General features: G+C 31.1%; 12 protein-coding genes and 1 long non-coding RNA gene across 28 annotated transcripts; 9 read left to right on the forward strand and 4 right to left on the reverse strand.

Annotated features, from left to right (window-relative positions):
* Positions 1-19262: 19262 nt before the first annotated feature.
* On the forward strand, positions 19263-22545 carry LOC137836788 (homeobox 1). The gene is made up of 4 exons (XM_068645522.2): positions 19263-19820; positions 20468-20598; positions 21016-21255; positions 21875-22545. Exons 1-4 carry the CDS (start codon positions 19730-19732, stop codon positions 22265-22267), a joined length of 855 nt encoding a protein of 284 aa, XP_068501623.2. The 5' UTR covers positions 19263-19729; the 3' UTR covers positions 22268-22545.
* An 841-nt stretch (positions 22546-23386) lies between these two features.
* On the reverse strand, positions 23387-37355 carry MBD9 (methyl-CPG-binding domain 9). Its single transcript, XM_068645521.2, has 11 exons — positions 36554-37355; positions 32664-32850; positions 32139-32570; positions 30877-31989; positions 30063-30755; positions 29218-29520; positions 28327-28662; positions 27939-28037; positions 27417-27851; positions 24750-26930; positions 23387-24451 (listed from the first exon to the last, which is right to left on the reverse strand). The coding sequence occupies exons 1-11, from the start codon at positions 37090-37092 to the stop codon at positions 24155-24157; spliced, it is 6615 nt and encodes a 2204-aa protein (XP_068501622.2). The 5' UTR covers positions 37093-37355; the 3' UTR covers positions 23387-24154.
* An 8171-nt stretch (positions 37356-45526) lies between these two features.
* On the forward strand, positions 45527-46653 carry LOC137836792 (uncharacterized). The gene is made up of 2 exons (XM_068645531.2): positions 45527-46165; positions 46250-46653. Exons 1-2 carry the CDS (start codon positions 45915-45917, stop codon positions 46473-46475), a joined length of 477 nt encoding a protein of 158 aa, XP_068501632.2. The 5' UTR covers positions 45527-45914; the 3' UTR covers positions 46476-46653.
* Positions 46654-46941: 288 nt separating this feature from the next.
* LOC137836793 (uncharacterized) lies at positions 46942-50715 on the reverse strand. 5 transcript variants are annotated; one of them, XM_068645532.2, is made up of 4 exons: positions 49902-50715; positions 49538-49647; positions 49252-49359; positions 46942-47426 (listed from the first exon to the last, which is right to left on the reverse strand). In XM_068645532.2, the coding sequence occupies exons 3-4, from the start codon at positions 49343-49345 to the stop codon at positions 47206-47208; spliced, it is 315 nt and encodes a 104-aa protein (XP_068501633.2). In that variant the 5' UTR covers positions 49346-49359; positions 49538-49647; positions 49902-50715; the 3' UTR covers positions 46942-47205. The 5 variants fall into 5 exon arrangements, with proteins under 5 accessions (XP_068501633.2, XP_068501635.2, XP_068501636.2 ...); XM_068645534.2 differs by having other exon boundaries at positions 49538-49643; positions 49902-50107; XM_068645535.2 differs by having other exon boundaries at positions 49731-50087.
* On the forward strand, positions 50234-52585 carry LOC137836790 (Tetratricopeptide repeat (TPR)-like superfamily protein). Its single transcript, XM_068645523.2, has 2 exons — positions 50234-50470; positions 50858-52585. The coding sequence occupies exons 1-2, from the start codon at positions 50234-50236 to the stop codon at positions 52436-52438; spliced, it is 1818 nt and encodes a 605-aa protein (XP_068501624.2). The 3' UTR covers positions 52439-52585.
* An 848-nt stretch (positions 52586-53433) lies between these two features.
* Positions 53434-54322, forward strand: LOC150027800 (uncharacterized). Its single transcript, XR_016520368.1, has 3 exons — positions 53434-53542; positions 53766-53860; positions 54097-54322. It is a non-coding gene; the product is annotated as an uncharacterized LOC150027800 (long non-coding RNA).
* Positions 54323-54883: 561 nt separating this feature from the next.
* LOC137836791 (benzaldehyde dehydrogenase, mitochondrial) lies at positions 54884-59714 on the reverse strand. Of its 7 annotated transcripts, none has more exons than XM_068645528.2 (12): positions 59477-59714; positions 59255-59386; positions 58604-58738; positions 58356-58498; positions 58099-58252; positions 57774-58003; positions 56925-57014; positions 56331-56504; positions 55950-56087; positions 55582-55719; positions 55421-55482; positions 54884-55308 (listed from the first exon to the last, which is right to left on the reverse strand). In XM_068645528.2, the coding sequence occupies exons 2-12, from the start codon at positions 59328-59330 to the stop codon at positions 55035-55037; spliced, it is 1614 nt and encodes a 537-aa protein (XP_068501629.2). In that variant the 5' UTR covers positions 59331-59386; positions 59477-59714; the 3' UTR covers positions 54884-55034. The 7 variants fall into 7 exon arrangements, with proteins under 7 accessions (XP_068501629.2, XP_068501631.2, XP_090157315.1 ...); XM_068645530.2 differs by having other exon boundaries at positions 55386-55482; positions 59477-59665; XM_090301189.1 differs by having other exon boundaries at positions 55582-55734; positions 59477-59616.
* A 14534-nt stretch (positions 59715-74248) lies between these two features.
* LOC137836795 (potassium transporter 8) lies at positions 74249-81089 on the forward strand. 3 transcript variants are annotated; one of them, XM_068645537.2, is made up of 8 exons: positions 74249-74949; positions 75099-75591; positions 75804-75857; positions 77746-78006; positions 78088-78140; positions 78830-78953; positions 79050-79304; positions 79587-81089. In XM_068645537.2, exons 1-8 carry the CDS (start codon positions 74911-74913, stop codon positions 80642-80644), a joined length of 2337 nt encoding a protein of 778 aa, XP_068501638.1. In that variant the 5' UTR covers positions 74249-74910; the 3' UTR covers positions 80645-81089. The 3 variants fall into 3 exon arrangements, with proteins under 3 accessions (XP_068501638.1, XP_090157610.1, XP_090157611.1); XM_090301484.1 differs by having other exon boundaries at positions 74410-74949; positions 78830-79304; XM_090301485.1 differs by lacking the exons at positions 74249-74949; positions 75099-75591; positions 75804-75857 and adding an exon at positions 76610-76730.
* A 2420-nt stretch (positions 81090-83509) lies between these two features.
* LOC137836796 (uncharacterized) lies at positions 83510-88462 on the forward strand. 2 transcript variants are annotated; one of them, XM_068645539.2, is made up of 8 exons: positions 83523-84004; positions 84106-84198; positions 84497-84673; positions 85550-85720; positions 86273-86491; positions 86592-86680; positions 87390-87956; positions 88060-88462. In XM_068645539.2, exons 1-8 carry the CDS (start codon positions 83917-83919, stop codon positions 88093-88095), a joined length of 1440 nt encoding a protein of 479 aa, XP_068501640.2. In that variant the 5' UTR covers positions 83523-83916; the 3' UTR covers positions 88096-88462. The 2 variants fall into 2 exon arrangements, with proteins under 2 accessions (XP_068501639.2, XP_068501640.2); XM_068645538.2 differs by having other exon boundaries at positions 83510-84004; positions 87390-88462.
* A 12693-nt stretch (positions 88463-101155) lies between these two features.
* Positions 101156-103121, reverse strand: LOC137836797 (RING-H2 finger protein ATL46). The gene has a single exon (XM_068645541.2). It carries the CDS (start codon positions 102551-102553, stop codon positions 101372-101374), a length of 1182 nt encoding a protein of 393 aa, XP_068501642.2. The 5' UTR covers positions 102554-103121; the 3' UTR covers positions 101156-101371.
* A 4895-nt stretch (positions 103122-108016) lies between these two features.
* On the forward strand, positions 108017-108520 carry LOC137836596 (18.1 kDa class I heat shock protein). Its single transcript, XM_068645258.2, has one exon. The coding sequence runs from the start codon at positions 108017-108019 to the stop codon at positions 108518-108520; it is 504 nt and encodes a 167-aa protein (XP_068501359.2).
* A 5731-nt stretch (positions 108521-114251) lies between these two features.
* On the forward strand, positions 114252-117657 carry LOC137836798 (WAT1-related protein At3g28050). The gene is made up of 7 exons (XM_068645542.2): positions 114252-114552; positions 114662-114727; positions 114901-115014; positions 115731-115977; positions 116208-116366; positions 116464-116615; positions 117173-117657. Exons 1-7 carry the CDS (start codon positions 114359-114361, stop codon positions 117333-117335), a joined length of 1095 nt encoding a protein of 364 aa, XP_068501643.2. The 5' UTR covers positions 114252-114358; the 3' UTR covers positions 117336-117657.
* A 3934-nt stretch (positions 117658-121591) lies between these two features.
* On the forward strand, positions 121592-124970 carry LOC137836800 (WAT1-related protein At3g28050). 3 transcript variants are annotated; one of them, XM_068645544.2, is made up of 7 exons: positions 121592-122069; positions 122159-122224; positions 122309-122422; positions 122934-123180; positions 123606-123764; positions 123857-124008; positions 124574-124970. In XM_068645544.2, exons 1-7 carry the CDS (start codon positions 121876-121878, stop codon positions 124761-124763), a joined length of 1122 nt encoding a protein of 373 aa, XP_068501645.2. In that variant the 5' UTR covers positions 121592-121875; the 3' UTR covers positions 124764-124970. The 3 variants fall into 3 exon arrangements, 2 of the variants coding, with proteins under 2 accessions (XP_068501645.2, XP_090157837.1); XR_016520584.1 differs by having other exon boundaries at positions 121840-122069; positions 123670-123764; XM_090301711.1 differs by lacking the exons at positions 121592-122069; positions 122159-122224 and adding an exon at positions 122606-122684 and having other exon boundaries at positions 122408-122422.
* The last annotated feature ends 19209 nt before the right edge of the window (positions 124971-144179 follow it).

Genomic DNA, 144179 nt, shown 5'->3' on the forward strand with positions numbered 1-144179 from the left:
TATATATATATATATATATATATATTAACTTTGAAATTGATATTAAAGAGTGCTTCTCTTTGGATTTTGAGTTCATTCTATTTTGGTTTTAAATCTGGCCATGTGATCCATGAAAGCAAAATTCAATTTTGGAATCTATCTCAAGGTGTATTGTATCTTGTTATAGAACAAAAGTTGAAGTTCTTTATGTTATTCCAAAAGTTGGGGTGTAAGATATAGAAGTTGTGTGTTGAATTTTTTTTATATATATATATAAACAATTTTACACCATGATGTAAATTACAAACTATTAAATTATTATGTGCTATTTCTATTACACTGTCACTGATCAATAATAAATCATTGTCAATATAATTTCTAAGGCAATAATTGTAAAAAATTAAAAAATTACTATACACAACACTTTGAACTTAATTAGACATTTTTTTTCTTAGAAAAACTATATTAGATATTTTACCACTCAACTATAACTGTTTCTAATTATTCTTCGTGGTTTTTCTGGAGCATTTTATCGTTACACATTTTACTGATTTGTTAAAATTATAAAAGAATAACGTGTCATAAAAAGATTGTAAAAAACTAAACAAAGTTAAACCACGTAATTTAGAAAAATGTGATTTTAAATGAAGGTATATTTAAAAATATATAATTAAATGACGTTGTTTTCGTTTTATTTAACTTGTTTTTTGGACACTTTGATAGAAATATAATTAGTTGTAAAATAATTAAAAATAATGATAGTAAACTACGAGAGAAAAAGAAACTTGTTTTATGTAAAAAGTTTAGTAGTGAAATGTTGTTAGAGATACTAAAGATTAAAGTTTTTCATTGTATAGAGATTAAAGCTTTTCATTGTATATAAGTGAGTGCAAGCCTCAATCTCTTGAGCCGGTTTTATTTGGTTGAGTTAGGCTTAAAGTTAACTTCGTAATATGGTATCAAAGTCATTTTGAATCTATCCTAGCGAGTGTTTGTGTTGGGCCTATCGTGCCACCCGCTATCGGGCCGCAATCGGACTACCCATAATATATAGCCCCACGCACGAGTTGGTAGTCTCGGCATGAGGGATGTGTTGGATTAGAGCCTTTCATTTCATTGTATATAAGTAGGATTAAGTGGCTAAAAGTTTTTCTAAAATAATTTTGAAAAAAAATTGAAAGCAATTTCTCTATAAATTTAAATCAAATCATGTGTACCTTAGTTTTCAAAATTCTCCTATAATTTTTCGAAAGTTTTACTTTTAAATCACACATAAAAAATGTCATTTTTATATTTCTATTTTTAAGATATTTACGGAAAAAATTGTCAAAATATATCCTATAACCAAATTTATACTACAGTATAATAAGTATTGATATAATATTTTAAAAAATTAATTACATAAATTTTAATATAGTTAGTTTTATTTGAAATTCCTTACAATAATAATTGAGTACGTATTTGGTGGAGTGTGATTATTGGAAGGACTATAAAAGTTCCGTTCATTTTGGAAGGACTATAGTGGTATTTTTTACATGTTTCTCACCATTTACATCAACCTGTTAATTAACATATGTTTTCACTAGCTATTTAAATGATAAGGAAAAATTATAAATAAATAAAACTCATAATTTCTCTTTAAAAAAATAAGAGAATATATATATATATATATTAATTTTCACATTGTACTTGTTCTATTCTACATGCATATTTGATAATTTCTCAAAGAAAAATAAAGAGTTTTATTTATCTACAAAATCTTTCTTAATACTATTGTTTTATTTTATATGACCAGAGAAAACATATTAATTAGGAGATTAATGTGAAATGTAGAAAACAAGTAAAAAGTAATCTTGATGGGTCCCATTCAAATAATTGGGACTTACATGTGAGAGTTGACAATTATGTTCTTCGAAAAGTAATCGAATTAACGATGATGTTTGTATTCCAGCTAATTCTTATAAAATCTGTAGTAATTACTACAAATTATGGATTTAGATGATTTGGTGCTTTATAACTGAGGATTGAAATATTTGTTTGCATATAGACTCTCCCTTCGGAACATATAATGTTCACTCTTCACATCTTAGATGACAACCTCCCAATTATGTAACTCTGTGTGTATTACATACGGAAAAAAAAATCCGTATACAAAATTATCTATGATTGTTTTACATATAAATTTTTGTCCATATATAATATGTATGTAACTATGTTTTACATACGGATTTAGGATCTTACATACAGATTTGTGTTGTATGTAATACCAATTTTTCTTGTAATATACTTAAAAAACAACAAATGAGATGAGATACCTCCACAACCTATCTAAGAACAATTACACTTTTTATTTCTCTCTTATTTCCAAATCTATAATCGAAATTTATTGGGTGATGGAATATCATTGCCGAAATCAAACACCATTGACTAGAAACAATATTCTTTTGCACGTACAAGTTTAGAGATGGAACTTTTTAACCCATAACTTTACGAGTCGTCAACAAGAGAAGATACATGTGTTGTAATTCTCTCTTTAGCAATGGCACATAATTATAAAGTTTATGATTTAGGGTTACCACTACTTTCACTTTCCATTTAGGTTGGGGATTGATGACAAAATCTAAATCATTATAAAGTGAGAATTGACTATTACATAATCCATAGTAAAAAATAAATAATTTTAAGGTTTAATTTTCATATACTACATTTCAGTTAGATATATTCAAGAGTGGTTTTTATAAATATTTTAAAAAAAGAATATAGAATGCAATTGAAAATATATATAAGAGAAGGTTAGTGTAATTTTTTAAAAAAAATTGTATACTTTCTATAATAATTAAAAATATATATTATACAATTTATACTTAATTATACATTTATACATAAATTATATTATTAGTTGTTAAATGTTTAACATTGCATATTTTATTTCACTTTAAATTTTTAATAATGCTAACCATGACAAAATGAAATGCAACAGTCATATACTTCATTATATTTTTTTTATTAAAAGTTATGTTAGCTGGACTAGATGACTAGATGTACAAAATTTACAAGGAAATCAATATTTTTTTCCGTTGGAGATAAAAAATTAATAAAAAATAATTTATGGTAAACAATTAATAAAAAAAAACTAGAAAGCACTACAATATATTTTGTGTGTTTTAAAATTTATTGAAAGTTAAAAATTTAGAGAAATCAATTGAATAGAATTAATGTGAGACCTGTTACTTTTTATCATTTCTGATAAATTTTGACAGCCTTATCTACCATAAAGGGAGAGTGTAAATAGCAGTACCCTAATTGTCGCTACCTTAGCAGCTTTTTTGGGTCAGCGGAATGGGCTTTGAACCTTATTTTCAGGGCTCATTCTCCTTGCACCTCCATATGAAATGTCAAATGTCTGTTTTACCCTTATCAAATTTTTTGAATATTCTAATTTTCTCATAACCTCACACCACACTCCTGCATTACCTTATTCTTCTCGATACGAGGCACCCATAGTGAATCAGAGCAGCAACACCTCCATAGTTGTAGAGGGACATTCCTTTTGAGAGAGCATTTGAGTGTTTGATAGAGATGAGGGTAAGGGTTTAAGTTGGTTGAGGAGGAGTTGCATTATCTATACGACATGGAAGGTAAGTTTATCTTCGCACCATTTTTGCACCTTGATTTTTTCGAATTGTGTAATCCGAAAGATATAATCGAATTTAGATATATCTTTTGTATTATACAATTTAGTATTCATTTTATAATTATATATCTAATTGCATAATCTACAGGACTTTTTTATCCGTTTATACCTTATGGATCGTACAATTCGGTATGTAATTATAAAATGAATACTGGATTGTACAATTCAAAACAGATCTAGAATTATCTTTTAAATTGTACAATTAAGAAGGTTTTTCAAAAATTATTTTGGATAGTACAAATCAATAAGTAATGTCAGATCCAGATTTATCATTAATACGTATTCTGGGTGAGGGATTTTGATTTGTATTACTACTTGTACTGTGATTTGTAACAGTGCGTGTAGTTTATTTGGTTGTAGTAGAGTTGTTTTGTGTGTACGGTTTAGACTAAAGACTGGTTGGATGAACCCAGACAAGGTAGCAGGGTTTTTTTTTTGTGGTTTGTCATTCCTTACTTTTGAGGTTTGGGTTGGAGGTATGTAAAACCTAATTGGTTAGGTGTTGTGCATGTTGACTTTTGTCACTTTGAGTATAAATGTTGGAATACCCCTAAAGTATATGTATAAGGGTTGTGACACTCTTGAAGTGTCTCATCTTATTTTATTTATTATTTATTGATAAAAAAAACATTAATACATATTACACAAAGAAAATGTTACACAATCTGATTTATAGAAGAAAAAAAATTGAAATAAACAATCAATCAAAACAAGACAAAACTTACCTCAACAACCAAACTTCATCACCACCAATCACCGTCTACCATAATCAAACACAACAAACCAACCCAACCAATCAACACTTCTTCAAAATGATGAACAAGCCACCAAAGATAGAGTGAAAATTAAAAAAAATATATATAGAGAGAGAGGTGTAGGGAGAAGTGCAGGGAGAAGCCACCTATTTTCAGACACATTAGATCAAAAGATTCAGAGATACCGTTGTTTGTTATTTACAGTTACATTTTATATGTTCTTTTTTTGTTAGTTACGTTTCTTATCAAAATCTTGACTAGACATACAACGAAAACAAATTTTATAGTCTATTTGTAAAGATTTTTTACTTTCTTACACGAAAACTTGTACAATTCAAACTAGAATCATTTTCAGATTGTACAGTAAAATGTTATTTAAAAAAAAAATGTTTTAGATTATATAATCTAAAATAAAATAAAAATAACTTTCAAATTGTACAATTTACATCTTTACAATATATGAAAGCTACTCTTCCTAAAAAAAATATTTTCGAATTTTATAAGTTGGGAAAATTCTAGATGACGAGGGAGAACTAAGAAGACAGGGGAAATGGAGAGAAGAAATAAAAACAGGATGTATAAGGTTAATTTTGTCTTTCACACAACCATCTGGAGTGTAGGAGGAAAGCATAGGAGTGCAAAAAGAAATACTCCTCTGCAATCATTTAAGCCCAACTTCATTTTTTGCTCAAAACTGCAAGTTCAACTTTGACAATTATCCAAAGAGTACTAACCAAAAAGCCCAGTGTCTCAAACCTAAAATTCACAAGAAAATAACAAGTTAGAAACAAAAAGGGCAATTAAGACCGAAAAGAATAAAATTATGCAAAATTGAGACCAAATTCATAAAAAAATTAAAGAATAAAATCATTAAAAAAACACATACCAAAATCACATACAAAGGAATAAAAGGGAGACCAAAATTGCAATAAAATAATAATAATATTGTGAATAAATATCCAAAACAAATTTTATTTTCCAATTAGTATGTCATAATCATAGATGAGCTACACATGTACTTGTGTTTTCCTTTTTGTGGTTCTAAAGATTCATTTGTTCCTGTTTTGGAGGTGGGGCATGTCCATTGATATGTTTCATCAAAGCTAAACTTTTTTCAAAAAGATAAACTTTTGGCTCTTCATCATGCCTTTGGGACACTTCTCTCAAAATTCATGGATGAACTAACTTAGACCACTTTCTTTACTCATTGCCCATTTTTAAATCTACTATTCTTATATAAAAAAAAGTAACTAAATAGAGAAAGAAGATCATGTGGGAGATTTTTTTTTGTTAATCTTTAGTTAGTATTTTGATGTATTTTGGTCTAATTTTTTTCATATTTTTTTTAATAATAGACAAATGATTTTTGTTATTTAAGATGTCATTTATTTATATGTCAAGTTTCATAACGATGACATGAGAACTTTAAAAAAAAAAAAAAATTATATAAACAAAATAGATCCTTCTTTTAAGTATGTATTGTTCGTATAATACTACTAAAAGAATTACACAAGAGTAGTTATTATTGCCAAAATTTAAGATAGATAATTTTACCATATATACTAAGGGTGAATGTTTTAAACATTTTATTTAAGGCATGTTTGAACTAAAGTATATATTTTTAGTGAAAAACAAGAAAATATAGTTTAATCATTCCTCTATTTTGAGTAGTTATTGTATTTTCAATATGAATATTTTCTTTTATATAGTATTATCCATTTAGTTGATAATTAATTTCTAAAAAAAAATCTAATTACATATTTTCAGTATGATTTTTCTTCCCAAGACTTTATTTAAAAATTTTCATACCACTTAAACCAATGACTTTTTGGTCTCTTGATGTGGATATACATTTTTTTTATTCCAAAATAATAGTTTTTTTATACTGTACCACATTGATTAAAATCACTTCATTAACACAAATTTAGAAAGATATATCTTCAACTTTTTAACTATTTGTGTCTTTTTTATTTCTTGGAAATGGTTATTCTGAATTATTGTAGGGGTGTGGCAGAAAAAATAACTTTAAAGGGCTAAAAGGATTTCTATTTGGAAAAAGAAAACTAAAAAAACCACTGTTTTATAATGACAAGAGTATTACTAAAAGTGGAATGTCATATCTACTTTATTATAAATTTTTATGAACAATTGTATAAAAAAATTGTAATTTACATGGTTAAAAGTCTCACATTAACTAAAAAATCATTAAGTAAAAATCAATTTTATAAATAAGTATATTGATTAAATTACATAATATTTTAAAGACTAAAAAATTATTGGTATCTAAATTAGTATATGTTATTGATAAATTGTTTTTAAATTAATATCTAATTAATTATTCCAATTTTAACTACTAATTATTTAGATTATAAAGTTAGTAACTAATTATATATCAAATAGAAACTATTTATCAATAATAATTTTTTTAAATATTAATAATGTTTTAATCTATTTTGAGTAGATCCTAAAAATGACTATTATTATCTCCTCTTCATACAATCTTAATCACAAAAACAAGGATAATGTCCCACTTTAATTAAGCAAAAATAATGAAAGCAACATAACCTTTTTGTTTTAATTTTTTTTTTTTGTGATAAAAGGAAAATGACTTTTGAGTAGTTAAACCCCCTTTACCTATTACTTTCCAGCTACAAGCAACAATATTGAGTAATAAAATAGTGAGTGGAAAGATTCTAAGATCACAAGGGCTCACTAAATTACTACTAATGTTCATCATCTTATATTTCCTTACTCCTAAAGTTTCAAAGTGGATGCTCCTCTCACCCATAGAGTGAGTGGTGATGGCAATTGTTTAGTACCACAATATTCAAATTTTATCAATTTTTAAACATATACCCTATGATGATTTCTTTTTACTTGAGGGATATCTAACTTTTATACAAATGATGAAAATAAATCGTACCTCACCTAACAAACTGTGATGAATAAATAAAATCAGTTCAGGGTGATTCAACTCTTATACAAATCATGAAAACAAATCACACTTCACTTAACAAACTCTAATGATTTGTTTTTTTTTATCAACAAGAAAAAATAATAAATAGAATCACTTTAAGAATGGTTCAACCCTTATACAAACTGTTCCGACCTCAAGTCCGTTGGGCAGCATCGCTAGGGTCAATCACCGCATCTGAGATATTATCCGCTTTGGAACTTGAAGTCGAAACACAAACCATGAAAATAAATCACAACATCACCTAACAGACTGTGATGGTTTGTTAATTAATAAAAAAACTAGAATATATATATATATATATATATATGAAAATTGTGAAAATTGTGTATCATGCATGTGTCACATCCCTGAAAAAACACAAAGGTGGTAGCACTAAAACTTTTTGATAATGAAGATCACAATTTTTATGAGCCATACATTTAATAACAGTTGCCCACACTTGATGAAAAAACATATCCAAAAGCATTGTTCCTTCTTTGGTGCCACTCTTCTCCTCTTTCGTTTCCTTTATTAGCTTTTTTCCATTTCCCACTTCCATTCTTCCATCTCACCCAGTTTCAACAATTCCACCTCATTCTCCATTCAACTTTTTCTAAAGCTAAAAGGGAAAACATGGACAAAGATAGCATATGTGTCATAAAGATTCAAATGTTCAGTACTATTGCTGCATTGCATTTAGACCCTCACCTTAGGGTTGAAGGAATTAAAGAAATAGAAAGAGAGAACATTGAGGCTTTTCATTTGTTCTTTTACTTGTAGTGTATTTATAGAAAAAGTATAATGGCCTTTTTTTTACCGACTACACCCCTTTTTGAGTGTGAGCATTTTTTTTTATATTACAAAAAGTGGCACTCCCATTGCTCATATCTTGGTAGATAAAATCAGAAAACAATTAGATTTGGCAAAATGATAGCTTAATTGAAAACTTTAAAAAAATATCATGAGAAATCAATAAATTTGAAATTATTTTATTATAAAAAACGTAGGTTATATTTGAATGTTGTTTACTACAAACTATTAATACATCAGACATCATCAATCTAATCGAGATTATGTTTGGTTGACACCGTCTCACCAAACCACGTAATAAGAAGACCTAACGATCTTGGAAAACCTCGTCAAACACTTGTCAGAACCTAAAACAAAAAATAAATGAAAAATAATTATTAAAATTGATTAGAATATTTTAATTGGTCTGTACTATCATAATAACCAAGATTATTTTTTAAAGATGTATTAATTCTAGTTCACTTAAACAGTGTTCACACTAACTTTTATAAATAAGTTGATACCATCTAAGTAAAAATTACATTTTCAATAACATTAAATATTTCGAACACTAAATACTGACTTAAGAGTAAGATAATTTTTGTAAGTATTTTCATTTCGACCAAAACTCAAGAAAAAAAATTAACAAGTAGGATAATTATATAACAAAGTAGAAGGTAGATATGAAGAGAACTTTCATACCTAAAAGAAAAAGAAGTTATTTTAAGAAAATATTGAAATGATTTGTAAACCTAATTACACTATTATGTATGTTCTGGCTTGTGTAATCCATCATTTATTTAAATAATTGTTTTAAAAGTGCTACCTAGTGGGAAGTTTGAAATCATGTGTTGATCTCAATGCATCTGAGAAAAAAAGAAGTGGGAGAGATTTACTCTTTCTTTGTCTAATGGGACAACAACTTTTTATCCCTCATTGGATACTAAAGAACAGCTGAACCCATCAAAAGTCTAATAACAAATATTCATTATTTTATTTAAAGTATCACAATATGAATTTTATAATCAATCAATGCTTTTAATTATCCAACAAATATTCTAATAACAATTAAATATTGTTGATTCCTAAAATAAGGGATTGAGTATATCAGAACATAACCAAAGGGAGGGCAGTGCCTTAAGCCAAGTGTCCTAAAAGAAAATGAGTTGTTTTGTTTTGTGGGTGAATGAACTATCAAACACTTCTATCAGATAGAAACTTTTCCCCAAGGATTTATTCCCCCACCAAATATTCATTGGCACTACCATTTATCTTATTTTTATTTTATTAGGGTGATGCTAGAGTCTCTCAAGAAATCTTATGCTTTTTTTCTTCTAGGGCGTGATGGAACTTCCTTAGGGATAGAGACACCACTTCGAGTTAAGTTAAAGAGGGTAAACCAATTATCTAATAAAGAAGATTTAATATTTCACTATTACATGAAAAATAATAATAATAATAATAATATTGAGTGCTTTTTTTATTGGGAAAAAATTAAGTAAATTAGATTCGTATATAAAATATTTTAAAAGTAAAATTTTCATACATAAATATCTAGTAAATGTTCTAATATATTGTATAGTCTTACATTATTTAGAATCGAGACTAATGACAATTTATGTACTCCTTCGTTTCTTAGTGTTAATGACTCTGTTATATAGTAACTTTTCTTTTTTCCATTTTGTTACTACTCTCTTCTAGCACTATTAATATCTCATATATAATACATTCAATATGAATAAAAGTGTTTTTCATTCTCATCCTTATCTTTTCTCTCTCCTCTCTTCTCTTTCCTTACATGGTATCACGAGCTGGTGAATTTTTTTTTTTCATCATGAACTTTCTCCACACCTCTCACTCTGAAACTCACTTATGAGAATTTTTTTGTTTGGCGCCAACAAATTCTTGCTTAATGAGATATGAGTTTAAAATCGTGATAGAGTTCCAAACTTTAAATTTCTTTCGTTCTTTAGTCATTTGAAGCGTCTTTTAAGGACAAAATCGTAACGGAGTTCCAAATTTTAAAACGAACAATACTTCGAATGTGGTAATTGACTAATATTTCAAAAGATTTAAGGTCGAAATAATAAATATATGAAAAAAAAAAACTAAAACCTTATATCATGCCGTCAAAGTGATCATAACTCTTGGAAATATGTAAATCTTGAATTTATTTATTTTATCAGTAAAAAATATTAGTCACTTTTATTAACTAGAATAATTTAAAATCTTCTATTAATTATATGGTACAAAAATAATTGTTGGAATGACGTTAAAAACTCTGTTCTGAGAAAAAAATTGCTGAGATTGTTTAGAGAACGTGGTTTGTTACATGTATATGCATTGAAATTAGGTATAGGTTAATAGCTAGGGTTCATAACTTATATAAAGGGTAGGTAATAATTGTCCCATTGTTAATTTCAGAAAATTTAATGAAGAGTTTACGTACACGTTATATACACACAAAAAAAGTAGTCTTTTAACCTAATGCTTGTGTCATTCCTTCACGTTTGAGCCTAGCCGTTAGATATTATTTTCCATTTTTAAGAATTTATGTTGAAAAAAATGCTTGAATTTTGTTAGTTAAGCATTTTTTTTCTCATATATTCGTATATTATTTCATGGATAAGTTTAATTTCCATAATTTTATTTAAAAAATTAAAATAATTAATTCCACTTAAATCATTAATTTATTATAATATTTTAGATGATATTATGACAAATAAATTAATAAATAAGAGTATTCTCTCAATACGATATTAAAAAGTTAAATATAATTATATTGATACATATGTGTAGATAATACTTAATATTTTAAATCAGGTACAAGAAAGAGAATGAATATTTGTCCTTAGACTTATTAACATTTTAAATTATTAAAATATTATTATTTTATATAATAATCTATTTGTTAATGTATACCATTATAGCTTCTTTATTATTTAGAATTGAGAAAAATATTATTTTACTATTAAATTTTTAATAACACCATATTTTATTTACTGTAGTTTTTTTATAAAATAAATATTTAGATATATACCTACAAGAATGTAGATTAAAGACAAATTTCATGTCTATCAAGTATTGGGACGAAAATAAATATAATTTTTTACATTCTCAAATCTATTCAAATATTTCTTAGTAATTAAATAAATAATAGACTATTTCATGGTTACATATTACTCAATAATGCAATGTATTTTCACGTACGGTGTAAAATAAATATAAAAAAATTCATCAAATAAAGTATTCATAAATAGTTCAATCTATTATTTATCTATTATAAAAATAATTATGGGCAAAAAATTAATTAAATAATTTACCTATTATAATTTGAATTAATTACTTGAGTCTTCCTTAATTTTTTTTTATGTAACATCCCAATATGAGTTAGCTGGTTCCTTTTTAACTACATTAAGAATATGTCTGAAACTTGGCCATTGATTACCACATCAAAGATTGAAAAATTAGAATTTTTTTAATAAAAATGTTTTAATCTCATGGTATAGGGTCCATCTTGTTGGAAAGGAAAAAAAAAAAGATTATAAGGTGGAAAAATGAGAACAATATTCTTTGAAGTTATAGATTAATTGTCACATGTTTGAAGGTGGGAGCTAAGTGGTATCAAGCATAAGAAAAGTGATGAAGTGTTCCCTTGATTCCATTCAAAAGATGCTTAGAAGATGAGAACATAGTATATAATATATTGTTGAAATTTGAGTAACTTTATTATACCTTCTCTCCAAAGAAATATTCTTTAAAACTTTTGTTATCCAAAGATAAAGCAAATAATACATTACATTTTTTTAATCCATATCTTCATTCCCCAAAAATTTAAATAGTGGTATTATTTAGGTATGTTTAGATAAGTTTGTTTATACCAACTTTTAACAAAGAAAAAAAAAATCTTCATAAGTTAAAACTAACTTGTGGTTGTATAAGTTAAAAAGAAATTACAACATTATGTGAAACAAATTTTATAATTTAATCATATAAATTATTGTTAAAAATTTAAGTATAAATTGAAGAGATGAAAATATTATTCAACCTATTTAGTAGGAGAAGTGATAAAATAAAATAGACTCGATTTATCAACTTATTTTTATTTCTAAAAAATAAATTAATATTTTGAATTCGTCAACTCGTATTGAATCATTTTGTCTATCTAATCTGGTACTCCATATTTTATCTAGTCCATTACTTCATCATATCGGATTAATGTTACTTTATTTTTAATAAATTTAAATCTGGTACTCCATATTTTATCTAATTCATTACTTCATCATATCGGATTAATGTTACTTTATTTTTAATAAATTTGGTTGAAATAAAGTTAGATAAAAGTAGAAATTTTTTATAAAAGAATGGAAAGTGGCCAACACATCAATTTACTTAAAATTGATCATATATTTTTCAGCCAATAAGATTCAAAATGCGTGCATATTTCTAATTAGCAAAAGAACATTTAAAAAAATTACAAAGTAATCTTATTTATTATTATTTTAATTATATCATATCTTCCATGTTTAGACTTGCACATGCTTCTCCTTCCTTATGCCAACCTTCAAAACTAATACATGTCACACCACTAATACAATACCTATTAATTAATTAATTAATATTCTTTTATGAGTCTATTAATTAATAATCATTTAGTGTAGTCTTACACGACCAGAACTTTTGCTATAACAAGTAAAGTCATTCTGAAGGAAGATAGAGACATGAATTATGGTGTCATGAAAAAAGAGATAAAAATAAATAATTTTTTCACCAAATGGGCATGTATGTGTAAGATGACTTTGATTTTTTTAATTATATATAATTAATATGTCAAATCCTCTAGTTTATGTATACTTAATGAAAAAATTATGCATTTTATTAATTAACATATAATTTTTTAAAATTTTGTATCTATTCTCCTACTTATTATAGTGGGTTTAGGGTTTTTATATAATTCTCACATAGTTGACTCAGATATTGTATGCTTACATTAATGAAAAATAAAAATGGTTTTACACTTCATTCATATAAGAGTTTCATAATAACTTTTATGTATGGCACTTTATATAGTTGGTGATATTAATAGTTATTATTTTATTGTGATATATATAACTATACAACATTGTGTTTCCACATAAATGTTTTGTATATTTTTTTTTTCTCTTTGGTGGCTTTTTAATCCCACTACACAGAAAGTTTGGATTATTTAGAGTTGAGTCTCATCACCATGTGCTTTTCCACCAAGTTTATGGGCTCTAATATATTGGAGATGAATTAAATAACTATATATGAAAAATATATTTAATTATATATAGACTATTTTTTTTCCGATTGAATTAGTATAGATGTATTTTTTTATTAGAAAAAATAAATTAAATTGAAAGGACTATTTAAGGGATCTTTCAATTCTTATACAAGATAAAATAAGAGACCCTGAATTTATTTGTAAACGTATTAATTATATTTTTTTTAAGATAAATGTAATCAAATTTAAGTAATATTTTTAATAATAACTTCATTATCATGTGGTGACAGATGATTGTTGTTATTTGAGGTGTCAGCCTAACTGGGATGTCAAGTTTCATAGTAATGTCTAACATGAGAGTTTTTATATATATAAGAAAAAAAACTAATTATAATGACTCATATCATTTAGGAGTCGAGATCAATAATAATTTACATACATCTTTTTTTTAATCTTTTGAAAAGTTTCGAGTTCTAACTAAAGCAGACAATACATTAAATGCGATAATTGATTTTAATAATATTATCTCAACCAACTTAAAATTAAAAAAAAAGTGTTATAATTATATCACTTTTTTTCTTTATAAAATTTTCACAACTATCTCAAATAATATATGATTTATAGTTGTGATTTTAATGTTTTGAATAATTATTCTAAATATTATGTATTAGGGTTGAGATTACTATCAAGAGATCCATAATTTTCTTTCTTGATGATTTTTTTTTTCTTTCAACTAAATCTAGAGGTATCATTCCTTCATTTCTTTGAAAGATGTTGGGGGCAATTATGAAAATACAAAAATGTTGAATTTAATTGGATAGAAATAAGATCGTAAATAGTACATGATTAATAAATAAAATATATTTAATTTTCATATTATTTATAATATTTTAATGAAGTTTTATTATTACTATTATCTTAATATATTTAAAGGTAAAAGTGAATACGCGTGTAGAAATAATATTTGGAATATGATGCGAATTGAATAAGATGGAAAATACGCGTGCCATTTCAACGTCCTTCTCTCATGCTCACAAGCATCATCTTAATGCACAAGTTACGAATATTATTTATTTATTATTATTATTATTATTATTATTATTATTATTATTTATACCCTTTATATTATTAAAACCACCATTCATATAATACATTAATATGCTACGCTGTTTGTACGCAGTATATGAGACAGAGACTACACTCAAATAACAATCCATCCATCATTTTCTTTCATTTATGGTGTCTCCATTCTAACTTACTTAACCATATCACATTTCAATAATTTTACATGATTGTTACCATTTAGATTTTTCTACTTTCTATTTTAGAATTAAACTTTTTATTTTAGTATATTTTTCGACCTCAGATCCGAAAGATAGCATAGCATTGTAGGGTCAATTATCGCATATAAGGTATTACAATTTTGAAGGTCGACGTCACAGTTTTATCTTTAAAAGACGTTTTGGTGGATTGGAAGAAAAATGAGTATATAAATTATCTTTAGCTTCGACTCCTGATCAATATAAAATTATACTAGATGTATCAAGAATAATAGATTTTACTAATAAAATTTAATTTATTTGAGTTTGGAAAACGGAATTTAGATTAAATAGATACTGAAAATATTTTAAAAAAAACTATAAATAGATTTGAAATATTTCATTTCTTCATTTATTATGAATTTCCACTTTACAGTTGTACTTCACCTCTTATTCCTTGTGTTCCTTTACCAATCGAGTCTTCCACCAATCCTTTTTAACTACCTTCTTTGCTTAAAAACTATCTTATTTCTATGATTCTAGATTGTCCAAACAATCGTTAACCATACTGTTTTTCATGCTTTATTTTATTTTTCGTTCAGATCTGTGAGATAAAAAAAAAATTAGGAAGTTCTTAATTAGATTCTCATATGTGTTGTATTTTCTAGTTCGACCTGATATAGTTCACACAGATAATTAGTCTATATATAAAGTTAACCTTAAACACCCTCCAATCCCATGTTATGATTCTAGGTAGTAATACTTAGTAATTAATATTAGATACTAATTTAAAAATTATCTTATAAATTTTTTATTAGTAATTAAAAATACCGATCATTTTTTATTTTATAAAATAATATTTAATTTAATAAATATAATAATTAATTGTTTTTTTTCTAAAATTATTTATTATTTAATAATTTAAAAAAAAAACATCATAAATTTCATAATATAGTATGATATGGTAATATATATATATATATATATATATTTATTGTAATTTCTCTTAATGACTTTTTTGTTTTGGTTACTTTATGAATGTTTTCCAATAATGAGATTTTGAATGCATTGTATACATTGCATACACCCCATGGGTTATGTTATGTACATAATAAGGATGTGGGATGCCACCTTATCCAAATACAATTCTCCATTTTTTAGTTATGTTGCTATCATGCATGGAACTTGGTTACCCACTCTTTCTTTTTCATTCATTATCTCAAATAAAAAAATATAAAATAATTTTAGTTTTCTTGAATTTTTATTTTCAATTAAACTTATTCACTAAATCAGGCTAAATTACATTTTTGTCTTTTATTTTTTCATAAATTTCAATTTATTTTTATTTTTTAAGAAGTTAATTTTGATAAGTCTTCTTTTTACATTTGGGTCAATTAGTCATTTTATAATATAGGATTTTCAAAATCTAAAAATATATTTTGAAAAAGAATTTTCAAATTTTCAAAATATGTTTAAAAAATCTAAACCCAGAAATATATTCTGAAAACGGGATTCTAATTTTTTTTTATCCACACCCTTTTTATTTAAGGTCATTTTTGTTATTTCATAAAGACATTTTCATAAATTTAGTGATAAATTGAATTATGGTTGGGAAAAAATTTGCCTTATTATTATTACTTTAAACCACCAAATTGATATAAAATGAATAAATAAAAAATAAAGGGAAAGTTATGAATAAGATAAAAGAAGAAAAATATAATATAAGAAGTAAATTATTAAGATATGAGAAGAATATGGGTTCAATGGATGAGGGTGGTGTTTTGGAAAGTTAAAGAAATGAAGATGTATTTAAATGGTTGTTAAGTGTTGTTCCCTGCAAATTTATGTCACTGCTTCATCTTTTGAGTACAACACCACTTAAATATACCTGTTAAACACATTAATATATGTTAGGGTTTCCATCACCACGTGCTTTATCTACATAATCCACATTTTCTGAATAAAATATCTTAATTTAAATTTCATGGATAGAAAAATATAATTATAATGTAAATTTTCACCAAAAATAACAAATTAAATTTGGGAAGTGCATTACTCACCCATAAAACTAGTAAATAGTTCGTTATACTTGTTTTATTTTAGTGAAATTGTAATTATATTTTTTAAGGATATTATACTATAATGTTTTATATATGAGCTCCAATAATAAGTATTTTGTTACAATTATTTTTAGATACATGCTTTATTTGAGTGAAAGGGTATTTAAATCTTCTAAGAACATTATATTCAAATTTATAAGTATAACAATGGTATTATAAAATCTTCTTTATAAGTATTATAAAATATTATGAAAGATAAATTAATATTTTTATAAAATATTATGAAAGATAAATTAATATTTTTTTCATCACGAAACATATTTAATGTTCTTGTATGAATTGAGAATGTTTAGTCTTCAATATTACTCATACTCTTCAGTTTTGTTTATTGGTGTTTAATAAATCTTGGTTATCGACTTTGGATTGGAGTGACAGTACCTGCAAAAAGGTCTTTCAACGTTAAAATTAATACTTGAAATTCGGTGATTGAGAATAATAACTATTACTAAATATGTACATTGACTTGTCATTGATCAAGCTATTTATAGACATGTGTTAGATTTTTGTGCTGACGAACTGAGATTAGCACGAATATGCAAAACTAGTTTAAGTGACTTTCATTTTAGGTTGTCAAAATCTTCTGGATCCCAATAGTTAAAGTACTATTTGACCTATATATCCTAAATCATCTGAGACACAGACACATGTAACACACTTAACGCAATTAACACATTATGTATGAGTCTAATGAGTTTAACCATTACACCAAGCTATCGAGTTTGATGGATTTAAACTTTTAGAAACAAGTGATGGAAAATGAGAGTGATTGAAAATTGGATTGAAAAAATAGTTAATTAGTGAAATTGGATGCATTGTTGAAGAAGCCCCCACCATGTGAATGACAACGGAAAGCACTTGGGTTTGAAGTGTGTAGTTGGATCTTCCATTCATAGTTTAATTACAGACACTGTTTATGATGCGTTGGAGATGTTGGCTCTGTTCAGACCAAAGGGGAATTTCCAAATTTCAACAACAAACACAACCATGTGCCCAACCATTTTCATTCCACTTCCTAACCCATTTTCATTTCATTCATGTACAAAACTACAACTGCTAAATCTTTTTTTATCACAACCATTTCTTTCTATGCCAAAAATTCATAAACCAAAACACACAAAAGGGAAATAAACAACGGTTTCTTCTTCAAAAAGGGTAATGTTTTTTTCCACCATTTTTTAGACTAAATTATGATTTTGATTTCTCATTTACCATGTTGAAATAAAAGGTTTAATCATTTTGTCCACAAAATTAACTAACTACTTTTAATGAGGTTTTTGAGTTTTATGTACATGTTATTCTTCATACAATTGAAAGCAATGCACTAAGTTGGTAATTCTTAAAGGCACCAAAAGAAATGTGATGACTTTTTTTTTTCTGTTCATTTGATACAAACTTTTGTGACATAACAAAAGTAGGTTAGATATTCTGGCTTTTTGAGTTTCCAAGTGATGATGCTTTTGGGATCTTAAACATGGTCTATGATCTATCACCCTAAGAAACCCATTTAAAATTTCAGTGCAACCATGATTTCCACATGGAACTCAAATATTTGATGTTCAACTTCATATTTTGTTGAGAAATTGGAGCATGGTTCTTGCTAAACCAAGCTATTCTCTTATCTTTTCATGGTGATAAAATACACAAAAAGTTAGCTTGAGACTAACATCTTACAGATGAAAGATGGTAAGAAAAAAAGATATTACTTCATCCTATAATTTTAAATCATGTGGAGTTTAATTTTTAATAAAAAAATATTTATTTTTTCAATTATAATTTAATATACGATTCTCAACATATTAACGTTCTTTCATGAATTACAGGCCATAAATTAATTTTTAAAATTGAATACTCGCGATTAATAGATATTATACTTATTTATATATGTATTCCCTTTTATTTTTAGTTCAAAAAATCTTAAATGTAAAAAAAAAAAAAAAAACTTTATGATTTTCCATCACCTTATCATATCTATTTAGAATTCAATTGGGAGAATCAAATAATTTATCAAGTGGATTGCTTAATTTTGGCTCTATTATAAACCAATTGTCACACACAATTATTTGTTCATGTAAAATGTTTGAACTATATATAATTGCGTTTTGAATACACATGCAGTTAAACTTATAACAATTTTAAATCAATTGAAGAGGTGTAAAAAAGTTTGCACGTATTTTTAAAAAACATTGACATTTTTTTCTTAAAAAAATTAAACGGATTGAACAAAAGTAAATAAACGTTGAGAATAAATAAGTAATAGGCTTTCATCTAATTTTTCTTAAAATTCTTTAGTAATAAATATATATTATCTATATACTGTTTTTTGTTGTTATATAAATTTTGATTTAATTCCACTATATTTCTCTTTTTTTAATAATAAACATGCGTAAAAAAAACCGTAATAAAGGGCAATTTGGTCTTTCGACAAGGAAGAAAGCACTATAAAGTGCAGTGGCCATGGTTCGAACAACTTTAGTCGCAGAAGACACTCACAAACACAGTGCGTTGACGATACACAGAAACACGAAACAGAGGTTCGCCGGAAAATATTTCTCCGGTGACTCCGACGAAGGTCTTTGCGGCGGTGGTTTTTGGTGGAGCCGAAACTGAGGCCGGAAAAGGACGAACTCGGGTGGTGGGTAGGATCTGGCGGTGTATGATGGGATCTTGCATATGCCCGTTGGAGACTCCGGCGAGGTTGCTTTGGACCACAAGCTTCTTCCGTCATAAGCTTATGATCTTCTAATAATTCCCACACAAAAGCAAAAACTCAACAACAACAACGACCCTTATAAAAATTCTCAAACAAGATTCTAGTAAAACAGAGTAAACGCAAAGAACAAACACAAACACACAAAACAACACACACTTTTAAGTACTAATCTCTTTCTCTCACTGGAAATTGTCTCCGGCGGTGGTGAGTGACTGAAGTGCCATGGAGTCTGGACGGCTTTTCTTTGATGCCTGTGCTTCTCGCGGGAACACCAACATGCTCTTCCTCGGTAACACTGAACTTGCTTTCCGAGGTCATTTTCTTTCTCTCCTTGCTCTTGATTTGGTCTTCTTAGTTTTCTGTTGATACCCTTTTGTGTATTGAAAATTTGGATTTGAATTGTATGTTGTGGAGTAGTTTTTGTTTGTTATGGCTTACTTTTTCACAAGTACTTTGGTGTTGTTCTTCCTTCAAAAATGGAATTTTGCCTCATCAATTTATGTTGACCTTCAATATGGCTCATTATTAAGGAGATTTTCAAAGCAATTGAACTTTTTACCTCCATAGTTTATGTTGGTTTTTAGTATAAATCATCATTGCATAAATTATTATCAGGGTGAGACTTTAACTTTGATTGAAGAAAAGTATTAAAAAAACCATCTAAAGAAACCGCATCCAAGTTTTGTGCTTCTGAAATTGATGTGTTTGGTTGCTGGGGAGTTAGGAACAGAAAGATGGTTCTGGTTAAAGAAAAATTAAAGCTTAAAAAAGGCATGGTTCAATGAAGCAACTTGATTGTGTATCAAAATTGGGGTGTGAGAGTGACAGATAAAGAAATAAAATTTAAATTTTTACTGTGTGTCTGGATTATTATGTTGTGACATGGGTGGTGTCTTGAGACATGAAAGAGAGTTAATTGATGGGGTTTTGGTTTTGGTTTTGGGATTGAAATGGAAGCAGGGAGATCGATGATGAGCTTGGAGGAAGCCTCAAAGAGGCGACCTTTCTTCACCTCACCGGATGAACTGTATGATGAGGAGTATTATGAGAAACAGATGCCGGAGAAGAAGCATCGCCTCAGTTCTGAACAGGTTGGCCGGTGGCTTCAAATTTGAATGAATTGCTATTTGTTGTTGTTGTTTTGATCACCTATTTGAAATTGAAAACAGTTGTTGTAATGAATAGCTTGAAATATGAATGAATTATTTTGAGTTTGGCTTCTAAATAAAAAGGTGGTTGGCTTTAAAGAGAAATTCCATTTTGCAGCTATAAAGTGATTGATTTTGAAACCATTTCTGATTATTAGTAGTAAATCAAGACAACTTTCCTTGAGTTGAATGCTTGGTGGTGTTATTAATTTACTGATGGATCTGATGAGAGAGATAATGTTTTAGGCTTTTAGTTGCTTGGTTTTTTAGATTAATATATATTGTTGCATCCAAAGATTCCTGTGATAGTTTGCCATCAATATTATAATGTTGTGACACTCTTGTGTGATTGATGGTTAGGTCCATCTGTTGGAGAAGAGCTTTGAGGAAGAGAACAAACTGGAGCCTGAGAGGAAGACCCAGTTGGCCAAGAAGCTGGGATTGCAACCAAGGCAGGTGGCTGTGTGGTTTCAGAACCGCAGGGCTCGATGGAAGACCAAACAGCTTGAAAGGGATTTTGATGTTCTCAAGTCCTCATACGATACCCTACTTTCATCCTATGATTCACTTATGAAGGATAATGAGAAACTCAAATCTGAGGTACATTTATACATTTATAAAATATTGGAAAAGTGGTAAAATCATTGGATCTAGGCAACAGGGTTTTTGAGATTTTTTTTTTCCATTTAGATTTAGTTGCTCATGTATGCAATTTGAGAAGTGGTGAATGATGCAGTGGTTACTTACAGCTATGGTGGATGTGTGATGAAATATTGGGTGAATAGAGTAGAATAGAATATAAATTGTCTGTCAACAGTTGTGGGGGGTGTATAGGATAGAATTAGTGCCTTCACAATCAGAAGTCCATAAGAGTATAGCATAGGGAAACAAGTCGACACTTAACATAGAAGATGATTGGTAGCTATCCAGAAAGGGCCCTACACATGAGATTCGACACTATAATAATCACAAACTACCAAGAGTAGCATCTGTTCTGAACCCCACCTCGTTTGCAAAGAAGCCACTTTCAAAGTAACTATGCGAATATACCTTTATATATTTCTCAAAATATGCTTTAAGACCCCCTTTTGTGAAAGGGACTGATGAACTTTAAGAAAAAAAGGAGTATGCAAGCTAGGCCATAAACTAATTAACAAGTGGATTTTTTTTTTAAGTGTGGTCGATTGAATATCTTAATGACATGTTGACTATTCCGCAGGTGGTATCCTTAAATGAGAAGCTTCAAGATCAAGCTAAAGAGGTTCCTGAGGAACCATTCTATGACAAGAAAGTTGATCCACTTCCAGTAGAAGATATAGCTACAATTTTCAGCACAAGGGTGGAGGACCACCAGAGCAGTGGGTCTGTTGGAAGTGCAGTGGTGGATGAGGGTAGTCCACAGCTGGTCGTTGACAGTGTTGATTCATACTTACCAGCCGACAACCCTGGTGGATGTGTGGGCCCTGTTGAAAGAATTCAGTCAGAGGAGGAGGATGGGAGTGATGATGGGAGGAGTTACATGGATGTGTTTGTGGTATCTGAAACTGAGAACCAAAACCATGAGGAAGGAGAGGCATTGGTTTGGTGGACCAATATGTATTATGTTGAATAAATGATAATGCAGCAGCAGCAGTCATATGAAATTAGATGCATAATTAAGAGAAGGTAATAATAATATCGAATAATTAGATGTATGGTGTGGGCAAGGAAGAAAAAGTAAACGCCCAGGTGGCTTGGACCTCTAGGAGTTGGAGTGTCCTCAAGCCAAGTTTAATAAATAAAGTCTAGTAGTAATTTGGTCAATGGTGTCAAATGTTGGTTAATGGTTGTACTTCCAAACTACAGTAAGATTATTTCATGTTCAAGTATTAAAACATAGTTAATTAGTAAGTCCATAGATTGTAAGTTGTCCTTCTTTTTACCCTCCTGAATCCTCAATTATTGAAAACCATTTGGATAAGATAATCCAGAACCACGTTCACAAAAAGTGGCAAAGCACACACACTGTCCACTTTTCATATAATAATATTATTTTCACACCCTAATCATGATAAGCAATGTGTATATTTACTAATATTATCATCAACTTCATGTGTTCAAAGCATAGACAACAAAGTGTTCAAAAAGGTAGCGAGGTATGGATGAGATTTTTTTAACAAAAATCTTTTATAAATAAAAAAACACAATCTAATCAAACACCATCCAGAGTCAAATCTTCTGGTTGAGACTGGAGACTTGGAATTAACTAAAAAAACTACATGGATCAACTTCAATTTCTCACTAGTCACTATGAATTTTTGGAAGATACAATGGAGGCTTCCAGCACTAAATTTGCAGAAAGTAACAATAAGTACATATTACTTAATTACAAAGAAATATCATGATTAACAAGAACTCAAACTGATCTAAAGATCATCATCAAGCAAACAATGATTATCAGAAATCACTCAATTTACCTCACCAACACACCCAAGTTGGTATCCATAATTTGGTATAACGGACACAGTAACCACGTTATGCAAGTGGGATCCAGCTTCCTCCACCCCACAATTGTCATTGACACCTCCCTAATGAGGGAATGGACTTTCTGTTTCTGAAATGTGAATCAGAATACATGGAAGATGTCACAAGTAATTGAGGGATATAGATAGAAAAATCCATGCTAGTGCTACCTCGGCACGTGCAATGCACATGACGTAATACTACCACAAATCATTAACAACCAGACATCCCACGGCAATGCTATAACGATTTAATACTTAATTTTGATGCTAAAACAGAGAAGGAGGGGTCAAATATTAGTGTATATATATACATTAACCCCAAGACATGACTAGAAAATTATGGGAATTAAGCAAATAAAAAAATCAAGGAGATCACGCACGACGCAAGCACAAAGCAGATGGAAAAAAAGCTTTGATTCCAATAATTTCCCCTGCATTCTAACACATCTGCAGATGCCCAGGAACAAAATCAAGGGCATGCGTGTGCAGGACCTTTGGTGGGGTGGGGTGAGAGAAAAAGTATAAAGAATGAAATATTGCCTACAACTGCTCAACTTAACATTTTCTGACTTCTTTCCCATCCTTTTCCTTTTTACTACTTTCCTCCTATTCCTTTACAATAATTCCATTTGTATACATATATGGATCAGACTCTGCTAGAAAATGAAAATTGGTTCTTCTCGCTATGGAGCAGCCAACCGGACATCTGCAGAGAAATATAATTTCAAAATTGGACGCATCCTTACAATTCCCTCATACTGGTGCCCTCACTGAAAGCAGATAATGCTACAAATTCTGCTTAGCCAAAAACCAGGCATCCGAGTTAGCAGGTCAGCTTTACCTATATGTACAAGCAGGCAAGAGACACCAGCAGCTGTGGCTACCCCATTTTATAGTCTTAGGTTTGCCCAATGAACCAGTCATACCGGTGGATGATCACATCACACCACAGAAGACTGACCAGATATCTGATTTTCTGAAATACAAGTATAAGATCAACCATCTGATTCCTTCCTTTTCCTGTTTGACTTCCGATTTCCTTTGGATTTCTCTGTATCCACATTCATTGGTGGTCTCGTTTCTGCTGTGCCAGAAGGTTCAGAGCTGTCAGTAAAAGTTGAATTGGGCGTTTTCTCGTATATAATGGCTAAATCAAGAGAGTATAAGCGAAGGGCAAGGGAAGGCAAAGTAGAAGTTTTGGCAGCAGCTGAAAATGATGACCAGTACCACCAGTCATTCCTCAAGTACTCCGTCTTAATCATATCTTCCAGGGTAAATGTCGCCTGAATCATCTGAAAAAAAGGAAGGAACCTCAATTAACAAACATAAATTCACATGATCACTAACCACTTGAAAGAGAAATATAGTATAAAAGATGTTCACGAAATTCATTTACATTAAACAGCTGTTTTTCACTGATATCGCAGTTAGAGCAAAGTGGCATTATTAAGTCCACAAATTGTTTTCAAGAATAAAAAAGCATCTCGGTAAAGTAAGTTGCAGTACAGAAACAAAGAATGAGAAACATGTGGAGTTGGCAATGCCTGTTAATGGAGAACTGTGTGCTAGAGCCGCAGAAATAAGACAAACCTCATATATAGTCTCTGCAGATTTCACAAATGCACGCCAAGCCTGTCTTCTCTCAGACTCAGCCTTTGATGGTCTCAGAGCAGATGCCGGGAGTGCAGCATCCATATCAAGCAGATTAATCTTCAGTTGCCTCAAAATGTGAGAAACCTTTCCAACTAATGGTTTCAATGACGACAAAGGAACCACACAGCAGCCATCGACTCCCATATCTGAAGCAGGACCACAAAAAGAGAATTTCCCATCTCTTTGTTCTCCCGAGGATGATTTATTGGATTTATTGATTTCATTGGCAGCTAACCTACCAGTAGAAATGCCTGAATTATGGTCAAGACATGCACCAGCTCCATCAGTGTTTCCCTGAGAACCACGGGTTTCCGTTGGTTTGGACAAAACACCAATAATGGCATCATCCTTTGGAGTTGAGAATCGTGTATACTCACTAACAAGAGGAGATACAGAAGGAACAAAGGATGGGATACCATCCGTTCCAATAAGACCTATTTCTTTGACAAGTTCCCTGTTGGATTCACTTGTCTCAAACTTGGAACATATATCTTCAAAATTAAATGGGCATGTGGATTCTTCATTTGAAAATTTAATCAATCTTGAGCTTAGCTTAGAACAACCACCAACTTTGGTTCCAGCTGTTTCCGCATCAGCTCTGAATTTCTCTCGTGAGGTATCACATCTTAAGTCTCCTTTTCCTTTACAAGATCCAATTTTGTTCCTATTCTTCTCTGCAACCGGAAGACCTGCATTACACTTGCCATCATTATGTCCATCAAATTCACCATCACTTGAAACAGTTTTGTGACAATATGTGCAGTGTCTCCTATCGAACCATATGGGTTCTAGGCACTCACACCTAAACAACTTTTCATCATTAGTTGTTCTTGACTTTTTATTTTGCTTCCTTGACATCTCAATATCCCATTCGAAGAAGGGACCATATTTCTTTTCCAGCAAGGATGTCGCCTTTGTAACAAGAGAACTAGATACTGTTTTCTCTCTATTTATAGGCATAGAAATAGGTCCTCGGTCCTCAACCTGCTCTTCAGTCTGCGCATTAAGGAACTCTTGGAATCTTGATCTTGGCCCCTGCATAATGGAATCTTTCAGTTCCCTTTCTTTAGGATCACTATCATCCAGCCAACCTAAGAGCTCTTCAATTTCAGCATCAGTTTCATAAGCAATCCATGGTGAACTATTGGCCAAAGCATTTCTAAGCTGAGAGGAATCCTTCTCAGATAGTGAAGAATGCTGCAGAACAGAAAACTTTTCCACATAGTCTCTGCTAAATGGTATTCCTCTTCCATGCAGCAGTGCAGCACTTGCATCAACAACTATTCGTGAACGTCCTCCAGGCAAAGTTGAAGCCCAATATAATCGACCGATGGAATCAATGCCCAAAAACTCCCGACGAACAGAGAGCCTCAACAGCTGTGATACTACACTAGTTATGGAGTCCTGCAATACTGAAATATCACGCTTGATAGCGTTGAGCTCAAGGTGATAGGGTTCGGACTCATTCAAAGCAGTATGTGAAGCATCAACTGTCACCCCACCTTGCTGGCATGTCACAGGTGTAGATATGTCCCTCCCCTCACATTTCTGGTGGTTACTCTGGGCATGAGCTGCTCCACCAGAACCATTTATTTCTTGAGACATATTTGGTGATGGAAAAGATTTGGGGGATTTATCAGTTGATTGAGACTCCACAGCACCAGAGACATTTCTAAATTGTCCCTCTACATCTAAGGAATTCATATTTTGGCTATCAGAATCTGAGTTTGTCACGGACATGCTTTTATCTACACTATCAAACCTATACTTCTCCTTGGTGGTCTCTTCTGAAGGCAGGCTATCAACAAATACCCCAAAATTACTAGGATTGTCAACTGCAGTATGTGGCTGAACCAGACATTTACCAGTATTTGTTAATAAAGTAGTAACCCCTTCCCTAAGACCAACTTCTCCAGCAGTATTTAATGAGAAAGTATCAATTTTAGCTGCTTTTGTAGATAAAATGTCCTCTCTAGTTTTCAGGTTTTTCCACTCTGCAGAATGTGCACGCAATTTCTGATGTAACTCAGCTGACAACTCTGAACATTGCTCAAGGTGCTGGCGTATCATGGAAGAGTTAAGCAACTCATCACATAAAAATTTAAGAAGGAAAGTTCTCTGCAACCATTTAAAATAAAAACTAATCAAACACAAACACATAAAAGAGTTCTACAGTTTCATAAATACATTATCAATCATAACTCAAGTTGCTAACCACACAGGGCATTTTATGCTTCAAGAACTATGATAATGAGCTCAAAACAGAAAAAGGAGTGTAAAAACAATATTTTGATGGGAAACCTTTTATACACGTACAATAAAACGAGCAATGCCAAAAGAAATCAACAAATGAAAATCTTGCAACTATGACTCAGGATAAGATATCGTTAATACAAGATAGAACCTCATTAAGACTCCTTTTCAGTTCATAACAGAATGGGAAGCACATACTAGCACTATGCAATTACCAACAAAACACTTTCCAGGAAGATACAACAAATATGAAGTTCAAAAATGAGACAATTATGTCATTCTACCTAGAATGATCATATGAATTAGCTATATTGTAAACAAAAGGTAACAAGTAGATGTGCATCAACAAACCTCGCCCAAACTGTGCTCCCAGTATTCTTTTTCTTCAATTACAGTTGATAAATGAGTAAGGGATTCCAAGTAAAGAGAATTAACTTCACCCTGGAATTTTTTACTTCGGCATTTGCCAATAACCTGTGTACGTTCTGTAACATCTTGAGTTGCATGTTTACCATCAACACAGGAAGGACAGTACCAGTTTCCCTCAGGAATCCTTGCAAGGGGAGGGTTTAAGCAATATGTATGATACTCAGCATCACAAGTATCACATAGTAAAACACTATCATCGTCCCTATCAATGCCACATACTTTACAGACTCCCTCATCCCAAGGGGCCTTTGGAGTCTCTTTCATTGACTCAATAAAATCATCAACTTCCTTTCTCATTTCTGCAGTTAAGCATTCCAGTTTAGCATACTCCATAAATTTTTGGACATTGGTGACAACCTGTACCCAAGGAGGAAATTTAAATGTTCGATTAACAAGCACGCACAAGAGCAAATGTACTGATGTAGACACAAACAAGCTACCAACCTCCTCATTATATAGTGATTCAAAGTTTTGGGATAATTTTTCAGCCAGTTCGAGTAAATCAGGTTGATCCCCAAAAACAACACGAACATTGTTCCACAGCTGCACCATCAAATCAACAGTTTAGTGCCTCCACACAAGTCATAAATAAGCATTGTAAGAATGACTCTGCATCTACTAGAAAACATATTAGAGACCAGTATCATGAGGACACCAATCATGATGCCCCTTGAGCCAGAGACTATAATGGTGCACAAGCAAGCATAAAAGTGTATTTGCAACAAGCTTTACAGAGACACAAAATGGGTCTACAGGGTAGTGGTAGTAATCTAAAGTAAAAATAAAATAAAGACTGCTTCGTCAAGCAATCAGAGTTTTATAAGACACTGACCTCGCGAACATCCTCAAGAAAAGCTTCATGAGATCCACCATAAGCTCCAGCAGCTAATCTTAGGTCAATAGTGCGGAAGTCTAGAGGGCGGGCCACCATGGCTGGAGATCCAAGAAGCCCCTCATCATCATTATCTGAAGAATTAATCAATTTTCTTCCCAGCAAGTTGCAAAAAACCTTTGAATCATCTGCAGCAGCAGCACGGCGTAATACAATGCGACATCGTTTCATCATGATGTCAGAAATTGATATAACAATCTTCCTTTTCTGTCCTTTACTGGGATTTGATTGCAGTCCTTCACCCGCAACATCAGCCAAAACTGAAAGAACTGCTTTCTGTTTTTAAACAAGAATAATGTTGAATTAATGATTCATGTTTTCTTAACCAAAAAGAATAAAAGTTTATTTTAACCAGATGAACTACCACAGTAACATTGAGAATAACATGTTAGTTTTGTCATCATACTGTGTGGGTTTCTCTTGCATGTTGTAATAAGTAACATTTAACAGGGGGTAAACTGAGACATATACAGTTTTACATTACACATGTATAGTGGAAACTATAAACTATAAGATGGCTTGCCTGTTAAAACAGATGATGATGCACCACAAAACTAGAAATATCAACAATAACTAATCAAGCAAAACTCTATGGGGAAACCATCACACCAGTGCAAGTAGTAGAAGACAGTTCCTGGACCATTGAATTCTATGAAAAAGTTTTGGTCAGAGATCTGATCTAATGGTCAAGAAACTTTCCTACTAACAGTTTTATCATTGCAACCAAAATAGTGATTTTACCATAGTTTTGGCCATGTCAATGTTATATATCACATTATGCACCCCCAAAATATATACACACACTAAAAGAGAGGTGTCACTGAGAAGCACCTTTGTTGGTCCAGAAGCATTGCCCTTGTACACTTCCTTACTGATTGAATGTTCCAGTTTTTTCTTTGCCCATTCTGGCGGATCCTTACCCAGAGCATCATAAACACACTTCCTGATTCGAGTGCCTACATTTGTTGGTAGCTTTCTGACAGGTTCTAGCATTTGAGCCCATTCAGGAACATTACCATCATTTGCCAATTTCTTCTCAGAAGCACCCTTTGCATCAGACTCTTCTTCCATGGTTAGTACATCACTGTCTCTGCTCAAAGAACCAAAAATTTTCTTTGTAGCCTCTGCAAGCAGCTGAGAGACAAATAAAAAAACTTGTCAGTGTTATTTCTATCATTCTTTTCAGGTTTACAACTTAAATTGCAGTCTAGAAAAGATTAACCAGCAGCAAAATATTAAATCTTAAGATATGATATGACATAAGAAAAATACTTCAAAAAGAAAACTGAATTGTCATTAGCTAGAAAAACAAATTTTCCAGACATGTCATGAAAAGGCTGAGTAAGGGAATAAAATCGAAAGTGGTCATTAGACCCCACTCCAAAGTATCAAGTTCTCGGGTAAAAAAGACTATCGCCTGGGCAGAAAATACCACCAATCAGCAAAACTTCTAGAAATTATTACACCTAAAGTGATTGTCTTGCAATCTACTATCATGTTTTTGAAACCATGAAATCCTGTAACTTAAAAGTTAGCCTGAATGCCAAATAAAATTATATCTGGGTCCCACATACTAGCACTGTGAAGCAAATGGGTAAGAAAGAAGTATCTAAATATTAGCCAGACCGAAGATAAAACTCTTTATTCATTATATTAATGACAAAAGCAATGCTCACCTGTGCATCTGCTTCCATCCCAGCCACACCGGTAAGAGAACCACACAGCACACCACCATCACCTCGTAAGCAGCGAAATACTTTACCACTTTCGCGGGCAGTAATTTCTGCAGACTCAAGGTTGCCATCCATTGTTAAAAAAGCCAAGATATACCTACGAGCTAATTCTGGCCAGGTCAATTCATTAATAGGAAGCATGTTGAGCTTGGTTCGTTTAGCAGAAACACCACTGTCCATATCTTTCCTTCTTCCCCGCCTTGTTCGTGTTTCTCCGGGTTCAGAATTTGGATCCACCAGGACAGCCACCCTTGATAGCAATTCACGTATTAGCACTCTCAGCAATGAATTATGTGCCTTGGTCAAAGTTACACCAAAGCATCTGGCATAAGTGAAAGATGCAAGCTTAACTTGAGCGGCCTCTTTCATTGCTTCTGTTTCCATTTGAATAAATGCATGAGAACTTTCCATGGAACCTGATGGACCAGTTTCAACTCTTGGGGACAATAATGATCTGCAATTACCATCAGTTCCTTGGGAAATCAAAACTTGACTTTCATCCATGTCCCTCTCAGATTTCTCAAGAAAATCCAATCCATCAAACCAAGGGTTAATTAGCTCCTTCTCAAGATCATCTAATGACAATGGTTCTTTCAGGTCCAGAACTTCGTTAAATCGCTCTAAAAGCTCCCAAGCCTGGAAGACAAAAGCAGAAAAAATGTAAAGACTATATCCTAGCAAATAAAAATAAAGCCAAAAAATGTAAAAGGCTGAGAAAAAACATTTCAGATTCACTGATGCCATGAAACAAGCATACCTGAAAAATATCACCAATGAGCTCGCCAGGAGCCCTAGAGCATAAAGGCTTCCCAAGTGGTGGACGACGACCATCCTTAAAGCTTTTTTCAGTCAAACTTGCCTTTTTGGACCTCCTGTATAAACCTTGAAGTGCTTCTTCCTGATATTTTGATCCATCTCTCCATTCAACCACTAAGAAACCATTTCCTACTGTTGGCAAGGACGAGCTGTTATCTCTATTATTTAAAAGTTCATACTGCAGAGATTCAACATTAGGAAGCTGTTCCAATACTTCTTGAACAAATTCAACATCCAATCCAAACCTATCCTGCCCCAACCATTTTCTCAAAGCCTCAGAGATACCTTCCAGATCACTGTCTGCATAGATTACATCTGGAATGCCAACTGAACCAAGGGAACCGCAAAATTTATCCACCGAAGTAAAGTATGTATCACGTTTTGCGTTCCCTAAATCCCATTGATGTAAGCATGTTTCATTCTTAGCATGGTTACAATAGAACTTGAGAGTTCCTTTCTGGTTGCAGATATCCTTGCAAACATTAACTAACTTCTGAGAAATAACTCTCCATGCAGAGCATGATGACCGCTCTTCCACCAAAATTTCACCAATTCCATCATTAAACTCCAAGTTACCAGCTAACGAATTTATAGTATTATCTTGAACTGAACCAGGGCGTAGTACATCCGATAAATGAGAATCCCTAATTGAGAAGTTTGCATTGCAGTTTAGGACATCATTTTCAGTTGGTACACAAGGGTCTTGAAGCATCATCTGGATACTTTCACCATCATCCAAATCCATACTAGCATTAGTTTTTCTCTCACCTTCATTGGCTTGAGACACAAGTTGACAAAATTTTGACATTGAAAGGATGGTTGACCCAACTGGAACAGGAAATTCTGAACAGGAACACCTTCGGATCTTAAATATAGGTCCAGAATCACCACCCTCCAAAACTTCACATGTAAAGAGAGAACCAGTAATCTTGTCATGCCAACAAGATTTATAACCTACAGGACAGATAAGATTAACATCATGATATGATGGTCTCACATCAACTTTCCCCAATGAAAGAACAAAGAAGTCATTGAACTGTAGAGGAAGTTCATCCTGAAATATAAAAAAAACAGAAAAATCAGGCAGAAACAGTAAATTTTCAGATTCACTATAATAATCCCCTCTAAATTCTAACTTATATTGGGGGGAAACTGATAGTAAGAAACTAACTTCACAAAAAAATGAGGAAATATGAATTAGACCTCAAATTGCGGAGGGCAGGAGTGTCCATCATCTTTTCTTCCACTTTCAGAGGGTTTTGGGATATTCCCCCTAGTAGTAGCACATTCCACATTTAAACCTTCAGAGGAAGGATCCTTACAATTACTATTCATCATGGTTCCCCGTTTTTCCACAAAACCATTGACCACTGCAGATCTTGTTGACTTTTTTTTTCTAGACAGAGACCCACTTAAAGACGCGAGAGACCTCTCATTTCTTAGTTCAGACTCAACAGAGTTGAAGCCAGACATTAGCCCCAAATAACAAGCTACTTCATATACAGAATCAAATATCTTTCCATCAGGTGCACAGTAAACTGCATATAGTTCAGTGCTGCTCACTGATTGTCTAAATTCCACTCGCCAACCTTCCTCTAGTACACCACGTTGTTCAGATATAAAATCTTTAAGAGCCTGCAAAAATATCTTATTTGGACTTCAACATGGTATTATAATAGCCATATTGTTACTACTACTATGAATTCTAAGAGGGAAATCTGTACATACCTCCTCAAATCTTCTAGTAATTGATTGAGTATGATTCAATATATCCTCAAAACCCACTCTATCAGTATGTGTCAAACCTCCAGAAGCCTTTTGGAAGCCAGTAGCATTTCCATTGTAAAAGTTTGAATACGTCACAGGGGCAACAAATGGATTGGCACCAAAATAATTATCACCCAGAGTGTGCTTTCTAAAACCAAAAATAAACATAAAAAGTAACCAGATAAAACAACTCAGATCAGAAAGCATAAAATATTGCATCAATAAATCAAAAGACATAAATGGAACTAGTACAAAGATTACAACAATATACTCTCAATTAATCAGGCAAGCTTCCAAAAACATATCAGTAATCAAGTGTTTAAATAAACATCAGTATATGACACCCAAAATTTAATAGTATGAAACCAGCTTTTAAAAATGAGGAAAAATAGTCCTTTAAAGTGTGAAGAAACAGGGGTAAGGGGTAACCTTTTGTGGAATGGTAAGAAAGATGGGTTTACATTTCTGAAGCATAAATGCATAAGAAAGCATGTGCAAAATTACAATTTCAACAAAAAAAAAAAATTAAACAATGTTGTTTGGAGTGTAAAAATGGGTTTTTCAAGCCTATATAATGGCAGCACCACTATTGTGGTGACAATGTCAGCTATAGAAAATCACTCAGCTATCTGAATCCCATTGCAGCCCAAGGTCACTCCACTCTGACATCACACTATTGACAACTGTGTTTTGCAATGGTCATTCTGGTACTTCAAAGAACTAGTACTGTTTTGGAGAAACTATATGAAAACATGTATTAAGATTTTCCGTGTGAAAGCAAAACTCCTAAATGCCAGTATAGCATCTAGAATTTGAATCAGAATTTGACTGATTAATTCTAATTTTTAAGTTAGGAAACCCTAAATAAAATGATACCTCCATTCCAAAATTCCATGGAATTACAAAATAACTAGCCCAAACCCTTTCTAAATCTTAACCAACACCCTAAAAATTGCCAATATCACATCTGGGAATTAAAATCATTAATAAAAAGAAAGGAATATTAATTGAGAGAAAAATGTACAGCAAGAAAGGAGAACATAAGGTACCCATCCAAACAGAACAATGAAAGAAAGAGAAAACAAAACATCGTCGTACTAAAAATAGAACAGAAACTTAGACCCCTCTTTGACATGAACATAACAGATTCCAAAAGATTTGAACAGAATAGAGACCACAGAACAGCATGCCAGAGTTCCACCATAATTGGCCAAAAACTCCACCAGAGTGCAATGGTTTGTCCAGAAACAAAGGAAAGAGCTCTAGGTCAGTATAGAAGAGAGGAGAATATGAGAATAGTTTATTATTTAAGCCTTTGGAAGGGGAGAGTAGCAAAATAGGGTTTGTGCTCTAGTAAAATATAATGGGGAATTATTGGCCCTCTTATTCAGCACCGAACGACATCGTTCAAGGGGCCAGAAAAGGGGTTTTCATACGTGGAAAGAATAGTAGCTGAGCTGGCAGCTGCAATTTACAACACAACAACTCCAACACTAAACTACTCTCCTCAATGCCTCAAAGAAACAGCATGGGACTGTGCTGGGGCACGACACTACTATAACAGCCCAATCACACTACTCAAAACTGCAGAATTTATTACTCTAAACCACCACTTTAATCTCAAACAAAATTGGAATTAAAATTGTGAACTAAATTCCATTTCCGTCACCAAAACTAATCTTATCATTAAATGTCCACAATATCTTACTTGAAATAAAGGAACAATAATACCATATGACAGTTCTTTCTGATTACATTTGTACCATACTGTCCAACAAATATTACACCAAAGATGCAAAAAAGAAATGCAGAACTGCATTTCATCAACGTATTTCCCACATTCAAAATTACAGTGTAGGGATTGGGGGATAATTGAAATTTGTCTGGTTGTGTTTTAATTTAGATGCCCCTAAACATTTTTCGGAAACAGAAAGCAGAAATTGTGGTGGCAACTATGCAATTATAACCAAAAGTTGAAAACCATATAATCCAAAAGCTAATAGTTCAACTGGCACCGCCCCGAGTGTGATTTGGTGACAAAGGAAGGGGTTCGATTCTCCTTGCGCTATGTAGGTAATTGATTATCTTTTATACTAAAAATAATGAGCATTGTTATTTATCAAAATAATTAAAGAACAGCTAACCAGGTGTACTACCAAAAAGGAATCCACCAAAAATACATATGAAATCAAAGAAGAAAGTGATTTTCGATATAACTTCTCACACTTGCATATTCTACCACCTACCATACCTCAATTCTCGAAAATTTCACAAAACATCTTATAGAAGTTAGCATTTTACAAGGACAGAAAAAGCTATACTCACTTCACAGATATTTTCTAAACTTCGAAAACCCTAAAACATAAATGAAGGAGATGGGGTCTGTTTCAGAAAGCAAATGTTGCAATTTAGAGAACATGATGAGTTAACTCCAGGTTTATGCAAACAGGATTGTAAAACCCACAAATCTCCAATTTCAAGAATGTAGAACTTACACAGTTTCACCACTATTACGAGATGCATATCAACTGTTAACCTTGACTATCAACTATAGTATTTTACCTAGTGGTAAGCATTTGATTTAACTATGGAAACCAGAGTCAAGGTCACGAATTTGATATCCAATAGGATAATTGCTAAAGGAGAGATTTTGTGAGGTGCATTCAATCATCCTGTGGCGGAGACTAGGTGGATCAAGTTCCAATTGAATCATGGTACTTGGATTGGTATGCTAGTTGGTCCAAACTATCAGCCATAATATTTTACTCAGTGGTAAGCACTTGATCCAATTATTAGTATCAAAGCTAAGGTCACGAGTTTGATTCCCAACTTTTTAGGAAGAGATTGTTGAGAGATGCATTAATTGTTTGTGACGGAGATTGGATGGGTAAAGTCACAATTAAATCATGTAGGTTGAGCTGATATGCTCTTAAGTAAAAGAAGTTGTGCTTTAACTATCAGCTATAGTTTTGTGACCTATTGTTCAGTGTTCGATCCAACAAGTACGATCTTTCCTATTTGTGATTTCGGGTACAAGACAAAACAGAAGGATTCTAAGACCTTGCAATCTAAATAGTGACTTTAACAACATTGGTATTTCCTTTCTTCAGGGGGAGGAGGGCTTAGAAATTTGTTTGGTAGTGTTTTAGTGAAAAGGTTCTTGAAAAGAGATCAAATCATTTGTGGAAGCGAAAAGTTGAAAATGCAGCTATTACAGACGTTATATATAGCTCAACTGGCACCGGCACGGGCACCAGACACAATGCCGCACTTGTTAACAATGTGGGCAGTTCAATTCCCCCAGGTCACCTATTCTCCCCATGCAGAACGTGATTTTGCTTCTTTTTTATACCATAAACAAAGTGCATTGCCACTTATCACAAAAACTAAAACAATTATCCGATGTTTACACGAAAAAGGAACCCATTCGCATATAGCTTCAAAGAAAAAAGTGATTTTATAACTAACTACTCACAGTCACATATTCTACCATATACCATATATTACCAGCCAACTAAATACCTCAGTTTCCCAAAAAAGTCACCATTTTTTGTAAAGAAATAAAAAACGATACTCCTAATCTAACACGCACTCCAAGTTTCAAAAACCTAATAACACAATATGAACTGAAAAAGAGAAACACACGTTCTCAGCACAACAACCACCCACATTGATCTCACCACACTTAAAACCTCTTCCTTAACTCATTCCCAACAACCTCACTGAAAAACCTCCCAAAAGGGCTTAGCTTCACGCCACAGCTAGCTGAAAACACAAGACAATAAACATACATTTCCCAGTACATAACAATGACAAGAGAAGGAGAGCTCAACAGTTTTTTTTTTCCGAACCTCAAATCCTGCGAGTCTCCGTCGCCGACGCCGTCGCCTTCGGCTTCGCTCGGCGGCGGAGCATTAATATCGAGCAGCTGCTTCACTCCCAACGGCCACCGCTTGCTCTTCACTCCGGCGGCGACGCACTCCCCGCAGACCCACTCCTCGAGGCTCGCGGCCTGGCGTCCTCCGCCGCGAATTCCGGCGCAAGCGAGATGGAACCCGCGCTCGCACCCGTCGCACACGACGAGGTGGTGGTGGCTCCCGGCGGCGGCGGGGCAGGGCTTGGAGCAGGCAGCGCAATTAGCGAGGCCGCCGCTGGGGACTGCGGCGGGGGCTCCCGGAGGCGGCCCGGGGTTGTCGTGATACGCGCGGACAACGTCGACAGTGACCGAGTCCGGTAGGGTTTCAGCGAACAAGGAGGAAGGCGAAGGGATCTCGTTGAGGTCGATTCCAAGACCTGCGCGAGCGTCCTGGTGGTGGTTGTTGTGCTGCGGCGGCGGCGGCGCGTTGAGGTTGCGTTCGCCGCCGGTAGAATCGGAGAGCTCCATGATCATCGGAGAGTCGGCGCTGAGTGACACGGCAGCGAGTTAGGGGTTTGAGTCTGAACCATTGTGCTTCCGATTCCGTAGAAAATCTTTGTTGGGAAGAGATCGAAAGAAGGAAGTGAGATTGGAGCGAAAGAGAAGAGGAGAGAGAAAGAAAGAAGGAGGAGAGAGAAAGTTGAGAAAGAGAAAAGGGAAAGACAGGGATGGGACCGTATCTGTATCGTAAACTCGTAAATCTCTTTCTCACTTTCTTTTCTTTTTTTTCCTATCTTGAACTGTGAAACCTTAACCTCCTTCTTATTTATTGCAATAATCAATAATGAATGACAAAAACTATGAAATCAACCAACACAAATTTTGATTAAACGTTTTTAGGGTTTATACTTTATCTATAGAGACTCTTATTTTCATCAATTTACAACACTGAACCAATGTTTAGTCTCCTTCGTCGCTAAAATCACATCTAATCAAATAATTAAGTGAAAATAATAAGTATTAAATCTCTTACAAGTGTTTAATTTGGTACAAAATGGTAATAATATTTGTCAACAATAAAATTCTATTTAAACAAACATGATATCATAAGTATCAATTTTCAACTTTTTCTCAAACAATATTAGGAATTCGAGTTAGTGCAAATTTTGCATGTACTATAGATGCATGTTTAGGGTTGTTAAAGAAAATAATTACTTATTGTATAAAAATTATTGAGGTTATAATTATAAATTTTTCAGAAAGGATAAGAGAAGTTAAATGTTTAGTTCAACCATTGTAATAATATTGGTTTAGGTTTGTTGAATTGAGAATTAATTGGGTTGAATTAAAATTAATTTATTAATATATTTTTATTTTTTATTTATTTTGTGAATTATTTATATTGAAGGTGTATTATTGCAAATTTATATATGAAAATAATGGTGAGAGAGAAGTTGACTCTGGTGATGAAATAATATAGTAAAAATAAATGTGATATGGTTGTGTTTTACAACTTTTCTCATATATTGTGTGTATAAAATCATGAACTTTTTTAAAACGTTTTTCTCATTAAAAAATTATAATTGCATAAAAATAGAATTGTTGCTTAGGTTTACATAGATGTATCAGGTATTGTATAGATATAATATTGGATAACCATAATTTATTATAAACCAATGCATGGACGTGTTTTGAGAAACCGTCTCATCATATAATGCATGCATATGCGTTAGGTTCAATGAATTATTACAAAGTTATATAAAAAATATGATGAGAGATAAGTTAACTCTCATAATTGTGATAAAAATAATTAAAAGAAATGTAATATGACTGTGTTTTACAACTTTTATCGTCTCTTTCGTGTAAAATCATGAGTTTTTTTAAAGGTTTTTGTCATAAAAAACTTACAATTGCGTAAAAATTATATTGTGCATGGGTTTACGTATATGCAAAAAGTCTTGTGTAAAAATCATAATATTGGATAACTGTTGTTCTTTTATTATCAGCCAATGCATGAACATGTTCTGAGAAACTGTCTCTTCCATACCAATTGCATGCATATGCGTTAGGTTCAATGAAAAATTTGACTCTCATAAGTGTGATGAAAATAATTAAAATAAATGTAGTATGACTCTGTTTTCAACTTTTATCGTGTCTTTCATGTAAAATCACGAGTTTTTTTAAAGGTTTTTGTCATAAAAAACATACAATTGCGTACAAATTAAATTGTGCATGGGTTTACGTATATGCAAAAAGTCTTGTGTAAAAATCATAATATTGGATAACTGTTGTTCTTTTATTATAAGCCAATGCATAAACATGTTCTGAAAAACTGTCTCTTCCATACCAATTGCATGCATATGCATTAGGTTCAATGAATTATTGCAAAGTTATATAAAAAAATGACAATGAGATAGAAGTTGACTCTCATAAGTGTGATGAAAATAACTAAAATAAATGTAGTATGATTCTGTTTTTCAACTTTTATCGTGCCTTTCGTGTAAAATCACGAGTTTTTTTGAAAGGTTTTTGTCATAAAAAACATACAATTGCGTAAAAATTAAATTGTGCATGAGTTTACGTATATGCAAAAAGTCTTGTGTAAAAATCATAATATTGGATAACTTTTGTTCTTTTATTATAAGCCAATGCATGACATGTTCTGAGAAACTGTCTCTTCCTTACCAATTGCATGCATATGCGTTAGGTTCAATGAAAAAATGATGATGAGAGAGAAGTTGACTATCATAAGTGTGATGAAAATAATTAAAATAAATGTAGTATGACTCTGTTTTTCAACTTTTATCGTGTCTATTGTGTAAAATCACGAGTTTTTTTAAAGGTTTTTGTCATAAAAAACATACAATTGCGTACAAATTAAATTGTGCATGGGTTTACGTATATGCAAAAAGTCTGTGTAAAAATCATAATATTGGATAACTGTTGTTCTTTTATTATAAGCCAATGTATGAACATGTTCTGAGAAACTGTCTCTTCCATACCAATTGCATGCATATGCGTTAGGTTCAATGAAAAAATGATGATGAGAGAGAAGTTGACTCTCATAAGTGTGATAAAAATAATTAAAATAAATGCAGTATGACTCTGTTTTTCAACTTTTATCGTGTCTATCATGTAAAATCACGAGTTTTTTTAAAGGTTTTTGTCATAAAAAACTTACAATTGCATACAAATTAAATTGTGCATGGGTTTACGTATATGCAAAAAGTCTTGTGTAAAAATCATAATATTGGATAACTGTTGTTCTTTTATTATAAGTCAATGCATGAACATGTTCTGAAAAACTGTCTCTTCCATACCAATTGCATGCATATGCGTTAGGTTCAATGAAAAAATGATGATGAGAGAGAAGTTGACTCTCATAAGTGTGATGAAAATAATTAAAATAAATGTAGTATGACTCTGTTTTCAACTTTTATCGTGTGTATTTCGTGTAAAATCACGAGTTTTTTTAAAGGTTTTTGTCATAAAAAACTTACAATTGCGTACAAATTAAATTGTGCATGGGTTTACGTATATGCAAAATGTCTGGTGTAAAAATCATAATATTAGATAACTGTTGTTCTTTTATTATAAGCCAATGCATGAACATGTTCTGAAAAACTGTCTCTTCCATACCAATTGCATGCATATGCGTTAGGTTCAATGAATTATTGCAAAGTTATATAAAAAATGATGATGAGAGAGAAGTTGACTCTTATAAGTGTGATGAAAATAATTAAAATAAATGTAGTATGATTTTTTATCGTGTCTTTCCTGAAAAATCACGAGAATTTTTAAAGGTTTTTGTCATAAAAAACTTACAATTGCATAAAAATTAAATTGTGCATGGGTTTACGTATATGCAAAAAGTCTTGTGTAAAAATCATAATATTGGATAACTTTTGTTCTTTTATTATAAGCCAATGCATGAACATGTTCTGAGAAACTGTCTCTACCAATTGCATGCATATGCGTTAGGTTCAATGAATTATTGCAAAGTTATATAAAAAATGATGATGAGAGAGAAGTTGACTCTCATGAGTGTGATGAAAATAATTAAAATAAATGTAGTATGACTCTGTTTTTTAACTTTTATCGTGTCTGTAAAATCACGAGTTTTTTTAAAGGTTTTTGTCATAAAAAACTTACAATTGCGTACAAATTAGATTGTGCATGGGTTTACGTATATGCAAAACGTCTTGTGTAAAAATCATAATATTGGATAACTGTTGTTCTTTTATTATAAGTCAATGCATGAACATGTTCTGAGAAATTGTCTCTTCCATACCAATTGCATGCATATGCGTTAGGTTCAATGAATTATTGCAAAGTTATATAAAAAATGATGATGATAGAGAAGTTGACTCTCATAAGTGTGATGAAAATAATTAAAATAAATGTAGTATGACTCTGTTTTTCAACTTTTATCGTGTCTTTCATGTAAAATCACAAGTTTTTTTAAAGGTTTTTGTCATAAAAAACTTACAATTGCGTACAAATTAAATTGTGCATGGGTTTACGTATATGCAAAAAGTCTTGTGTAAAAATCATAATATTGGATAACTGTTGTTCTTTTATTATAAGCCAATGCATGAACATGTTACGAGAAACTGTCTCTTCCATACCAATTGCATGCATATGCGTTAGGTTCAATGAATTATTGCAAAGTTATATAAAAAATGATGATGAGAGAGAAGTTGACTCTTGTAAGTGTGATGAAAATAATTAAAATAAATGTAGTATGACTCTGTTTTTCAAATTTTATTGTGTCTTTCGTGTAAAATCACGAGATTTTTTAAAGTTTGTCATAAAAAACTTACAATTGCGTACAATTTAAATTGTGCATGGTTTACGTATATGCAAAAAGTCTTGTGTAAAAATCATAATATTGGATAATTGTCGTTCTTTTATTATAAGCCAATGCATGAAAATGTTATGATAAACTGTCTCTTCCATACCAATTGCATGCACATGCAAGGTACGTCTACGTCGCATATGAGAATTGAGAATGCGTGGTTGATTTGTTTATTATAATTAAGTTGATTGCATAATTAAGATACGAGAAACGGTTACGATAAACAAACACGTGTTAAAAAATAAAATAAATCATGATTTATTATTAAAAAATATCTATAATCAATTATACTCAGGAGTAATGAACACACTGTTCATATATTCTTTATATATTATAATGATAATATAGACAATGTCAAATGATCCAAAGTCGTATTTCAAAAAATCTAATAGTAAATCCAATCAATAAAGTATTTAAAACTTACCTGTGATTAACAGGGTTAAAAATAACAACGAATGAAAGGTTTGTTGAGATTGTTGTGAAAAAATAAATTATAAAGTAGAGATTACAAGACAGGAAGCATGTTGACAATCAAGTATTTATAGCAGTAAATTATTCATCAGTTGCTAAATATATCACTAATTCAATCATTTAAATAAATTTAATTTGTTCAACCATATGTTAACCAAAAGACAATTGAATATCATTAATGAAACACGACGTACACTAATTTACTCAATACCTTGTTCGCGTAGGCTTTTAATATTTTTATCATGTGCAAAAAAGATTGTTCATAAAGTTCAATTAAAGACATAATTGAATTGTCAACCTGCATTAAAAAACTATTTACAAAACAACAATTAAAGGTCAACAACAGTTATATTAGACCGTCTACCCTAAAAATATAGAATTAATAGAAATAACATGTAAAAATAAATTTAAATAGATTAATCTTAATTAAAACAATGAATCTATTTACAATTACAATCCAATAATCTATAATTAAAATTATTAAGTGTGAATAAAATTATACTCATCATCTATTAATGTGAAATTTAGTTTTTAATATATTTATTGAGTATGTGTTTAATTTACCCTTACTTTAACTTTTGTTAAAATTCAAAATTTGACGGAAAAGAATTAAAAATGGATGTAAATTAAACCATAAACTTATTTGAAGAAATTTTCTTATTAACCTTTATAGGAAAAAAATTATAAAACAAATATTTTTATATAGGTAAATAACTGCTTGTAAATTTTTAAAATTCATTTTTATTAATTTATTAAAAATCTTATTTTGAGCTAATTTTAATTTAAGGTGAGATTGTATTTTCTTGTAAAAGGTGTGGGGATGTGTCGGTTGTGTGACCATGTTTTTTCATATGCTTCTCTGTTTATGTTTTTTTTTTCGTTTTCTGTAGTGTAGAATAGGGATCAATAAAGGGAACTAATAAAAAATGGAACATTTATTTTTAAAATGGTTATTTAATTGTTTTTATTGTAACTATTAATTTTATAATAACTATATTAAAGAGTTTGTAGAAAATAACTGTTTAACTGTTATATTAACGACCGTTTTTTTATTAGCTGACAGTTTTTCTATGCTTTTTTTAACTGCAACGACCGTTTTATGTTGACCATAAATAAAATTTAAATTTTAGAAAATATCAATTTTCTATAAACATTAATGATTTGTTTGAATGGAGTTTTTACACTTTCCAAGAATTGATTTATTGACTAAAATATAATGGTTAGTATAACAGTTTCGATGGAGAGAAATGAGTAGAAAGAAAGGGAGATTTGAACATATATAAAGTGTGAGGATTTGTGCTCTATATTTTTGTATTTTTAAAATAATAATAATAATATTTTTTTTTTATATAATGATAAATTATTGTTGTTATTTGAGGTGTTAATCTAACCGAGATGTCAAATTGTATAATGATATCTAACATAAAATTTTTTATAAATAAAATGTGATGATGGATGTGAAAAATGTTGGTTATTCATATCTAATTACAATTATATAGTTTGATTATAATTGATTAAAAATGGTTTGCTTAATTAGTTGGAAGTGAAACTTGACTCTAGAAAGCTTACAAAATTCACAAGTAAATATTATCTCACACTTGCCTTCACTTATTTTTTTTCATATATGATGATTGTGGAATGTGAACATCATTTGTAAAGCTATCTGATGTTATACAATTGTATAATCGGTGTGGAGAATGATAATTTGTTAATCATTTGATTGACCATCACATATTCACGTTACAAATTAAATTATTCCAACTATACAAAATATGTGTTCCTCGTTCCACAACCGATTAGGCCTGCAGGGCGACTATGCATGCAAGTCTAGTTGGTTATGGATCGAGTGACACGTGTTTTGTATTGTTGGGGAAGTTTAATTGATCTTCTTCGTGTTCACATCATGTTATATGTATTTTCCAAATGTTTATTGTTTAATTCAAAGTAAGTTAAGGATAAGGAAATATGATTGATCATTGTAATTGGTTAGGCAATTTTCACTTGTCATGTATTAACAATTGCATGGTGTTCTTACAAGATCGGTTATCGTCTATCAAGTTCCCATTTTCAACACCTTCTTTAGTCTCTTGGTCTCTTAGTGTTTTTTTTTTTTTTCTAGTCTTTCAACCTCTGGTGATCCCTTTTGGTCTATTGGTTAAATGATTGAGTTTATTTGCAAAGACACTCAATACTGAAATTATATGTGAATATATCTAGGTCACAAATGTCATGGTTAAAACAATCATTACTTCTTATCTTTGAATTACTTATTTATATTTTTTCTATGGGTTGAATAATTTCTTATTGGATATAATATAGTTGTTGTTGAGTCAAATAATTGGTACGTCAAATGTCTTTCAGTTTTCAACAATACACATTGTATTTGTAAACATTTTTAGTTGTTAAGTAGATAAAAACTCCATAATTCAAGTGGAATAATTTTTTGTCCAAATACACAATAAAAACACATGTTTTTATTGTATGTGACCTTAAAATAAATTGATATTTTAGAAGGATTAAAATCACAATAACAAGGACTTTTTTTTTACAAAAACCAAAGATAAATAAAAAAAATTTAGAGAAAAAAAATCAAGAATATAATTATACTTCAAGAGCTGAAAACATATTTAAGTTATATAAATAATATTATTATCTTATGGGTTTTAATAGTAATTGGGGGTGCTAATTGAATGACTTTAAATTGGGCTTTTATTTTGTCCTTGTAAGTGAAATACGTACCCACGTGATTGGGTTGTTGCTGTTGAATAACAGGTTTTTGCTTCCTGCAACCCATACGAAGAGAAAAGGATTAAAGTGCAGGTAGAAATTATAGGGGTGCAAGAAGAAAAAATAGGACCAAAAGTGTATATCTGGATTAAGATAAATAATATTAATACACTATTTTGTATTTTATTTTTTAAGAAAGTGGAATTTTTGCGCATATAAAAATTATATGATATGTATTTTTGTTAGGTTAAAATTTAGAAATATAAATTAAAACCGAGAAAATAATATTAGAGTCTTCAAAATTACATAAGCTGAGCCTATTAAAAAAATGCTAGTCATCTATGTAAAAATATTTTTTCATGTATTAATTAATATTAGTAGAAAAAATCTTTCAACTTGTCTTTTAAATAGCAATTTTTTTAATTCGAGAAGACCCAAATGCATTGGATTTGAATTGCTTTCATATAAGAAACCAAATCAAATAATAAGAAAAGATAAAAACTATAATTTTTAAGAAAAATGAAGATATGAAAAAAAAAAAAATTCACGTAGTAAGAACTGTTACACATGTTTAATAAACTCTTTGGTTCCATTTGTCTCATTGTAACACAAAAAGGTGGTAGTAGATAGTGCCAAAACCAAAGACAAAGTAAAAGAGAAAGTAAAGAGAAAAAAGGGAAAGAAGATAAAGAGGAAAAGGCTCAAAGGCAAGCTAACCGTGATTTTTTGTGTCCACTTGTTAAAAACTGATTACTTTCCCACCCACTCCATCAACATTCCACACTCACCTAATACACAAAAACACAGACAAAAAGGGAAAAAAACAAAGAAGAACCATGCTGATTGATGATGTTCAACTGTGTCCTTAACTTCTTATAAATGAAATTCCAAGTTCATCAAACAAACAAACTTGTGTTTCTATGACAAAACCACCTCCCTTTTTCTTGTGCTACAATTCTACTTTTCATGGCATATTTTTTGGTACTTTCTCAGCATTTGCTTCACACATGCATAGATAGGAAATGGTTTCAATAGAATATTGTCAATGTAGCATCATGAATCCATGTTTTTTGAGCTTTTACTAACAAACGCATGGATCTATTGACATGGAACTGTTCCAACTTAATCTGTTGTTTTTTAATTTGAGTCTTCAATATGCAACTGTGTAAGATACTCAGAGGGAGAGTTTTATTGTTCATTCTGATCCTACCAAGTTCCAGCAAAACTGTTTTCTGTGGAGAATACTTGTAGTCTCTGTCCAAAAGATTGTGAGATTTCCATTTAAGCATTAGAGTGTATAATGTCAGTTATTGTAACAGTGGTGCTAATATTTGTGGGATTTGTGGTCCTGATCATATTTCATGTTTGTATTTCGGAGAGACTCTCTAGGAGAGGATCTATGGTTGAGAGGGGTGCAAACGGGGCTAGAAGCATGTCCATAGATGACTTGGAGAAGCTTCCATGTTATGATTATGTTGCCAAAGGCAACACAAGCAGCCCTGTGGATTGTGCAGTTTGCTTGGAGAGCCTCATCACTGGAGATAAGTGCAGGTTGTTACCTATTTGCAAGCACAGTTTTCATGCTCAGTGTGTGGACACATGGCTTCTCAAGACACCCTTATGTCCAATTTGCAGGTCCAATGCTCATTCTCATAGTGAAAACCAAGTTATAGGTAACAGTGACTACTTGGTTGCACCAAATAGTGTGTCTAGGGAGAGCCAAACTGCCACAAGAAGTCAGCAACATGACAATATGGTGGTATTGGTACAGCTGAGAGAAAGCCTAGAAAATGGTCCATCAACAAATGTTATCATGGAAAATCCAACATTAGGAAGTCTGAACTTGGTCAGAGAGGAGTAGAATCAAGAGAACACTAACAAAAGATTCAACTGAAATCAGATATCAGTTACCACTTTGCTTCATGCAGAATAATTTCAGCTTTGTGAGGGGTAGCTCAAAAAACTAATATTGTTGACATATTTGATTGATGAACAATTAGTCTTCTAGTATTATCATAGTTATTTTGATTTTTGCTCCATTTGGTTGTGATTAATTTTCTTTCATTGTCCCTTTTTAATCTTCTGAGCACAAGTACTTCGTTAATGTTGAATACTTAACTGAAGTAGAACTTCGGTTCTAACTCATTAAAGGTTACAGCCATTCAGAGACATTATATTTTAGTAACTTTTTTAACAATTAAAATAGCCAATAATTACCATTTTTGAATTGTAATTTAATTTTGATTTGAAGAATAATACCACTAACATTGATAGCATTATATGGGAAGTGTAGTTCATTTATCTTAATGTTGCAGATAAATCAAACATAAAAAATAATTTTCTCCAATGCATTGAAAACACAATGGTCAAATGGATACAAAACCGTCTAAAACATTCATAACTGAAAGGAACTTTGAATGTGTATAATAGAACGCTATGAAACTAACACATGAAAACACGAATGTGCAAACTTGATAACATAAGCATGATTGGCACACGATTCAGGACCTTCTCCCTTCATCCCCGTTCTTCCCTCTCCTCTCCAAGATGAACAACTTGTGAGTAGAAACAAAGGGGTCTCAAAACACCATCTACTGTTCTTTCTTAACAGCCTGTGAAGATTGCTGAGCATCCCCTGTAGGCTGATTAATGCTAGCTTTGGCCTCAGCAACAAATTTAGGATCAGGTTCGTGTTTATCAGCAGGTTCTCTCATTGCCAAATATATGTAAAATGCTATGACTACATTGACAGATATCACAGCAAGAAATCCACTCACTAGTGTCATAGAGTAAGGGGACAAATTGGATGCTCCTGGTACAAACAAGGAAACACAGTAGGGTTAAGGTGGTAGTTTTGCAATTTCCATTCTATTTTTCAATTGGGTCTTGTTCACAACAGGTTGGGTAACATTAAAGGCATGAAATGAAAAGAACAAAATCAGAATTCAGTGACAGTCTAAAGGTTTTACATTGTCATGCCACCATAGACTGATATATATGGTAAGATTATTGAGTTTTATAATAATTAACTTCAAAGTCATCTATCTAAGTTGATTTGTAATTGGTTAATAAAACTCTAAATATCTTTATACTGACAATATATGAAAATTAAATATAATGAAAAATGATAAGATTGTTGAGAATAGAGAAATCAACATTTGAAGAGCCTTAATATACCTAGATGTCAGTATAGCAAGACAAGTAATACAGATTAAAGTAGTAAAAAAATTGCTTAAGGAATCAAGTGATCCAGATAGCATTTTGAAGCATTGACTTAAAGCATTTATCACAAAAGTACGGACAAACAACCATTTCCAACTGAGCTTAAGTGCCATAAATTTTCCAGTACCTCAATGCTTGAGGTTAGGCAATTGTGGCATTTCCAAGTCAAAAGTAAATTCACATAGACATACATTGAAACTAATTTCCCATATTAACTTTTGTGGTAATAAAAAGTCAAACAACAACAATTTCTGGTTAGAATGGGGTGTGTGTGAATAACTTGTTAACTCAATTCCATAGGTAATGATGCAATCAGTTTATAACGACGAAAGAGAGAACAGAAGTAAAATAAAGAGCATCACCCTTTAACAACCATTTAAAAGTTGTACATAGAGCTAAAAATTAACTCCAATATGCATAGTGAACAACAGGTTTTCACAGTTTACTTTTTCAGACCATAGATGAGGATTGACTTAAACGCATATCTCCATTACAATGATTCTAATACAAATTGTTAGCAAAATAACCTCCATCAGAAGCAGAAAATTATCTTCCCGTGCAACAGCATATACATATACCATACCATATGGGCAAAACTACCCATTTCCTAAGAGGCTAGGTATATATGTATAGAGATAAAACTTCCTAGATGATTTGAAAAAGGCAAATTCAATGTCAGGACCAAGGGCATTTTATGTTCTCTTTTCACTTTATTGTTTTAAAATCTGTATTTTAAAAAAAATCTACACTGCTCACTACTCAGCAATCAATTTCTCAGCCAAAATCTACTAAGTTTCAAAATTATTTCCAAAACATGCGTTTTAAAGATAAAAAACAGAAACAGCTTGGAGATGTTTTTTTCATCATCTTCTATTTTCTTCAAGAGCTCTATTGAAGTAGTCACATCAGAAAACAAACTTTTAGAAAACAGAAACGTGCTAAGGAGACAAACACTTCCAAATAAAATCAGGACAAACAAATTTCAGAAAACAAAAACCATTTTCGAAAATAGTAACCACACAAGGCCCAATAGTCTTTTTTAAACATCATCAACTAAAAATCATGGTAGAAACTACTTTTGAGATAATTATTGTCAAAGCCAACCAAAAAATCATGCATGACAATTTCTGATTGGATGACGCTGAGAATCGTGAGTGCATACATACTCTATTTGCTCAAAAAAGAGAAAGTAAAATACCATCACATCAACAACAGAAAAAAAAAAACAACTAACAAAAGGTTGGCTTGAAATAATGAGAAACTCTACATTTGCCCTTAAAATGAACTTCACAAACTCAACCAGTCAAGCTGATAGATAGATGATATAAATCACACATATTAGAGTACTAACCAACACCCACTTCAAAACAACAACAACAACAACTCATAAAGACTTAAGTACATTAGACTCTTACCAGGAAGCATGTTGTGATTAAAAGCATACAATATTGCAATGGGGATTGCCCACATGAACAATGATGCAACGAAAAACTTCTGAATCACTCTCATTTTGCCTCAAGTTCCTACAAAAAAAATATTAACAGAAAGGTAAAATTTTTGTTCAATAATCATAACCACTCTTTCTTTTAATATTTACTTAATATTATTAACACTAGGCTTCCAATTGATAAATACTTTTCTAATTAAATCTCATATTTATAATCATTTAATAAATACTTGTAAGTGGATAAAAGCTATAACCTTTGAATCCGAGGTAACCATTTTCTCCCATTCTCATGCCTAGTAACGAACTGTCCTTGAAAGCTATAACCGCTGAATCCGAGATGAGTCTAAGGGCCAAGGTGGTCTACCTTAAAAACGGTAAAAATGATAAATTTAACATATATTAACTGAATACAAATTCTTAAATTTGCGAGTCTTAATAAACTCGAACCTAGTTAAGTAGAATCTTTTTTTAGTAGGGTCGTGTGAACTCGAGCAAACTCGTGTAAATTCGCGAGTTTAGAGTGGATTCAGCGAGCTCAGTTGGACACTAGGAAAAAAAGAGAGCAAAAAACGACACTGAAATTGTTTGTTTCTAGGTCATGATTTATGCAGAACGCACCTTGGTAACAATTCCGAGGTCACTGGTTCTCTCTTGCAACTTTCTGTGCTTTTGGGGTGTTGTTGTTGCGTTCTTCTGTCGCAGGAACAGATCTGTGTTGGTGTCTTTCCCAGGTTGTTTTGCGTTTCGACCTTCTTCTCCCTGCGTCTCTGGTTTCCTTTCTCTTCCCGTTTCATAGACAAGACTACAAATTAGTGGGTTGGGCCTCACTTTAAGTCCAACAACTTTTTTTTTAAATAGTTTTTTTTTTTCAAAGAATTTGTCATATTGAACCGGGTTGAAACCATCCATCCAAATGTAACCCGAAGGTACATTTCCTCCATGACTGTGAAATGGCTTCCAAGAGCTTGAAGCTATCGGATTATCTACGCTTCTTCTGCAATTTCAATTTCAATCCTTTAACCCATCAACACTTTCCAAGCCTAAACAGCACCAGAGGGAAAAGCTCCATAGGTTTGAGGCAGTACCCTCTAGAGCTCGTTAGAAGCTTCTCGGCTGCACATTTTAACCATGGTAACTCCACCCAAAGGAAAGGCCGTGGACAACCTCACTATTTTGATGAGTCTCAGGTACTGTTGCTGAAAATTTTCATTTTTTCTCATTTGGGCATGGACTTTTGCTATGTTAGACGAAATGGGTATTGTAGAAAATTGCTTCTTGTTCAAAGAGTGTAGTGTTGGGTTCACTATGATGTAGAATGAGATAATGGGTTGATTGAAAAGATGAAAAAAATTTAATTTTTAGTGTAATATTCAAATTGTTAAAATTAGCTTTTGGAGAAGTAAGATTGTAAAGTGAATTCAACTTTTCCTACAAATCAAATCAAAATTAGTTTGTGGATGAACTTATTTGTAAAAGGTATGGCGGATTAGTTATTTCTTCAAAAATATTATGTTAAATTTCTTGGATTTTGTTTTTCTTGTGTTGCTTAGTTGGTTAACTTTATAATGTCTTAGGTGGAGAGAGTAATGGGAATCATGGTTAAAGCAAAGACAACAAGAATGTTCTATAAGCATAGCATAAATGGTGATGATTGTAGTGTTGGAAAGGAGTCACCTACTTTTTCTCAAAATCCTATTGGCAGTCCTGAATCATGTTCACAGGTCGCAGTTGATGTTGACACACTCACCAGAATCATCAACGACCACCCTTTCCCATTGCAACCCCTTCACGCTACACTCCTCCACCTCCTCCCTCCTTCCACTTTCTCCACTACCCTTGTGGAAAACGTTCTCGGCCGCTTGTTTTCTTCACATTCTAATGGCCTCAAGGCCTTGGAGTTCTTCAACTACTGCCTCATCCATTCCCATTCCCCCCTAAGTCCTGATTCACTCAACATGACTCTCCACATCCTTGCACGAATGCGTTATTTCGACAAAACTTGGGTCCTGTTGCAGGACATTGCAAGAACCCACCCTTCTTTGCTCACCCTTAAGTCAATGAGCATTGTGCTCTCCAAAATCGCCAAATTCCAGTCCTTTGAGGACACCCTTGATGGGTTTAGAAGGATGGAAGATCAAGTGTTTGTTGGCAGGGAGTTTGGCACTGACGAGTTCAATGTGCTTCTTAAAGCATTTTGCACACAGAGGCAAATGAAGGAAGCCAGGTCCGTGTTTGCAAAGCTCGTGCCACGGTTTAGTGCTAATACCAAGTCCATGAATATTCTGCTCTTGGGGTTCAAAGAATCGGGTGATGTTACTTCTGTTGATATTTTCTATCATGAAATGGTTAGGCGTGGTTTTAGTCCGGATGGAGTGACATTTAATGTTAGGATTGATGCTTACTGTAAGAAAGGTTGTTTTGGTGACGCTTTGAGACTTATGGAGGAGATGGAGGGGAGGAATGTTGTCCCTACCATTGAAACTATAACTACTTTGATTCATGGAGCAGGGTTGGCTCGAAATATAGGCAAGGCGTGGCAGTTGTTTAATGAGATTCCTTCGAGAAAATTGGTTGCTGACACTGGGGCTTATAATGCTCTAGTTACTGCTTTGGTTAGAAATAGAGATATTGAATCTGCTTTTTCCTTGCTGGATGAGATGGCTGAAAAACACATTGAGCTTGACAGTGTGACTTACCATACAATGTTCTTAGGATTGATGAGATCAAGAGGGATTGAAGGTGTGAGTGAGCTTTACCAGAAGATGACTCAGAGGGGTTTTGTTCCAAAAACAAGGACCGTTGTGATGCTGATAAAGTATTTCTGTCAAAATTATAGGCTTGATTTAAGTGTAGGTCTATGGAAGTACCTGGTGGAGAAAGGGTACTGTCCCCATGCTCAAGCTTTAGATCTTCTGGTCACTGGATTGTGTGCAAGGGGTTTGGTGCATGAAGCTTTTGAGTGCTCCAAACAAATGTTGGAGAGAGGAAGACATATGAGTAGTGCATCATTTCTGATGCTGGAGAGGTTTTTGTTGCAGGCAGGTGACATGGACAAGTTGAAAGAGCTTGACCAGATGATTAAAAAATTGCAAAGTGTCTTACCACCGTCTAGAGGAAACACTACTGGTGTTTCTACCTCTACGGTTATAATGTAGCATCATTTAGTCTCAAATACAACAACAACTATTGCCGCCTGATTTTGGTGGATTTTTCTTTGTACTAACATGTTATTTCTGTGAATTACTATTTAATGATTTATAGTATGTTGATTAAATAAAAGTCTTCCAATTTGTTGATCAAAAGCTTAGTTGGTGAAGTTAAAACGTCTAGGTGGAGATGGAAAGGAAAATCATAGTTTAAGGCCCAGACAGACAGTGTTCTTTAAGCACAGATGGCAAAGTTTACCTTGATGGAAAGGAGTCACCAAAATTTCCCTGAATTTTATTGACATACATGTGCATTTGAACTTTACTCACGAAGTGTCAAGGTCACTGGCAGCTTGTCTCTGCTTTTGGTTGTTGATGCTGCTCAGGGAGTCCAAGCACAAACTGCTGTGAACTTTTACCTTGCCTGACAGCCTGTGTCTAACCTAACAATTGTACCTGTTATAACCACGGTTCACCAGCCAACTGCGGATCCTGATTGGGCTAAAAGCCTTATTAAAGTTGGTTTTTATTTTGACCCTAGTGATGTGTTGCTAACATCTATTAAAACTGTAGAGGGTCTTGAGCAAGTGCTTTTGGCAGTCATACGCATACATTCCCCTCAAGGGAGGAGTGATTCTCCTCTATGCATGGTTTTGTTTTATTCATACTAAGATAGAAAGGGGGTAAAAATGCCATGTTGCTATTGTTGATGGTGTCCTGCATAAGGGGTATACGATTTCTTCTGCAGCTAGTAGGCAGTCATATGAAGCTTTAGATACAGGCAGCATGCATCCTAAACTTGCACCAACTGGAATCTTGCTTACTAAAGAAGTTGGCTATGTTATAAATGGCATGCAGTAAACCAAAGAGACATGTGTTAGTGATACAGCTTACCATTCTCAGAGTTTCAAAGAGCCTCTTCCAGGTATAGCCATTATCTTTCACTTTCCATCTTCAAGCATTGATTTCTTAACATTTTTGTAGAAAACTATTAAATTACTTGTCAGACCCATGCATGTGGGCTATTCATGTACTGCTCTTTGCTGCATAGAATCTCTTGGATCGTGTATACCTCATTCACATTTGCAACACTTATAGGTGCTACATAATGGAGTAAGTGAAAATAGAATGAGTTCATTTCATTGCTTGACCATCATTATTTTTCCTGTAAAAAATAAATCATCAAACTAACATGTTATTAAATTTGTTCTCTCTTTCTTCATGTGTAAGAGAATGTTATTTTTAGTTTTTATACATGCATTTCTCATTGTCTTGTTTTTAATTATTTGATAATTTTAAACTCCAAACATATGGTGTTTTCTGGCTTTCTACCCAGCCGATGGATCTAATTTTGAAGCACCAAATTACGGATCAGAGAAGCTGACATGCAATGATGCCAGTCTGTATTACAAAAGACTAGTTCTGTTACAGGTATGGGGTTTGGTCTTGTATAGTGGCTGTGTTTCTTTGATGCTTATGATAATTAAGTTTTTACTAATGGCTTAAGGGCTTCTGCTATCTGCATCTACTAGGATATTCTTTTACATAGCACTTGTTGATGCCACAAACTTCATGAACAAAAAAGTTCTGAGTTTTAGGTTCCAATTTGAGGCAAGTTTTGAACTTCTTACTCGTATGCAAATCTTGGACTTTTCTTATCCTTGCAGAATATGAACCAGAAGCGTAAAATGGACTCCTTCCACTCTAACCATACCTCTGAGCTTAGGGACAACATTTAGCCCAAGCTCTAATTTTCAAATTACTTTCTTATTCTTATTCCTTTGTTAAGATTTCGAATTAACTTGTAAACCTTAAACTGAAGACTGATAGTGAAGTTGTTAATGTGTTATATGGTTAGTTAAACATCTATAATGAAATGAAAATTTACATTAACTGATGAAAAAATTCATTAGTTCTGTAACAAATCACCATGTGAATAATAATGACTATTTCGGGAAGCTTAATTCTAGCTTAGAAATATGGTAACAACAAGTTGATTTGTAATTCTAATTCTCAAATCTCAATTAGTATGAGTCTAGTTTTACATGGATGAGCATCATAGATATGTGTGCTTCGTAAGTCACATTCCGAAGTATTCTGAATTGTGTGCTGATGTTTGTTGAGACACTAAACTTCAAGGAGAGTATTCTGAATAAACATTTGATTTTACACTTAAACTATTTCTATCATGAACAAATCTGAACCAACAACGTCCATGCATGGAACAGGTTTTCAAAAGACTATAAGAGGCCTCTATTTATTTCAAATAGAGGAAGGAAGGCATCTACTACAGAAACTCCAGCAGACAATATTTCTAATTCATAAAAGTGTAATTAATGATATCCCTTTTATAATCAGAGTTATGAACATTGGTTTGCAAATTTTTAAGACTATTTTCTGTACGTGATTTATAACACATCTTTTATTTACTTAGATTCTTTGATTACTAGAACCTTAAAAATACATTTATTAATTTCATTTAATGTTTAAAAACAATGGCACTAGGAATACTTTGGCAAATTCAATGCCTTAGGAATGTTCCACGAAAGATGCATTGCTGGTTCTTTTTCTTAGACAAGAACAAAAACACTTAGGTAGTGGAAAACTAGAGCCATGCAGGATTCTTCAAAGCAGTGACACAAGCTTTAACTTGAAGGTAGCTTCTAAGGCTGTAGATTCCCCTTACTCTCCCTTGACCACTCATTTTATATCCACCAAAAGGTATTGCTGCATCAAAGATATCATAGCAGTTGATCCATACTGTTCCAACTCGCAATGCCCGCATCAAGGTATTGGCAGTGTCTATATTCCGAGTATAAACTCCAGCAGCCAGGCCATAAGAAGTTGCATTGGCCCTTCTTATCACCTCCTCTAGATCCCTATGATTTATTTCATAGCACAGAATTAAGAGGAATTTAAGATGAGGGACTACTGAAGAATGTGCAAAAGTACATACATGATGACACTTTTATCTAGTGATTAGTAGCATACTTGAATTTCAGGATAGATTGTACCGGACCGAATATCTCATCTTTTGCTATCAACATGTCGTCCTATAATATTAAGAAAGAAAGTTATTTACTCCTACTTTTGGAACTATGTTATCACTTGTTTAGAAATAGAACCATTATTAATTGGAAGTGTCATCATGCCTGAACATTTGAGAAAACAGTTGGTTCGATGTAGTAGCCTTTTGAGCCAACTCTTTGACCACCAGATTCCAATGTAGCACCACTTTCAATGCCTGATCTTATATATTTCAGGATCTTCTTGAATTGTGTAAAATCAATCTGAAACACATACAACTATCAATGCCATCACCCTTTAAGATGTCAGCCAGATACTTAGGATTTATCGACCATAAGTTGAAGAAACTAATTGAAGTTTTTTGTTGATTTGATTATGAATGAGCAATTGCAAAAGCATAGGCTCTTTTACTTGAACAAGTTATTGAAAAACTTAGGCGGTTATTCTTGTTTGAACCAAGATTTACAGCTAATTCAGAAAGGTTCATAGATACCTGAGGACCTTGCTCAACCCCACTTTTGAAAGGGTCTCCAACTACACGTTTAATAGCACGAGCTTTAGCCTTTTCCACAAATTCATCATATATGCTTTCATGAACAAATGTGCGAGAACCAGCACAACAACATTGCCCCTATACAGAAGCAAAACAACACAGCTTGAACCATATTGGAACATATGCAATAAGTAAAAAAATTGAGAATGCATTGTTCTCATTGTGAATTATAACCGAAGAGAAATGCTAGCAATACACTCTTTAAATTACTATTTTAAAGACACCCTTCATTGTTGGTTAAAATTTATTAAAAACTGCAAATTTTATCTGAAGTAGATTGTGTTGTTATCATTCCTCATAATGAAATTAGGATAATCAAACCTGATTAAAGAATAATGCAGAATGTGCCGCTTCAACAGCTGCATCAATATCAGCATCCTTGCAGACAATGAATGGAGATTTTCCACCCAGCTCCAGAGTTACCGGCTTCAGGTTACTGCGTGCTGAGAGTTCTAGTACCCGTCTGCCGGTGTCAGAGGATCCTGTGAAAGCAAGCTACAAAAACAAAATCAACCAATTTTTATTATACTATATAGGCATAAATTGATGCATATATGTATTGCAGAGACAATCAGCAGAGTAAAATTTTACACACACACACATATATATATATATATTAAAATGTCTTTTACAAGTCCTAAAGATCTGGTCAAAATTGGTTTTAGTACCTATTGAAAACAATGGTTTTGGTTCCCAAGTTTCTAAAATGTGGTGAATTTTGTCCCTAATTCTATACTTTATTTTGATTTGGCCACTAACAAAATTTACCACATTTCATAAATACAAGGACCAAAATCATTCTTTTTTAAAAAAGGAACTAAAAGAAATGTTAACCAAATCATAAGATAATTAAAACACCTTCTACCCTTTTTTTAAAGTTTCAGGAGAATCATTCCACTAAATCTTCTAAAGTACCTTGTCAACATCCATATGAGTACACAGAGCTGCTCCAGCAATAGGACCAAAGCCACTGATAACATTCAGAACTCCAGGAGGAAGTCCAGCCTATTGCATCAAATCCATCAGTGAGGACAATTACAGAAGTATAGGCACAGGCAGGATCACAATCTTCTTGTTGTGAGCAATTTTGGAATTGCATTATTTGGTTCATTTTAAATTGAAGCTATTAATTTCCTAGAGGTCTAATTAATAAGAGTGACAATCATAACATTAAAGACGTGTTCACATTCTCTTTAAAGGAAGAGGTTATCCTTTTCTTAATTTCATTTTGGCTAAGATGAGGTTATTGATATAGTTACTATTGTGAAATGGTAAGAACTGACAAATATTCTTGTAAGAACTTTTTTTCTTGTAGAATCTTATTGATTTTGACTTGACCTCACCCCGAAAGCCAACTATGAGATATGAGGGGATTTTTACTATTCTGGTGCAATTTCACAAAGTAATTACCGAAATGGGTAAAATTTGTAAAAGTTACCAAAATGGATAAGTCGTGTAAGGTGGTATGACTTTAGTTGAAATCTGATTATATTAAATTCGTGTCACCTTGGCACGACTTACCCATTTTAATATTTTTTGAAAATTTTAACAATTTTGCTAATTAATAAGTGAAATTACACTAGAATGGTAAAAATCCCGAGATATTAATCATATCTATGTGTAATTTCAACGATCTCAAAGTGATGAAGGCATGGATTTAAGAGGAATTGCTTGCTCTATACAAGTATAATAAGATGGTCAGAGAAGTGAAACCCAACCCAGCTAGGACATAATGAAACATTTATAGGTATGTTATAAGACTACCTCAAGAAATAGCTTTGACACATAAAGGGCAGAAAGTGGTGTCTGTTCTGCAGTTTTCATTACAACTGTACAACCACAAGCTAAAGCAGGTGCAACCTTCCATGAAAAAATAAGAAGTGGAAAATTCCAAGGTACAATCTGCCCTGCTACACCAATGGGTTCATGCAAGGTTTGGACATGGTATGGTCCATCAGCTGGAACTGTTAAACCATGAATTTTATCCGCCCAACCTGAAGAAAACAGAAAAGATGCCATAGAATGTCACCTTGTTATACAATACTATAACTACATGATATAAAAACTCAAAGATAATGCAGTTAGTTACCTGCATAATATCGGAACAAGCGTACCACCATAGGTATTTCAACATTTGCAGCCTGTTCATAAGGCTTCCCACTATCCCATGTTTCAATTGCTGCAACTTCATCATTGTGTTTCTCCAATATATCAGCACAACGCAAAATTATTCGTGATCTTTCCTAGAGGAGTTCATCAAAGATAATGGACAAAAGTGTTGCACTTAAAAAACATGTAGCATTCTTGTAGCCCAAAGCAAATTAGGATTAAATAATGTTTTATTACATAAGCTGTCATCTTTGGCCATGGTCCCTCATCAAAAGCCTTGCGAGCAGCACGTACAGCACGATTTACATCTTCAACGTCTGCTTCGGCTACACTGGCAATTGTATCTCCAGTTCTAGGATCATTGGTTGGAAAAGTTTTTCCTAACAAAGGAAAAATTGCTAAATTAAGTTTTTGTGGCATAGATTGAATGTTTTCATATCAATGAAACAACAATGTTTTAAGCACATAATGGTAAGATATTAAACCAGAAGCTGCATCAACAAACAGTCCATCAATCAGAAGCTGACTGTGTTCAATTTGCACTGGTGGTTTGCTAGCCATTATATCAGCAGCAGAAGCAGCAGTTTCACTTAAACTTCTATGCCAGAGACAAGATAAGCCTGAAAATTTAGTCAATAGTCATCCAATTGTTTAGACAATAAAATTTTATGATTTTAAGATAGGATCAACAATTTGTGACACTTCTTTGAACTTTTATTTTAAGGAAATTAAGAAGTGTGTATGTGCTATGTCTCTTTCTTAAAATTTTGTTTGATTCTAACTTAATCTAATTAGTACTTACATACTTTATTTTGAACATATGATAGATATAGAATCTTCAACACACCCTTTCATGGCATATTATGTACATATGCAAATGACTTTAGTATTGTCCAAATTCGTCATGATATACTTGAGAATATCAGGTTTTAGTTCATATCAAATTCACCATGCTGCATTATCAAAAATCAAAACTTCCTTTCATGTTTTAAATTGTTTTCTCCTATGCAATCTATAGAAACCATATTCACCCTTTCCCATATATCACCAGCATAGAACACAAAAGGGTGGTTTTCATCATTTCAGTTTTTTTACTCAAAATATGCACATTATAAAAAGAAGAGATAGTTCTATACCTATGCAACGTTTAGTGACAAAAGAAGCAGAAGAACAAGACACATTATGCAGAGTGGAAAGAATTCTAGAAGCCATGATCTACTTTGCATGAAGATTCTGAATGTTGAAGTTTTTTCCCTTTCTTTGTGATCCTGCACACAGATTTCTAGTACCATTCAAAACCTGCATGAAACTAAATTCTCACCACTCTTTTAAGAGCTTAGTAAAGTGTTTGTATCTACCAATAAGCATCTCTCACAAGGCTGGAAGAGAAGGTGGAGACAACAAGTGTTATTAGCACTTAGCTCTATTCTGTAATCATCAGTGTAAAAGTTCATAAGGCCTATTAGCCTTGTGATTCAAAATTATGAGTGAATCAGGAACAAGTTGAAAGAGACATTCTAACTAAAGTGTACTGATGATAATTGCCATAATAGTTCACCTTATATGTGATATAGGAAAATGACAATCACCACCCCCAAGTTGGCTTCAAAAAAGGAAGAGATAATAAAAAGAAACAATAATAAATGTGATAATATCTTTTTAATATCTAATGTAACAAAAAATAACAAAAAAATGAAATAAGAAAGAGTATGTCTACTATGTATCGTTTTTGTTAATATATGAATTTTGGTCTAGTCTTCCATATTTTTCTTTTTTAATAATACTGTTTTCATGCGATGGTAAAAGATTGTTGTTACTTGAAGTGTCAGCTTAGTTGAGATGTCAAATTGTATAATAATATTTAAGATAAAACTTTTATTTAAAAAAGAAAGAGTATGAATGTATAAATAAGAGTTTAGGGTTGGATAATGCAAGAGAAAAATACAAAAAGGAACAACTAGTATTGTTGGACTTATTGACCAATAACGTCAAGAAGGGAAAAAATGAAGTAAATAGGATTCAAGTTTTTGGATCCAAGGCCCAATTCTTTTTCTACCAAAAGAGAAATATGGAAGACAGCTTATTCTTTATATATATATATATATATATATATATATATATATATATATATATATACATGCATAAGAGTTTATAATATCAAATTTACATTAAGAAAGAAGGGAAAAATAAATGATAAGTGTAAATATTTTTTAGTCTCATTATTTATTTATTTTATTCAATTTAGTTATATTATTAATAAAATAAATTCCCAATTTAAAAAAAATATTTAATGATAAGATCACTTTTCATCCAATTAGTACTGAAATATTTAATTTTAATAATCAAATAGTGCCGGTTTTAATTTACGCATTATACAATTTATTACCAACTTATAGTATCGGTAAAAAGTTGTTTTTATGTGATAAAAATAAATATATGAAATAATTTTTAAGTGATAACTAAATTTAAATTTAATCTATCTTTAATTTTTTACTTAATTGATTGCGTATTTAAGGTATTATGGGTTTTCTGGGGTTAGTTTTAGTTTTATATAAGATTAATTGTTGTATTTAAAATGACGAGTACTAAATAATACATTTGCATTGCCCATTAATAAAATTTATGTATTGATATATAAAAGAAAAGGATACTTTTTTCATTATACGTGCAATAATAGGAATTTTATGTAAAATGATTAATATATAAATTGCAATATTTATATTTTATTTCACACGAATTAAAGTTAATATTGCAATAATAGTCCATACATTTATTGGATTCAAATATCAGTCTAATCACAAAGTTCTTCGCATAACACATGTTTTTAAAATATGATAATAAATAACTTTTCATATTTCCATAAAAATACCACAATATCTTCATTATATAAATAAAAGCTACCAAAAACATAAACATTAAAAACTTCCAAAAATAAAAGAAATACAAAAATCGTTATAAGCAATATACGTAAATAAATTTCCCACAACAAAAAAATGATGTAAAATATACGTCACAGTGAGTTTAATAAAAGCCAATGGCCATAATAATAATAATAATAATATAATAGAAAATCACGTTAGACGAAACGTGTTTACACGTAGGACATGACTCGTCAAAATCACGTTTTGGATTGCAATAATAAAAACAACTAGAAATAGCGTTCGTGCACCAACACCAAGAAAAAGACAAACACGACTTATTATAGAAATACCAATTATGACGCTTTATACTACAAAACAAAACATTTTCATTTTTTTTTTCTTTTTTACTTCATCAATAATCATGTTATTTTAAAAGCTCCTTTTTATCGACAAAAAAAAAGTTAATTAAACAAGAAAAAATAAACCTTATATTATTTTTAAAGTGGGAAGTTACTATATAAGAAAGTTGATTAATCAGAAATTATGACAATAATTATTTTTTAAGATGATTATTATAATAAAAGTTAATTTTTTGTTTTCACCTTGGGTGATTGTACGTTGCATGGGGCTTGGGCTCTGTTATAGAATATCTTTTTGTACCTTTATATTTTGTTGGGCCACTGTTGTTAGTATGGGCCAGTATGATGCTTTGAAGGCTGTGGGCCATACTTGGGCCATGGTCCATTTACCAAGTCATAGGTGGGACCATATTTTTTTCAAGCCATTCAAATCCCAATGACTCCATATCTATATCTATATGCATATCTTATCTTATTCTTCTCATCTTTCATAAATTTTTTTAATCTTTGGGTTGGTTCATTGAGTTTTGTAGCATTCTATTTGTATTATATGCCACAAAGGTCCAAATAGAGAAAAAATTGTTCAAATAGAGAGTTGGCAAAAAAATATCTTTAAATGTTTAGTGTAGTTGTATTTTATGAATTTGAATTTGAAAATACTAATTAAACAAAAATGGTAAGAATACTCAATTAAAAAAATTAACCATGGGATATACTCATAATAATATTTTCTATTATACTTGTCATTTTAGCTTAATTAAATGATTTTTTTTAAATATATTAAGAGGTGAACTTTAAATTTAATTCAAAAGTAATATGTAAATTTCCACCCACTTATATATTTGTTATTTTAGCTTAATTAAATAGGTTCTTTTAAATATATTAAGAAGTGAACTTTAAATTTAATTCAAAAGTAGTATGTAAGATAAGGTATGCACCTACTTATATATTATGAATTGACTAAGATATGTGAACTCGTGTGTGAGATTATATAATGGGTAGTCCGATAGAAGGTGGTTTGACAAATCCAAAAAACTCTTGTTAAGATAAATTTTAAATAAGTCTAATATTATATTAAAAAATAAAGTTTAAATCTGATTAAACTTTACAAAATCGACTAATTATCTAATAATATTATCTTTAATCCGTGACATCTAAACAATGAAATGAAAAGAATGAGACTAAGTGTTGTTAGCATTTATGATATGATATTCCAAAGTTAAGGAGAAAGTTTTAATTTGAGAATTTAATTGAGAAATTGCATTGTACCTTACAACAACGAGTTCTTAACTTATTTGGGGGCAACCTGGATAAAGTTCAGCAATTCAAAACCAGCAAACTTTTGATTTGAAAAACATGTGAAAACAAATGATGAAAATGGGAACCAATTTTTGCTTTTGCAAAAACTCTGCAAATTGCACTAACTTCTGCTGACCCAATTACTGTCAGAACCTACCACTTCTAGAGAACACTGAAATTTATATTCATAACTACACTGTTTTTGTTTCTGATGTGTGTCCCTTCAAAATTAAAAGAGAATTTTTTTTTAATTTCATTAATTTTGGTGAGCTAAAAAGATAGAATTAGAGATATAGATGAAGAAGTAGTGTGTTCTGAATTGCAGGTTTGAATTGAATAGGAAGCAGCAGTAGCAGGTGTCAGATAATGGAAGAAGCTTCAATGTGTCTGAACTGAAATCTGCACTAATTTTGTTGTTGGAGTGTGGTAGACAATGGGCCATCACAGGTTTTGCAGGGCTACCCTACAAAATGCCCTTAATTAATCTCATCTGCATCATTAAGTTTAAACTTCTAAATCATGATTTATGGGAAGAAGAATATAAGGTATACCCTATTTATTCATCTCACAATATACACATAGTACAAGACAATATTTAAGACAAATAACAAGAGAATCAACATCAATGAGAATCAAATATCTTACCATACTTTCATACTTTTATACATTTTTTTAACATTTTTTTATTTATATTATAACTTTAAAATTGATTCGTCTTTCTAGTTTAAATTTTAAACTTTTAAATATTTATAATAAAGAAATTAAAAATAAATCATTACGTTCAAAATCTGTTTGATAAAAAAAATTAACTTATTCCAATATTTTTCTGACTATATTTATATGTATTCGATTAAAAATAAGTGATTTATTTATATTGGTTAGACTGTATTTATTCTAGTAGAAAGTTAGTGACAAACTTCTGAGATGAAAAGTTATTCGTTTTTATGAGATTATGTACATAGGTTGGATCTAAACTTTGAACTAGAGATAATTTCGGATGAAAGTATAAGAAAGAAAAATATATTTAACCTTTTACATATTTATAATCAATAATGTATTATGTTTTAATTAATTATCATTTATCATTTAAAATATTTTTTTATGAGTAATTAATATCAATTAATAGTGTTTTTAACTTTAAATAATGATATAATCCTTATATGAGATTTTTTTTCACTATTTTAATTTTCTTATTCTATAAATCATTTATGAAAAAATAATCTAAAAGAAAATATGACTAAGGCAAACCCTAATTAATTTCTTGCTCTCTATCATGTAGTAATATTATGAATATAGTAAAGAAAAATGTGAAAATATCTTGTGTTTGTTGATGTTGATTGAAGCCTTATATTTGTAGTGTAGGTTCCTTATCTTTGCCAGATCTATACTTGTAGGGCACCTTCTTCTTCCATGGAACCTTATAAATATCTATAACCTAATTAGACCTAACACCCTAAAAATAACATTATAATTTATGATAAAAAAAATTCAAGTTTATAGAATTTTTCTTCTAAAATGAAACATTTTATTTATTTTTTAATTACTGGGTAACAAAATAATTTATGTTTTGAAATTTGACGTGACACCTAAAGTTAAAAAAAACTTAAAAATTAGATATTCCAAATCCTTTATATAAATAAAAAATGAGGGATCTCTCTATACATCTTCTGGCTTAGCTTAGTTGATAGCTTTAACTTCATGAAAGAGAATTTTGTTTATACAATAACATGTGAACCATAATTAGAATACAATAATTTAATAGGTTCATATTTAATTAATACAAAGACAAATGTTAGTAGGTTTTTGTTTTTGTTTTATATATTTTTATAGTTCCAAAATATGTTGAGACAAAATCTTGTAATTCTTAATTTTTAAGGTAAATTATAGTCTGTTTATATTTTGTTTTTAAATTGCAAAATTCACATGTTAAATAGGGTGACCCACATCTAAAAAAATACATTGATATTTTTTAATATTTATTTATATAATAATAAATTAATCAATCCATTCAATAATATATGTAACCAATTAAAGTAAGAGAGAAATCAATATTTTTTTACTTAAATTGAGTTTAGTGATGTAAGTAACATCCATATAATAAAATCAACTTAACCCATATCGATCAAAATTTAATAAATTAAAAAAAATGGAAATATTTAATCTTTATACTAAAGATAATATTTTATCCATAGTCCTCTTATAATGTCACAAAAAGTGTAATCTACATTTAATAAAAAAAAAAATCTCACAGATGACATATACATTAAACCTTACACTCACATATGGCATACTGATAAACTTTGTGAACATAATACAAAAAGTCTATTAAAAATGTAAAATAAAATAAAAATTATTTAAAATATTAATAATAAATCTTAAAAAAAATGATGAGTTTTGATTTTTCATCTTTATTGTTAGATTTATTATTTTTGACATTTCATTCTTAAAACAAGAGTAAATATTGTAACCGATTAAAAAGTTATAATTGTTTCGTATAATTTTTTTATAGATATATGTATAAAAAGAGAATAAACTTCAATAATTTTATATAAAGATTATATATTAAAATTGTTTTATTTAAATATATTATTTTATTTTCATGTAATTATTAATCTAATCCATCGTTAACTACAACTATATAGGAGTGATTACTAGAGTTTTGACTACATATTGGAATTTATCTATCACAAACAATTTTAATATTATTTAAAAAATATCACAGCATGAATCTAGATTATTGTAAATGCCAATAAAAACATTCAAAATTTGCATAGTTTCTTCGAAAATTCAGAAACATTTAGCATAATCAATCCACCAAAAAAAACATATACAAAATTAAGAATTAGACTAAAATTATATATATTTTTTAAAAGTTGAAACCCTGAATTAAAAATGTTATTGAAGAGGAAACAAAAACTTGAAAACAAAGAGAAAAGAAAATTGAAAAGAGATAAATCAACAAATCGTGTTCTTACATTAATATATTTAAATAAAAAATAGTCGGCAGAATGTGACGATTATTAGCCGGCGATTCGTTGAATTGGATTATAATAATTAATTAATAGTAATTAAGTGTAATAATTGAATTGAAGAAAACTAAGGAAAGGAACGTGTTTAGTGTCAGAAATGGGAGAAGGTGTTAAGAATGAAATTAATAGTTTGATTTGAAAAATAGTTCAGAAAATAACTCATCACTGCCATTTTCACTCTCTGTAGCAACTTCAGAAATCAATGCTTCATTAAATAAATTAGTGGAATCTGACTTTCTCATCATAATCTTAATTATCATATTAAACCGGAATTTTAGGTGTGTTTTCATTTCAATGGGATGCATCATATCGATGGAGACAGTGTATTATTTAGCTTACAAAATTTAACTTAAACAACTCTATAATATAATTAATCAAAATAAATAAATAAATATATTTTAAGGGTTGTACATATTTTTAGGGTTTTACTGGATTCTTTTAATGTTAGAGCAAAATTAAGATATGTCTTCATGATTAAAATATGTATTATTTGATTTTCTATAAATGTTAATTTATTTTTTTATCGGTAATAAAAAATTAATAAATATGAGTCATTTTAGGTTGGTTCAACTCTTATACACAATGATAACTTTAATCACTTTAAGTAGACATAATTTCATGTATTACTATACAAAACACTCATAACTTAACTTAGAGAAAGTCACGTGATATACCAAATAAATATCTCATAAAATCATCCTCATACAAATCATCGGGTCTATGCACCAATCAGAAATTTACCTATCTTAATACATTATTGTCGTGAATGTCGTTTCGGAGTACAGTACATCATAAGATCACTCGATCTCAAATGGTACAAAATATATATATATATATATATATTATATATTAAAATAGAATTTTTTTTAATATATTGTATTTATCTTGGATAATTGTGGTGGCTAAACAATTAATATAGTACTCAAAATTCATTAAGATTGGCGTAATTTATTTTTGGAATAAGTAGAGATAGTAATATAATGAATTAAGATTAAATTCACCAAAGTATTCATATTTAATAGTTATATACGTACATATTTATTGGCACCAACATATAAAATATATTACTGGAATATGGAGTTTCCAAAGGTAATAAAAGAAAATAAAATAATATATGCATCTTTATCAAATAAAAGTTATTTGATAAACATATAAACAAATTAAAAAAGAATAGATTTTTAATTTAACTATATATATATATTAAAATTTTAATCCAATATTACTAATTAAATCCAGGATTTAAATTTATTTAAATTTGAAAAATCAAATTGAAAGGGATTTGTTATTCTCCATTTATAAATTCTTTTTACGTTGAAAGTTTGACATCTGAAAAATATAAAAAATTTGTAAAGTAAAATTATACGTGTGATTGCAAAAAAAGTTTGGTTATGGTGATTCATTGGTGTGTTTGAGATGATGATGATGGCATAAACTTTGCTGCAGAAAAGATTCCGAAAGAGATTCACCAATTGAGCACAGTGAAACGGTGTCTGTGTCTAATGCAGTGCCATGCTACCCTTTTTGGGCTCCAAAAAGCCCATGTGGGCCCCCATTACTAATTTGTGCCCTAAATAAGCACTTTCAACTACTGTTCTTCATCACGATTTCACCCTCTTTGCTTTACCTTTCCGTTTTCAGATACAGTAACGTTCATAACTATTATTAGATTTGTAACTATTATAAAGTTAGATTTGTAACTATTTTTTAATTGAAAGAAACTTTATTAGAATGTATTTAAGAAAATAGTATTACTTACTTTAGAAATTTATATATAATAAAAAAAATCATATATAAAATATTATTATATTTTTTAATGGATAAAAAAATTAATAAATTAATTTGTAGTATTTGAGGATTTTGCATCATAAAAGGTAACCTAGTGCTATTCCTCCCATATATTACTACATATAAAAAATAATTATAGATAAAGTTGGCTACATAGCTGTTATATATGAATTTTGAAAATTCATAGAGAAAAAAAATCCATAGATAGTTATATATGGAAAAAAAATCTATAAATAATTACTTTTAAAAAAAATTGATAGATAATTTCGTATATAAATGATACAAAAGGAGCTTGGATAATTGAACAAGAGTATATATAGAACTTTCTAACAAGTGAATATAATATAATAGCATTGCTACATTTGTGCACCTATATAAGCAACACAATAGATAGAACCCTCGTGCACATGCATAAAATGATTGTAAAAACTTTATAATATATTTTAAATTATTAAGAGAAAGATTGGATTCAAGTTTTGTTAATGGATCGGATCGGATCAAATTTTTAATGAATCAAAATAAATTAATAATTTTTTAATGTAATTTATTATCATAATTTAAAATAAAATTTATTTAATTGATTCACTTTGTCCAACTAAGGTCACACAAGCCACCGTCATACAACTAAAGCACACATAATGTAACTTGGTAAGTGCCAATTCTTTAAGACTATGCTTTAGAGAATAAATATTATTATTTTTAATTACTTAAGTATGTGGATATTATTAATAAGTTTTATTTCTATTCAAATTAGTTAAATTCTAACGTACCAAACTAGTCAAAAAAAATTATTTGTATCATTCATATAAGTTTCCTTTACTTCTTTTGTTGGATAAATGTGAATCCATTTGGAAAGTGGGAAGAAAAGGGATTATAATTTAGGGTTGAAAAGAAAGCAAAAAGAAGGAAAAAGGAGGTTTTGAAGTTGAGATTTGATAAGAAGAGGTGGTAAGTGGAACGAAAGATTAAGATATCTAATAAGGAAAGATGTTTATACACGGTTAAAAATATCAAATATTTTATATTATTGTTTAATAAAAAAAATTATAATATATATTAAATAGATTAATTGTTGCAAATATATTGACAACCAATACAATGAGTAATGTTTTGTTTCTTCCTAAAAATAAATGTTGAATATCACACATAGATTAGAAATAAGAAAATTTTATAGTATATAAGTGTGTGCAAATCTTATTTTGTGGATGATTTTGTAAAGTTGAGGTAAGTTTAACGTTACAAGAAAATAATTAAATAGAAACTAAATTTAGAGACAAAAAAAATAGTCATTAGATTGACTAAATTAGATACTATTTTAAGACTATTGGTATCTAAAGTAGTTTCTATTATTAATAATTTTTTTATTCTTTAATGTAAAGTCCGCTTCCTAATATCACATCAAATCGAATTAGAAGATATTCTAACCAAAATTTGTTGGCTTTATCAGACTACTCGTTCTCGTACCATTATTGGACCATCCATGAATATATAGTCTGACGAACGAATTAACGGATCTCAACAATAATAAATTATAATTATTTTATATAGAAGATTAAAATATTATTTTCAACTCCAAAATTTTTTATTCATTAATATAAGGATCGCTCTCTAGTACGATATCAGATCTATCTAGAACATATCCTATCGAGAATTTGTTGACCCTATCAGACTATCTGTTCTTGGATCATTATTGGATCACTCATAAATATACAGTTTCATGCACAAGTTAACCGATATCGACACTAATAAATTATAAATATTTTGCATAAGAAATCAAAATATCATTTTCAATTCAAAACTTTAAAAATATCCATTTTACTTATCATTGAATCAAAGTGATGTTAAAATTGTAAGATATTTATAAGAAATTTGAAAGTGGAAAACATAGATGATGAAACCTTTTGGAAAGAGTTAGAGATAGGGCATGACCATTGAGAAGTTTTAAAGGACAAAGGAAAAGAAAGTGGTCACCCTAACTCAAAAGCAAGCTAAGGGGAGGCCCATTTGTCGTAATTGTTTTGTACAAAACTCCTTGGCCACTTTCCAACAATAAAGCCACTTGTCCCAATTCTTTCCACCTTCACAAGTTAACCCTAGGAGGATAAGAGTGAATGCCCTTTAAGGTCACTTTCACTTATCTCCCACTTTATCACACATTTTTCTTATCAATTCTCATCTCCAAACTCTCTTATAATAACAAACCACAATTCATTCAAACATAGGAAAAATATTGCATGCCCAATTCTTTAATTCGACTTTAATTGGAGTGGGTGGATCAATAATCGGTGCTAGTTTTCTCCTTTCTTAATGCTTCTTCCATGACGTGCTCAAATTAATTAATGTACAACACAATTTTTATTCTAATTTACGTGTAATGAACAAATTTTAAGTCTAACTAAACTTTATAAAAGTAGTAGAGGTTAAGGACAATTTAAATACATCTTCCTCCTTCGATCAATTGAGACTTTTTTCAAGATAAAACCGTGACGGAACATTGACCTTCAAAACGGACAACATCTTTGATGCAATGATTGATTCTATCTCTCGAATTTGAGGTCGGAACAGTGATACCGTCTGTGAGGATAAAAATGGTCTCAAGCCCTTTAAGCTAGGGGGATCCACTCTCCTTAGACTTCGATTGGGGGCTTGTTTCAGTACGACCAATATAGTCTCACATTGTTTAAGAGTTGATGTTAAGGAAAATTTAAATACACTTTTTTCCTTTAACTCACTGAACCCTTTTTAAAGACATAACCATGACGGACACCAACTTCCAAAACAAACAATACCTCAGATGCGATGATTGATCCTAGTGATGTTATCTCTCTTACCTGAGATCGGAACCAACTTAAAAGTTAAAGTTGAAGTTTCCATCCACCATGAAGATGTGAAATTTTGAAATAAATATGGGCATTAAATAATTGAAGCATGTTGATAACAAAGTATTTAGACCTAGAAAGAAAATGAAAAAAAGAAGAGAAAAGATAGTGACTAGAAGGTATAGGGTTTGTAGGTGTGTGGTTGCATCACACTCACACGTAGCTTTCCTCACAAATAGCTTGTGGAATTTGGGTGAGGGAGTTAAACTTCTGGAGGCTTCTTACGTGTGTGAATGTCAAAAAATTCGTATGCTTACCATGTGTTATACTTTTCAACCTTAGTTTTCTAAGCAAATAAATATAAATGCTTTAATTTGTTCTATTCTACGTCATTCTTGGTTCAACGGTGGTTAAAATCTCATTCAACAAAACTAAAGTGTATCTTCAAAGCATTAATTAAATAATATATATTATATGCTTTGAATTATTATAAAAAGTAACATTAAATGGGTTTTATGTTTCAAATAAAATCATTTGAAGAAGTTTTTGTTAGACGGGAAAGTAACTTTAAATAGATAGAAAAAAGCACAAGGATATAATTATATAAATAAAATTTTCGTTTTTGGACAAAAAATATATATTATTATGTAATTATAATTTAGATTTTTTAAAATAATTAAATTCTTATAAAAAATTTATTATTTAAAATTTTTTATATGTTTTTTTTATTTAAACAAGTCATTTAATTTAAATTAGCTGATGTAATATTATTTTAAATTTTTTTATTTCTAAATTTAAGCTAGTGTTCAGTGGAATTTGTTTTTTTACAATTTTTATGGTGTGTAATTTTCACATAGCATCATATAGTTTTACATATGTCAACTAAATCATATATTGATGTAGCACAAAGAAAGTCTTAAATTTAGAGTGTTACAATTAAAAATATTTTTCAATCTTAATAAAAATATAATAATTTTTTTAAGTTGTAAAATATTGAAATACAAATAAAAATCTATAAAAAAATATAAGTCATATAAAACCTTTGCCTTAAAATAAAATCGGTGATAAGAAAATCTTTAAAATAATGACATTGTTTGATACAAATTATAAAAAAACTCATGATAAGACTCTTATACTAAAAATCACTAAATACTCATTAATATCAAAATCTCACTCCACTATTTTACTTTTAAATAGGATAAAAGATAATTTAACTCAGTTCAGTATGAATGAGTTGAAAGTTGCATGATTAGTTACTAATAATAGTAAATTTTAATGTAATTAATTAATTTAATATAAGTATAATATTTTCCTTTCTAACTTTGTCAAATGAGAACAAAAATCACTAAATTCTTGATACAAATTTTCATGGTTGATTCCAAAACTTCTATTTACTTTCTACGTAAAGATAATGAAATTATTATCTTAGTTTTCTATTTGAGTATCAACAAGTTTGAATTGAAATAGGTAAAAAGGACAAAAATCTTTATTTGTGCTCAATTGAAGAATAAGGTATAGGTACTTTCTTCTTATCTCTATATAATTTATGATGCTATTCCATAGATATCTAGAGGAATAAGGTGCAATATAACTTTATATTAAAACCAAAAATATATTTAAAGATGTTAATTAATTATGTGGGAGGAAAAAAAATATTTAAAGTGATAGGAATTGAAATTAAAGTGAATGTGATTGTTAATTTTAGGTTATTGAGAGAATAAACAAAATAGATAAAAAAAAATGTCATATTAGCATAAGTTCTTATATAGTTTTTTAATATATTTTTGTAACTTTAAAATCAGCCATGTTAATAAAGGAAGAAAGATTTATTAGAAATAAAAATATTGATTGAACATTTGTAGTTTTTTACATAATGTGCAATATTAACAAAAAAAAAACTCAATTTTAATTGCTTGAAAATCAGCCATGGGAACAATTTTAGCAAATTCTATAACTTATGTTAAAAGAATTTAATATAAAATTAAAAGAGATTATAAATGAGAATTTTATTGCAATATTGACTGTATAAGATTAAAAAATATCAATATAAGTTCAAACACTAATAGGATAGTATTGAAAATTAAGGAAGTAATAAGCACTTTTATTTTTGTTAAATAATTTATTATTTTTATATAATAATTTTAGTAAAATAAGTTATCATTTTTATATAATAATGAACTGCGAGTATTTAAAACCAGACATGTAAAATGTTCAATTCTATTTGTTTATCATTTTAGAAGTTGAACGATATCAATAACTATTATTATCACAAATTATTTTTTTATTATATTTTTTCATTTATTATTCATACGGTGATAGAGATGACGGTAAGAAATTTTTTAAAATAAGAGTCTAGAAAGAAAATATTTATTAAAAATAGTATAAAAAAATACCAAGAAGTTATAGAAGAGTGTTAATTATATTTTTTATTTACGCGCAATGTTTTCATAAATAAAATTTAAAGAATACTCTTTTCATTTTAAATTACGTGCTATTAATTTATTAATTTATTTTAGTTTAAACTATTTACCGTTTGAATTTAAAAAAGTTTTGAAAAATATTTTTTAAGCATATTCCCTCGATTTTTTCATTGTTTAAGATTCTGACATTGAAAGTAAAAACCTATAACTAGTACTGTATTTTTCATGAAAGCTTCTAAATATTTTTCTGTTATACCTCTTATCTCTTGATTAATTAATTCCTATAAAAACATAAATTCATTAAACAGTTGATTAAGTTGATTAAGTTTAAATTGATTAAACAGTAAAATTTAAATTGAAAATGTTAAGAAGTGTGCTTTAAGCTTAACTCAACCTCATAAAACCGGCTCAATGAGGTGAGGTGGTTTTCATCCACTTATATACTATGAAAGACTCTAATCTCTAGTTAATGTGGGATTTCCAACACACCCCTCACGTCGAGATTACCAACTCGTGCGTGGAGATATATGTTATGGGTGGTCCGATAACAGCCCGATGACGGGTGGTCTGATAAACCCAACAAATACTCGCTAGGATAGACTCGAAATGACTCTGATACCATGTTAGGATAGGTTGAGTTGGGCTTAGTGAATCCAATCCAATGAACAATTCACTTCAATACGATTAATAATTGATTTTTTTCTTTTACTTTTTTTTTCTTATTTTTTATTGTTTTGATGAGAGTGCATTAATAGAAGATTATTTTACTTTCAAATAACTATTCAGTATTCGAATGTAATAAATGTTATAATAACATCTTTTTGATAGTTGTGTTTATTTATATAATCTTGATGAATTCTTTTACACTTTGACTGAACTTAATGTATATATCATGATGATTAAAAGTACATTACGATTTATCTTAGATTAATCGTTCATTTATCTTAATACATTTTTCTTGAGATCCTCAGGTGATGATGGTCGGTATGCGTTTGACCCCTCAAAATAAAAAAAAACAGTTAATTATTTATTTAATATTATAAAACATTTTTTATTTTTTTTAATCCCAAAAGCTCTTCTGGTTTAACATAGTAGTAGGTGTAATAGTAAATAATAATAAAGAAAGTTATAAATGATAGTTTTACATTGGAAAATGATAGTGTTACTTTGAAAACATGTAGTAATATTTAGAAGAGTATGAATGAGGAAGCCATTTTGTCCAAATCTGAGAACTGTCAGATTTACTGCAAACTGGTGGAGATGGTTAATGCTACTGCTCCCTCTGCACAACAATCTCTCTCTCATCATCCCCACCATCCTTCAAACATGACCAATTATATCTATATATATATATAATACTAGTTAAACATATTCTTAATAAAAATTAAAATATTTTATAGTATATAATTAGTGCAAATCTTATCTTATAAAATTTTTATGAAACTGAATACATCCAATTATATATAACTTGAAAATAATTGTGAAACAATGGTTTTAGTTTTTGAAAAGTATTGTTTATCTTGAAACATGATAAATATCATCTCTGTGTGTGTGTCTCAATAATAGTAGTAGTTGTCCACTTCATCTTTCATTCAAAACACAAAATATTCTCCTACGTATAGAATCTCAACAACACAAGAAAAGAAAATAAAAAAAACATTATGGTACCTTATTTACACAGAACCATAAACTCACCTTCTCCACTACTACCCTTTCACCACCACACAACAAAACAAGCAAACCAAAAACACCTTCCTTCTTTTCCTCTATTTCTCCTACACATAAAAACACACACTCCACCATTCACTCATTATTCTAATCTACTTTTTTTCTGAACTAATCCTTCACTCCACCAACACCAACCCTTCCTAGTCACACCACCGTTTCTAAACTAAACTAAACTAAACTCCTTTGTTGCTTGTGTTCCTTGTTTGATCTTCTTTTGTCTGCATTTGTCCCTCTGATTTCAGCCACAACACACCCTTTTTCATAAATATTAATATTAAAATACCAACAGAAAGAGGGTGGTGGGAGAAGAAAAGTTGCGAGGCTCACACTGTGCCATTACCAAAGCCACTTTTTGTCTCTTGAGTTTTTTATAAAGCTTTTTCTTTTTGTTTTTCATTGACTTGTTGATTCAAGAGGGGTTTTCTTCATCCTTTATCTAGCTGAAGAGATCATGGTTGCTGTGTAGTTAGTTCTCAGAAATTCAACCCCATCATGGATCTTGAGTCTGTTATCCATAGGAACACAATTAAGGTAAGGCCAAGGCTTAGAAAGCCTGTGTGTGATGTGCCATGTGGCATTTTGAGCTAAAATACTATTACAGGATGAGAAATATGTTTCATAATCTTTGGTTTGTATATGATTATCATATCATCATGGTGATGGTGATGTGATATATGCAGGAAGAATCATGGAAGACAGTGTTAACTTTGGCTTACCAAAGCTTGGGGGTTGTGTATGGAGACTTGAGCACTTCCCCACTTTACGTTTACAAAAGTGCTTTTGCTGAGGATATTCAGCATTCAGATACCAATGAAGAAATCTATGGGGTGTTGTCTTTTGTTTTCTGGACGCTCACACTGATTCCACTGCTCAAGTATGTGTTCATTGTGCTGAGAGCTGATGACAATGGTGAGGGAGGGACGTTTGCTCTGTACTCCTTGCTCTGCCGCCACGCCCGTGTTAGCTTGTTGCCCAACACTCAGCTTGCGGATGAGGACTTAACAGAGTACACCATAGACAATGGAACTGTTCCCATCAATAAGAAAAATGTTGGGTTGGGGTTGAAGAACCTGTTGGAGAAACACAGGGTGCTGCAAAGGGTGCTTCTTGTTCTGGCCTTAATAGGAACTTGCATGGTTATTGGGGATGGTGTGCTCACACCAGCAATTTCTGGTACTTGTGATGATGATATTGGGTGAATTTAGCTGCAAGCAAGGTTTTAAATTAAGGGCATACATATGTTTGATATTGCAAGAAATAGTACAAAAATCTTGACATTGTGGCTGAAATTGCAGTAACAAGCCGTTTTTTAAAACCTTGGTTGTAAGTAGTGTACATACGAGTCTTGATAACTAACTTTTGTGTGATTTTTGGTCATTCTGCAGTTTTTTCTGCTGTGTCAGGTTTGGAGCTTTCCATGTCTAAAGAACAGCACAGATGTAAGTTTCTTTATAAACACAAAAAACTAATTTCTGTCACAAATTCTCTTTTCCTTATATTTCTCTTCTTTTTTCTTCTCCATGAACTTTTAAGGGAATACGGCACTCACAGAAATCTCTAGATTTTATGCAAACGTTTTCTGGGTCAGTAGTTAAATAACCAAAAGAAGAAGAGAGGGAGAGAAACAGTTTTTTAACAACAGTATCAAAGTCCTTAAAATTTAGAATTTCTCAACTTTTAATGCAGTTCCAGCAGTCTATACTTTGTGCTCTAAGGAAGGGTTACAAATGGATTCTATTGGAGAAAGTTGTCCTTTTTTCTTGTTCCATTTTTTTTTAATATGCAGTAAGATTCTTTATTCAGTTACCAATTTTTTTTATTGTAGATACTATATATCTAGCTTACAATTGCAGATAACACTATGGTAAAACGTTTTTGAATTTGTTCCCCAGAATTTAGCTTTGATGGGTAGGTTTCAAATCGGTTGGTACCCTGACCAAATCAATCTCGGGAATATGTTCCCACAACAATCTAGAAATTTAGAATAATTCTAGTTTTGTGTACTATTTTTTAATATTTGATACTGCAGTTATCTTAGCTGGCTGTGCATTACCTTAGGATTGTAGGATTTTTGCCCCCCCAATGGCATATATGCTGTGAAGATATTAGTTAATAGTGAAAGGATTCTAGTTGGGCATCACAATAGATTTGTTTAATGAGTGAATAAGATCTGATTTGAACCATCACAGGAACCTCTAATTAGTGGACAAAAGGGGAGAACCAAAAGACAAGTGCATGCACAATTGTAGGTCCTCATAAATACAGATCAGTGGAAATTTCTTCGCCTTGATCAAAGCCAAGTCACTGTCTTGGTAAACTTCTATTTGAATACGTAACTGTTACTAAATTGATTGGAATAAAAATAGAAAGTACACATGAAAAGCATGGTTAAGATATGTAAAGCCTAACCCCACTAGTCAGAGATTTTTAAGTATAAAATAGTAGTTCCCTTGTAAAGTTGGACTCTCATTAGGTTATGATATGAAGCATTATGGTTTGGATGAGACTTCAATAAATCCCTGTGGAATAATCTAGAATAGTTGGCTGATGGTGTCTGATTGGATATAAAATTAGGTATGGCCAGTGGCCACTGTTAGACTGATCATGAACAGTGTCTGCAATTCCACTATTAGTAATAAATTATGATTATCGTGGCACCCAAACTAAACCTAATTCTGTCAACTTCAAAGAGTTGAAGCTGATGAAATTCCAGAATGAAGTCACCTAATCTTACTTTTTAATCTTGACCTCACTTTTGTCTCCTTGGATAATTTGACATCTGTATCATATTCTAGTGTTCAATAAAAAAATCATTTCAATTACTATGACAACAACTTTGGTAACTAGTATTTTTTATGCACCTCAACACCTGGCTTGATATACCCACTTGATGAATTATTTACCAGGAAAAACTAACACCTGAAAGTTAATTAATATGCTTTTTAAAATACTAATTAGTTTCAATTCAAGCAATCACATACACTTATACTAATTTGATGGCTAGTGTTATTCTTTAAAGCATAGAACCTCATAAAAACTACTCAAATCCCGTGTTACTATATTTCAAACACTTATTTTAAATTATGTTTATGTGTCGGATGTGCGTATCGAACACGACTCGTAGGACATATATCGGTAAAATGTCAAACCCAAAAAATAGTTGTTAGATTTCTGACAATTATAACACAGTTTTAACACAATTTTAAAAAGAAGAATTTATACACAATTTTCAACAAACATTAGAACTAGAAAATTTCCAACAAACATTAGAACTAGAAAATTTCCATGTGCTTTGCCTTAGCTAATTATTGGTTAATGGTTATGCAGATGTGGAGGTTCCAGTGGCTTGTGTAATACTGGTGTTTTTGTTTGCCCTTCAACATTATGGTACTCACCGTGTGGGATGTCTCTTTGCACCTGTTGTCTTGACCTGGCTACTTTGCATCAGTGCTATTGGTATTTACAACATCTTTCATTGGAATCCACATGTCTATCAAGCTCTCTCCCCATATTACATGTTCAAATTTCTGAAAAAGACTCAAAAGGGAGGATGGATGTCCTTGGGTGGAATTCTACTCTGTATAACAGGTATGGAGCAAATTGTTTACTAAACTGCTGTGTGCTTGATATATGCTATATCTTTCTGATATTATAATTTTTGTGTTCCAGGTTCAGAAGCCATGTATGCTGACTTAGGACACTTTTCACAATTGTCAATTAAGGTACATGAATGTTGCATTCATGACTGAAGATATACATATCAGCACCATTATGTCATTGATCTTTACTTGTATAGTTTCACTCTATTATTAGGTAAATATGATTTATATAAAGAGCTGCGACCAGAGTTTTCACTTTTTGAAGTTGATTGTACCCTCTACAAATTGGAACTATGTTTTCCATTTGCAGAAATGTAGAAAGAGTGCAAGGAGTGTCTCATTGTTTATTTGATGTTTATGACATCTAATGTTTCAAACACAATAATTATACATTTATGCATAACATTTTGGTATATTGAGTCAGACAGAACCAACTTCTTTAATTTAAGGTCAGAAGTTAAAAAATGCAGCATGAACCAAGGTCTGAAAGAAGTAAAGATTTATCTTTTGAAAAGGGTTCTTTACCTTTATGGATCTGTGTGTGTTTGCTGCACACAGCATATTCATCTAGTGTTATGTTTCTTGGTAACACCATCCAATACTAAACATGTTTGGCTTGAACCTTATGGTAACCTTTCTACCAGTTTTCATCTTCAACCATCCAATACTAAATTGGACTTTTCTTTTTTATAATTGATAATTGAGTTTCAAGCATCATTCATGGATGTCATGCTCTTGGTATATGGTTACTTCATTAGAATCCAATAGATGAATGATGATTAATAATTTGACAAAAAATCATTTACCTGCAGATTGCATTCACCTTTTTGGTGTACCCTTCCTTAATCCTAGCATATATGGGACAAGCTGCATATCTTTCAAGACATCATTCCCTTGAAAGTGACTATCGAATTGGGTTTTATGTATCAGTACCAGGTAAGTTCTTCACGATTTTATCTAAAAAGCACATATTCAAAGAAAGACTTGTGTTTACTTTTCTGCATAGCTTACTTTTCTTTTCCTTCTTTTCAGTAAAACTTAGATGGCCTGTTCTTGCAATAGCCATACTTCAAGCTGTGGTTGGAAGTCAAGCTGTCATCACAGGGACTTTCTCAATAATCAAACAATGTTCTGCTTTGGGATGTTTCCCCAAAGTCAAAATCATTCACACATCATCCAAGACGCATGGCCAGATTTACATTCCTGAGATCAACTGGAGTTTGATGCTGCTTTGTCTTGCTATTACAGTTGGATTTAGAGATACTAAACGCATGGGAAATGCAGCAGGTACCTCTCCATTATATATCTTCATGAATCATGATGCCTATGAGTATGATAACTTAAATTGATCATGACTGAATAATTTCTAAAGGGTCAAGATTAAATTTGAAATATTTCAAGAGTAAATAATGCATGTGCTGATCTTTATATTGCCATTGCATCACAAGTTGCTGTTAAAATCATACTAATTATGACTTCAGATTGATTAACCATGGAATTTTTTTTACAATCACAGATCATAGAAGTTAAACAATGATTATAAATATTTTGTTTTCTTTGCTTTAACAGGCTTGGCTGTTATAACTGTCATGCTGGTGACCACTTGCTTAATGTCTCTGGTTATAGTCTTATGTTGGCACAAAAGCATTATGCTAGCAGTTTGCTTCCTATTGTTCTTTGGCTCCATTGAGGCACTCTATTTCTCAGCATCCCTGATCAAGTTCCTTGAGGGTGCTTGGGTCCCTATTGCCCTCTCCCTCATCTTTCTCATTTCCATGTATGTATGGCACTATGGCACAATAAAGAAGTATGAGTTTGATGTTCAGAACAAGGTTCCAATAAACTGGCTCCTCAGTTTAGGCCCCACTCTAGGCATTGTCAGGGTCAAGGGAATTGGGCTCATACACACTGAGCTTGTATCTGGGATCCCAGCTATTTTCTCCCACTTTGTTACCAATCTCCCTGCCTTCCACCAAGTTGTTATCTTCCTTTGTGTCAAGTCAGTCCAAGTGCCTCATGTCAGACCTGAAGAAAGGTTCTTGGTGGGTAGAGTTGGCCCAAAGGAGTTTAGGCTTTACAGGTGCATAGCCAGGTATGGCTACCGTGACATTCACAAGGATGACATGGAGTTTGAGAAGGATCTTGTGTGCAGCATAGCAGAATTCATCAGATCAGACACCTCAGAATATGGCCTAGGATTTGGAAGTTTTGAAGAAGATACAAAGATGACAGTTGTAGGGACTTCAGCATCAAACTTAGAGGGTTCAATAAGGATGTCTGAAGATGATCAACAAGATTCTCCAATGGAAGGCCCCTCAGAGTTGATAGAGGTTAAGCCTTCTCCTGAGAAAGTGAGGAAGAGAGTGAGGTTTGTTGTGCCTGACAGTCCACAGATTGATTTTGAAGCAAGAGAGGAGTTGCTTGAGCTAATGGAAGCAAAAGAGGCTGGAATGGCATTCATTCTGAGTCACTCATATGTGAGAGCAAAAAGTGGATCAAGCTGGTTGAAAAAATTTGTTATCAATTATGGATATGATTTCTTAAGGAGAAACTCTAGAGGACCAACATATGCTCTAAGCATACCTCATGCATCTACCTTAGAGGTAGGCATGATCTACCATGTATGAATAAGTTTTGGCTATAGTAGTTCTTATATCTAGTTTAGTTTTGTGACTAGTGATATTCTATGGTAGGTCAACCTTACACATAGTGATCATAAATGGTGGCATTTTGTATAGTGACACCCTTCTCCAAGCTTCTTGACAAGTGCTGTCTACCTGTTATATTCACCTCTGGTTTTGTAATTTTTCTTGGTACATAAATAAGCTGTCTGTAGGGACTAGTTCCCCCAGTGTCTAGCAGGCTCTTTTTTGTCCTTTTGCTCTAGCATGAATCTCAAATATAGATCATGTTCAAGATTTCAGCAGCACTATAACGACTCTCATGAAAAAAAGAGTTAATATCTTTGATAGTTTGATAGTTTGGTAGGGTGTAGCTCCAAATACGACAATTTTGTCTTACTTTCATAGCTTTTATAAATTTTAATAATAGTTCTTTTCTTATTACCAATCAGTGATGATATGACATGTGTTTATGATGACATGACATGTATTTAAAATCACGAACTTCTTCATTTTGCATTAGCAAATCAGCGACATTTAGTATATACAAATACGTAGTTCATTCGTCTTTTCATCTGTATATTGATACAAATACGTAGTTCATCTGTCTTTTCATCTGCATGAACGACATTCACTTGATACAAATACGTAGTTCATCCATCTTTTCATTTGCATGGACGACATTAAATAGTTTATCAACCTATTTAATGTTTTAATTAAAAAAATAAATTGAATATTTTGTGAAATATAAAATACTAAATTTATTTTTTAAATGTAAAATATCAAATTGAGATTTTTAAAATCCTGATAATGGATACAAGGTTAATTGGAACTTTTAACATACCAAAAAACGCAACACAACAACATATAAAGAACTAAAAAAAGTAGCATTTAGTCTATAAAATTAAACGAAAAATTATGCCAATAAAATAATAAATAATTAAATATACGATTATTCAAATTTGAGTTATAAGTGTGTAATTTTTTTTTTTTAATTTTGATATTATTCAAAGCTGCACAAATGCAATTCATTTCGCTTTGTTGTAAGGAGCAACTTTTTAACAATTTGATTGAGCAATATATATCTTTAATTAATTTTTTAAGCACTTTTTTTTAACATTTGTTTTCTAAACAAAAGAAAGTGAATTCTTTGAATCTTAAAAGAAATTTGGAATCTTAAGAAAGATGATGTTCTTCGTTTCTTAAGTTTTTTCTCTTTATCTTTTTCTTTGTTTGCTAATCCATCATTTCTTAATTTCTTTGAAAACTTTTGCTTTGTGTATTTGGTCTGTGTTCTTACTTCTTATTTATTATTCTTTTTTACAAATAAGGAATATTAGTGTAAATTAACAATTAAAAAAAGTGTGGATTAGAGGAAAAATATTTAAAAAAATCAATATTAATTATCCAGTATAAAACTTTCAAATTACACTTCAATTCTAAAAAATAAATTAATTTAAACACTACAATAACGTCATTAAATAGGAATTAATCTTAAAAACTAAAAATAATTATTTATTTTTAGAGAATAAATTATTGGTATCTAAATAATTGGTAATTAAAACTTTGATAACTAATTAAATATCAATTTAAAAACTATTTATTAATAATAAAAATTAATTTAGATATTAATAATTTTTTAGTTTCTAAAATAATATTTAATTTATTTAATATGGTCTCTAATTTCTATTTAATAATTTTTTAATAATAAAATTTGTGTACAATCAATACAAATTTTAGAAAATGTGATAATAATTTATTATCTAAGTATTTCAGACTATTTTTGGCTACAAAACTGGGAAATGGAGCCTATAATTCTGCATGTGCACACTAAATTCATTCAAAATGATGATACCAAAAGACTTCACTTTCATGATTGGTAATAGTTACATGAAGCGTAACTTGGACGATACTTGACTAAGAAAAGAAGGGGAGTTTCTATTTTGACCATAAAGACAACAAAATGAAAGTCAGATTCCAAGAACTTGCAAAAGAAAATTCCTAAACTCACAGCACAAATAATCAAAAGCATCAACATGTTCTTAGTATTGAGTAGGAAATCTAAACCAAAGAAGCACATAGCAAGGTGACATGTATTCATGCAAGAAAAAGAGAACATACATGTTGGAGATCTCATATCAACCAGAAATTAAGACATTTCATAGTATATAAGTAGGTGCAAACCTCACCTTATAAGTCGAGACATTTCATAGTATATAAGTGAGCGTAAACCTCATCTTATAAGTCGGTTTTATAAGATTGAGTTAAGCTTAAAGTTCACTTCTTAATAAATGTAAAAGAAAAGAAAACAAAACAAAAGGGAAGTTATCTCTTGCTTTGGTATCTGTGATTAGTTTGATGGAACTCTTTGTCACACAATATTCAGTAGTATTGGATCCATAACTTCGCCTTTATTTTGTGTTAACTTACACTTATCGTTTAGGAATAATATTATAGCTTAGCAGCAACGCAAGTAGTTTTGCATGAAATGAAATAAATTAAGGAGTTTGTAATGGTTTGTACATTGATTTAAGACAAATAATAATGCTTCATATGTGATGTGCTGGTTTGAAATCACATTCAGGGAACATTCACAAACATTGAAGTTTGAACATGATATATCAAATCTCGTGAAAGCTTATCCTAAGTAATCTTGAATCTTGAGCTATTGTTTCAGTGAGTAAAATGGTAAATATAGTAAAATCAGAAACAAAAAAATGTCTCATACAATCATCTTATTCATATGACAGTTTCATATTTTATAAATCTCTATGACACGTGGATGATTCACATGTGATTATTTAACCTTAATAATGGTTTTAGTTTGAATCTTGAATATGCATATATGTGAACCAAATCCTAGCATTGAGTGTAAAAAAATGGTATGTGGTGAGTTATTTGAAGTTTCCCTTGGGAGAGGAGCCAAAGTGAAATGGGAAACTTATACTATAAATGCAAGCTTTGTGGAACCACCTTGTCGAGTATTGTTACAAAGACACGACAATCTAAAACACAGATCCATATGATTCCATCTCACTATCAGTTCTAAAGTCTGTCTCCTCTGTCTCTCTGCCATGTCTCTGTCACCACTACAAGTCTTGTTTGTTTCTCTATGTTCCTAATCCTTACTTTTTTCTTTCTGAAAAGGGTGGGGACTCGTTTCATTTCATGTGAAGAAACTGTGGTTTGTTTCTCTTATCAAAATGCATAGCCTTGTATATTAGACATTCATTGTGTGTCATGTGTGAGCATTTCTCATTAACTGAAGCAAGGGAACAATGAGTAGGAGTTGTTCTGTGCTGCTTTTTGCCTTTGTACTTGTGCTTTGTCTCTTCTCTCCAACTTCAGCCACACCACCTCCTGCTAGTGAGTGCAACAAGCTCTTGAGTCTAAACCAATTCCTTCAGTTGAATTTTCTTCCCATTAGAGTTTTCTTGCTCATGAGTTCAATTTCATGTGACATGCAGAAGTTGTTACTGGGGTTGTTTCCAATGTGGTTTCTGCTCTTGTTAAATGGCTATGGTCACTAAGTGTAAAATCCACAACCAAACCTGGTAGAGGTAAAGATCTTTCATTAAGTTCACTTAAAATATGCCATGTTTGGACTTTTAAATTATGCATAAGTTAAGAAGTTAATTTCATTTTCTTAAATGGAGACATTTTTCCAAACAAATCCTGTTCAGTATAAAAGTTTTAGTAGGTGTTTGGCTATTAGAAATCATAGTATTATTTTGAGAAAAATTGTCATAAAAGTCCATGAGTTTATCATATACATATATAAATGATACATACACTATTTACTTGTATTTTCAAAAGTGCTAACTTATTGGTCTTTCTTCATGGGGAATCATTTCTCAGTACAACATAGTCGTTCCATGGTTAAATTTGAAAGTGACTACAATGTGGAAACAATATTTGATGGAAGTAAGCTTGGAATTGAGCCACACTCAGTGAAAATATCTCCAAATGGTGAATTTCTTGTACTGGATTCTGAGAACAGTAACATCTACAAGATCTCTGGTTCAATGTCCAGACGTAAGCTTTCTTTGCTGAAATTGTCTAAGCTTGATCATACCCTTTTTTTCAAATACATTCCTCTTTGGTTTTTCTTGGTTGGCTTATAGAAGATAAAAGTACTTTGGCATTGTTGCTTTACTTTGCTTCATTATTCCAAAATATTAGATTCGAAATTCAGGCAATGTTTTTTAAGAATGTGTGTTGTTTGAGTTTTTTCTTGTTCATGGACTTTGCTTCATTCCCGGGACATCTTTTGATTCTACTAGGCTGTTGTACAGATTCTTGATGAACTTTTGTTAAGCAGAAGCTTCCGTTTTTTAAGGTACCACGTAGCTTTAGCCACCCAAAACAAAGTATAATATGCCTGCACATTCTTTTACTTTCAAATGAATAAAAAAGATCTACAGAATAAAAAAGTACAAATCTTAAAACACAGAACTTCCTTTTGGCTTCCTTACCCCACTCTAGTCCTTTACCTTTTTGTTGGTTCTTCTTTCTTCATAATATTTAAATGTCACATCCACAATAATTCAATTTTGTTATTTTGAGTTTCTTGAAAAAGGCTACACCATCTGTTACATCAAAATAAACAAAAATATATGATTTGGCTTCTGAATTAGACTTGTTTCAGCTTGTTGACATATGATTAGATACACTTTTGCAGTATCCAACTGAGTACTTTATCTTTGGAGTCTGTAGCATAAGACCATATAAAACATTGTAAACTATGAACTCATTGATATTTAACAAATAACTTGAGCTTCTATCAAAATAAGCCAATCTAGTTGATTGAAAATCAGAAAGAAATTCTACTCTTTATTGATGATATATTGTAGCTAATTTGTTTGCATTTCATTATGTTTGATTTTGACGTAATGAATGGATGAACCACAGATAGCAGACCCAAATTGCTTGCTGGATCTTCTGAAGGGTATATTGGACACATAGATGGGAGGCCTAGAGAAGCTAGAATGAACCACCCTAAAGGGCTTACAGTGGATGACAGAGGGAATATTTACATAGCAGACACATTGAATATGGCCATCAGAAAAATCAGTGATGAAGGTATATACACAAAATTCCTTGAACTCTCAAATTGCTTAAGAATGAAACGAGTGAACCAATATTGGTGAAATTCTCAAAATAGAAATCTATGTTTACATAATTATACTGTTCTTGACCTCCTTATGGATTCCATCTTTCTATGAGGTTTTGGACGCCAGAAATTATTGCATTCTTTATGTGAGTGTTGTTACAATCTGAGACTGAATATCCCCTCTCAACTAACTGTTCTTCCGTCCAGTCTTCCTTCTTTAACCTTCAACAATGTTTGAGAAGTGCGATACTTACAAAGACATTCTAACACTCAAGTCAGCTAGTAACTGAGATGTTTATAAGTTTAGAACTAAAGAGTCATTACCTTTTTTCATAAGAATCCTATTTTATTTATAAGAACCCTAAAACTCCCTAGTTTAGATTAGCGGCTTATTACTTCCAAACTAATCTAATTAAGTTGCCTCCTTATTCTAATAGACCGAAAGATTCTGACCATTTTTTGAATGACAAGTGACTTGATTTTCTTAATATGCTCAACTCTATGACATGCCTTTTGTGCAGGGGTTACCACCATTGCAGGTGGAAAATGGGGCCATGCAGGAGGCCATGTTGATGGTCCAAGTGAGGATGCTAAATTTTCAAATGACTTTGATGTAGTTTATGTTGGTAGCAGCTGCTCTCTTTTGGTGGTGGATAGAGGAAACCATGCAATTCGAGAGATCCAACTCCATCAAGAAGACTGTACTACTTATGAGGAACAGGACTATAGTTTCAACTTAGGTATATATGATTCCTTGTAATATGATCTCAAGTATTTATCTTAATCCCTTTAAAATCTTAGAGCATGTTGATCTTCAAAAGCTATGCATTAACATTATAGGCATAGCTGTGCTTGCTGCTGTTGGATTCTTTGGCTATATGTTAGCATTGCTGCAATGGAGGGTGAGAGCTATGTTTTCTTCTCCAGATGTAAGTAACTCATGCTAATTATTTACTTCTGTAGCATGTTTCCTGAACCATTTTATCAAGTTTAAGAACCTATAAATTTCTAAACAACATTTGGTTTTGAGGTATAAATCTCTTCCTTGGTCGTAGTAGACTCCTTGTTAAGTTCTAAATAACCACTTGTACACTAAAGTGGAATATGTTTTCTGTATTCTTGATCACAGAACAGAACATTGTTTATTAAACATCATATGGTATAAGAGTAATAGGTTAGATATAGTCATGTTCATCATCTTACTTTTTCATTTCAGTTCTATTGAGTAGTAAACTTTAAGTTTAAGCTTAACTCGTGCAACAAAAACAAAGTGTGTTAAATGCCACAGAATGAATATTTTCTGTGTGAGCCAAATTGACACCACTAATACAAAAAGTAGACAGAAAGACCAATTTGATCCAATAAAAACACTAAAAAAAAGAGGTCAAGTGAAACTTTTTAATAGGGGAAGAAACTAAAAGAAAAAAAAATGAGAGTAAAAGTGTTCTTTAGTCAAATAAATAGTACATGTATCTAGTACAAGTGTTTTACATGGTTATTATTCACTCACCATCATGTATGGAAACTTGTTGACTTCTATAGTTTAAGAATCATACTAAGAAATTTGATTGGCTGATAATGTAAAATTTAAACTTATATTATAAACTGTGAAATATCATAACCTTATTTGATTTTCAGGATCCAAGAGCTCCTCCAAGGAGCAAAGGAGCACCATTTGTTGCACAGCCAATGCAAAGGCCTCCTCCTCCTGCTACAACTAAGTCATTCAGGCCTCCTTTGATTCCAAATGAGGATGAATTTGAGAAACAAGATGAGGGCTTCTTTGTTTCTCTTGGAAGGCTATTCCTGAACTCTGGTTCATGCATGAGTGAAATTTTGGGTGGCTTGTTCACAGGATCCAAAAGGAAACCACTGCAATACAATCAGTATCAGCAGCAGTATCAGTATGGTAACAGACATCCCAATACATGGCCCATGCAAGAGAGTTTTGTCATTCCTGATGAAGATGAACCTCCTTCCATAGAAACCAGAACACCAACACCAAGGGAAACCTACCCTCTCATGACCAAAGAGCTGGAAAAACCACAGCAGTTCAAGCCAAGTAGGGGTTACTTGAACAACAGGTGGGAGGGTGGTGACTATGAAGAACACCATCATCAACAACTTCAACAGCATCATCAGCAACAACTTCAACAGCATCATCAACAGCAGCATCCCAAGTTGCAACACCAGCAGCAGCAACAGGTCAAACTTCAACACCAGCACCAAGTTCACACACGTTATTCTTCCACCCCTCAAGGTTATTATGAGCAAAACTGTGAGACAAATGAGATTGTGTTTGGTGCAGTTCAAGAGCATGATGGAAGGCGAGAAGCCATGGTGATAAAGGCTGTGGATTATGGGGATCCAAAGTTCAGTCACCACAACATTCGTCCCAGATTAAACTATGTTGGTTATTCCCATGGTTATTGAATATTAGTGATGATTTCGTAGCATCAAAGTGATAGAACTCATTGACTTTGCTAAGAATATGAAGAGAGAGTAGTGCTCTAGATAAGTCACATTAGTCTTGAAATCACAAATCAAAATTACAAGGAAGAGAAAGAGAGAGAGAGGACATACTAATCCTCAAAAGTTTCTTTATAGAATGAATGTTGCAAGCGAGTTTCATTCAATGTTTTAATGTAAAATTGAAAAGACTCATGATAGTTCCAAACTCCCTTTTTTCTATAACATTACAAATTCATAAATTATTATTTCATTATAACATTCTATTTACAAGAAAAATATTAATTTAAAATTTATTTTAGAAACGGTACCAGTGAGAACTATACGACTGAAGTTACATCTCGATCCCCATCACTAGATTGACCGAGGTAAATGTCCACATTCATAGGGTCGACTGATAGCACAAGTTCAATTACGTTCAATCAAGGTCTGCGAAACTAATCCGCGATTAAGAGTTAGGTAATGCAGCCAAGGTTTTTGCTACCAAATTTAGAATCTAAATAATTAGTAGTTAAAATCTTGATATCTAAAATTGGTTTTTATCTAATGATTTTCTTGTAGTGTATATCGTTTCATATCTTGATTGTATAAATATGGTTTCAAAACTACCAAACCATTTTTTATCTCAATATTCCCATAATAATAATTTGTTCTTTCTTATTGTATTTGGTTATGACTTCTCAATTATGATAGATGTGTTCATCCTCAAATCTACATTGCTAAAGGAATTTAATTAAAATTCTTAATCATAAATTACATCGTGTTAAATAAGCTAAAATTACATATTAATAAAAGAGCTTAATCCAACAGAGTTTATGGTCACTAAGGTTCATTATAAAAGAGTATAGATAGACATAGATGAGAGGTCAAAGTTAAGTTTAATGACATTTATGACTCATTAAGACTTCATTTATTTCAGCGTGAAGTGACAAAAGTATATCCTACCGAAAAGATAAAGTCGAGAAGGAGAATTTGAGAGGACAAAACCGATAAGGAGATACGAGAAGATAAAATTGAAAAACAAAACTCTTAAAAATGAGCGTTAAATAACCATATTTAGACAAGAAAAAAACAAACATGTAGATAAAGAATATTCAAAATTTAGTTTTCATTTATAATAACATATACTACTAATGATTTATAGGATAATTAAATATGAAACAAAAAAATTGTAATAACATATAATACTATTGATTTATAGGATGATTAAATATGAAACTAGAGTATATAATTGCATCCAATGTCAATAATGATTACTTTTGAATAGTACGTAAAAAAAAATATGTAAATGAAAGTAATAATAGCTAAACACATGAAAATGATAATAAAATACTCCACTAGTCCTATAATGAAATCCTAATTATCATATCATTTATACATAATTGAACACTAGCTACATAATCATTACTTTTGGATTTGGATTTGGCATGCGAGTTCGTATTATTGGCTGCTTTTCTTGTAATCACAGCTGTGCATCCCATGCTAAAATATATACCTAATCATTGCTCAATAATTTTAATTTATGTTCAATGAGTAATCGTGATATATATTTTTATTTGGGTTGATGATTAATCTGTGATAAATATAATTAAATTATTAGAACATGCTGCACAATCAAACTCCTAATTAACCTACACAAGAATCTTACTAAATGATCAATACACTATGAATCTTTGAAAACCATATTAATATTTAAAAACATGGTATGTAGGTGAACATATTAATAGATGGGTTTTGTTAACAAGTGTCTATTGTAAGTTACAAATTGAGTTCGATAAAAAACAACCCTAAACTCATAACAGGGAGTTGTGACATTTTTGAACGAACGAATCCGATAAAAAACAACTTAAAATAGGAAGTTATGACATTCTCGGACAATCGAGTTTGACAAAAAACAACTCAAAATAAGAAATTGTGGCATTCTTAGACGATCGAGTCCGACCAAAAACAACTTAGAACAAGGAGTTGTGACATTCTCGAACGATCAAGTTCGATAAAATCAACTCAAAACAGAGAGTTGTAACATATCCTAATGACCAAATCCAACAAAAAGTATTACACAATACGAAATTGTGTTTTTGTTCAGACCGCCAGATCCAACCAAAAGTAACTCCGAACAGAGAGTTGCAACGACACTAAATTTAATTTAGCATTTTTTCTCGAAACATATTTCGTGGTATCCAACAATCAAACCACTTGAACAATATTTCGTGGTATTATAATATTATAAATTATTATAATTATATAATTACAATATTGCACATCAAATATTTAATGTTAAAATAATGAGTAATAACAATAATTTCTTAATATATACGCATACAAATACTAGTACAATTTTACTTGGAAAACATTGTTTAAATCGGAGTTAAAGACTGGGATTGAATTGAAACATATGTTAACAAATATTTAAATATCTATCCTTATGATTATAATAATGAATTAAATGTTTTTTCATAAAATATATCATGAATCTATAGAAAAAAGGTTCGTTGATTCCAACCAACATCAATTGTATCTATATTTTTTTATCTATATATGTGTATGAGAAAATTAAGCAATGTTTGTGTGAAAAGTAAGCAATTATAAACATACATATAGTATATGAACTAAAAACAAAAAAAAGAATATCTTAACATTGAAGTTTATTATGTACATTATAATAATTAGTAACATTTTTGCATTTTTGCATTTTTCCACCAACCTTCTTCTTTAGTCGCATTATATGTAATAGTTTTTAAGGTACTTGAAAATTGAAACATTTGTTTTATAAGGTAATTAATTAAGATTATACTTGTTCTTTATTTTGTTCATGAGTGGAAGAGTATTCTTTTGTTTGATACGTAGAAGTATAGATATACGGTCCTACGAAGACAACAATGGTAATTTTCTTTCTATAAAATAAGATCAGAAAAAAAAATCCACGTATATTGGGTCAATTTAATTAGCTGTATAATTACAATTTTTTTTAATCATATAATTAATATAAAAAAAGTATGAAATGAAATAAATGTGTGTGAGTATGATCAAGATTAATAATAGTATTATTTTAATTTTTGTATTATTTCCGTATTTATTCTTTATTTTATTGTTTAAGGAAAGTCTCTTCTCTTTGGGAAGAGAAATTTAATTCCTCATTAAGAAATCAATTGTATAAAGATCAAAACATCTCCAAATAATTTGAATCAATGTACATATATAAATTTATCTTATATAAAAATGTGTAAGAGTAGAAAGAAAATAAATATAATATCATATTATTTTTTTTAACTTAGTTTTCTTGACTAGATAAAAAAATACACCTACCTTAATGACATTATAAGTTTTACAAAAAGATAAAAGAATTTTATCAATAGAGTAAATAATCGATTACAGAATAATCTTATTATATCCTTGTTATGGAACTAACTCTAAAAAAAATTGCATTATATAATAAGGGATGAGATATAATTTCTACTATTTATTATCATATTCATTATAAATTCATCTTATATGTTTTTAAAATATTTATAAATGATTAGTAGAGTTAATATTCATTTTAAAAATAAGCACTCTTATTCTTATTTATAAACTTCAATTTAAAAATACAGCGGGGGTCTTTTATGGAATTTTAATTGCATTAATTAATTTTAGATGAGAATATTATTAATTAACATGAATGGGAGAATGCATTAATAAATATTTATAAGAGATAAAAAAAGTATTAATGACAAATAATTTCAAAAGTATTATTACTATCTATTAAATTAAATTCTTTTTTTAATCATGATAAATTAAATAATCGAGACTTATAATAAATGTACCTATATAGGAAAATGATGACCTAAATAGTACCCGAAGTTGATTATACAACTGCTAACGTGTCGGTTATCTCTTTGCTTCTCACTTTAAGTCTCATTTTTTAATTACTCGAGCTCGTCGGATTGACTTGAAAAAGATATTTCAACAATCAAGTACTTTGTGTAAAGAGTGTATAGTGAAAACTGATTAAAGCATGTCTTACCTTATACCCCTATAGAAGATTTATTTATAATGTTTAGTCATGTACTTTTGTTGTAATGGATCAAATCTATATAATATTATAGCGTGATCGTGATTTATGGAGATATATATTGGTATATTCGAAAATATCTTTAATAAATTAATATTTTTTATGGAATTAGTGTTAGTTGATTTTTGGAAATGTCATCCAGATTCAGCGAGACATATCATGATTCGTACGAAGTTTTTATAATTAATATTGTTCAGTTATTGAGTGTCTTTATTCTATACAAGAAGAGTCGGTCATCAAAACCGAGTAATTGACTCCTCCGATATTGACCATACTATAAAAAAATATATGATTATTCTTAATACACCTTTTTAATGTAAAAAAATCTTACTAATTATTAATATAATGTATATTTTAAGTGCATTTTTAACGTGAATTAATATTGGTTAGAAAGTCGCAAAGTTACATGAATTTTATTTTAATAAGCTTTGACCAGTAAACACAATATATTACTGACATTTTTTTAAAAGTAATTATACCAAAATATAATAATCTGATTATATATAATAATAGTTTATAATTGAAATTACTGAAGGATGATAGAACAAAAGTCTTTAGACACATGTATAATATAAAAACCAGAGGAATTATTATTTATTAATTAAAAAAAACTGTTTCAGTGAGTATAAGATGAGAACCGGCATTTCCCGGTGTGAGTTACTAAGCACCCGTTACTAATAAAAGCGCAAATTCCGCGATTCTGTTACACTCTTAAAACCGTCACACTATTTATTCATTCATTCACTCATTTCACTGAGAAACCCACAAAATCCAAACCCAAACCCTTTTTCTCCGGCTACGATGACAGTATTATCGCCGGCGACCGCCACCGAATCCGGCGAAGGAGCGGTGCGGATCGCGGTCGCCAAGCGACGCTGCATGTTCCTCTGCCTGCCGTGCTTCCCCTCCGAAAAGTCATCGTCGACGTGGTGGCAGGATCTGCTGACTCCGGCGAACAAGGAGCGGTGGTGGTACCGGCGGTGGAAGACGGTGAGGGAATGGAAAATCTTCGTTCGCCGCTTCAACAACTACAGCAGCAACCACTCCAAGAGGCACGGCTCCTTCCGCTACGATCCGCTTAGCTACGCGCTCAACTTCGACGACGGAACCGCTGCCGAAGACGACGGTCACTGCTACAAAGGCTTCTCCGAGCGATTCGCCTCCGTTCCGCCGCTGGAGAAATCTTTCGCGTACTCGAGCGAGGAGCACGCGCCACCGGTTTCGAAATTCGAGAAATGAGGCCGCTCTGACGTACTGAGGCTGGAAAGCGCCGTGTTGTTCATAGTTAGGTTTTTTCTCTTTTCAATTTTTGTTTTATTTTGTTGTATATTAAGAAAACTAGGAACAAAACAAAACGAGCATAATAATACCTTTTTCTGTTTTAAAATTAATTTTAACTATATTTAATTTTATATTGTTTTTCTATTATAATACTTGTTTTGTATTTGTCTTGTTAATTTTCTTAGGAATATGAAAACCTTTTTACTACGAAATATCACTGAAAATTTTCCGGCTATTGAGATTGCAAGCATTGAGTATTTTTATATATAAACCTTTTCATTTGATTTGATTATCTTAAATTATTCTCAATTATACAAATATATAAATTTTGGAAATGTTGACCATTGAATTTGATACGATGCCGAAAACAGCAAATTGTGGAAATGTGAACGCCACAAATTTGCTTTGACTTTATTCCTTTAGATTATGTCTTGGGAACATTCATGCATACAGCAGCATGGAGCACTGTGCACTTGAATGTGTGTGTGTGAAAACAAGTGAATATTCTGTTCATTCAAAACCAGTCAATGTTAGTGTGTGTGGTATGAGAAATCACGAGAGCTAATTATTCACTCCTCTTTCTTTATACCCAAAACTTGTTGAGCACAGTTTCACTTTCTTTCTATATCCTATTTTCTATCTCCATCGTTCCTTTTTATCTTTCCGCTCGATATTCCATCACTTTTCTCTTTTTCAAACCCTATCATTACTTTTTCTCTTTCTCTTTCATTAGGGTCAACTCAACTGAATCTCCCACTAGGAAGCCAATAGTATAATGTTTTTTTTTCTGACATTTCACAACTATATAAATAGAACGATTGTTCAAGATGAATCTAATTGGATTAGTTTTTATTGAACTTTTTTAATTGAATAGTCTTTAACTAAAAATCAAAACTAAGTCACACCCCAAATTTCAACCAAAGGATAATTCAACCTTCCTTTTCCTTTTCGATTTCGGTATTGGAAAGTGGAAAAACATTGTTCAATATAACACAAACCATAAAACAAGCTCACTAATTAATAGTCCTTAAACATGTATTAGTTATCAAATTTCAACAATCAAAATAGCATTTTTTTTTATTTAGCAATTGCATTTTCTTTAATATATATTTAAAGAAAGTGAATATGTTATTGTTTAATCCAAATCAGATGTCTGAGTATTGTTTCTCAACATTCATTTTGTGTGTGTGCCCTGTTTTGTTCTATCGTTTCTAACAAGTTAGTATCCAGGGCTTTTATAGGAGAGGGACCAATGAAAGTGAGAGCACCATAGTAAGTTAAAACATTATTGCGAATGTGCTTCCATGGTTGGTGTAGGTAACATACCTCGAAACATTTCCATATTTGATGGGAAAGGTTATGATGATTGATATGTGAAGATGAATATCATTCTTGGGTTTTAAGAAGTTGACGAGGTTGTGAAAATTGGGTTTCAAGAATTTCTCAAAAGAACAGAATCATGCATATAAAGAGAGTAAGATGTTGGATAGCATGGCTCGATTTTTGATGCATCAATGTGTTTTCACAATTGTTTTCTAGAAAATTTCAAGAGCCACAACTTCAAATCAAGTGTGAGATACTCTAAAACAAGTATATGGAAATAATGGGAAAACAAAGGTGAAGTTACCATCTCTTCGTAGGCACTATGACCTTTTTCCATGACTAAGCAAGAGACCATTGCAGGATATTTCAACAAAATCCAAATTTTGGCTAATTCCATGTGAACTTGTGATGATGGTGGCTAACAGCAAGATTGTCTAAAAGGTATCAGAACTTTAATTTCTGGATTTGATTATGTTGTTGTTGCTATAGAAGAGTAAAAAAAATCTTGAGACTATGACTTTTGAAGAACTGCAAACTCTTAAAAAGGCACATGAGCAGAGTAATCGAGAGAAAAATCAATGAAAGGTTGGAGAACAAAAGCCTTGCAAGTTAGAAAAATAGATGTTGTGGTGGTTGAAGTAAGAGGTAGAGGAAGATCAAAAGGAAGTAGAAGTGGAGACAAGAATGGAGATTCAAATGGCTCCACCTCTCAAGATCATTCTTACGGTGAAAGTTACAATGTGCAAAGAGAAAATTCAAATTCTAGAAGAGGCAATTTGTATAGAGGAAGAGGTGGTAGAAAGAATCTTGATAAAACATGGGTGCAACGTTAGAACTGAAAATTTTGGGGACTACTCCTATGAATGTTGGCATGGTAGTAATTCTAATAGAAAAGGCAAGGAAGATTATGAGGGTCACTATGTTACAGACACATTCCATATGAGAGAAGATAGAAGTTGGATGATAAGAGTGAAGCTCTTATGCTAGTTAGATGACTCAACTGTGCTTATAAGTTGTACAATCCAGTAAAGCAACAAATTGCTATCTATAGAGATGTTATTATGGAAAATTGTATCATGGAATGGAAAGTGAATATGAAACTCATATTCCATGTATCCTTGAAGAAATTATAAAGACCAGGCAAAACAAAACCTCAAATTCAGTTATGCCTACTACAATAAGATCTCAAAGGATGAGATTTCCTTTAACCAGTCTTGCAAATCATGAATTGTAAACTGACAATGCAGTTTCTGATGATACATTTTGCATTTATGGTGGGCATTGAACCATTATTAAATTGGAAGCAAGCTCTTGACATTATAGAATAGAAGGATGTCATGATTGAGGAATTAGAAGCTATTAAGAAAAGCAAAACCTATGAGTTGACGTATCTACCACAAAACAAACATCTTATTAATGTTAAGTGGGTATTTAAAGTCAAATTCACATCACATAAAACTATTGCCAAGCACAAGGCTAGATTAGTAGCAAAAAACTTTCTTCAAAAATAGGGAATTAATTATACAATGTGTATGCTCCATTTTAAGGATGAAAATAATTCAATTAGTGATTGCTATGGTCAGTTCTAGAAGTTGGACTATATGTTAGTTGGATGTTAAGTCAACCTTTTTTAATGACCCTTTAAAGGAAAATGTGTATATTCTACAACCATCGAGATTTGAAGTCAAAGGTAAAGAACATCAAGTGTATACCAGTGAAAACAAATTTGAAATTAACTGAAGAATTGGATGAAAAAAAATAAAAATTGTAGGATCACTCAAGTTTCTAAGTAATATTAGTTATGGAATTGGATTAGTCAGTAGATTTATGAATAATCTTATAATACCATATATGGTTGCAGTTAAACATATATTGAGATATCTAAAAGGTACACATGACCATGACTTGCTATTCTTGAAAGAAGATTATCATAATGAAACAATCATATAAGCATTTTTTAACTCAAATTTATGTGGAGACAAAGTGAAAAGAAAGAGCACATTTGACTATTTGTTCAAGTATTTGAATGTGTCAATTTCTTGGTGCTAAAAAAGACAACATGTTGTAGCACTTTTTTTCATGTGAAGCTAAGTATATAACATCTGCGTAAATTGCATGTCAGAGCTTGTGACAAACAAAGTTTCATTTTTTCAGGTATCAAGTAGTAGATTGTTGCATTAAGATCAAATGACAAATATTTTCACTAAACCACTAGTGAGATTTAAAAAATTGAGAGATTTATTGGGAATAAAATCAACTAAAAATTTAGATTAAAGGGAAGTGGTATACTATAATTAAAAATTAGTGTTAGAGATTTTGTTAAGATGTAAACATAATAATACATTAGATTATTATTCATAAATACATTTACTTGTGTATTCTTTAAAGTGTGAATGAAGAAACCTCTTCTTTCTCAACATTCATTTTGTATGTGAATGAGAAAACCTCTTATTTCTCAACATTCACTCGGTGTGTTTGTCTTATTTTGTTCTACTATTACTAACAAAAACAAATTCATAGTTTTAAAATTTGAAAATGAATTCATCAATAATTTTTATCATGTTTAAAAAAAGTATAAAGACTAAACATTTTTTTCATAAATAAAATTAAAGGTAATTTTTTTCTTAAATACATAGTAGAAGTTTGATTCTTTAACTAAACGTATAAGAAAAATACAAGGTGTTGAAAACCATACTTAGGATTTATTTAAAATAACTAAGGAAATACATTAATACACTTTTAATAAATAAATAAAAAATACTAATTTCTTATCTCGTATCCTTGGCTAAAGCACTAATTAGTATAGTCTTTATAAATATCACTTCACTTCATTTCATAAATTTTAATTTTTTTTAAATCATCTCTATTACTAATGAAATTTTCTTAAATTTAATTACAACATATTTGTTTTTATTATTTTGTTTATATAAATTGTAATACCTCAATCATTTGTCAGTTTTCACAATAATACTTTTATATTTAGATTTAATTTAAATTTCTAAATATTCTACTATTTAATTTTATCATTTCCTCATTAATGGAATGATGTAATTACTTCTAATTTTCTATTTTCAATTGGTTGATTAAAGAGAAAATAAGTATAGGTTTAATATATATATATATATATATATATATATATATATATATATATATATATATTTTTTTTTTTCTTTTGTTAACAGTATAAAATACGCGTTAGCAGAGCGCGTGAAGTTAGAATTGTGATATTCGGTGGTTGACAACATGGAACGGCAGCATGCACAGTTGTCCTCTGACCGCAGAATCTTGGAGCCAACCAACTAATGCTATCCCATCACCACACCTATATTCATTTCTTCAATCACAATTTTTTATCTTCAACAATTTTTTTAATTTTCTCATTCTTTACAAAATTACAAAAATACAACACAATAAAGGAAAAAAAAAACAATCTAGTAAATATGTTGATAAAGAAAAATAAAATTTAAAATACAAATTAGCCTTAGGTTAGGGTGAGTTGGAAATTCATGTGTTATTTATGGTATTTTTAGCTTCATATGAATCTCAATCTCATATGGTATTATATTGTATAGTTTTTCTTTTACTTAGGTTTAAAAAGTTCTTTCCTTCTTGTGTGAGTGCATCATGATTTGGAAATGAGAATGATGGAGTTTCTATTGTTTGATGTTGATAGATTGATGAGGGGTGAAATTGCAATGGCTAAGGACCATCTTTTGCCACAATAGTTCAAAGAGGATGGAAGGGGAAAACATGGAGAAAAAGAAGCTAGGTTATGTATATACATATGTGGAGGAACATGATTCTCACAAATGGCCTTCAATGACCATATATAACAAAGTTCCAAACTTCTAGGATAGAAGTGAAAAGGGTATTGAAGATAATGTGAAGGATTGAAAATTGTGGTGCATGATGAGTAGCTAGAATGACTCTCACCATGAATTTCAACTATAAATCATTGTAGAAAGTATAAAGTAGCATACATGATTTGTGAAGATGCATTGTATAATAGTATATACTATTCTTGGTGAGATTGTGGAGACCTAATATTTATTTTCTTTGTTTGGAGGGTTAATTAGTGCTTTGAGATTGAAAACATTTCATTTCACATGAGAGAACACTCTTTTGGAAGTTGACATTGTGTCAATTATTTTGAACCTCACAATAAAGTTATTTTTTTTAAGGAAACAAGTTGAGGGTTTAAGCTATAATAACAAGAAATGATTAAAATGGTATTAATTAATAAAAGGGTACTAATTAATTGTGAATGAAATTCGTGAGTTTCTTCTTAATTGGGTCTATTTGGCTATGTGCCACTTCGATGTGCATTCTATGTTAATTTCACCTTTTTCTTTTTAACCTAATTTTTTCTCTTTATGCTGGCACCTTTTTCTTTTCAAAGTTTGAGAGTGTAGTGTTCTTCAACATTTTTTCATTTTATTATTGTTTCCCACTACATAAAGTGGCACATTTTATTATTGTTTGTATATAACACTAGTGTTTTCTACCTCATCATTCTATATTTATCCATAGCTCTTTGGATTCAGTTTTGATGTGTAGTTACTTTATATGTATTTGTTAGTTTCTTCTAATTTCAGAGATTCATCTTTCATAAATTAAAATGTAGTTTTAAAAGTAATGATATAAAACCATTATTTTGTTGTTTCAAGAGCTCTTTTTGTTTTTGTTATTTCTTGGTATTTGCCTGAACAAAAAAAACACTTACAAGAGAAAGTGTACAATAGTTGATGGAATTTTTATCATTATGGTGTAATTTCATTTAATTATTATTAAAATGAATTTTTTTTATTAAAATAGATATATAACACGACTTTAATTTATTTTAACTGAGATCATGTCAAGAACACAACTTCAATGTAATGAACTTCAATGTAATGAGATATCAATTGAAGTGGTAACACCTTGGCAAAAACTTATCCATTTTGATAATTATTTAAAATTTTACCCATCTTAATAATTATATTGAGAAATTGCACATAATAGTAAAAATCCCTATTTGAGGTGATACTTTGTGTTTAGATTGATGATAAACATAAAACCATATTTATATATGATTTAACCAAGGACATTAAAAATAATAACATAAAGTAAGAGAGCAATGCCAACATTATTTTATAAAATTCATATAATCATCTAATTAAGAAGAAAGAAAAAGAAATATCTTTCTTTTAGCTTTAAATTCAACCAAAGTTATTGTGTTATATTTATTTTAGTTCAAAAAATTAAACTTTTATTCATTTTCTTACTACTTCCTTTCTACTTAAAAAAACTTCTCTAGTTTCATTTCTTTATTTCTATGTTCTTCCAAAGCAAACAATTTAAACAATTAGTATGGTGTCATTAGTTCAAACAAAACCTTAAATTCCAACCAAATCTATAATAAAAAAAACTTGATTAAAAAGAAAGATCCCAATAAAAATTAATCATCTCATCACAAAAACTAGTAAATACTTGAACACCAATAAAAAAAAAATGTAGACAAGTGGAACTCATTGATAGCATCAATGTGCACACACTAGCAAATCCACCCATTATCATTTTCTTAGTGAACTAATTTGGGACTAATTGATTGTGATTATGATTGATACAATACAAAACCTAACTTTAATTACAAGATGGACACATGGGGAGGGGCAAAATGGTCCCACATGGTTCAACCCACCAATTTTTTTTGAATCAAAACTCATCACAAGGAAAAAAGATTCTATTGTATGGATCCCACTACCAGTACTCAACTGCCAAAAAGATCTTTAGCAGAACAAAAAATAGAAAAGAAAAAGAAGAAAAAGTTTGCATTCACATTCTCATTCACATTTCACCCTCTCACAGAAAGTAACTGCAAGGCCAATAATAAAGAAAAATAGCTTAGACAAAGCCAAAAGCCTTGGAAAGCAAAGAAAGCAAGTGCACTTGCCACAAGTCATGATCAAGTAGACACATTGATGGCAAGTGAACAATGACACAGAAAGAGACAAGTCTGGTTTTGAAACAGGCCACAATCCACAAACAAATTCAATAATCAGCCACTGTAGATCTGTCCCTTGTTAATTATTATCACAAAATCATACAAAATTCTTGGTATCTCTACTTTTTTGCACTTGGCATAACCAAATAATCTGATCAGCTCAACATTTACCATAACAAATTATGATCACAGGGCTACATAAATCTTGTGGCTGCTGTGACTATAATTAGTAGTTGTGAACTGTGTTAAAAACCTTAGATGATTCTAATTCATCAATCCAAAGAGTCATGAGATCTGTTTGATAGAAGAAAGAGATGTAGTATTTCTTATATATACCATCAAATCGTAATACATCAATAGTATGGCAGAATCAGTCATCATCACAGTCAAAATTAGCACACCAAAAAATATTTTGGAATTGTGAGGCAAGGCCAGGGGAGCTAGCTTTAATCAATGGATTGAAACGAATTGAAGAGAACTAAGAAGAAAAAAAGAAAAACATGAGGATACCTTTCATGGCCCTTCTGTTTCCCTCCTCCTTTGAAAATCTGTGTTCATAAATGATGGCATTGGCATGCCCATTTGAGCATCCAAAGAAGTAGGTAATCTCCCCTTCTTTGGCCACAACCAGATTTTGGACACAGAAAAGCTGTCTCCTTTACTCACACTACTGATCTTCTTTGCTTCCACATCTCCCTCCACTGAAACCTTCCCATCTTCATGTTCCATTCCTTTGGTGAGCCTTGTGACTTGACCTTTATCAATTTCATGGTTTAAGGCCACTCTGAGGTCAGAATTGCCAACCACATATTGGTAAGACCCCATTGAGTAGCACCTTCTTGCATCCAAATTGCTGCTACTTGTCTCTCCCACTTCTCTCTCCCCACCTTCCACATTCAACTTCTTGAACTTCCCAAGCCTCACAGGGAAAACCCCTTTCTCCCCACTTTCTTCAACCACTACTGTTTTCTGCCCAGTACTGAATCCACTCTCCCCATTACAAGGACACCCTTCATCCTCCCTCAGATCATCAAAATCAAACATAGGGTTCTCAATAGAAAATCCCTGAGTGAGAAGCGTTCCTCTACAAAGAGGGCATGTGGAGTTTGACAAAAGCCATGTGTCTATGCAACTGATGTGAAAAGCATGGCTGCACACAGGCAACAGCCTGAGCTTGTCCTTCTCAGAAAACTCACACAAACAAACAGCACAGTCAAAAGGCTCTTTCAACCCAACAATCTCCTTGTACTGAAAGACAGGAAGAGCATCAATGAAAGCTTGATCCAAGCCAGAGTCGTGGAGATGGAAGAGCTGCTGCAGCTGCCTCTGGAGAGCATCAGATGTGGAGATTTCCTGGTGTCTGTTGGATTGAGCAGATGCAGAAGAAGATGGGTGCTTTATGAGAAATCTAACAAGCAGGTGGAGGAGGCCAGAGATGAAAAACAGAACAGCTAGAACCACTATGATGAAGAGAACAGCAGGACTAATTCTAGTGCCAGATGTTATTGTTGTTGTTGAAGGTGACTCTTTGTGGAAAGCAGCACCAGGAGGGTAAGGAGGTGAAGAAGACGAAGACAAAAGGGGTGGGGAGTAGCTCAAGTAACCATCTTTCTGCTGGATTTGATGCTTAACCCATGCCATCTTCAAATGGGTATGGTCCAAAACCAACAACCTAGGATACATGCTTTCTGACATCTCATCTCATCTCAGATCACAAAGATCTTCCTCACCCAACACAATCATAGTCACATCTTTACACCTTAAACACTTCAAATGTTTTAGTTCACGCTCAACCTTGGGACACAAACATACAAAGAAGTGAAGAACATGCATCTAGAAGTGCACTCTCACATACAAAACAGTGATGAAGCAACAATCTTCTTCCCCCTATTGTGTTTTTCACACTATGTGTTGAACTCAACTCGCATAAGGGGTGGTGGTTCACTTCACTTTTTCACCTTTGGTTGGTTCTTGAGATGTTTTGAAGGTAGAAGAAGAGAGAAAAAGTGAAAAATGAAGGTGTTTGTTAATGGCTGTTTCTGTGTTGTGTTGTGATCCAAATTGGACAAATTGGTGTGTGGTGAGAGAAAGTAAGAATCCAAAGAGTGAAAGTGGCAGCAGTTCCCGAAGTGCGAGGTAAAGGATCATAGATTGAAACACGCGAATTCTAATCCCACTGCCCAAATTGGCGCGTGCAACTCACTCACCACCGTACCAATTAAAAATCAGTATCATAATTATTAAATCCGTATTTGGGTTCGCATTTCAACTATTGAATAATTTAAGCAAACTAAAAAAATATTGTATTTCAACATTAGATAGATAAAAAATAGATAATTTTTTTAAAAAAATTATTAAAACTTAATTTCACAAATTTTGGAGGGACAAAATACTTGTTTTGCTAAGATTAGATTTACGAGTTTAAGGACTGTGCACTAAAATCTTTTATAATATCAATCAACAAAAATTATTATTAATTTAATTTTAAGGTTGCTATTATAATTTTTTTTTCCAATTTAACTTACCAAATAGGATATTAGATGATAAAATAATAATGTAAAATTATTTTACACTCTCTGTATCTAAAATAAATTAAATTAAATTTCAATACATACAGTGAAGAGTTTTTCAGTGAAAGTTATAGTAAATACAATTTTTTAAATTACTTTTGTAAAAATTAATAATCCTACCTTTATATACATAGTTATGATTATATCATAATACCACAAACATTTGTCTTATTCGTGCATCAACGAAATCAATAAACAAGAAATGAGTTCACCATAAAGGAAACAAGGTTGAGTTTTTTTTTGGTTACTTTTAGAATGTAGATTTGGGATTAATCTAATTTGATTGTTTAATTTATTTACTATTTTATTTAAATTTTATGTTTTACGCAAACAATAATTATATTAAATTAAAAAAAACTCTAATTACTTAGTTTAGTTAACAGAAAAAAGAGATATAATGAAAATCTTAAAGAGGTACAGTGGATATATAATTCAGATTCCTAATATAAATTGTTTTAATCGAAAATGGATCTAAAAAGTTTCGAGATGGAGAATATATATTTTTTTTTAATTGAGTTTTACTCAAATATTTGATTACAAAGAAAAGAGGGAGGTTTATTTGGGTAATTTGTTCTTGGTTCAATTGGTGTACAATGTCTTCAAATGTTTCAAACTAAACATTTTTTTTTTTTGAATAGTTTCACATTGTTTAAAAGTCGATGTAAGGATAATTTAAATATATCTTTCTCCCTTAGTCATCTGAGACTTCTTTTAAGAATAAAACCGTGACGGAACTCTGAATCCCAAAAGCGGACAATGTCTTGAATGCAGTGATTCCAAACAATGTTATCTCAATGGACTTAAAGTCGGAACATTAACGTTATATATGGAAAATGAAAAGAAATTTCAAAGACAAATTCTCCTTATCCAAAAGAAAAAGTGATTCCAAAGACAAACATTTGTTTCCTTAATTCTCGAATCATGAAAATTCATTCTCCTTAAACCTTGAAAATAGGACAAGCTTAATCAATCAAGACATTCCTCAAATACAATAATTAACCATAATAATATTATCTAAACTTAAGATCTGAAATTTAGAGAATTTAATTAACTTATCAAATTTCCATTCAAAATATAAAATAAAATTCATTTTAACAGTGGTCAATTCTCGTATGAAATATATACGACACAAAATATATATATATATATATATATATATATATATATATATATATATATATATATATCGTAATTGGTAATATGCAACAAGGATGAATGTAGGGAAACTTTGTCATTACTATAATTTTATAATCTTTTAGGAGAGGCTTGTTAATTACTATAAGGGTTTCTTAGTGGAGAAGGAATCAAATAACTTTTCTTGATTATATATATAACCTTTAATACTTTCATGTTCTTCTTTTGGTTTAATAGTTACTTCCTTTAGTTTCTGACGTTGAAGTTATAGGTAAAAAATCTCACTCTAAGTTGAATTATATTTCTAATTATTGACTTTAAGAAAATCTCAAAAGTGACAAGGTGGGTTAACTTCATACAAACAAAATCTAAGTTTTGAATTTGATTCATATTAATGGTCCTTTTCATTATTAGGTTACATGTTATTATCATGCAAATTGAAATTGAGATGCCGCACTTATTTGCCTAGCAAAAGATAATGAATTTCAATTACATATTTTTGATTAAGTCCACAACTTCATACTAGAATATTTTTCATTTTCATGTACATGGAAATTATTTGACTTAGTTTTCAGTATAATAATCGTAATAAGAAAAAATAGTACACATTAAAGAGAAATTGTCTTCTTAATCTTAGTTTAAAAAAAAAAATATTAGACTAATGTAAGGAGTTTATTCATAACTTAATCTTATAAAATTCACTTTGTAAGAAAAGATTTGCATTCCACTTATATATTATGATTTGATTATATATTACGAATAATATTTTCCTCTAAAATAAAAATTCAATCTAAGTATAGCTAAATCTTCTATGAAATATTTGGATGTTTTGTAATAGGTGGAACACTCGTCTTAACTAATGTGAAAAATCAGATTTAGGGTTTCTCACATTTTTCATGAAGGGAAGGCATGTGTTGATAAACTTGCTAACTTAGGTTTTATTCATAGAGAGTATTTCCACTGGTATAATATGCTTACATCTAATTTTTTCTTAGAGTTTTTTTAATAGGTATAGATTACCTATGTACCGTTTTTGTTAATATATGGATTTTGGTCCAGTCCCCATGTTTTCTTGTATTTCCTTTTTTTTAATAATATTTTTTTCATATGGTGACAGATGATTGTTGTTACTTGAGGTGTCAGCGTATCTGAGATGTCAAGTTTTATACCGCTTTTATAAAAATATATCTTCTATGAAATATAAAATATAATAAGAATTATAATAAAAATCTTCTATGAAATATAATAGGGATAAAGAATCTTTTGTTAAATATAGAAGTAACTAAGAACATGTTTGATTATTGTTTTTTTCCTCTCTAACTTCTACTTAAAATCAACATTTTTTTGGAAAGTTTCTACTCATGATGTTGGTTACAAGAAACGGGATATTTGGACATGCATATAGATTAAAAAAAAAGTGGTTCTTAGAAATCTTAAAAAGTTGGGTTAAGACTTTTGAGGCAATCACAAATGTTGATATTGAACCACTATCATTAAATAGGAGGAGAATTCTTAGTGTGTGGAATAAGGATTTTAAGCAACATGGTCCACCAATGCCTTAAGTTTCCCTCCACTAAGTCCTTCCATCTTACCTAAATTCCACAAGCAAGTAAACTAATCATGGTTGGGGTCACTATCTATGTTTCTTGCACAATCAAACTAAGAATAAGTAATGCTAAAAAAGTGGTTCCTTCTATTTATTAATTATAAGATGATTTTGTAATATATATATATATATATATATATATATATATATATATATATATATATAGAGAGAGAGAGAGAGAGAGAGAGAGAGAGAGAGAGATATTAAGTTATATAAATTTAAATAAAGTTAAATTATATCTATTTTTGAAGAAAACTATCCCTAATATATTATCTAAACAGAATTTTTTTTTTATTAATTAAACCCTGATTTTCAAAAATATCCACATGTTTTCTTTGAAAATAAATTAATTATTTGGAATATGTCCTCAATGAAAATGTATGTGCATAGTTTAGAAACATACACTTGATGGGTCACTATGTCTGGATCGGGCCACAAGCTAATAGAAAGCCCATTTTCTCCCCTGCACAGGGAAATTGCTTTCTGCACCCAATATTTTTTAACTACACTCAATGGTGCAATTTTGAAAGTCTTACGTAGTTTTTAAATAAGAAAAATGTGTGGATCAAAGCATTTTGAATTTAGTATTTTGGAATACTTCTGGATTTTTATTTCTATTTAACACTTTTCTCAATTCTTCAAATAGATTTGTGTTCTTATACTTTGAAAACCATTAAAATAAACACTCCAAAACAGAAAGCAAACAATGATAACATTTTTATCATTTATCATGTGACAAACAAATTTTGAACGTGAAATTTATTAAAACGTATGTCATTATTCACGTTATCATAAAATTTCAATCATTAAAAATATTTTTAATTTTATTTTTTTTACATAAATAATTTTATATAAAAAAATTTAAAAAATATATTATAGTCTGCTGAAATCCCGTTTGTATAAAAATGTTAATATAATATGTTTACGATGATTTATTTCAATATTTTTTAAAGTACAAAATCACGATTAGTCTACAGTTTCAATCATAGATTAAAATTAATTTCACGTAAAAATATATAAATTAAAAACATATTTAATTTTATAAATAATAATATGATGTAATAACAGTTATTCATTCTATTAACCTAAAAAATCAGTATATAAGAGAAAAAAATTATTTATATTTCATCCACCTATCTTAAAGATTTTTATTTATTTTATATAGATTACATAGTTTGTCAATTTAACTCATTTATATAATAAGTCAGTTTAAATTATTTTATATTTATTTCATTTATTTATGACGTTAAATAAAACTTCCTTTTTATTAAAAATTGTTTAATATGATAAATGTATGATAAAATAATAACTGACTTATTCTTCTGTTAAAGATTAATATTTTTTTTCGAAACATAGCGACTTAGATTTAGATATGTATAGGTAAACTATGTAGTTATAATATTTTTTAGAAAAAATTAATGTATTAGTGAGAATAATAGTAACAAATTCAAATTTCAACATTAAACTTTTTGATTATCTAATCTTTCTTTGATAAAAGAAACAAATCTTATATTTAGAAATAAAAACTATATATATATATTATATAAATATATTAATTTTAAAATACAGTTAAAAAAAATAGAATTAGAATATTAAACGTGTATTATTTATACATTATTATATATTTTTTTAATTAAGGATAAAATAAGAATAATTTCTATCTTCTATATATCTTCCATCTTGTATCTTTCAAATCATAATCTATTTTGATAGGAATCAAGAACATTCCAGAATCCAAACCTTTATATATACATTCCAGAATCCAAATCACAATCTATTTTCATCGCAATCAAGAACAGTGAGAAAACAAACACAGAAACTTCTGAAAACATAGCAGAAAAATAATCAATGGCTAACTCCACCACTCTTGTGATTCTCTCGATCTTCTTGTCTCTGTTCATCAGCCACTACGGCTGCTGCATGCCACGCTACAGATTCACGCCATGGAACACCTTCCGTCACGCCATCTTCCCCTCACGCGACACGCCCGCGCACGTCGTCCACGTGCCCTTCGATGCGCCTTCCGTGGGCAACACGTTCGCCGCCATGGTGCGCGCGGACTGGAGGGAGACGGGTGCGGCGCTCGTCATGGTGCTCGACATTCCCGGCGTGAAGCGCTCCGACGTGAGGGTGGAGATGGAGGAGAACCGCGTGATGAGGATCAGCGGGGAGAGGAGGGAGGAGGAGGAAGAGGAGGGCGAGAAGTGGCACATGGCGGAGAGGACCAACGGGATCTTCTCCAGACGGTTCAGGATGCCGGCGAATGCTGACCTGGAGAAGGTCACGGCGACGGTGGAAGACGGAGTTCTCAGGGTCACGGTGGCGAAGAAGGTGGCGGAGAAGAGGACATAGCCTACGGTTATTGATATTTAGGAATGAGATTCTTCTAGAAAGAAAGTTAATATTAATTAATTTTTTGTAATTTGTAATTGTTTCTTTTATTTATATTTAATTTTTAATTTGTTTTTCTTAATCTAGTTTTTATTAACTTTTATTTTATATTATATCACTTAGAATGAAAATGAGTGTATATAGTCAGACTTCAGACTTTTTACTTTAATCTAAATAAGGAAAATAAAAGGAAAAACAAATTCTTTTTCATTTTATCTTTCTTTTTCTCTTTGATTCATCTGATAATATTATTATTGAATTGTGATTTGAATACGTCTTCTGAATCTTAGAAGTACATGAAAACCTTAACCAGATTATTAGTTTAGATTGAAACTATTTTTTTTTACTATTATTGTAAGGTTTATTTTGCGAATTATGCATTAATACATCATGCATATTTTTCACTAACATTCTATTTGAGACTCAGAAATTAAAATAATAAAAAGATTGAAATCTGTATTTTGATTTTAATAAAAATTGAAATAGAACAACAATGTGAAAGATATTTGACTCTAGAAATTTTTTTTTTTTTGGAGATTATTGATTACTATAAAAACCATCTAAACTTAGAAGTATTTTTCAGTTAAATCTAAGGATCAAAAGAATAAAATGATAATACCAATCATCAATCAAGAACAAAATATTATATTTAAATATCATCTTAATACATAAAAGTTTGAACAAATTACTCATAATTCAAAAAACATAAGAGTTTGAACAAATTATTCATAATTCCAAAAAGGTAGAATTAGTCACTCATGTTGGTCATTATAATCATGGAAAACAAGAAAATAGGTGCAGTCAGAAGAAACGTTGAATTGTGTTTTGAAAACTTTTGGAAGTTTTTCGCAAGTATCGTCTGAATAAGTGAAATCAGACAAAGATTTTCACAAATTGAGTTCTAGAACTTCGCGTTCTTAAGTTAGAACATCAGTTATAACATGCAATGCAACAAGATAAAGAAAGGAAGAAATTACTGAAGATGTTTTTATAATTGTTCATCTGATAGCACAAACTACGTTCAGTTCTCAAACAACTATTTGAGTTCCACCAATAGAGTAACATTGTAAGATACAAGAGTATTCTTCCAGCTTGTATTCACTCCTGAGTCCGTACGAGTATTTTTTATAATAATTAAGTCACTCATGACTAATACAAGTATTGTTGTTCATAAGTCACTCCTAGCTAGCACAAGTATTGTTTTACAACAAATCACACTAACTAACACGAGTATTGTTTGACAACAAACCACACTAACTAACACGACTATTGTTTAACAACAAGTACCTTTTGGCTAAGATAATGAAATTATTTGGGTTGTCATCGAAAGATCACAAAGGTTGCTCACTAGAGAGGTTGTGTCTTTCAATGTTTACAAGGTTAAACACTCTCTTCTAGTTTTTTAAAAAAAACACAACAATGTTCTTACAAAGTTATTTTAGGACATAAAAAGTTTTTGGCTTATCACTTTTGCAAATCGAACTCTTCTACTCTCATTTTTAAAGAAAGGAAAGTAAAAAAAGGTACAAAATAGATTATATTGAGGAGAGGAAAGAAAGGATAAAAATTATCATTTCAAAAGAGAATATGTTGATGTTGTGGTTTGGACTTGGTTATGCAAACAAAATTTTGTGGAGAGCATATTCCTTCTTTTTAGCAAAGACAAAAACCAATAAATTAAAGGAATACTAAGAAAGAAAATGTGAGGTTTATATACTTTGCATTAGCTATAAATAATGTAATGCAATAACTATTATATTCATGCCACTAAGTTAAAGGAAGTACAATCCCCAGTTCGGACTAAGGAACTATAAAAGTTCTGTTATTCATCATAATTAATAACTTAAAATGTAGTGTTTGAGAGAATTGTTGGTAAAAAAATATTTATATTTTTAGGTTTATTTGGATTGTGAACAGAGTGTTTTGTAATCACATATTTATATTAACTTATAATCAATAGTATGAGTAAATAATTTGAATATCTCTCATCCACCTATTTTACAGATAATAATATAGATCACATAGTTTGTCAATTTAACCCATTTAAATAATAAGTCAGTTTAAATTACTTTATATTTATTTAATTTAGTTAATGACATGAGATGAAAGTTTACTCCAAATGTATGTTAACTTTTTTATTTGCCCTATTAATAAAAGATAAAATTGTGCGAGTTTGAATAGGTTAATTTTCCACTTTCATGAATAAAAAAAAATATCAACAAAAGATAATTAAAGCCTCATTGTTATTAAGTTTAATGTTGAAGATCCCACGTAGACTAGAGATTAGAGCCTTTCATTGTATATAAGTGAGTGTAAACCTCAACCTCATGAGACAGTTTTATGGGGTTGAGTTAGGTTTAAAGTCCACTTCTATGGTATCAGAGTCATTTTTATCAGGCTGTAATATTTAATATGATAAATGTATAATAAAATAATAACTGACTTATTCTTCTAGTTATGTTAAAGATGAATATTTTTTTGAAACAACAGACTTAGATATATATATAGGTAAACCATGATTTTAGAATATTATATTTAAAATAGTTAATATTAACAAATTCAAATTTCAACATTAAACTTTTTTGACTATTCATTAATAAAAGAAACAAATCTTGTACTTCGAAATAGAAACGATATTATATTTTAAAGAATAATAATTGTTGCATGAAACAAAATTAGTGTGTGATTCACCGTAATCACTTTTACTATTTTTTTTCATATTATAAAATACAATTAAAAAATTAAAATTAGAATATTAAATTAAATGTGTTTATAAAAGATAATAATTTCTATCTTCTATCTTTTATCTTCTTCTTCCATGTTTGATATGAATGAAGAACATTCCACAATCCAAAGGCACCTTTATATATATAGCTACAGAGTCACAGTCACAGTGACGAAAGAAACATAGCAGAAACTTCAACAATGGTGAACTCAACCGTTGTTCTTGTTCTCTCAATCTTCTTGTCTCTCTTTATCTCCCATTACGCCTTCATGCCATGGTACAACATCCGCAATACCATCCCCGTGCGCAACACGTTCGGCGACGTTGAGCACGTGCCCTTCGATGCAGCTTCCTTCTGCAAGACGTTCACCGCCATGGCACGTGCGGCGTGGAGGGAGACCGGTGCGGCGCTGCTGATGGCGCTCGACATACTCAGGGTGGTGGAGATGGAAGAGGAGAAGGAGGAATTTAGTTTCCCAAATTTATTCTTGTTAAACTAAATACTTGTTTCAATTTTACATTACAATATTAGATTTTTTTATTTATTTTATCAATAGATTTCTATATAGTTTTTTTTTCTTTATTAATATATATAAATAAAATATATATTATTTTTTATTAAAATATGAGTTTTGGTTTAATCTTCTCCAATTTCTTCTATTTAATTTTTTTTAATAATACGGTAGATAATTATTATTAATTGAGATGTCAATCTAATTAAGATGTCAAGTTTTATAATGATGTCTAAGAAGATAAGATAATTTTTATTTAAATTTTATTATATTTTAGAGGAATAAAGTGATAAATATTTGGTATGACATATTTTCTAAATTTCTTAATAAGTTATTTTTTAAATTTAAATTATAAAAAGTTGTATTCTTAACTATACAATTTATCCAAATATATCTGAGTGTTTATTGAATGGATGTTTTTAGTGATTCATTTGAAGGAATTACTTTGAATTACTGAATATTTTATCTTTATTGTCTCCTTTTAATTCATGGATATACCCTCCTAATAGTTTTGTCTTCTACCTAGCTAGTCTCTATATAATAGATAGTTCAAATTTTAATTTATTACAAAATTAATATTTTTCATATAAAAATAAACGATAATTAGAATGAAAAAAAAGTTAAAGTCTTTGTTACAAGAAAAATAGAATAAAAATAAAGGTGTTTGGTTAAAGAAAATAGAGAAAAAAATACAAGATAAATAGAATAATAGAAATATGTAAAAATAAAAATAAAAATAATTAATAAGTCTCATGACTTTAAATTGTTCACTTCTGTTGTTTTTTTCAACTAACCTATTACTCTTTTCACTTAACATTTTTTTTTAATTTTTACTATTTTTATTAGTACAAGAAAACTACTAAATAATAATTAAATTTAAAGATAAAAAATAATTAATCACTATATTGATTAAATTATAAACTAATTTTAGAGACTAAAAAATTATTGATATTTAAATTATTTTTTATTATTAATAAAATATTATAAAATGGTTTCTGAATTGATATCTAAATTAGCTATAGTTAAATACCAATTTAAAAATTACTTTAAATTTTTTTATTAATAATAGAAATTATTTTAAATACTAATAATTGTTTAGTTTATAAAATAATTTCTGATGTAGTCAATATAATGACTAATTATTTTAGTCTCAAACTATTTTTTATTTAAAGATTTTCTTGTAGTGTATTTACTAAATAAATATATTTTTTTAGTTTCACTGTAAAGACTAAAATTGTTAAAAATTATATATATATATATATTAAAAGTAATTTTTTAAAGTAAATATAAGATATAAATTGCGAATTCTTCACAAACTATAAAGATTGTGTAAATAGTAAAGTAAATTAAAATAAGGGATTTTATGATTAAAATAAGAAAGGAAAGAAGTGAATGATAAAATTTGTTTTAAATTAAGAGAATATTAAGAAATTTATAAAAATAATAAATAATTAAAACATTAATTTTAAGATTAAGATTTTTTTTTTTTGAAATTTTTTTGTTCTTGATGTTCGGTCGGAGTTGACCTGAAAAAAGTATTTAATTGTCGGTGTTCGGTTGAGATTGACCTGAAAAATGTACTTAGCCAATCAAATAAGTATATGTGTTAAGAGCGTGTAGTGAAAGCTGATTCAAACGACCTTATGTAGAGAGTTTACTTATAGTAGTTAGTCATGAACTTTTGTTGTGATGAACCAAGTCTATCAAATATTAATGTTAACTAATTTCTAGCATAATCCCTGATTTATAGGGAGGTTTATTGATATATTTGTATATTGGTATGTTTAAAAAATATCTTTAATTAATCAATATCTTTCACTAAATCAGTGTTAGCTGATTTTTTGGAAATATCATCTGAATTCGATGAGACACGATTGTGATTCGTAGAAAATTTTCATAATTGTCATTACTATCATTTATTGAATGTTTTTAATGTATATTAGTCAGTCGATCATGAAGTCGATCATCGAAATCGATCATCGAAATAATATAGTTTATCCGTTACATACCGGTAGAGTTCCTAAACGACATAAAAGAAAGAGAGGAGTACTTTCCGAAGCAACTATATCCAAATTGTCGATTTTTCTTTTTCTTGTCGCATTATTCAGCCATGCCTCATAAAGAATCTTTCATCACTTTCTTATAACATCGTGCTTCAGCTGAAGCTGATTTTTCTATTTCTATGGTAGTACAAATATTTTCTGAAATAAGAATTATGATGTTGTATAACATAAAAAAAATTAATTAATTTTTTTAATAAATTTTAGTGTGTCACAACATTAAGAGATTAATTTTTATATTTTTCGGTTGAGAGAGAAGAAAAGTTTGTATAATTAAAAATAATATAATGCACTGATGATAACCTTATCTTTAAATAGTATAAATTTTACAAATGCTAATCCATGTCACAAGCACACTCATTAAAGAATTCAAATTTTTTTAATTGAAATAAAACAATGTTTTTATGATTTTTTAATACTCAATGACTATAACTTGAAGACACAATTCAGAACAACTCCATCAAACCAACTGCAACAAGGTTAGAGTTCTGTGATTACTAAGATGGCAAGAGAATGGTCCTTTTACAGGAATTTTCTGCCAATTTTGGTGCTTCTAGGCATTGAATGCAATGACATGGCTTTACTCACACTCTTCAAAGTAGCCTCACTGCAAGGAATGAACAGCCATGTCTTTGTGGCATATGCTTATGCTGTTGCTACCACTGTGCTTCTTCCTGTCACTTTTTTCCACAGAAGGTATGCAATTGTTTATAGCAAATCATCATCAATGATACAAGTATTTTTATCTTGAATGTTTGAAGGATTTTATCAGTTACCATGTTTTGTTTTTAATGTCTCTTTGCAGATCAAGAGGGGTTCCTCCGATCAGTTTCTCCATAGTATCCAAAATAGTTCTTCTTGGGGTGATAGGGTAAAGAGACTTACCTCACTTGAATTTCAACACCACCCTTTACTTTTCAAGGCCTTTTAATATGAGTTTTGTCACTGTTGTTGTTGTTAGTTTGTTGTGGTCCAAGGACTCTCTCATCAAATCATATAATGATTTTGCTGTTCTTGTTTTGTAATTCGATCCTTGTGTTGCAGAAGTTCATCTCAGATACTGGGTTATGCAGGAATCAGCTATAGTTCTCCTGCTCTTGCTTCATCAATTGGCATTCTGGTGCCTGCTTTCACTTTCATCCTTGCTGTACTCTGCAGGTTCACTCTCCTCCTTGCTTAATTGTATTTGGATTTTTTTTTTAATTTTGTTTGTACTTGAGGGCATTTTATTATATCTTATGGAACGTAAACATCTAGAAATAATTTCAAAGTCTCATTTTTGCATTAAAGAAAAGAGTCTCTGTCATATGCTTTCTTTTCTTGCACGCTATGCAATATCTTAAATAAAGGCAAGCATACTTTTTAGTGTGAGAAAAGTGTTATGGTCAACTTAGAACCCCACCAATTTTCTAGGGACCAAGGCTTGAATTTCCTTGGAGGTACAAAGACTGATTAAAGAAACTTAACTGACTATGGACCAAGATTCCAATTACTACTCATCACAGTTGTTAGAGCTCATGCATATTATATATGAATCTTTTGGAAAATTTTGTCTTCTAAGGGAACAACCGCATATTTTATGTACCAAAGCTCATCATAGGTAATCTAATTTCATCAAATCTATTAAGAAGTGAATTTTAAGTCTAACTCAACATCGTAAAACCAGCTTATAAGGTGAGATTTGCACTCATTTATATACTATAAAATGTTCTAATATGTTGGATCTCCAACAAAATCGATGGTAGGAATTAAGCTCAATGTCATCTTTAAAGAAAATGGTTCTTAACTATTAGTAAGTTCATGATGTTAACCACTAGGAATGAATATCTCAGTCTTTTGTACACTTATTTTGTTTCCTCTTGTCTGCAATTAAGGATGGAAAAGTTAGCTGCTAAAAGTAGGAGTAGTCAAGCTAAGGTAATGGGAAGCATAATATCAATATCAGGTGCATTTGTACTGACTTTCTACAAAGGGCCATCAATCCTCAATGCTCACAAACATCTTTCATTGTCACTTCAACAACCAATGAGCTTTCTTAAATCAGAGGATGCTAGCTGGGCCACTGGTGGCATTCTGCTGATAGGTGACTACATTCTGACTTCAGTATGGTACATTTTAGAGGTAGGCTCAAGGTTTTCTAAACTAAGAGGTATAATTTAGAATTAAAGTGGATAAATTATGATGATTTATAAGATCATAAACTGTTGAATTTAGTTCATTTGCACTTTACTCTCAAGATATGTTCCTTACTTTAGAGGATCCACATTATTTTTGTGAACAAATTTCTTGCTACTTTATATGGAAAGCCTTAGAATCTTAGTTAGTTCTAACATATTTTAATTCCTTTGCAGGAGGATATCTTGAGAGTGTTCCCGGATGAACTTACTCTAGTCTTCTTTTACAGTGTCACTGCCACCATATTCACTACAACTGTGGGCTTATTTGGAGTGCCAGATGCTAGTGCTTGGAAAATAGGTCTAAATGTTTCACTGATCTCCATTGTTTGCTCAGTAAGATATCTTGCAAACTGTTGTTTCTCTTTGACCAGAAAGATACACCTTCCTTTGCTTGTGTAGTTCATAGATGATTCATTTTTTGTGTTTTTAGGGAATATTTGGAAAGTTAATGAGCAATGTAGTTTATGCCTGGGCTCTGAATTTAAAGGGGTCTGTCTTTGTAACATCCTTCAGGCCATTTCAAATTGTCATTGCAGTGGGAATGGGTGTTATGTTCCTTGATGATACTCTGTATATTGGAAGGTATGGTACTACTTCAATTTTGTATTTGATTCTTGCTTAAAACAAGGGGAAACACTTATGCAAGTTATTATGATGAATATAGCAAATTCAGTCTAACAAAAATTGTCCATGTTGGACATGTGCTTTATGAAAATGTGAAGAAATGAAACTCAACACTGGTAAAAAAATCTAGGATGAAATATGATGATAAGAATGAGTTAGCTAATAGGAAGAACCATGTTGTCAAAGAACACAATTGAGATTTAAGAATGAATCTGGAATAAAATGATTAGCTGGGAGTAGATTGGTTACACATGGCATGGAATTGTTGATGAATCTTCCCTCATATATCTTACTTTGTTACTTGTCTTATCACTCATTCAAACCAGCCTCTCTTTTTTTTGTCAATTTTCTTGATGATTTATGATTTTCTACTTACAAAATGCCATTTCAATGAGTTTCTATCAATAAAATCCATTATAAGCTCAAAACATACAACATTGACATATACATAGTACAATTTAATGACAGTTTGCTGATATGTTCACTTATGTACATTTTTTCTCTGCATTTTGCAGCATAGTTGGAGCCATAATAGTATCAATTGGCCTTTATGTTGTATTGTGGGGCAAGGCAACAGAAGAGATAGAGGAAGTTGTTGGTAGCCTGGAATCACCAACTACAGAGAATGTTCCTCTCTTGCAAAGCCAGAGGACTGAAACATCAGAAAAGATTGTTTAAAAGACAAATACAATCTCTTCCTACTTTGAACATCATAGAAAAACCATAACAAAGCCATTTTCTTGTCATAGAACAGCAAGAGTACATGCGGCTGAGGGTCAAAGCTTTACTTCCATTGTCTCCCAAGATGATTCTGTGCTGCTTATACCTATTGTTTCCCTCTAAAGTAAAGTGAACGAAAGATTTTCAGTGTATTCACAACTTGCTGTTACTTATGATATACATAGTTTGTCATAGAATGGAACCTACACTGTTATTTCCACAGAGGAGGTGTAACTTTTCTTCAAGTGGTTTAATGGAAAAATTGACATCTCTCCATCCAGTAGCATGTCAGAGAACTACATGTATGTATACATGTAACATATTTAAACTTGTTGATATAAGAAAGTAAACCTCAACCTTTATAATTTGACAGGTAACTACACCCCCTAAACACATGGTCAAGTATTAGATCAAGTTTGTGTATATGGAAAAAACCTATTAGTAAATATCAATACTCAAATGGATCTTAGACTTCAAAAAATTAGTCTGAGTCTCAAAGAAAAAGAAAAGGAAAATAAGGGCCATGTTGCATTTTAAAGCACCTGCTTTTATTTTTGGAATATCTATCTTCTTTGAAGTACATATTTTGTTGGAGATTCCAGATAATGACTTTTCATAGTATATAACTGGGTACAAACCTCATCTTATAAGTTAACTTCATGAGATTGAATTGTACTTAGAGTCTACTTCTTAATATATTTCTCTTCATAAAATGAGAATGACTTTCTCCAAATGATCATATCTGGAACCGGAGCTACTCTGGAACCTTTCCAATATCACAGATTTTTTGTGTGGTGTATGAAAGTGCTGGTGGGAGAACCTAAGAAAAGATTGCAAAGATTGATGAATATTGACAGCGATAACCTGCTAAAGTAGTGGTAAAATTGGCTAATGATTTGAGACTCTTTACATGGTGTCCAAATATGCTTTGAGCATAATTGTCCCGTGCCGTGTTTGCCTGATGCAGAATCAAAGAACAGATAAAGAGCAAGACAACAACTGAGCACAAGAACAACTTAGCACAAGAAGTAGTTGAGTATTCAAATGGTTTACTCAATATAGTTGTGCCACGGTGGTCCATACTTGAAAGTGTTCCTTTCTAATATTATTCCTTATTTACCTATAAAATAGAGTCACATACCAATTCCTTTATCGGTTCTAAAGATTTGAAAAGATGGATTGAGACTTCCTATTATAAGTCAATTCAATTGTTTTAGAAATAAGTAGAAAACGAACGCTTCTAAATCCTTGAAACATGCCACTAAAGCACTGCTTTTGTGAAACACAAGACTATCATTAAGCCTAAAGAAATAATGAGCTACTTTATTAGTATAATTACAGGTGAAAAAATTCTAACTCTTCAGGTCCAATTCATAATTATCTAAATTCATATATTTGGATTTTAAGTTTAGTCTATTTAATTGAATTTGGATGGGATAACTTTTTGAAAAATTCAAAATCAATGTGAGTTTGCATCAGATGAAAGGGTAAAACCCAAGTAAGATCGAGTCGAGTTCAGGTTGAGTCGAGTTTGACCTAAGTCATGTAAGACTGGATCGGATTGAGTCCAAAACAAGTTGAACTAGGTCACACCATAGTCAAGTTAAGCTAGCTCAAATCTAAGTTAGACTAGTCAAAAAATATAATTCAATTTAATTTAATTAAAATATATTTGATTTTAGATCAATCTATTCAATAAAGGATTACATGCATATTAGATTTTGATATTGAAAAATCCAATGATGACCTTAAACATAGTGGCCAAGTAGTTAATTTCTTTTTAGATATATCATTACTTATATCACAATCCTTTGTGAAAATTTAAAATATTTTGAGTGGCTTCATAAAACTTCAAAGCTACACATTTTGATACATGAATTGAGGATACTAAACAAAAGTACTTTTGATTTTTTCCAATTTCAATCTAAACATACTTGAAGCCAAAATCGTAGGCCAAACCTATAAGGATGAGTATGACATGAGGGATAAACATCAACCACAATTTAATAATTGCATTACTTTTTTAAAAAAGAAAAATATCTTTTTCTATCACTTTCTCCTTTTCTTTATTAGAAAGAAAACAATTTCAAAAAAAAAGGGGAAGGAAGGAATTTTGGATATATAGGTCCCTCTCTATGTCTTGTTCTTTCCTCCTAACATATGTGTGATGCAGAAAATGGCAAGCAAACATACAATAAATTGCAAAATAATATCAGTTTCTACTTTTATCTTTTGTCTTTATCATCATATCAATATTCTATCTCTTTCTTGACAAAATAATTCTGAGACTGTGAAATGGGATAACACCTTTACTTTTTAATGGTGTGACAAGAAGAGAGAAAAAAAAATTAATATAATAGAAAAGAAGAAAATAAATGAAAAATATTGTAAAAATAGATTGAAGATAAACAAGATAAATAGATGAAAAAGAAAGATTATTAGGTTGAGGAGGAAAAATATGAAAAAAAAGAAGATAAAGAAGTGAGATAACTAAATTGGAGAGATAAATTGTTTTTTGAAAAACTATAATAGAATTTAGAAAAAGAAATAAATAAATATTTAATTCTTACATGGATAGAGTTACTTTGTTCATATAATAATGAAAATTAATGTAGTATATCATATAACTTTCTATAATATGAGAAAAACTTAGTACCATGCTGCTCCTAATTCTTATAATTATAATTTTAATTTTATAATGGAGATATTTTCTATATTAGATTATATGAGATGAAAAAGTTTTCCACGTCAGAAATTCCTAAATTATTGATATATTTTATTTTATTTTATTTTATTTTTTTAAAAATCCATTTTGTATCAAGAAAGGAAAACATTACACTAAGACTTTTTCTTCTGCAAATGGATATTTATAAGCTTAAATTTATTGAAACTGAGAAAGTTATTAAAATAAAGTGGCATCTTAAATTTCAAAGGTGAATAGATAATGAGACATTCATTCATCTATATATTTCAATTTTTAATAGTAATTTTAAAAAATTATTATCCTTTATTTCAATTTTTTCCAATCATATTTTCTACTAATCAAATATAATTTTCAAAAAAGAAAATCTCATCTAGCACTAATTTAAAATGGATATGTGGACAAAATGTGCAAACATATTGCTTTATCATTTGTTAAAATTGAGTTGATATTTCCCACTCATATTCCAAAAATAAGTGTCCCCATAAACCTACTTTAGCATATCACACTCACTCTGCATCCAATTTAGCAACACTTCAAATTGAAGCAAAACTTCATCTTCTCTTTGTCCATTTGTGCCACATAACCACCCTCTACAAAGGGTCACTTTCTGCTTTCTAATAGCTTTATTTACAAAGTAAAAAAATTATGAATTAATGTACTAAACTACAAAAAGAAATTAACCTAATGATACCTCAATTAACTACTCATACTGAATTGCGATGAAGTATTTAAGATCCTAGAACAATGAAGGAAACAAATAAATAATTGTCATATAATATATAAATCTATATTGTTATATCAAAAAATATGTTATTTTTACTCGAGAAAGTTTGATTAATATATTGTATTTGTAAGGGGTTAAAACAATATTTGTTAGTGATGGGACAATTAATTCTTCTTCTTCGATCATGTTTTTCTGGTTTTTTGTTCGCTTTCGAACTTTGACTCTCCGTCAAAATAATTATCATATAATATATAGGTTTATATTCTTATATCAAAATTTTTTTTTTTACTCTGAGAGTTGGATTGATATATTGTATTTGTAAGAGGTTAAAACAATATATCTTAATGATTGGACAATTGACTTTTCTTAATCACATTTTTTTTTTCATACGAACTTCAATTCTCAAAAATACACTTGCAAAATATTTTTCTATTCAATATTTAAATGTTATTAATATTGTAATAATAATCCAACTTTACTTTGTCTAAAGTAATTAATTATTTATACCATGGTAATAAGCACTATTATTAATATTCCATAAAAAGAAAATTACTTTATTTATGGCTTATTTCTTTATACCTTGACGTATTCATAGTTTACTGTATTTATTTGTAATTTTAGAAAAATAAAAGGATCTAAATGTCCACTCTCAACTTTCTATGAAATTTGTCAGTGGTTGTGAAAGTAAATCTAAATCTAATTTTCATATAATACATGTTTCAAAATGGATAAACAACTTTACTTAATATCAAACTAAATATTAGTCTAGTGGGCAATTAAAATATCAAAATACATAGGAATACCATAGGGTTTTATGGAGGATTCAAGGATCCTAATTTCAATAACTACAAGCTGGGAAGATATATTATGATTTCATTTTTTAAGTGTTTTAGGACTAGTTTAAAAAAAATATAAAATATATTTAATATCTAAACTAAATAAATCAAATTTTTAAAATTTTCATGAATTAGTTAATCAAGTGCTACAAAAAGTTCTGAAGAAACTGTAATATATAAAGTGCAAATTGTCCATATTAATAGCTAGAGTGTGTGTGTGTGTCTGAGTCTGAAATGATGGATAGAAGATACTTTTACAAGGATTTGCTACCTCTGGTGGTGCTTGTTGCCAATGAATGCAATAACACAGCTTTGTTCACTCTCTTCAAAGCAGCCACTCTGCAAGGGATGAGTAGCTATGTCTTTGTCTCTTATGCCTATTCTTTGGCTTTTCTTGTACTTCTTCCTGTTACTCTTCTCTACAGAAGGTTTCATGCTAATCTTATACACACATGTTTCTCAGCTCCTAACTATGAACTCACACACTTCAATGATTCCTTCTCATGTCTCTTTGCAGATCAAGAGTGGTTCCCCCTCTCAGTTTTTCCATCCTTTCCAAAATTGCTGTTCTTGGAGTCATAGGGTATGTAAAGGGCATCACAATTGCTAAGGCTTTTTAGATTTCTATCTTTCACTTTATTGTACTAACTTTTGGATTCTGATGCAGCTGTTCATCTCAGATTCTGGGGTATGTTGGCATCAGTTATAGTTCTCCCACACTTTCCTCTGCAATCAGCAACCTCGCTCCTGCTTTCACCTTCATACTTGCTGTCATTTGCAGGTTCAATTTCATATCTTGAATACCATTTCACAGTTTTTTTTTTTTACTTTCATTCAATTGGATTATCTGGGTTGATAAATTTGTTGACTTTTTGAAGTAATTAGTTTAAAAATTATACCTTTTGAATAGTCCAGAGTTGTGTAAACGAAAGATGAAAATAAAACATTTCATGTTATATGGCAGAAGTACAACTCCTGGCAGATCTGTTCCATTATTGTGAATGAGAATCCCACGGCTTTCCAACATTGACTTTACCCTTTTGGTAATTCCTATGATAATTTATGTAGTTTCATTAGAGGGTGGAGCCAGTTTTGTTTTTGGTGAAATGAAACCAACCCTAAATTCAAAAAATTCCATTTTCACTACCATTCGGGTTACCACTTTTCTACCCATGTGCAAGTTTTATAAGCTTATAATCAAGAAAGGAAATTTTTTGGTTGCAACCAATTTTGATTTTACTTACAGACACATTCTTTTGTCTTTTCTTGTCAATTTACCACCACAATTTAAGGATGGAAAAGATAGCCATAAGAAGTAGAACTACCCAGGCTAAGATTTGGGGCAGCATAATATCGATATCAGGTGCATTTATTGTGACTTTCTGCAAAGGTCAATCGATCATCATTGCAGATAATTCCCCTTCAATTCAACTTTCACAATCAAATGGCATTCTTACTTCAGTAGATAGAAATTGGGCCTTTGGTGGCCTTCTTCTGACAGGCTGCAATATACTACTTACTATATGGTTGGTTTTGCAGGTATGCATTTTTGTTGTTGCATATTATGGAAATGAGTAAATCACCCATTTGATCCTTGAAGTGTTACTTTCTCACCAAAATGGTTCTTAAAGTAAAACACAGGACAAAACTTAGATGCAGTGTTGTAGGTGTTACTGATGTTGTTTTCCACTCACAAGTGTTAGAAATCATTCTAAGTAGTTTCATAAATACTAAAAACATTCAAACTGTCCCTGAATTGTTCTAGAACACATTAACATAGGAGCTAAACTAATGGCTATTCAATACTTCAGAGTTCAGACATTGTTAAATAGTTTTATTACTTCAAGAAAGAACTATTTACAAGAGAGGATAATAGTTCAAGGACGAAATTGGTGGTTTATTTGTATAGAAATAGTCATTATGGTAGTACTCATAATTTTAAATTCTGATATTCCATTTTACAGGTTGAAATCTTGAAGGAGTTCCCGGATGAACTAACTATGGTGTTCTTTTACAACTTGTGTGCAGCCATTGTAGCTTCAATTGTAGGTTTAATTGGAGAGAAAAATTCTAGTGCTTGGAAAATAAGACCAGATATATCCCTGATCTCTATTGTTTGCACTGTAAGACACCCCTGAAAAATTATTCTGCACTTTCACCTTAAAGTACACTGTAGTTAACATAATTTGTTGATGATGATGCATTTTGTGATTAGGGAATATTTAACAAGTTCTTGAGTAGTGCAATATATGCCTGGGGAATACACTTGAAGGGGCCTGTATATGTTGCAATGTTCAAGCCTCTCTCAATTGTTATTGCAGTTGCCATGGGTGTTATGTTCCTTGGTGATACTCTATATGTTGGAAGGTTAGTATTGCAACTTTCACATTGGATTCTTCTTTTGGACATGGTGAAGTAATTAAGAAAATGCTTATGAATAAAGCAATTGCTGTTACCTATCTTGTACCTGTTCTCCATAACTATTAGTTAAACCAAACAAAAATGGATTGGAAAAACACTAGAGCTAATGGTGTTGGTGGTGGTAAATTGGTTAATCTTATAAGCAAATTTTAGTTTATGGAAAAACTTATTTTACTTTTTCTTCTTAATTTTCTCTCCTAGAAATATTTATAGAGAAACTTGTCCAAATAGGTCCTTATATATATCAGTCATGTGACCTTGTTTTCTTATTCATCATTCATCTGGAGCTAGCCACTCTTAATTTGGTCACTTGTTTGTTATTTTCCAGTTCTGCACTTATCAACATTCCATTTTAATTAGTACTTAATGTCATTAAAACCCTTTTAAAGTTCCATTCCATCACTCTATAGTTTGAAGTTCTACTGCTTCTGATGCATTTTTGACAGAAAAGAAACTAAGCAGTTTTATGTTGGCCTCATCATTTGCATATCATTGTTCTTGCATTTTGCAGTTTAATTGGAGCCACAACAATATCCATTGGGTTTTATAGTGTGATGTGGGGCAAAGCAACTGAACAGAAGGAAGATGAGGAAAGGGAGGAAGATGTTAGTAGCCAGGAATCAGCAATCACTGAGAATGTTCCTCTCTTGCAAAGCCATGTAACTGTGAATTCTACAAAGAAAATAGATGGAAGGGTATAGAAGAAAGAATCACCAACTACTGAGAAATGAAATGAGAGTATTCCTCTTCTGCAAAGCTATAAAACTGTACATTCTAAGTAGAAGATCGGTGGAAATTATAGAATACAGATATAAAGTGTTTGCACCACTCTCAACCAAACACTATTGTTTCTACAGGGGATTCTAATGATTATCAACTCATAAAATCAAGGCAGTTTCTTCCTGCACTCCTACATTTTTCTTCCTGCACCCCCACAATGTTATGCAAAGACCAAATTGTCCCTATTATTTTTTAAAAAACCCTAAAATGCACTTAAACTGTATTTATTTTTTTGCATTATGGATTATGGAATCCGGAAAAATTTCGGATTGACACTTCCGGTAAAATTTCGGATCCACCAATCCGTAATTCAAAATATGCATTTCACATTCAAAAATCCATCATTAAAAAAAAACATTCCGGATCCACCAATCCATAACAGAAATATGCATTCCGGATTTAGAAATCTGTAATTAAAAAAAAACATTCTGGATCCCTGAATCCGTAACAGAATTAGGCTTCCAGATTCAGCAATCCAGAAATCAATAATTTATGCAAAAATTGCTTTCAGAACACCTCCTCATCCAGAAAAAAAAATACTCAGTTCTGGATTGATGAATTCGTAACACACAGTGTCCTTTTTCAAATTAAAGATTAAGGCTAGTTTCGGAATTTAGAAAATTGTGGTGGTGCAAGAAGAAAAATGTAGGGCTATAATATATGTTATTAAAAACACACAAAATAAATTTTCTTTTTATCCTTTTATACCACTTAAATAAGGAGTAGGGAAAGGTAAACAGACATGCAAAATGCAAAATATAACTGAAGGAAAATGAAGTTAGGTTAGATTATATTGATTAATTTTTAAAATAACATGTTAATCTGATTTATTTTTTATATATAAATAATTTATTTAATTAATTTATAACTGATGAAAAAGAAGAAGTAAAGATATACATTATAATAGAGATTTACTACTTTTAACAATGATCGAAGTTAGGTTGATTAAGATATATAATAATAAGATGAAAGGAATTTATCGTTTCGTTATTTATATCACATGTAAAAATCTTAAAGAGTAAATATATTGATTTTTCAAAAATATTTGCACATATATTTTGACGAATATGTTAACTATATAAATTCATATATTCTTGGTTTTTGTGAATGTATTTTTAATGAATAAAGTAAAGAATTGTGTATAATTATGTGTTTCCAATTCATATTTCTTTAGAAGCCGTATAGAAATAGATTTTTTAGTTTCTTATAGAATGAAATTGAGAAAGTAGGTTTTTTAGATTATTTCATATCCTTTAAAAAAATAATTTTAGTAGAAACAATTTTCTTGAAAAGATCGATGGTTAAATTATTTACAGAAATTCTCATGAGAATATTTTCTAAATTAAAATGAAAGTTTCACCAAGAAAAGTATCTTGTTACTTTTATTAAACCATTCAGCATGATAATGAACCTAAAAATCAGTAAAAATATAAAATATTATTTTTATAATTTTTATTTAAATATTTATAACAATATTTTCACTCAATCACATCATCACAATTTAAAAAAAATCTCCATATATAAAACATCATTTTTTATCCAGTTTAGTTGGATTCAGCAAACGAAAGGACTTTTACGTTTTTATAGAAAAAGTAAATTTGAAAATAAATTATGGATATGAATCAAGAAAAAAATGTTGGAGATTACTATTTTTAATTTATTTTTTAAAAGTACCGAAGTTGTTATTTATATCAGGATTTTAATTAAATTTTTAACGGAAATCGTTATATTTGATTTGAATAGTTAATTCAATATTTAAATATTTTAAAAAGTAAAAATTAGAAGTCATAATCTATTGATTCTTAAAAAAGAAACTAAAGTGGTGTTTATTACTTTTAGAATATGTACATATATTTTTATTACATTAAAATATTATAATTTAAAAGAAAATATAATCTTATAGTTTTAATATTTATGTAATTATATAAATTTATTACTTTTAGTGATTAATTGAAAAATATGGAAATAATATTATTTTTAGTGATTAATTGGGGCTGGCCATAGTCATGGCATGCACATCAATTCATATAAAAGTTTTGCTAAACATCAATTTCTATAAGAAGGTGAAGCATTCAATCACACTTTGCATTCTCAACCATGGCTGATATTATCAGCAATCTTCCAGATTCAATCCTTTAGTACATTCTCTCTTTTTTTCTCCCAACCAAAGATGTTGTTGCAACCAGTGTTCTTTCCAAGCACTGGAATCTTCTAAGTCGTTGAGTTACGTCTATGGATTTTGATTACCACGGCGCAGACCGCTAGGAGACGAAAAAACATGCTCTCACTTTATTTAAGGTTTAGAGTTTAGGATTTAGGGTCTCCTCCGTTATAAGGATCCATCCTTTCATATATTTCGCCTTAGTATAATCATGGTGAAATCAATATATTGATTAAACATGCAATGCAAATAAGTCGTAGGAGACTTGAACACCTCGACCTCAATCTTCATTTGATATACTTTTCTTCATCTAATGAAAGTTTGTAAGTATATTCAATTAATTTGTACTTTTTCAGTGTAATTCCTTATGATTATGCATAAGGTTGCTATCTGTTTTTTACTTCTGCTGCATAAGGTGGCTCTTATATGTTATGTGCTAGCTAGCCCTGTACCCGTGTTACCGGACATAACACATTTTATAAAGAAAAAAAAACTATAATAAATCCTGTGTAAATGAATATGAATGAATAGTCTCTAAATGATGATTTTTTTTTTCCGGATACATTCTTTCAAAAAAATATAAATTAAATATTATTATAAAAAAAATTAAGCATCGAATAAATAAATAAACTATATTTATCCTAAAAATTGAATAATTTCCCTTTTCTGTATAAAAATATAATTTATATAATTATATATATATATATATAAATAAGAAAAATAAATTATAATGTAAATATTAATATATAAGAAATAAAATGAGCATTAATAATTTTAGAAATTTTATTTCTTTAAAATTATTATTTAAGTAGGAAATAAAATAATTTAGGATTTTATAAACGTAGAAATTTATTAATTTTAGATTTTTATGTAAGAATGAAATTAAATAATCTAGGATATGAATTTATTTAGAATTTTGATTAGTTTAAATTTTTTTATTGATTTTATATTTTTATCTAAGAATGATATTACAAATCTTTGGATTTTTATTTATTTACCATTTTAAAAAACTTAAATTTTTTATTTATTTTATATTTTTATGTAAATACGAAATAAAATAATTTATGATTTTGTATTTATTTTGTATTAATATTTTAAATAATTTAATAATTTTATTTATTTTAGATATTTTATTTAAGTAGGACATTAAATAATTTAGAATTTGTATTTGTTTAAAATTTAAAATTTTAAATAATTTAAAAAATTATTTATTGTAAATTTTTATTTAAGTATGACGTTGAATAATTTAGGATTTGTATTTATTTATAATTTTAAATAATTTAGAAATTTTATTTATTATAAATTTTTATTTAAGTATGACATTCAATAATTTTGTATTTATTTCTAAGTTTAAATAATTTTGGTATTTTATTTAAGTACTACATTTATTAATTTAAGATTTCTATTTATTTATAATTTTAAATAGTTTAGGAATTTTTTTATTGCAATTTTTTATTTAAGTATGACATTAAATAATTTAGGATTTGTATTTATTTAGAATTTTAAAATTTTTAAAAATATTATTTATTTTATATATTATTATTTAAGTAGGAAATAAAATCATTTAGGATTTGTATTTATTTAGAACTTTGAAAAACATAGAAATTTAATTAATTTAGATTTTTATTTAAAAATGACATTAAATATTTTTGGATTTTAGATTTTTATTTAAGTGGGAAATGAAATAATTTAAGATTTTTTGATTATTTAGGATTTTGAAAAACTTAGAAAAAATTTATTTATTTAAGATTTTTATTTAAGAATGACATTAAATTATTTAGGATATGTATTTATTTAGAATTTATAATAATTTATTAATTTTGTTGATTTTTTATTTTTATTTAATAATGACATTAAAATTGAGTGGATTTATATTTATTTAGTATTTTGAAAAAATTATAAATTTTATTTATTTTATATTTTTATTTAAGTAGAAAATAAAATAATTTAAGATTTTGAAAATGATAGAAATTTTTGAAGAAATGATTCATTATAAAAGTTGTCGAATTTCGTAATTTTGTAGGTTAACTTCTCTTTAAAAAAAAAAGTTGATGTCTTTTTTTAAATTCATAAATTCATTCATCCCGTTTGTTTGTCACATTTTCTTTTACTATTTTATATAAAAATATAATTTATATAATTATATATATATATATATAAATTAGTAAATGTAAATGCAAGTAAAAAATAAATAAATAAATTATAAAATAAATATTAATATATAAGAAATAAATATCGATATACGCGAATAAATAACAAAACTAAACATACTAAAATTAATATAAACAATACATAAACATAAATAATTAAATTGTTTAAATATCAACAATTTGACACAAATCCTGAGAAAAGTAAGTAATAATAAAATATTATGTAAAAAAATTATTCATCCCAAATTATTCAAATTGAATCTCATTATTTAGTATGTTAACTTGCTTCAAAATTAATCTTGTCACCTTCTTTGAAATCATTTAAGATACATAAATTCTTCAATTCTGTTTTATGTTTTGTTGATTTATTTGACACATTTTCTTTCACTATTTTATATATAAATAATTTTATTTTCTTTTACTATAAATAATTTTATAATTATATATATATAAATGTACATGTAAATAAGAAAATAAATAAAAAAATATTACAAATAACTTGAACACATTAAAATCAAAGAAACTTGAAAAAATTATTTAGGACATAAACAACACATGCAAATTTATTAAAATAAAATATAAGCATCAGCGCTCATCAATTATTAATGTATCACTTAATTTCATTGTAAAAATCATAAATTTAAAATCTATATCTTAAAAAACTTGAAATATATTAAAATAATATAAAATTTAAGACTCTAGATATTAAATAGAACCCTGAATCATAAGAAATATTTTTCAATTATCAACCACCAAATACGAAATTAATTATAGTATGAATATTTTAAAAATAAATTAAGACATTGTAAAATCACTAATACTATTTAACTCACACCCAAAGAATAATAAGAATAATTTTTTTTATTAAACTCAAATCAGAAAAAAATTATCAAGTTACATAAACAACCAGGAGTTTACTTTGAATTAAAATATTATTTAATTAATCTTTTATTTCTGGATAAATCGTTTCAATTAAATATTTTTTATTTTTAATTGTTGCATATTTTTTATTAATCTAATGTTATTACAATATTTCTGTTCAAGTTGAACATAAAATAAAATAAAATGACACATTTTTAAAAATAATATATATATATATATATATATATATATATTAAAAAATAAAAATAGAGTTAAAATATACATGTAAATGAAACAAATATAATATCTATCAGTATTGTTCTAAAATAGTAAAATTAATAAATATTGTAAAAAATATAATGGTTAAATAAATTATATAATATAAAAGTATAAAAAATAACAATACTTCGATATAATAAATTATGTAGTAAACCTATTCTCAGATGACTTATTTATTAAAAGAAGAAAAACTTTACTTCAATAAAATAATTAAAATACTAAAATTATATTACTAAAAAAAATTATTAAATAGAAACTAGTTTTAAAGAAAAAATAACTAGTTACTATATTAACTAAATTAGATATATTTTAATGATTAAAAATATTTTTGATTTTTAAATTAATTATTATTATTATTAAATAATTTTTAAAATGTTCTTTACTTTAGTCAATATAATAATTAATTATTTTTTATTGTGAATCTTGTGGGACGAGTCTGAGGTTAAAATCTCAGCCAAAACTCAATAGACACAATGACGAATGTCTGGTAAAAGTTTCAAACCAAAATACCAAAGGAGTAAGGCGAAGTAAGTCCCAGACCGAGAGTGAACAAAATCGGTTTTCCGAAAACAAAACGTCCTGGCTTTTCTTTCCCGTATCTTCTTTCTGTGATTTGTTTATGGACGTGCCTCCTTACCTAGGTGAAAACGACATATGAAAGTACTTGTGTGAATTTTTTCAGCGCAATACGGACCCGAAAAAAAATTACAGAAAGTAGAGCGAAATTTCACAAGTTTTGCTAGAGTATAGTCTTGGTTTGCACAAAATTTTTGAAAAATTCTTCTGAAATGGTTTTTTCCTAAAATTCCGCGTAAGAATCTCCATTGAATTTGGGACAAAATGCGACAGATTTCAGGTCAAACGGATGAGTATTCACCCAGGAAAAAAATCAAACAGTTTCACACACGAACGAACCTTTCTTTCAGCCCGGGCAGTGATGAATAAAAAATTTATTGCGAATCTTGTGGGACGAACCTGGGGCTCAAATCTCAGCCAAAACTCAATAGACACAATGAAGAATGTCTGGTAAAAGTTTCAGACCAAAATACCCAAGGAGTAAGGCGCAGTAAGTCCCAGACCGAGAGTGAACAAAACCGGTTTTCGAAAAAAAATGTCCTGGCTTTTCTACCCTGTATCTTCTTTCTGTGATTTGTTTATAGACGTGCCTCCTTACCTGGGTGCAAACAACATACGAAAGTACTTGTGTCAATTTTTTCAGCGCAATACAGCCCCAAATTTTTTTTGCAGAAAGTAGGGTGAAATTTCACAAGTTTTGTTAGAGGATAGCCTTGGTTTGCACAAAATTTCTGAAAAATTCTCCCGAAATGGTTTTTTTCCTGAAATACCGCGTAAAAATCTCCACTGAATTTGGGACAAAACGCGACAGATTTCAGGTCAAACGGATGAGTATTCACCCAGGAAAAAAAATCAAACAATTTCACACACGAACGAACCTTCCTTTCAGCCCGGGCAGTGATGAATAAAAAATTTATTGCGAATCTTGTGGGACGAGTCTGGAGCTCAAATATCAGCCAAAACTCAATAGACACAATGACGAATGTCTGGTAAAAGTTTCAACCAAAATACCCAAGGAGTAAGGCGCAGTAAGTCCCACACCGAGAGTGAACAAAACCGGTTTTCTGAAAACAAAACGTGCTAGCTTTTCTTCCCCGTATCATCTTTCTGTGATTTGTTTATGGACGTGCCTCCTTACCTGGGTGCAAACAAGATACGAAAGTACTTGTGTGAATTTTTTCAGCGCAATACGCGAAATGGTTTTTTTCCTGAAGTTCTGCGTAAGAATCTCCACTGAATTTGGGAAAATACGCGACAGATTTCAGGTCAGACGGATGAGTATTCACCCAGGAAAAAAATCAAACAGTTTCACACACGAACGAACCTTTCTTTCAGCCCAGACAGTGATGCATAAAAAATATATTGCGAATCTTGTGGGACGAGTCTGAGGCTCAAATCTCAGCCAAAACTCAACTGACACAATGAAAAATATCTGGTAAAAGTTTCAGACCAAAATATCGAAGGAGTTAGGCGCAGTAAGTCCCAGACCGAGAGTGAACAAAACCGATTTTTCGAAAAGAAAACGTCCCAGCTTTTCTTCCCCGTATCTTCTTTCTGTGATTTGTTTATGGACGTGCCTCCTTACCTGGGTGCAAACAACATACGAAAGTACTTGTGTGAATTTTTTCAGCGCAATACAACCTGGAAAAAAATTGCAGAAAGTAGGGTGAAATTTCACAAGTTTTTGTAGAGGATAGCTTTGGTTTGCACAAAATTTCTGAAAAATTCTCCCGAAATGGATTTTCCCTGAAATTCCGAGTAAGAATGTCCATTGAATTTGGGACAAAACACGACAGATTTCAGATCAAACGGATGAGTATTCACCCAGGAAAAAAATCAATCAGTTTCACACACGAATGAACCTTCCTTTCAGGCCGGGCAGTGATGAATAAAAAATTTATTGCGAATCTTGTGGGATGAGTCTGGGGCTCAAATCATAATCAAAACTCAACAAACACAATGACAAATGTCTGGTAAAAGTTTCAGACCAAAATACACAAGGAGTAAGACGCAGTAAGTCCCAGACCGAGAGTGAACAAAACGGTTTTCCGAAAGAAAAACGTCCTGGCTTTTCTACCCTGTATCTTCTTTCTGTGATTTGTTTATGGACGTGCCTCCTTACCTGGGTGCAAACAACATACGAAAGTACTTGTGTGTATTTTTTCATCGCAATACGGACCCGGAAAAAAATTGCAGAAGGTAGGGCGAAATTTCACAAGTTTTGCTAGAGGGATAGCCTTAGTTTGCAGAAAATTTCTGAAAAATTCTCCCGAAATGGCTTTTTCTGAGATTCCGCGTAAGAATCTCTACTGCATTTGGGACAAAATGCGACAAATTTCAGGTTTAACGGATGAGTATTCACCCAGGAAAAAGACAAACAGTTTCACACACGAACGCACTTTCCTATCAGCCCTGGTAATGATGAATAAAAAATTTATTGCGAATCTTGTGGGACGAGTCTGGGGCTCAAATCTCAGCCAAAACTCAATAGAGACAATGACGAATGTCTGGTAAAAGTTTCAGACCAAAGTACCCAAGGAGTAAAGCGCAATAAGTCCCAGATCGAGAGTGAACAAAACCGATTTTCCGAAAACAAAACGTCCTGGCTTTTCTTCCCCGCATCTTTTTTCTGTGATTTGTTGATGGACGTGCCTCCTTACCTGGGTGCAAACAACGTACGAAAGTACTTGTGTGAATTTTTTCAGCGCAATACGGACCCGGAAAAATATTGCAGAAAGTAGGGCGAAATTTCACAAGTTTTGCTAGAGGATAGTCTTGGTTTGCACAAAATTTCTGAAAAATTCTCCCGAAGTAGTTTTTTCCTGAAATTCTGCGTAAGAATCTCCACTAAATTTCAGACAAAACACGACAGATTTCAGGTCAAACAGATGAGTATTCACCTAGGAAAAAAATCAAACAGTTTCACACACGAATGAACCTTCCTTTCAGCTTGGGCAGTGATGAATAAAAAATTTATTGCGAATCTTGTGGTACGAGTCTGGGGCTCAAATCTCAGTCAAAACTCAACAGACACAATGACAAATGTCTGGTAAAAGTTTCAGACCAAAATACCCAAGGAGTAAGGTGCAGTAAGTCCCAGACAGAGAGTGAACAAAACCAGTTTTCCGAGAACAAAACGTCCTGGCCTTTCTTCCCCGTATCTTCTTACTGTTATTTGTTTATGGACGTGCCTCCTTACCTGGGTGCAAACAACAAACGAAAGTACTTGTGTAAATTTTTTCACCGCAATACGGACCCGGAAAAAAATTGCGGAAAGTAGGGCGAAATTTCACAAGTTTTGCTAGAGGATAGCTTTGGTTTGCACAAAATTTCTGAAAAATTCTCCCGAAATGATTTCTTCCTGAAATTCCGCGTAAGAATCTTCACTGAATTTGGAACAAAACGCCACAGATTTCAGGTCAAACGGATGAGTATTCACCCAGGAAAAAAAATCAAACAGTTTCACACACGAACGAACCTTCCTTTCAGCCTGGCAGTGATGAATAAAAAATTTATTGCGTATCTTCTAGGACGAGTCTAGGACTCAAATCTCTGGCAAAACTCAATAGACACAATGACGAATGTCTGGTAAAAGTTTCAGACCAAAATACCCAAGGATTAAGGCGTAGTAAGACCCAGATCGAGAGTGAACATAACTGGTTTTCCGAAAACAAAACATCTTGGCATTTCTTCCCCGCATATTCTTTATGTGATTTGTTTATGGTCGTGCATCCGTACCTGGGTGCAAACAACATACAAAAGTACTTTTGTGTATTTTTTCAGCGCAATACGGACCCGAAAAAAAATATCAGAAAATTGGGCGAATTTTCACAAGTTTTGCTACAGCTTGGTTTGCACAAAATTTCTGAAATATTCTCCCAAAATGGTTTTTTCCTGAAATTCCGCGTAAGAATCTCCACTAAATTTGAGACAAAACGCGACAGATTTCAGGTGAAACAGATGAGTATTCACCAAAGAAAAAAATGAATCAGTTTCACTCACAAACAAATATTCCTTTCAGCCCGGGCAATGATGAATAAAAAATTTATTACGAATCTTGTGGGATGAGTCTGGTGCTCAAATCTCAGCCAAAACTCAATAGACACAATGAAGAATGTCTGGTAAAAGTTTTAGACCAAAATACCCAAGGAGTAAGGCAGATTAAGTCCCAGACCGAGAGTGAAAAACACTGGTTTTCCTTAAACAAAACTTCCTGGCTTTTCTTCCCCGTATCTTCTTTTTGTGATTTGTTTATGGAAGTGCCTGCTTACCTGGGTGCAAACAACATACGAAAGTACTTGTGTGAATTTTTTCAGCGCAATATGGACTCGGAAAAAAATTGCAGAAAGTAGGGCGAAATTTCACAAGTTTTGCTAGAGGATAGTCTTGGTTTGCACAAAATTTCTGAATAATTCTCCCGAAGTAGTTTTTTCCTGAAATTCCGCGTAAGAATCTCCACTAAATTTCAGACAAAACACGACAGATTTCAGGTCAAACGAATGAGTATTCACCCAGGAAAAAAATCAAACAGTTTCACACACGTTCGAACCTTCCATTCAGCCCGGGCAGTGATGAATAAAAAATTTATTGCGAATCTTGCGGGATGAGTCTGGAGCTCAAATCTCAGCCAATACTCAATAGACACAATGACGAATGTCTGGTAAAAGTTTCAGACCAAAATACCCAAGGAGTAAGGCGCAGTAAGTCCCACATCGAGAGTGAACAAAACCAGTTTTCCAAAAACCAAACGTCATGGCTTTTCTTACCCATATCTTCTTTTTGTGATTTGTTTATGGACGTGTCTACTTACCTGGGTGCAAACAACATACGAAAGTACTTGTGTGTACTTTTTCAGCGCAATACGGACCCGTAAAAAATTGCATAAAGTAGGGCGAAATTTCACAAGTTTTGCAAGAGGATAGCCTTGGTTTGCACAAAATTTCTGAAAAATTCTCCCGAAATGGTTTTTTCCTGAAATTCCGCGTAAGAATCTCCACTGAATTTGGGACAAAACGCGACAGATTTCAGGTCAAACGGATGAGTATTCACCAAGGAAAAAAATCAAACAGTTTCACACACGAACGAACCTTTCTTTTAGCCCGGGCAGTTATGAATAAAATATTTATTGCGAATCTTGTGGGACAAGTCTGGAGCTCAAATCTCAGCAAAAACTCAATAGACACAATGACGAATGTCTGGTAAATTTTTCAGACCAAAATACGCAAGGAGTAATGCGCAGTAAGTTCCACACCGAGAGTGAACAAAACCAGTTTTCCGAAAACACAACGTCCTGACTATTCTTCCCCGTATCTTCTTTTTGTGATTTGTTTATGGACGTGCCTACTTACCTAAGTGCAAACAACATACGAAAGTACTTGTGTGAATTTTTTCATCGCAATACGGACCCGGAAAAAAATTGTAGAAAGTAGGGCGAAATTTCACAAGTTTTGCTAGAGTATAACTTTGGTTTGCACAAAATATCTGAAAAATTCTCCCGAAATGGTTTTTTCCTGAAATTTCGCGTAAGAATCTCCACTGAATTTGGGACAAAACAAGACAGATTTCAGGTCCAACGGATGAGTATTGACCAAGGAAAAAATCAAACAGTTTCACACACGAACGAACCTTTCTTTTAGGCCGGACAGTGATGCATAAAAAATATATTGAGAATCTTGTGGGATGAGTCTGGAGCTCAAATCTCAGCCAAAACTCAATAGACACAATGATGAATGTCTGGTAAAAGTTTCATACCAAAATACCCAAGGAGAAAGGCGCAGTAAGTCCCACACTGAGAGTGAACAAAACCAGTTTTCCAAAAACAAAACGTCCTGGCTTTTCTTCCCCGTATCTTCTTTTTGTGATTTGTTTATGGACGTGCCTACTTACCTGGGAGCAAACAACATACGAAAGTACTTGTGTGAATTTTTCAGCGCAATACGGACTCGGAAAAAAATTGCCGAAAGTATAGCGAAATTTCACAAGTTTTGCTAGAGGATAGCCTTGGTTTGCACAAAATTTCTGGAAAATTCTCCCGAAATGATTTTTCCTGAAATTCCGCGTAAGAATCTCCACTGAGTTTAGGACAAAACGCGACAGATTTCAGGTCAAACGGATGAGTATTCACCCAGGAAAGAAATCAAACAGTTTCACACTCGAACGAACTTTCCTTTCAGCCCGGGCAGTGATGAATAAAAAATTTATTGCGAATCTTGTGGGACGAGTCTGGAGCTCAAATCTCAGCCAAAACTCAATAGACACAATGACGAATGTCTGCTAAATGTTTCAGACCAAAATACCCAAGGAGTAAGGCCCAGTAAGTCCCACACCGAGAGTGAACAAAACCAGTTCTCCGAAAACAAAACGTCCAGGCTTTTCATCCCCGTATCTTCTTTTTGTGATTTGTTTATGGACGTGCCTACTTACCTGGGAGCAAACAACATACGAAAGTACTTGTGTGAATTTTTTCAGCGCAATACGGACTCGGAAAAAAATTGCAGAAAGTAGAGCGAAATTTCACAAGTTTTGCTAGAGGATAGCCTTGGTTTGCACAAAATTTCTGGAAAATTCTCCCGAAATGGTTTTTTCCTGAAATTCCGGGTAAGAATCTCCAGTGAATTTAGGACAAAACGCGACAAATTTCAGGTCAAACGGATGAGTATTCACCCAGGAAAGAAATCAAACAGTTTCACACACGAACGAACCTTTCTTTTAGCCCGGGCAGTTATGAATAAAAAATTTATTGCGAATCTTGTGGGACGAGTCTGGAGCTCAAATCTCAGCAAAAACTCAATAGACACAATGACGAATGTCTGGTAAATTTTTCAGACCAAAATACGCAAGGAGTAATGCGCAGTAAGTCCCACACCCAGAGTGAACAAAACCAGTTTTCCGAAAACAGAACGTCCTGACTATTCTTCCCCGTATCTTCTTTTTGTGATTTGTTTATGGACGTGCCTACTTACCTGGGAGCAAACAACATACGAAAGTACTTGTGTGAATTTTTTCAGCGCAATACGGACTCGGAAAAAAATTGCAGAAAGTAGAGCGAAATTTCACAAGTTTTGCTAGAGGATAGCCTTGGTTTGCACAAAATTTCTGGAAAATTCTCCCGAAATGGTTTTTTCCTGAAATTCCGTGTAAGAATCTCCAGTGAATTTAGGACAAAACGCGACAAATTTCAGGTCAAACGGATGAGTATTCACCCAGGAAAGAAATCAAACAGTTTCACACACGAACGAACCTTTCTTTTAGCCCGGGCAGTTATGAATAAAAAATTTATTGCGAATCTTGTGGGACGAGTCTGGAGCTCAAATCTCAGCAAAAACTCAATAGACACAATGACGAATGTCTGGTAAATTTTTCAGACCAAAATACGCAAGGAGTAATGCGCAGTAAGTCCCACACCCAGAGTGAACAAAACCAGTTTTCCGAAAACAGAACGTCCTGACTATTCTTCCCCGTATCTTCTTTTTGTGATTTGTTTATGGACGTGCCTACTTACCTGGGTGCAAACAACATACGAAAGTACTTGTGTGAATTTTTTCATCGCAATACGGACCCGGAAAAAAATTGCAGAAAGTAGGGCGAAATTTCACAAGTTTTGCTAGAGTATATAACTTTGGTTTGCACAAAATATCTGAAAAATTCTCCCGAAATGGTTTTTTCCTGAAATTTCGCGTAAGAATCTCCACTGAATTTGGGACAAAACAAGGCAGATTTCAGGTCAAACGGATGAGTATTCACCAAGGAAAAAATCAAACAGTTTCACACACGAACGAACCTTTCTTTCAGCCCGGATAGTGATGCATAAAAAATATATTGAGAATCTTGTGGGATGAGTCTGGTGCTCAAATCTCAGCCAAAACTCAATAGAAACAATGATGAATGTCTGGTAAAAGTTTCATACCAAAATACCCAAGGAGTAAGGCGCTGTAAGTCCCACACCGAGAGTGAACAAAACCAGTTTTCCAAAAACAAAACGTCCTGACTTTTCTTCCCCGTATCTTCTTTTTGTGATTTGTTTATGGACGTGCCTACTTACCTGGGAGCAAACAACATACGAAAGTACTTGTGTGAATTTTTTCAGCGCAATACGGACTCGGAAAAAAATTGCAGAAAGTAGAGCGAAATTTCACAAGTTTTGCTAGAGGATAGCCTTGGTTTGCACAAAATTTCTGGAAAATTCTCCCGAAATGGTTTTTTCCTGAAATTCCGTGTAAGAATCTCCAGTGAATTTAGGACAAAACGCGACAAATTTCAGGTCAAACGGATGAGTATTCACCCAGGAAAGAAATCAAACAGTTTCACACACGAACGAACCTTTCTTTTAGCCCGGGCAGTTATGAATAAAAAATTTATTGCGAATCTTGTGGGACGAGTCTGGAGCTCAAATCTCAGCAAAAACTCAATAGACACAATGACGAATGTCTGGTAAATTTTTCAGACCAAAATACGCAAGGAGTAATGCGCAGTAAGTCCCACACCCAGAGTGAACAAAACCAGTTTTCCGAAAACAGAACGTCCTGACTATTCTTCCCCGTATCTTCTTTTTGTGATTTGTTTATGGACGTGCCTACTTACCTGGGTGCAAACAACATACGAAAGTACTTGTGTGAATTTTTTCATCGCAATACGGACCCGGAAAAAAATTGCAGAAAGTAGGGCGAAATTTCACAAGTTTTGCTAGAGTATATAACTTTGGTTTGCACAAAATATCTGAAAAATTCTCCCGAAATGGTTTTTTCCTGAAATTTCGCGTAAGAATCTCCACTGAATTTGGGACAAAACAAGGCAGATTTCAGGTCAAACGGATGAGTATTCACCAAGGAAAAAATCAAACAGTTTCACACACGAACGAACCTTTCTTTCAGCCCGGATAGTGATGCATAAAAAATATATTGAGAATCTTGTGGGATGAGTCTGGTGCTCAAATCTCAGCCAAAACTCAATAGAAACAATGATGAATGTCTGGTAAAAGTTTCATACCAAAATACCCAAGGAGTAAGGCGCTGTAAGTCCCACACCGAGAGTGAACAAAACCAGTTTTCCAAAAACAAAACGTCCTGACTTTTCTTCCCCGTATCTTCTTTTTGTGATTTGTTTATGGACGTGCCTACTTACCTGGGAGCAAACAACATACGAAAGTACTTGTGTGAATTTTTTCAGCGCAATACGGACTCGGAAAAAAATTGCAGAAAGTAGAGCGAAATTTCACAAGTTTTGCTAGAGGATAGCCTTGGTTTGCACAAAATTTCTGGAAAATTCTCCCGAAATGGTTTTTTCCTGAAATTCCGTGTAAGAATCTCCAGTGAATTTAGGACAAAACGCGACAAATTTCAGGTCAAACGGATGAGTATTCACCCAGGAAAGAAATCAAACAGTTTCACACACGAACGAACCTTTCTTTTAGCCCGGGCAGTTATGAATAAAAAATTTATTGCGAATCTTGTGGGACGAGTCTGGAGCTCAAATCTCAGCAAAAACTCAATAGACACAATGACGAATGTCTGGTAAATTTTTCAGACCAAAATACGCAAGGAGTAATGCGCAGTAAGTCCCACACCCAGAGTGAACAAAACCAGTTTTCCGAAAACAGAACGTCCTGACTATTCTTCCCCGTATCTTCTTTTTGTGATTTGTTTATGGACGTGCCTACTTACCTGGGTGCAAACAACATACGAAAGTACTTGTGTGAATTTTTTCATCGCAATACGGACCCGGAAAAAAATTGCAGAAAGTAGGGCGAAATTTCACAAGTTTTGCTAGAGTATATAACTTTGGTTTGCACAAAATATCTGAAAAATTCTCCCGAAATGGTTTTTTCCTGAAATTTCGCGTAAGAATCTCCACTGAATTTGGGACAAAACAAGGCAGATTTCAGGTCAAACGGATGAGTATTCACCAAGGAAAAAATCAAACAGTTTCACACACGAACGAACCTTTCTTTCAGCCCGGATAGTGATGCATAAAAAATATATTGAGAATCTTGTGGGATGAGTCTGGTGCTCAAATCTCAGCCAAAACTCAATAGAAACAATGATGAATGTCTGGTAAAAGTTTCATACCAAAATACCCAAGGAGTAAGGCGCTGTAAGTCCCACACCGAGAGTGAACAAAACCAGTTTTCCAAAAACAAAACGTCCTGACTTTTCTTCCCCGTATCTTCTTTTTGTGATTTGTTTATGGACGTGCCTACTTACCTGGGAGCAAACAACATACGAAAGTACTTGTGTGAATTTTTTCAGCGCAATACGGACTCGGAAAAAAATTGCAGAAAGTAGAGCGAAATTTCACAAGTTTTGCTAGAGGATAGCCTTGGTTTGCACAAAATTTCTGGAAAATTCTCCCGAAATGGTTTTTTCCTGAAATTCCGTGTAAGAATCTCCAGTGAATTTAGGACAAAACGCGACAAATTTCAGGTCAAACGGATGAGTATTCACCCAGGAAAGAAATCAAACAGTTTCACACACGAACGAACCTTTCTTTTAGCCCGGGCAGTTATGAATAAAAAATTTATTGCGAATCTTGTGGGACGAGTCTGGAGCTCAAATCTCAGCAAAAACTCAATAGACACAATGACGAATGTCTGGTAAATTTTTCAGACCAAAATACGCAAGGAGTAATGCGCAGTAAGTCCCACACCCAGAGTGAACAAAACCAGTTTTCCGAAAACAGAACGTCCTGACTATTCTTCCCCGTATCTTCTTTTTGTGATTTGTTTATGGACGTGCCTACTTACCTGGGTGCAAACAACATACGAAAGTACTTGTGTGAATTTTTTCATCGCAATACGGACCCGGAAAAAAATTGCAGAAAGTAGGGCGAAATTTCACAAGTTTTGCTAGAGTATATAACTTTGGTTTGCACAAAATATCTGAAAAATTCTCCCGAAATGGTTTTTTCCTGAAATTTCGCGTAAGAATCTCCACTGAATTTGGGACAAAACAAGGCAGATTTCAGGTCAAACGGATGAGTATTCACCAAGGAAAAAATCAAACAGTTTCACACACGAACGAACCTTTCTTTCAGCCCGGATAGTGATGCATAAAAAATATATTGAGAATCTTGTGGGATGAGTCTGGTGCTCAAATCTCAGCCAAAACTCAATAGAAACAATGATGAATGTCTGGTAAAAGTTTCATACCAAAATACCCAAGGAGTAAGGCGCTGTAAGTCCCACACCGAGAGTGAACAAAACCAGTTTTCCAAAAACAAAACGTCCTGACTTTTCTTCCCCGTATCTTCTTTTTGTGATTTGTTTATGGACGTGCCTACTTACCTGGGAGCAAACAACATACGAAAGTACTTGTGTGAATTTTTTCAGCGCAATACGGACTCGGAAAAAAATTGCAGAAAGTAGAGCGAAATTTCACAAGTTTTGCTAGAGGATAGCCTTGGTTTGCACAAAATTTCTGGAAAATTCTCCCGAAATGGTTTTTTCCTGAAATTCCGTGTAAGAATCTCCAGTGAATTTAGGACAAAACGCGACAAATTTCAGGTCAAACGGATGAGTATTCACCCAAGAAAGAAATCAAACAGTTTCACACACGAACGAACCTTTCTTTTAGCCCGGGCAGTTATGAATAAAAAATTTATTGCGAATCTTGTGGGACGAGTCTGGAGCTCAAATCTCAGCAAAAACTCAATAGACACAATGACGAATGTCTGGTAAATTTTTCAGACCAAAATACGCAAGGAGTAATGCGCAGTAAGTCCCACACCCAGAGTGAACAAAACCAGTTTTCCGAAAACAGAACGTCCTGACTATTCTTCCCCGTATCTTCTTTTTGTGATTTGTTTATGGACGTGCCTACTTACCTGGGTGCAAACAACATACGAAAGTACTTGTGTGAATTTTTTCATCGCAATACGGACCCGGAAAAAAATTGCAGAAAGTAGGGCGAAATTTCACAAGTTTTGCTAGAGTATATAACTTTGGTTTGCACAAAATATCTGAAAAATTCTCCCGAAATGGTTTTTTCCTGAAATTTCGCGTAAGAATCTCCACTGAATTTGGGACAAAACAAGGCAGATTTCAGGTCAAACGGATGAGTATTCACCAAGGAAAAAATCAAACAGTTTCACACACGAACGAACCTTTCTTTCAGCCCGGATAGTGATGCATAAAAAATATATTGAGAATCTTGTGGGATGAGTCTGGTGCTCAAATCTCAGCCAAAACTCAATAGAAACAATGATGAATGTCTGGTAAAAGTTTCATACCAAAATACCCAAGGAGTAAGGCGCTGTAAGTCCCACACCGAGAGTGAACAAAACCAGTTTTCCAAAAACAAAACGTCCTGACTTTTCTTCCCCGTATCTTCTTTTTGTGATTTGTTTATGGACGTGCCTACTTACCTGGGAGCAAACAACATACGAAAGTACTTGTGTGAATTTTTTCAGCGCAATACGGACTCGGAAAAAAATTGCAGAAAGTAGAGCGAAATTTCACAAGTTTTGCTAGAGGATAGCCTTGGTTTGCACAAAATTTCTGGAAAATTCTCCCGAAATGGTTTTTTCCTGAAATTCCGTGTAAGAATCTCCAGTGAATTTAGGACAAAACGCGACAAATTTCAGGTCAAACGGATGAGTATTCACCCAGGAAAGAAATCAAACAGTTTCACACACGAACGAACCTTTCTTTTAGCCCGGGCAGTTATGAATAAAAAATTTATTGCGAATCTTGTGGGACGAGTCTGGAGCTCAAATCTCAGCAAAAACTCAATAGACACAATGACGAATGTCTGGTAAATTTTTCAGACCAAAATACGCAAGGAGTAATGCGCAGTAAGTCCCACACCCAGAGTGAACAAAACCAGTTTTCCGAAAACAGAACGTCCTGACTATTCTTCCCCGTATCTTCTTTTTGTGATTTGTTTATGGACGTGCCTACTTACCTGGGTGCAAACAACATACGAAAGTACTTGTGTGAATTTTTTCATCGCAATACGGACCCGGAAAAAAATTGCAGAAAGTAGGGCGAAATTTCACAAGTTTTGCTAGAGTATATAACTTTGGTTTGCACAAAATATCTGAAAAATTCTCCCGAAATGGTTTTTTCCTGAAATTTCGCGTAAGAATCTCCACTGAATTTGGGACAAAACAAGGCAGATTTCAGGTCAAACGGATGAGTATTCACCAAGGAAAAAATCAAACAGTTTCACACACGAACGAACCTTTCTTTCAGCCCGGATAGTGATGCATAAAAAATATATTGAGAATCTTGTGGGATGAGTCTGGTGCTCAAATCTCAGCCAAAACTCAATAGAAACAATGATGAATGTCTGGTAAAAGTTTCATACCAAAATACC

This window comes from Phaseolus vulgaris, chromosome 4, assembly GCF_051622355.1.
Source record: "Phaseolus vulgaris cultivar YP4 chromosome 4, ASM5162235v1, whole genome shotgun sequence".
Lineage (NCBI taxonomy): Eukaryota > Viridiplantae > Streptophyta > Magnoliopsida > Fabales > Fabaceae > Phaseolus > Phaseolus vulgaris.

Coding starts and splice junctions, on each gene's coding strand:
- LOC137836795 (XM_090301484.1), top strand. CDS start 74,911: ATGGATCTTGAGTCTGTTATCCATAGGAACACAATTAAG. Junction 74,950..75,098: donor TCCATAGGAACACAATTAAG/GTAAGGCCAAGG, acceptor TGATATATGCAG/GAAGAATCATGGAAGACAGT. Junction 75,858..77,745: donor GTCTAAAGAACAGCACAGAT/GTAAGTTTCTTT, acceptor ATGGTTATGCAG/ATGTGGAGGTTCCAGTGGCT.
- LOC137836788 (XM_068645522.2), top strand. CDS start 19,730: ATGGAGTCTGGACGGCTTTTCTTTGATGCCTGTGCTTCTCGCGGGAAC. Junction 20,599..21,015: donor ATCGCCTCAGTTCTGAACAG/GTTGGCCGGTGG, acceptor ATTGATGGTTAG/GTCCATCTGTTGGAGAAGAG. Junction 21,256..21,874: donor ATGAGAAACTCAAATCTGAG/GTACATTTATAC, acceptor ACTATTCCGCAG/GTGGTATCCTTAAATGAGAA.
- LOC137836800 (XM_068645544.2), top strand. CDS start 121,876: ATGATGGATAGAAGATACTTTTACAAGGATTTGCTACCTCTGGTGGTG. Junction 122,225..122,308: donor GCTGTTCTTGGAGTCATAGG/GTATGTAAAGGG, acceptor ATTCTGATGCAG/CTGTTCATCTCAGATTCTGG. Junction 123,765..123,856: donor TGATCTCTATTGTTTGCACT/GTAAGACACCCC, acceptor TTTTGTGATTAG/GGAATATTTAACAAGTTCTT.
- LOC137836798 (XM_068645542.2), top strand. CDS start 114,359: ATGGCAAGAGAATGGTCCTTTTACAGGAATTTTCTGCCAATTTTGGTG. Junction 116,367..116,463: donor TGATCTCCATTGTTTGCTCA/GTAAGATATCTT, acceptor TTGTGTTTTTAG/GGAATATTTGGAAAGTTAAT. Junction 116,616..117,172: donor GATACTCTGTATATTGGAAG/GTATGGTACTAC, acceptor TGCATTTTGCAG/CATAGTTGGAGCCATAATAG.
- LOC137836791 (XM_090301189.1), bottom strand. CDS start 59,330: ATGGCTTCTAGAATTCTTTCCACTCTGCATAATGTGTCTTGTTCTTCT. Junction 58,499..58,603: donor GTTTGTTGATGCAGCTTCTG/GTTTAATATCTT, acceptor TTCCTTTGTTAG/GAAAAACTTTTCCAACCAAT. Junction 55,483..55,581: donor CTGTTTTCTCAAATGTTCAG/GCATGATGACAC, acceptor TTAATATTATAG/GACGACATGTTGATAGCAAA.
- LOC137836790 (XM_068645523.2), top strand. CDS start 50,234: ATGGCTTCCAAGAGCTTGAAGCTATCGGATTATCTACGCTTCTTCTGC. Junction 50,471..50,857: donor ACTATTTTGATGAGTCTCAG/GTACTGTTGCTG, acceptor ATAATGTCTTAG/GTGGAGAGAGTAATGGGAAT.
- LOC137836792 (XM_068645531.2), top strand. CDS start 45,915: ATGTCAGTTATTGTAACAGTGGTGCTAATATTTGTGGGATTTGTGGTC. Junction 46,166..46,249: donor ATCACTGGAGATAAGTGCAG/GTTGTTACCTAT, acceptor TCCAATTTGCAG/GTCCAATGCTCATTCTCATA.
- LOC137836793 (XM_068645532.2), bottom strand. CDS start 49,345: ATGAGAGTGATTCAGAAGTTTTTCGTTGCATCATTGTTCATGTGGGCA. Junction 47,427..49,251: donor TAATCACAACATGCTTCCTG/GTAAGAGTCTAA, acceptor TGTTTGTACCAG/GAGCATCCAATTTGTCCCCT.
- MBD9 (XM_068645521.2), bottom strand. CDS start 37,092: ATGATCATGGAGCTCTCCGATTCTACCGGCGGCGAACGCAACCTCAAC. Junction 30,756..30,876: donor TCATTGGTGATATTTTTCAG/GTATGCTTGTTT, acceptor TTTGTCTTCCAG/GCTTGGGAGCTTTTAGAGCG. Junction 28,663..29,217: donor ATGCTTCTGGACCAACAAAG/GTGCTTCTCAGT, acceptor GTTTAAAAACAG/AAAGCAGTTCTTTCAGTTTT.
- LOC137836797 (XM_068645541.2), bottom strand. CDS start 102,553: ATGTCAGAAAGCATGTATCCTAGGTTGTTGGTTTTGGACCATACCCAT.
- LOC137836796 (XM_068645538.2), top strand. CDS start 83,917: ATGAGTAGGAGTTGTTCTGTGCTGCTTTTTGCCTTTGTACTTGTGCTT. Junction 84,674..85,549: donor CTCTGGTTCAATGTCCAGAC/GTAAGCTTTCTT, acceptor GATGAACCACAG/ATAGCAGACCCAAATTGCTT. Junction 86,492..86,591: donor GGACTATAGTTTCAACTTAG/GTATATATGATT, acceptor TTAACATTATAG/GCATAGCTGTGCTTGCTGCT.
- LOC137836596 (XM_068645258.2), top strand. CDS start 108,017: ATGGCTAACTCCACCACTCTTGTGATTCTCTCGATCTTCTTGTCTCTG.